A 144,179-nucleotide genomic window follows, 5' to 3' on the forward strand; every position below is an offset into this window, starting at 1 on the left:
ATATGCATTAACAAACAGACCAAAGATCTGAATCTGCCAAAATATCCGAATTTAGCAAGTCAAAAAATTGTAAAAAGTAAAGTAGCTAATCAATTCGTATATCAGAATTTGTCATCCCCAAAAACAAAATGGATACAAAAAAAGGATTCAATATCCTATCAACAAAAGTAAAGCGGATTCAAATATTACTCAGAGTCCAAAATTTAATACCAACAACTTGAATAACACAAGCCATTTTACAACTTCATTACAACTTCAAAATTTCGCAGAAATGTATAAATGGCATGACTGCATCAAGAAAATCAAAATTTATCACTAAAAAGAAGAGATGGGGGAATCTTTGACTCTTGAGACTCCTTGCAAATTGCTTTCTGCAAAATAAACACACATTCCAAAAGGATTTTTAAATTATAGTAATCAAGATAAAAAGATCATAACATAAACATCTAGAATATACAAACAGAAGATTTGAAAGCTAAAATGTTCAACATAGAACTAAAAACAATAAACTAGAGCTAGATGGTTAGCATTAAAAGTTCACTAGAGACCAAAATGATGAAACAAGTTCCACAATATTTGCAGTCTAAAAAAGAAAACTGTTAAGCACCTCATCGTTAAGCATCTGGTCAAAATTAAGTGTATAATTAGTCAATCTGTTGTTCTTCAAGTCAGCATACCTGCAATCAGGTTTAATGAATATTAAAAAGAAAACAAAATAGTACAAGAACTACTGAGAAGATCATAGCAATACTAATTAGATTACATAAATAACTTGATATAATAATAAGTAGCTTACTTTACAGCACCATAACCAACTGCATCAGCAGTACTCTCAATCTCCTCCTCGGTCCATTCTTCACCCTTACCTGATTCGCACACAAAGTAACAATTTCAGATACAAGAGGTTGAAAAGTTCAAAGGCTACACAATTTAACAACTGTAAGGACTTGCAGTAACAAACACGTCACTAATAGACTGACAAACATAAGGTAGTTGAAAAGAGTTGAAAAACATTTGTAACAACAGAGATAAGGTTCAATATCATACCATGCTCGATAAGTGCTGCTTTACTTCGGTTCTTAGCTTCATCAAGTAGATCAACTAAACGAACTACTTCAGTGTTACAGGTTTGAAAACGCTTGCCATCTTCTCCAAGAACAAGTCCAAAACCAACATGGCTAGCTTTGGGATAATTATCACCTTGAGGAAGCCACCCTGCACGTTTGGCAGCCTGAAAAATAACCAAAATAGTTTCAGAATATACAGCAAAAGACTAGATGTCAAAAGTCGGAATAACTCTTTAATATATGTATGTTTTAATATATGTAAACTGACCATAACATCGTTCTACTAAATAATTAATATATGGAGCTAGCCTTATTGATACTAACCTCTTAGCAATGAAGCAAAGCAACATCTTGTAACACGATTCAAGTAAGCAACAACAAATTGGGGTTTGAACTAATCAAAAACAGAACAGCTTTAAATTAAAGACAACCACAATATGGAAAGCATCAAAATTTTTAAAGGAGATGGAAACAAAAATTGAAGGCACCACAATGGCTTTCAAGGAGCATGGCAGCGGCTTATGGAGACGCTGAAAAACGTCAATGGGGTAGACATGCTGAAAAACGTAACAGAACCTGGGCTAAAACTAGTAATGAGACGTATCAAATTCACCAACGAACTAGCAAGAAAAATGTAATGCAGAATGGAGATTAGTTCAAGACATTTTAAAGTAATCGTAAAGAGAACGTTCCCAATATATCATCAAATTTGTATAATTAAAACTGGATGAGATAAATTATGGATCTAAGAAAGATTGAAGGGCAGAATTGATATTTTAGGGTTTCAGATTGAGAGAAAAATGACTTACAAGTTAGGTGCAGATCGATAAGATAATGAATCTGTGAAGACGAGATTGTTCACAAAGAGAACACCAACAACAACACTGCCACGCCAAGAGAAATCCACCAAAGAAATTTAGAGATAGAGCGAGCGAAAGAGAACCCAAGCAAGTCTGTGAAGAAAGTCTGCCCAAGATAAGCCAAACACCACAGCCAAACTAGCAGAAAATCCCCAAATCAATTTATAAAAAGAAGAAGAAATCAAGGGGGGAAAAGGAGCCCGAAATAAAATCAAGGGAGAACGAAAGGGAGAAGGGAGAACGAACGTGAGAACGAAACCAGATCGGTGTAGAGAGGAGAAGGGAGAACGAGAGTGTAGAGAAGGGAGAACGCTGGAAAAATCAGAAAATGTCTTACTGATTTCAAATCGGTAAGACGTTTTACATAAATTGGGGCCTTTTTTACCCGTGTTTGTAAAACATTTTCCCTTAGGATTTCATTTTACACCAACCAAACACCGGAAAAGGTGGAAATATTTTCCGAAAAATATTTTCCACTAAACAAACGGACCCTTAGCTTCTTTGAACAATCTCGCACAAAACATTCAGTGGATTCACATCTGAAGAAAGAAAGAACTGATCTTGGAGGTCTTTAGACTTTTTAGGTGGAAGCATCCAAGATAATCTGGCTGCACTGCATTTCAGTGAATTTCTAATCTTGAACCTGTTTTTCTTTTTCTCAATACATTCGCTCTCCTTTTTTCCTTTACAGTCATCTCTCTCATGCTCAACCAGATTATCAATTAGAAATTGTTGATCATATATCGTAATAATATTCTGATGATGGGCGGGTGTCGAAAAAGACAAGATCGAGGGTAGAGGTTGTCGAGCGTCAGGATTAACTCTTAAATACTTTGAAAACCATTAACTCATCATGCCGAAAATGAAAATTTCAATATCACTTTCTAACATTTACAGAACTAGTAGAATATGACTCACTTCCTGTTCAGAAGCCAAAGCATTATTATTAACTTCATCAAGTACGACACGATTAGATCCGACAACATAGTCAGATCAGATCAGAAGCATCACACAAAGATTACATGTTATTGTGATATTTATTTCTAGACTCAATACACGCTACATTCAGTCTAAGAATCGATTAAACTATAGCTCTGATGCCACTAAATGTAATACCCTATACCTGATCCAGTTGCCAGACTCGAGCTACAAGATGTTACCATAATAAACGGTAATATTCATAAGAATTTAATCAATATTATTGAATAAATCAACATATACAAGTTAAATTCATGTTAAACATGCATTACAATGAAAATCGAGTTTCAATCGAGCTTAGGAAAGCTCTCAAACAAGTTCAAAACTAGATTGAGACCAATCTGAAACATTCACAAAATAATAGGTAAAAAGTTAAAACAGGGATCACATAGTCGTGTGGTGCTATCAGACAGTCGTATCCCCAACCCGAGTAACAAACTAATGTCGTGTAATACAAGGTCACACGCCGTGTCGCCAATCCGTGTAACTCACTGTGACCGTGTGAACCAAAAGCTACCCTGAACGTGTTGAACACACGGTAGTGTCATCCAACCATGTGTGACATACAATTGAGTGGTAGCCCGTGTGCAGCATAATTGACCTATTTGTGCAAGTTTTATACCATTCAATCCAAATGACCTATAATGCCAATTTATGTCATTCAAATCAACCCCAAAATTAATACATTTCAAGCCAAAACACCAATTCACATAATCAATTAAATATACAACCAATATGCCCTCATTGGCACCACAATTTAATAAACTCAAATCAAATACAATTCATACTAAAGCGTTTAACCATTTAATACCCAAAAACATTGAACCATTTTATACCACAAGCTAGGTTACATACATATCATAATTTGAGGTTGCCTTTCACATTTTTCAATACCTTTTAGCATTTACTTAAGCTACCATCTGCACATGCTTATATATTCAAACTCAACAATGCCAAAAACACTAGCACTTGCTAATTCCTATGTATAACAACATTCAAACTTTGCCATTTCAGGCCACCATCTAAATCATATGCATATATTAGTATATTTATATACATCCAAACTCAACCATGACAAAACACAAACACAAACTTTACATTTCAAAATTTAACCCTCCTAAGTACATGCCACAAATAACCAAGCTCAAAACATCAAAATTCTACCGAATCGGGAGACGAAAGGTGTATATTTCTCACTAATCCGATCGGCACGTTTCGAATGTTCAAAATCTATAGAAAAGTAGTAACACGAGTAAGAATTTAAAATACTTAGTAAGATCATACTATATAAACATTTAGCTTACCTTAACTACTTATGAAAAACATGATTCAATGTGAAACAATCTTACCTATCATGACATTCAAAATAACATCAAATACATTAGGCTTTAAGCCAAATCCAAATCCAAATCCATATATATATATATGTAGCTTCAAAAGGTAAATTTCCAAACTCAACCCAATATATATATCATGAATTCATTTTCTAATTTATCACCTTACTCACCTGCACCATTCAATTTGCAGCATATACTCTTACCATAAAAATCCATTATATAATATAAATATATCTATCAAGATTCCAACAACAATATTAACTTATAAGATTTTGAACTCAATCACATGTATACCTCAAAAGTTCACATTTTCATTTCAAACCAACTGATATCTTATATTGAAATCATATGGATAACATAGCCAACAATCAATGACATAAAATCACCTTTTTATTCATAATATTACCCTATGAAACTTCGTAAAAGAATTCTATAAACAGGTGAAAGTAATAGTGCCTAGTCACCCGTTAGGGTTGAACTTACACGAATCATTTGCTTGGCCTTGGCTTAATATTAATGTATTCTCGAGTTTGCAACATATGCAGGAGCTCAGAACCTAAACTTGTATTCTTGAGTCTGCAACACATGTAGGAGCTCAGAACCTATTTTTATATTCTCGAGTTCGCAACACATGCAGGAGCTCGGAACCTACTCACAAATATAACCTTGTATACAAGACTTTTACTAATTTCATCGAGATTTAATCTCAAATCATATCATTTTGCCACAATCCATTTCAATTAGATTCTATTCTAAACTTGTATACTAGTTCATAACCAAATTCAAGCTTTCAATAAACACAATTACACATTTAAATTATAATTCAACAAAAAATTAAACTTATTCATACTGTATAAACTTACCTGACAAAATAGTACTGTTTTAGCTAACATGGACTATTTGACAATTTTCCCTTTTTCACCTAAATCAATGACTTGATCTAAATAATATTTAAGATTCAAAATATCAATACCAATCTCATAATAATACTCAAATTCATGTTTATAATCTTTTAATTCCATTTTACATAATTTTCCTAAACTGTTACATTTTATTTAATTTAGTCCCAAAAACCGAAGCAAATATAAATTTTACAATTGAGCTTCGTTTTTCATTCCAATTCCAATTATTTCCTTCTATAGCCCTCAAAAATCCAATTTTACAGAAATTTAAAGTCACTTTTGACATATTCACAATTTAGCCCCTATATGCGAAATTAACAAAATTTACTTTATCAAATAACCCTTAAACATTACATAGCTTCCAAATCTACCATTTTCTAAAAAAAAAAGATTAATCAATGGAAAATTTTAAAATCTTTAACAGTTTTGAAATCAGAGATACAAGTTAGCCAAACCTAGTTGCAACGATCCCCAAAATATAAAATTACAAGAAACTGATTAAAATCTACTTACCAAATTTGAAGAACAAGCTTAGCCGAAAGCTTGGTTTAGTCTTCCATGAAGAATCGTTGGTGAATGGAAAAAGATAGATCATCATGTGTTTACCCCTTTTGTTTAATATTTTATATTATTTTACTTAACCAATTAATTTAATTTAACATTAAAATAACATATAATTTAACAAATAACAAGCATTGACCATCCACCCAAATTCAAAAGGTTGGTAATTTGCCACTTTAGATCTTAAACAAACATTAATTATACATTTTAGCTAAATAAAATTAATAGTGATAAATTTTTGTAACTTCTACGATTTAGTCATTTTTCCTTAATTAACTAGCCAAATATCAAAAATACGAAACCAAAATTAAATACACCTATATAATAACTTCATAAATATTTTTATTATGGGCTCAATTTTTGGAAATGAAGTCTCGATACCTCATTTTCCAAAATCACTTGACTTTAGGATCGAACCACTTGTACTTAACTAATTATCCAATTAAATAAAATTATCAAATCAAAATTCACTATATCATAATACTTGACTCGTAAATATTAAATAATAATATTCATAGACTTACTCGACAGAATTGTGGTCCTGAAGTCACTATATTCGACACCACTGTAAAACAGATTGTTACAAACGTGCTCGAGTGTAATTGTACACTCACTGTAGGGAATATGGAATGTGTGTGTCTCAGTTCTCCATCTCTCCACCAAAGTATTGCTAAGTAGGGGATCCAATTTAGTCCCCCCGAGAATGCGAGCCACGTACAAGAATCCCACATATCGTAAGTGTCCATGAATGATAATCGTTGCACTCACACTTAAATTGTGTATGTATGTCTCCAAAATCCGATCTTCGGCCTGAATATATAAACATAAAAATTTTATAAAATAAAAATGTTAATAACATAATAATTAACTAATTAAAATTAAATAATTTAATAATATTTTCTTACCATTTGTAATTGGACATCGAAGATGTGCTTGTCATCCAAATGAATAAGTTAATTTGTCATTTTACAAATTATAAGGAATAAAATAAAATTGAACAGAATAGGATTGAGAGAAAGATTTAAAACGAAATTATTGAGAGAATAGGTTTGAATGGAAAAAAATGAAGTTTAGAGGGGTTTATATAGGAAAAGTATGGCTGTTGGGGATGTAACCATTGAAATTGTGATGGGGGAATGTTACCGTTGCCTGTAAGATGCGTTTTCATCATTTTCCCTCTTCAAAAACGACCTACTCTCATAAATATATAAAAAAGGGCCTAAATTCTTAAATTTGATAAAAAAGTGACATATTTTTATAAATTAAACATTGTTTTTATATGTAAAATAGTTCAAATAATCATTTAAAATACACATACAAAAATATATAATACTAAAATTTACCACATCCATGATATGGATGGAAAAATTAAATATTTTACATATAAAAATTATATTTACTAAAAACAATCATATCTAAAACAATTAATTGATTTTATATACTAGATTTACCATACCCACAATGTAGGCGAAAAATAGTAATATTTAAAATAAATATTTTTATAAAATTAAAATTTAAAATACTCTCAATGTACATAAAAAATAAATATTTGACATATAAAAATCATATATAAAGAAAATTATATCAAAAAAATTAGTTGATATTTTAAATATATATATTTAACATAATATATATAAAAATTATTTTCATTATATAATTACATATTTATCATTTTTTCTATATAAATAAAGAAGTTATTAATTAAAAATGAAAAAAATAATTAAAAACATGTTTATTAATTAAAAACTCGAAAATAAAATGCTTATTAATAAAAGAAAAAGAGATTGAATCATTGATTAGAAAAAAAAAACCAAATAAACATAAGATGAGACCCAACGGTAGAAAATACAAGCATTTAACAAAAAAATTAAAAAGCAAAATTGTTAAAAGAAGGTGCGCTTAGTATAAAGCGTTTTTCATAAGCTAAATTTGCCCTATTGTAATACACATGTATAAATAATTTTTTGTGTCATATTATTAGAATAATAACCAAATCAATCATTAATTTTATAACAAAAATAATAATTCCAAAATATAAAAATAAGACATTTTAGTAAATATATTGAAAGGGAGCAATAAAAACTCTCTAAGATTGGAGTGGGTGAAGCATATCATTAGCTTCCCAGTATTTGTCTTCCAAAACTATGCTTTATATACTATTAGTTTTTTAATCTCATATTTTTAAAAAAAAGTTATACATTTTAATCTCATTATCTAAAAGTTACACGTGAAAGGGGAAAACGCCATTATTTTTGTGAGCGGTCCGTTATCAGCTGCCACTGCGTTGCGGTGCGTCACGTGGAAAGTCGCGCTCATAAAAGCAATGAATGGTAGGGTAGCTGAACTGAAACCCAAATATTTAATGTCTTTTTCTTTTTCTTGTTTTATTAAAAATAAAATTCCTAAAGATTAAACTAAACAGAAACGCCAAAAAACGGACGTTTGATGGTGAAAGTGAAACACACTGAGTCAAAGGGCTCCAAACAGTAGCACCCCTATTCGACGTGATTACCCTCACTTTTACACCTCAGCACACCTGTTGTCGGTGCTGCTGACGACACACTTGCTCTTGCTGCCGTCTCGTCGACTGCTCCTCCTTCTGCCGCCGCAGCTCCAACACCTTCCGGTGGGAGTTCGAGTGTTGAGTCAGCACAAATGTCGGACTCGCTGCGGGTCTGTATTCGGGCACTAGCCGACCCGATTTATACCGGACCCCACACGCGTTGCACAATGTCTTCGGTCCTAATGGCCCCGTCCGCCACTGTGGGGTCTTCTCCGACGCGCAGTGTGAGCATCGCCTCATCCCTTCTACCGCTGCCGGGGATGCTTGACGTTGGATTTCCCTTTTTGTCTTTGTTTTTCCCGTTAAGGTACCTGCCGCTCCAGACGTCGTCGTCGTCCAGTTTGTGCCGTTCAATGTTGTTACCGCTCTGGAACGCTTGCTCCGAGCTTTGCTTGAAAACGACGAGTTATCATTTCTAGGGTTAAGGATTCCGGGGAGCGAGTATGAGGGGAAGTCGGTGAAGGAATCTTCAACGAACTGCGACAACCACTCCAGCTCAGCCACGTCATCACTCTGCAAACAAAAACCACAACAATATATGTAATCGTGCATGCTAGTAAAAATAAATATAAAGTAAGAAAACGAACATGGAATTCGTCATTACAGGAAGGCAAATATCGTGGTTAAAGTCTAAGGAGAAAGAGGGAGTGAGGGCGGCAGAGGAGGAGGAAGCGGCGGAAGCGTCGCTGAAATGGGTCTCAGAAGGAGGGAACTGATCATGGCTGGTGGCGGCCGAAGCAGAGGGAAAAAACTCATCGTTGGACAAATCCAAAAGATCATCAACATCTAATTGTTCCGAAGTTGAAATCCCATAGATATCCATCTTTTTATATACCCCTCAAAAAACTGATCTCTCAGCTCTCTTTCCCTCAAAAGAACGAGGCAGAGGTGAGTGATATATGGATGGGAAGAGGGGGCAGAGGAACGTGCAAGATGACTACAATTTCCTTTTTTCTTTTTAAAAAAAATTGGGATCTATAATTTAATATATAAAATAGATAAAAGAGTCATATAGTTAATGAATTAATCCCTCATGCATGCATGTGTTTGTGTATAGTTTATAATATACTATACCATAGTAAATGTTGAATTAGGAACAAATAAATGGATGGGGTTGTCATTATATGTAATTATTGTTAGTATGGCACTGATGGTTGTAATGTATTTCTATTGAAATTGTTATGGGTATATAATTTTAAATTTTATCTAATATTTTTTAAAAAAATATTTAATTGATGTATATAAAAATATTAAATAAATAAAATTCAAATATAAATATTTATTCATTATATAAAATATTCAATAAAATATTTCATAAATCAAAATTCCCCATTCATTAAACCATACCTTAAACAACGAAATTATTCACAACAAAATCATCTTATATACTAATTATATTAGATGAAAGCTCCATAAAAACTTACACAAGCATTTAGGGATTTCGCCTGGTTTTTTTTCTTTCCATTCTTATATAAGATCTTTTTTTTTATTGATTAATTTTGATACTTTAAATTTTAAAGTTTATAACTTTACATTGGTTGAAGTTTAATCTTTAAAGTTTAAAATTGGTCAATTTTAATTGTTAAAGCCTAACTTTTTTATTATTTATTGTTATATACGATTAAAAAAAATAGTATTTTTATATATAGTTAACATTATTCATATACCAAAGTTGCGCAAAATGAGTCGGTGCAAATCACATAGGCCAAAATTTTCATCAGTTCAAATTGTAAAAGGTTTCTCGCAGCAATAAAAATGCTAACAGTATATATATATATATTATAAAATGTGTATTTGTCTGTATATAACTTTCTTTTATGAAAGCAATTATATATAAATTGAAATTTATTGTGAAAAATAAAATAAAAATTTAAAAATAAATAATAGAATGGATAGTATTTTTTAAATGTTAAGTTAATTGGATTAAAACTAGAACTTTTATCACACGTGTATGCATGTGAAAATAACGTATTTAGAATACATATACTTTTAAAAATAAGATATATTAAACAATGAAATGTAATACTTGAAGTTAATAATAATAACATGCAATAATAATAAAGTGTGCATAATAAATAAAATTAAAATGTATAAAAAAATTTTGAAATAAAGTTTTGGTTGGGTTGTAAATTTAAGATTTTATTAATGTAATTGATGTATGGTTCGAATTCTACCATATCCATAATTTTAAGATTTTAGTAAGATTTTAAATAATAGTGTATAGATTTGTAAGTGGGTAGTATTTTAGAGGAATGGAGGTTTTTAAAAGAGTAGAGATATATTTATAAAAATTATCATGATATTAAGAATTGGTGTTATTTGTGAAATTTGAATAGTAAATATAGGTATATGCAATGGTGAATTAACAGAAGGTAGAAATATTGGGAAGAGGGTAAAGCTAGTTACGTTATAATCATCCAGCATTTACCTTGTGATTTAGGACATAATTAGTGGTTCTTCTGCCACTCCTCTTAATTAAAATGAAATGTTACAAGTTGATATATAATTATTTTGTTTACAGTTTCCAATTTGCATTAAAACAATGAGTCAATACTAAATAGCTTGCTTCATGTTTCAGATGCATGGAGGTCGGGCGGCAGGCACTGCAAAGATAGCTGTAAGGGACCACTTTTTTCAAAAGAAATAATTTTTATATAAATATCAAAAAGTTTTGCTTCATGTTCACGTTGGGTGACATTTTAGTTTTATTATCTGTGAGTGAGAGCAGATTTTTAACCTAATTACTACTACCCACAACTGCCATTTCCTTTCTCATTTGGAAAGTACAAACCCGTACATTGCACTTAAACTAAGAAATGGGTTTCTTCCTATTTTCTCCATTCATCTTTTTCTCTCTCTCAATTCAAACGTGAGTAACAATCTATTTCTCCCTAATATTTGGTGGTAATTAAGAAATATAATTGTCAGTAAGTTCTTTATTAACTTAGAAGCGATGACAAAAGTATAATCCTACAATTTCCTAATTTTTATATTCTGCATAACCCTACATTAGATCAGGGATTCAGACATGATTTTTTTCCCTTAACCTTAATAATTTGTTTCATCATTTACCTCATGCACATGGTAACACTTTCAGGATAAAAGAATTGGGGCGGTGAAATTTTTAATCCCAATACCAATTTCAAACACTATCAAATGTTTCATTACAAAAACTTATTTTTGATTATTTACTGCACCTAACCACTTATACTTAGCTGGACAAAAAGAAAAACCAAACATTGACGCCATTGGATTTTCTATTTTTAGGCTTAAGAGTTCAAAACCCTCAATTTTTCACAAAAAAAAAAAAGGAAAGAAAGTGAACCTTCGGAAAACATAAAAATATATTAATTAAACCTTTTCGTTGTCGATTATTAGTGTTAAAGTATTGTTAAATATTATTATGCTATTGTGATTATCCATACCAACATAGAGCCCTGCCTTATCAACAAAAAAATAAAAATAAAACTATAAAATTATTAAAAACTTAAGTCCATAATAAACTAGAACAAATAAATGCTCGTGTTCATTTGAATATTTGAACATTCATTTTGTTCAATTTCATTTATTACATTATTTCTTAAATTATAAAAGGGCTAAATACTAAATTTATTCATAAATTTTATTTTAAATCTATAATTTAATATATGAACTTTGATTTGGTAGAATTACACACATAAAACTTGAATTGTGACTCATATGTACACATAAAACTTTAATAATTTTTTAATAATTATCATATATTGTTTTAAATTATTTTTTCATAAATTAAAAAACTATGTCTAAAATGATCTCTTTTGTCCAGATTGATTCTAGACTTGAATTTTAATATATATGTTTTATATTTTTATTAGTGTTGCAGTACAATATCAATATCAATATAGGTTAATTAATGCATTTTTAATGTTTGATTTTGAGAGCTTTTTAAACCGGCTTTATTCCGTAAGCAGCTGGTAAAATAAAAAGGTAATTAGAGAAATAAAGACAGAGTGGTGGGGATGGATAAGCAAAACAGATCATAGAAAAACAGAGAAGAGCTTTGGCCATTGGTGGAAGCGATATGGAATCACGTGAAATGAAAATTAATTTTGGTGATCCCGAAGCAACACCACGGCACGTGGATAGCCATGTGGCTGTAACTAAAAAAAATATTGTAAACTTGTGACTATTGTGTATTTCTTTTCTTTTTTACATTTCCAAGGGTTAACACAAGCTAATAAAAGCTTTAGATGCTTAGGCTGTCCATTGTCTAGTTTCCTTTCTGCGTTGCCTGTTGTCTGCGGTCTTTTGATAGAAGGATATAAAAGGGAGGTGAATGTACCTCAAGAAGAACTTCCATCCTATAATGGTTAGGCCAAAGATAATGTTCACCCATTTTGGATTCTTTCGTATTAACATACAAGATTTGATATTATGAGATTTGATAATCATGGAAATATAATGTAGAAAGAGAATTTTGGCCTGTAATATATATTGGTTGATTTGAAGCTTTTAATAGAAAACAATTGACTCAATATTTGATTGCATGTCTCCACGCACGCACACATTGCATATAAAGAGAGCTGCTCAGATAAAAGGCTACCATTACTCATCTAAAGGTTCAAACTCGGATGGGTTGTATGGGTAAACAACTATTAGCCACCAAGCCAACTAAGAGAATTTAAGGATATTCATTAGTATCAAATTCGAGCCAACCCCAAATTATTTTTCGGGGTATTATTGATAAATTATTTTTCGAGGTATTATTGATTCGAGCTTCCTCCTCTTCCTATTGAATGAGACTTTGGTTACTCGAGCCTTGAATGAGAATGAATCAAACTCCTCGACCTCATCGATTGGCACCTTCTCTGCTATGGCTAGAAAGTGTATTGGCTCTTCTACACTTTCATTTAATATCGATTTAGGCTCTATGTTAGTGGTTAGTTCATCTTTCACTTCTACATTTACGGTTAGTTCTGCTGCTATGCCAATTGGATTAGAGACTGTTTCAACTAGCTTCAACTCGTCCACATGACCTTCAGTTACAAGCTCCGGTTGAATCTCACCATAAATCTCATCATGGTCATTGATAATACCATGGTTCTTATGATCCGAGTTATGAGCGTTAGACCTGTCCTTTTTCTTTGGAGGTCGTGCTTCGGATATTTCTTGCATCATTTTAATCATTTGTGCCATCTTGTCTGACATATTTGATAATACCTTAGAGTTGTTCGTTCTGCTGGTTTCACGTGAAGGTATCTCACACGACTCATAGGGAGGCTTGCCTGAATGTTCAGGCATATCATGATCTTTTCCAAGTACCTCATACAAATTACTAGTGAACTCATGTGGTTGTTCGACTATATCAGTACCTTGGTCATTATTCCACTGGTGCGTTAAGGCTTCATTTCCACGTTGACTTATCTCGATCATGATTAATTCTTGATTCTCCATAATTTCCCATTCTTCATATACTCCCTCATCGTATATTTCGTCATCAAAGATCATCTCATTGTTAGACCATATGTAATCAATTTCATCCACAATCAAGAGATCTTTACTGCATTAGTCTCTATGAATTAGTGATCAACTAAACATATGTTCCTCTCCTCTTAGGCATATACTAAAATTGAAAAAGAAAAAAAAAGAAGTTAGTAAACTAAATTAGTAAAGTTAAAAATACGAATTGTATCTATAATTCAAAATTTTCTTAATTATTCTATTGAATGCAAAGATTAAAACTAATTTAGTAATGTTGCCTCCCCGGCAACGTGCCAACAACTTGATCGCTTTCAGACGTACTAACTTCTAGAGTATGAATACTGCTACAAAACATATGGAATTTAAGGCGTTGTCCGCAAGTATAGGGGTCAAGTTGTGATAAAGAATGAGACTGATGAGTGCGGAAGCGTATCGTTAAGTTTGTCAAAGTCGCGAATTTATCCTAAATCTCTAGATGAACGTAAACTGAAACGAGAAACAATGAAAACAAATTAGTTGTCACAAAGGAGAGTCAAACAAAAATAAATAAAAAGAAAGATGAACCGGCTGGTAAATAGTCCAAAAGAGAACGAATTAGGGTTTCTTGGATGGAAAGAAATTGTCTTTGGACCTCAAGAAAATGCCCGAACTAGATTTGGAAAAAACAAAACACAAACAGATTTTTTAGAAGTGATTTTAAAGGCAAAAGCAAACTATTTTGTGCAAGAATGTTTGAAACAACAAGAAAAAAATTAAAAATCCTAATTTTGATGTGTTTCTTGATGGAACAAGATAGGAGAACTTCTTTCTTGAAACAACTTTAACCTAGAACGAAAATCAATAAAAGCAGCAAGCCAACATAGCAAAAACTAACTTAAATAATCAAGAAACAATAAATTAAGGATAAAAAAGAGAAGATGACGTCCTAAGAAGCCGTGGAAACATTAAGAATCTACAACTCCTTTCAATGGCTCTAATTCCCCCTCCAAGATTCGGTTTCTTAATTTTCATGAAAACAAGAAAGTGAATCTTGATTTTCTTTTAAGGTCGTGTACGCATCTAGGGCATTGGTAACAAATTCTTGGATGGTCCCGTTCAGTCTTGCTCGTATTTTCTTAGCCTTCGACCTCGTTATTGGGCCTTGAGGTAATGTGAGCCCATCACATCCATGGGTCTGAAATTGGGCCTTGAGACTCGCATCAGGTTGTAATATAGTTTGTTTACAACGAAACACTTTGCAAGTATTTCGAGGATCGTACCCAAAGGAGGCTAGTACTAAATTAATTCTAACCTAAACATCAATAGATCTAATTAGTATTTTAAATAAACTATATTACGAATAAACATAAATTAAAGGGTTTTTGGTTTTTAAAATTAAAGAACTAAAATAACATAAATAAAAGGAGTCTTCAGAAAGCTAGATTATAAACTGAATCAAACGAAAGCATGGGTGATTAGCTCACTTCGGTAATCCTCATCAACTGTTGCTTCGGTAATCCTCATCAACTGTCGCTTCGGTAATCCTCATCAATTGTCGCTTCGGTAATCCTCAGCAACTGTCGCTCGGTAATCCTCATCAACTGTTGCTTTGGGTTCTTTGTCAATCAACTAGTCGCTATCCCAGTAGGATCTTCTGATTAAAATACTGAGTCGACAATGACTACTTATCTTCAAACCTCACAGTCCAAATCGGCTTGGGGTGAAGGTGTTCACAGATAGGCCATACCAATTTTGGGTTAATTTCCACATTGATGACAACCTAGGGTTGTCAGGCCTAGGGTTTAGGTTCTTTCTCTCTCAACCAGCTGATCCGTTGAGGAACCCTATAAAATAGTTAATCGACACTACACCAAAACAGATTTTTAGCGGCGTTTTGACAAGCGCTGCAAAAAACCCCGCTATTGAATACGTCGCTATAGACCATGACCTTTAGCGGCTTTTTTAGAAATAAACGCCGCTATAGACCATGACCTTTAGCGGCGCTTTTCCCACAAACGCTGCTATAGACCATGACCTTTAGCGGCGCTTTTCCCACAAACGCCACTATAGACCACCACCTTTAGCGGCGCTTTTATCACAAACGCTGCTAAAGAGCATTATCTTTAGCGGCTCTTTTATCACAAACGCCGCTAAAGACCATTACCTTTAGTGGCGCTTTTATCACAAACGCCGCTAAAAACCATTACCTTTAGTGGCGCTTCTCCCACAAACGCCGCTATAGGTCATGACTTTTAACGGCTCTTTTCCCACAATCGCCACTATAAAACAGATCTTTAGCGACGCTGTTTCGTACAAACGCCGCTATATAATTAGCCTTTAGCGGCGCTTTTCACACAAACACCGCTAAAAAACATATCTTTTAAAAAAATAAATTTTTTTCAAATAATATTTATTTCTATTATAAATATTATATTATGTTTTAAGGGTAAATAAAAATTATTATTTAAATTAAATTTTCTACGAAAATTTTAACTTTAAAACTAAATATAAATATAAAAATTAATGAATTTAAATTTAGAATTTAAAATAATAAATTAATAACACAATTAAAATCCAAAAGTTAGAATACTTAACTAAAAATAAAAATTTAGAATCAATATTAAAATAAATAATACGTATGCAAGGTAATAAATTATACAATGTATTTTCTTAATCAAGTAAATCTTGGTAATAAAAGATATAATACATTTACTTAATCAAGGAAATCTTGTAATGAACTCAAAGCAATGAGCCTTACAGAAAAACTTTTGAGCATGGCTTTGAATTTGAACTGCAAATTTGGTTCCTACATGCTCTGCATGAAAATAAAAGTAACTTAATCTGTTCAAACCATAGTGAACATGGCAAAGATAAGTAAATCAGTTCAACTTTTTAAGATTGTTTTATAATGTTATAGTAAATTAGGTGTCTTATAATGTTATAGTAAATTATAAACAAATACATCTAAAAAAAATAATATCTCAACTTTTTAAGATTGTTTGTGGAATAAAAAAATGTACACTCCTGATATATTTACTCATTTAAGTTAATATAGGTAGAAAGTATTCATCAATATAAATTTAAAATATTAGAACATATCATGCTTAAATTCCAATTAAACCCTTAAGCCTATATTCTTAAATTCCAATTACCATCAACAATTGCAGAATCTCCTAATTAGCTCCTTTGTAGAATATTTGAACATGATATTCCATAGTCAGAATACATACATCAACAGCTTAAATCAAAGTATTAGAACATATCATGCTTAAAGATAATAATTAGATTTATCTAAAATCAAGCCCGATTTAACTAGTACTAAGTAAACCTATTTCAAGTTTTTTTTTTCTAGGCAGCCCAACAACATCTAGATTCAATGATCAGATAATCTAAATTTATCTAATCAACAATTTTTTTTAGAATTAGTTAAAAGTTTAAAATCATGGTTAAAAACCCGATAGATAAACAGGTATGGCAAGAGAAACAAAGCAGGGACTTTTATAGTAACGCACCTATTAGCTGAATCAAAGAAGCAAAAATAGAAGAGAAAGCCGAAGTGAATCCTCAAAAGTTTGAAAATAATGAAGTCCCTTCAGTGCCAAGCTTCTTAGATTTTATGATAGCTGCATGGCAGCTTTATAGTCTCTAGCACTTAGCAATTCCTCAATTTGATTCAACATAGAGGAGTAAGACGCAAGTGGCCTGAAAAATAGTGAATGTGATTGCTTTATTTCTAAATTTGTCAAGGAAAATAGTTACAGAATGCCAATCCATAATCCAGTTACACCTTCCACATTTTAACACGGAATAAAACAGAATATCCAATAATTGAATAAAAAACATGTAGATAAGAAGTAATAAGATTTCAGTTGGCCAAAATCAGGTAAATGTTTAAAAAAGTTACAAAGGGTATTTCTAAGTGAAAACATGAAACAAAACATTATGGTCAACAAATCTATGTTCAAACTTCATGAGGAACAAAACTTAAAGATAGAAAATGATCTTATTTTGTAATATAAAATCTTTTCAAGGAATTATGGAAAACAAATTAAGTACCATACTGCATTGAACTAAAACTAGTTTATGAAAAGGATACGTGATTTGCGCAGAAACTAGTTTATGAAAGGTGTCAACAGATAAAGCATGCTCATATCAATGTAATCTAATTGGAATAGAAATAAACAAGGTATGATTGCAAGCAAAGAAGCAGTATCCAAAATTACTAGCAGAGGTAGTTAATGTTCAAAAAAGAACAGTTTGATGAGTTCTTTTTTTTCTTTTTCACATTTTAAGCTTCTTTCTTTTCTTTCAGAACAATTTCATAATTTATAAGAGAAATTTGCCTTCCACAGAATTTTAAGCAGACCAGTAGCAAAGTCTTCAAACTCGTGGGGATATGTAGCCCAAGTGCTGTGCGACAAAGCACCACAAAAGGAAAAAGCGAAAACAACATACAGTGGCCGAAAAACACAAATAACCACACAATGAATGACGACAGGCTCTACTAAATTTAACTTGCAAAAATATGAACTTCAATTAAATTCTTTGCTTTTAAGAGATTAGTGTGTCGTTAAACTAGTTATGAAGCTTGCTAAGGAATGTGATTTTGAGGAGATTAAGGTTAACAGTTCAGTAATTATTGATGCTGAGAAAGCTAAAGTCGCCATGTTGACAACAAAAAAGTTTGCAGAAGCTTTAATCATTCTTAGTTTCGTGCCTATAAATTTCGTATTTAATAAGGTGCCTTAAAAATTTTGCATTGATTATATATAATAATATTATAATTTTCCTCAAAATATATACAAATAATATTATTTGTGCATGTTATTTGATGAACAATGCAAAACAGATTTGTAACAGATGGATCATAATTTAGCAGGGAGGAAAAACAATTGCAGATCCAAGTGCAAGTATCACAAAATTTACATTAAAAAAACAGATATTTTGAATTGAAACTTCAAGCCGCCAAAATACCAAATCAAATTTCAAATTAATGCAATATCTAAACAGAAAAAAAACCCATCACTAATTTAACCCAGATCTCGAAAAACACCAATAATTTAAAAATGAAATCAACAAAACCAAGAATTAATAAAGACATGGAAGAAGCTAGTTCACCTTAAAAACACCTTGGGGTGTTTGAGAAATGCTTTCTCCGTCTAATATAAAATAAAAAGAAAGATCAAAGCAGTTTCAACACATAAAAATAAGACAGATAAAAGGCAGAGAAAGAGGAATGTGGACAATGCAATATATTGAATAGAAAAGCAGACAATGCAAAAAGTAAGGGCAAAGATAGGTAATATATTGAAAGAGAAGTAAACAAGTAACAGAGTACTATTACTACTTCCCCCTTTCCCTTTTCCCATTTCTTTTACTACTATTTTATTACTATATTTTCAATTTTTCTCTCTTCTACAATATTGAAAAAACAAAAATAAAAATTTTAAAGCCCTCATCGTCGGAAACAAATAGGAAAATTCTTAGAATATTTATCTTCATCGGGAAAAAAAAACACAATCTGGGTTTACTACTTGTGAAAGTCAATACAAATAAAGGAGGAGGATAAAAACACAATCTGGGTTACGTTTCTTTTCTTCTCATCCTTCATATATTGTCCATATTTAAAAGAGAGCAAAATATTATCACCACCTAATCCTACCCCCAGACATCAAATATGCTATTCAAAGTTTCTTATGTCACTGCAATTAATTATATATAGAAAGTATGTCAAATGAAATCTTCGGAAATGATTAATTATAAATTAAGAATTGGAAATGAGAGACATCATCGAGTTCATAATTACGTCCAATGAAAATAAAGTTAACTTAACCCATATTTAGTGAGAGCGAAAGTGATTCAAAATCAGTAAAAGCTAAAATCCAAATCCAAATACCTTTTGGGGCCATTGCTTGCTGCTTCCTCAATCCCTTCTAAGTTCTAAACAATAAATGAATTGCAGACAAAAATAGTTTAGAAATATTGTTTTTAAAGAAACAATTGAAAGAAGAGAGAAATGAGAAGGACCCGTCAATAGAGAAGCTAATGATACCTACAGCCATCCATACAAGGTGCTTAGGGCCAAGGTTAGTGAACTATAATCATACCATCACAATATAAGCAACCAACTAACCTTACTCAGTACATCAGAGAGTTTTTTCATCTTGGCCTCCATCAATGCAATATGTTTCAGACCGTTAAGGATTTCACAGGCAATTTGCTTAACTGCAAAACGATATAGTAAGTATACACATTTGCATAAAAAGCTTCACAAAATTATGGCAATCAAAACATACCTGAATACAAAAGTAAGCTCTCAAACTCACCGTGTCGTCCGAGATAGAGCACTGGTACCCTTTCCACCAGTTAGACCCACGAAAAAGGTCATAAATCATCAGAGTAACCTCTTGAAAACAAATGATATCAGGGGAATGAATTTGAATACAGATTTCACAGTTGGATTTGTTGTAAAGGTTCAAAAAAGTGCAAGCTTTACAAGCCCATTTAGACGGCGAAGACGGTGACGGTGACGGAGGTGAGAGACAGACTTTGCAAGCGGCGGTTTGGGATGGAGAGTTGAGGAAAGTGCATTTGGTGCAAGACCAAGACTAAGAACAAGAAAACCCAAAGATTAAATACGCAAAATAAAGAAATCGAACCTTGAATACAGATAGTAATAAAAACAGAAACCAAATGCCACCTTCTTCGTCTTCTCTGTGTGGGTTATGTGAAGACGATTTCACTTCATTCAACGGGCCTTCAACAAATTACAAACAAAAAATAAACAAAAACAAGGAAACCCAAACTTTTTATATGCAGAATAAAGAAATCGAACCTTAAAAGTCGAATTCACCAAAAACCAGAATCGAATGCCACCTTCTTCGTCTTCTCTGTGTGGGCTATGTAAGTTTGCAAGAAACCCAAACACTGAACCTTTTCCTTGTAAGTAAAAAAAGCAACCGAGGAATCGGGGGTAAGAAATCGACAAAGCAGTGATCTCTCTAGCTCTGACTGATAATTAGGGATTTCTATAGATAGGGCATTTGGGGCTGGGAGCGGGGAATCAGGAGAAAAAAACCGATTTATGTTTAAAATGACGCCGATTTCTATTTCAACAATTGTGGCGTTTACAGAAAAACGACACTAATTTTACAACTTTTCCTTTAATTAGTCAATGAAATAGCCCTGTTTTGTTAAATTTTTAATGTATTTTTGCGGCGTTTTTATAGAAAACGCCACTAATATTTAATTCATCGATCAAACGCCGCTGTTTTATTAAATTCTTAATATATTTTTTGCGGCGTTTGTTTACAAAACGCCACTAATATTTAATTCTTCAATGAAACGGCGCCGTTTAGTTAAATTTTAAATGTATTTTTTGCGGCGTTTTTTACCAAACGCCGCTAATGATTTCACTTTTAAATATATGTCTCTGAAATAATATTATATATTTATAAATTTTTAATTTTTTAATAGATTTATGAATTTCATACATTCTTGTAGTCATTATTTTTAATTGATACATCATTATTAATATTATTTAAATAATATTATTTAAAATTTTGATAAGATTTAAGACATTACTTTTAATTGTTTAAATTTTATAACTTTTATAAATCTTTTACAATTATATAATATATCAAATATCCATATCAAAAATATATCCATATCAATTATATAAATCTTTTAAAAAAATAATTACCTAAATATCCATATCAAATATATCAAATGGTTGAGATTAAATATTTTTAAATATTAAAGCATTAATTAATAGTATAAAATTATATTATTTAACAAATCTCAAATAAACCTTAAACCCTAAATTAGCCATTCAATATACATAAAGTCTATCTATTATATATCTCTTAAATAATATAAACTCTACTCATAATTTTAATATATTAAATTTATTATTATCTCTTTTACAATTATATACGAACATATTTAATATATAAATTAAAAAAACTAATTAATCTAAACCCTAACCCGACCCTTAAATCCTTAAATCCTAAACCCTAAATCCCTAACTATTAACCCCTAACTCCTAACCCCTAAACCTTAAATCCCAACCCTTAAACCATAATCCCTAATCCATAATCCCTAAATCCATATGTAATTATTTGATCACGGCGGGGGCAAGGCAAAACACGCAAAAAACTGAACTGGATAAAAAAATTGAACCGAGCACTAAAAATACTGAACCGAGATGGGATAAGACAGGGATATCCTTGGATATAGCTTATATCGATTTTGAAGAACCAAATCTTCACACAATTTTGAAGAACCAAATTAATATTATCTCTTTTACAATTATATAAGAAAACAATTAATATATAAATTAGAAAATACTAGTTAATCTAAACCCTAAACCATAAACCCTTAACACATAACCTCTAAACCTTAAACCCCAGCCTTTAAACCATAAACCATAACCCCTAAACCCATAATCCATAAACCTTAAAATGGTAACAACTAAATCTTAAACTCTAAACCATATACCCTAAACCAAAAAACCTAAACTATAGTGATAATTAATACAATATTTTAAAATTAATACAATCTATTTTACGATTATATAAGAAATTATTTAATATATAAATTAAAAAAATCAGTAATGTATCTAAAAAACTTTAAAATTATTTTAAATAATAGTATTTAAATTTTTCTATTTTTAACAAATATTTTAAATTATTTTAAATCCCTGAGCATTAGCGGCGCTTACTCAAAAACGCCGCTAAAGGCCTGAGCATTAGCGGCGCTTTATCAAAAATGCCGCTAAAGGCATGAGCATTAGTGACGCTTCCTCAAAAACGCCGCTAAAGGCCTGAGCATTAGCAACGCTTCCTCATAAACGCCGCTAAAGGCCTGAGCATTAGCGGCGCTTCCTCAAAAACATCGCTAAAGCCCCCGAAAACTCAGAAAACGGCATCGTTGGGCTTAAGTTTTTTGCGGCGCTTTGTGAAAAATGCCGCTAATGCTTATTTCTAGTGGCGTTTTTAATAAAGCGCCGCTAATGCTAGACCTTTAGCGGCGTTTTCCATAAAGCGCCGCTAATGCTCGATCTTTAGCGGCGTTTTTTATCCAAACGCCGCTAAAAACGCCGCTAAAAGCCTGTTTTGGTGTAGTGCGATCATACCTTCACTTGATAATCCCCAATAAGAGGATTAGTTCCTCATGGAATCAATAAACATCATAAACTTGATACTGGATATATGCATAAAGAATAAAACAAGAGTAGAGTTTAGAGAATCTTGTTTCTATTTGATATATGAAGTGCTGAAATCCTCAAACCTAGGTCAGCTAACGCTCTAGTATTTAACTTTTGATTGAGCGGACTGAAACACCCCTGGCTCATAGGTGTTTCTCGTATAGGACCGATGTAGAGAAACCTTAGTGCTTGTGTTGTTACATAGAAAATAGTATGCTCAGGTTTAGGGTAGCTTTAAGGGTGTGTCGTGACATCCAATGACTGTGTTGCAACACCAAAGGTAGTCTTGAGATTCTTGCATTCAGCTCCCTATGTTGTGACATTGAACTTCCCATGTTGCAACACAACGATTAGTACTGAGTTTGTACGCCTTCTGATGGTCTCTTACACACTCACTAAGTGCATTAACTCACCTTTAGGCCTCATTCGACCCCTAAGGTCAATAAAATACTCCAAATACACTTTTTATTGGATTTAAACTAAACTATACAAACTTACCTAAAACATAATGAAAATGCTTAAATTCAAGCTCCTCAAGTGTGAAAACTAGTTTAATCTACTACACCAAGTTACGACAGATTAGACACTAAGGCTAACTTAACTCGAGCATTAATTTCAAGACTTTGCTTTAACATAAATAGAGTCTTTTTAAGTTATTCAATTCATTTCTAGACTTTCATTAAAATTTGGTTACAAATAGGGACCATTCGGGGCATATTCGGGTCAAAACAAGGTAAATAGGGTCAATGTCGCGACACTAAAAATAGGTGTCGTGACATTGACTGATGTCGCGACACTAATATTTTGATATCCTAACATCGAGAACAATTTACTCTATTGACTCCAATGTCATGACACTGACTTGTGGTGTTGCGTCGACGACAGATTGCCCAAAACATAACTTAAACTTTTAGAACTAAATTAAAATTATCTTCAAACTTTTTATAACATTTATAAAACACTTTTAGGACTCAAAATATATCAAATTATCATTCAAAAATCTCATATAACACATGAGTATATCCGTCTAAGGAAGATTATCCCAAATTACATTATGATATTAGGCATATATGACATAGTTTTGAAACTACTTAGTTACTTTACAACAAAAATTCATATTTTTCTAATCCTATGTACATTATACTCTATTACCACTTCAAAAAATGCATTCAAGACGATCTTTACCTATGTATTCAAAATAACACGTTAACCTTGTGAAAGCTTAGTAGTACTTAGAATTCTAACTTACCTTTTTATTCAATATAGTATATCAGTATATAAGTACTTAAATAATAAATTGTCACACCCAATTTTCTTTAAATTTGAAAAATTAGGAATAATTAGGGGTTAAATTGAAAGAAATTGTAAGTTGGCGGTTTCTACTAAAAAGTCACAACGCATTAGTGGTTGATTTGGACATAACTAAGTTCCAATTCTGGTTCGGTTGGATGAGAATCAACTTGTAACCTCCCAAACCCGACCTAGAAGTTAGGCTAGATTGAGAATGCTACATTAGCCACTGAAATGGCTAAGCTAACTTACGTTACTTTTGAAGACCTTAAGTAAACTCATTTTATAGAAAAACCGTAGTTGTACTTTTGTTTTAGTTTAAAACATTCATTTATTAGGTCAACTATACTTAAGATTCATTTTATTGTTGATAGTCTTGTTTTAGAAAAAAAACCATTTTCTTGTCACTCTTCTTTGTAAAAACTCGATGTTAAACTAATGTAACAGAAAAAAAAAACCAATTTTCAAGTTGTTGACACCATTTTTTTTGGGCTCTTACTCAAGTCATTTTGGAAATCTAGTTACCTTATCGATTTGGATTTTTTTTTCAATAATGATGCCTTTGCAATGTAGCGAAAATTAGGAAACAATGTCAAATTTTACTTAAGCCCGATATCATGCATTTTCCGGTTATTATGCTTGAGTAATCCATGCATGCAAAAATCCACAAATGAAAACTTACCAAGCCACAAACTAGAAATAATTAAAAATTTACAAACCAAAACCAATAGAGACTGATTAATACTTTATTAAAAATAGTCCAAGGTTCAAGGTGATTTTCCATATGCCAAGTCTGGTCCTAGTTTCGAGGTTTACCTGAAAAGTTAAACATTATGGGGGGTGAGCTTATGAAAGCTTAGTGTGAGTCGAACAATTATTTAAACGAAAATAAATATCAAATACAGTGAAACATGTTAGCAATAACAAAAGAACACAAAACTATCATTGGAGTTTCATATCATTACATAACCATTATCAAATTGATGTCAAACGGTTTGTGAGCATGGGTCATCACTCATTCGAGTAACAATCATTAACTTTGATACCATTCAATACAACACAATACAATATGTAGCATAAATCAATAACATTTGAGTAAGTCGTGAGCATGATGCCATGCAAAAATGTTCGTACCCAAACCATCCGTTACACACCACGAGTTCCCCAAAACTCGTCTGACAAACTCTAACGAATGCGAGCAAAGCTCGATGTAGTAAAACCACCGAATAACAATAATGCAGTAAAGCTTCCGAATAATGAATAATGCGATATAATTTTCGATCCCCTCGATACTCCAAATACAGTTCACTGACTACAAATAAATGTGGACTTAATATATCACCGATACTCCACAGAACTCTTTCGTCAACCACAAAATATCCCATCCCATCCCAATGCACATGCAATATGTTATACAATCTCATACATAGCCATAATTTAATACTTTTCACATTTAATTAACATGTTCAATATTCCCTCAATAATTGAATACTTTTCGCGAATGGAACCAATGTTTCAACTTTCAAATTACCATTAAGATGGTATCATTCAACATTACACAATTTCAAATACTTTTACGAATTTCCAATGTGCATGTATAGCAACCTTTTCAATATAACATAACATATTTTCCATGCAATTATATCATGCATAAGCTCATATTTCAAAAAATCATGCTATATATACAACCAATCTCATACCAAATAACACAATCATGAACCACAACGTCAATCACATAACCACACTGTCAAACTAGCAACTTTGCTAACACATTAATCTTTTAGGACTCGAAACGTACCTGGCTCGGCCACTTACAAAATTAATTATTTGGCTATTAATTCAATCCAATCAGCAAGCTAAATCATCAAATATATCACAAAAATCAACATTACACAATTTCAAATACTTTTACGAATTTCCAATGTGCATGTATAGCAACCTTTTCAATATAACATAACATATTTTCCATGCAATTATATCATGCATAAGCTCATATTTCAAAAAATCATGCTATATATACAACCAATATCATACCAAATAACACAATCATGAATCACAACATCAATCACATAACCACACTGTCAAACTAGCAACTTTGCTAACACATTAATCTTTTCGGACTCGAAACGTACCTGGCTCGGCCACTTACAAAATTAATTATTTGGCTATTAATTCAATCCAATCAGCAAGCTAAATCATCAAATATATCACAAAAATCAATATTTTTAATTAAGTTTTTGAGCTTGGGACCCACACATTATTTTACGCTTTTTATTAGCACATTAGCGAACCTTCCGATTTCCTTAATAAACCTTAAAACGAGCCTAAATTAAAAATTAGTATAAATTCAATTAATTCACCTCTTAAATAGCCCTCTAGACACCCAATTATTGTTTCAAACCAATCAACACAATTACAACTATTTTATGAATCCAAACTTGTTAGATTTCTCACACTGTTTTGATATGAATCGTATGCGCAACAGTCTTTCGGCTTTACAGTTGATTTGGGGCATACGGGTCAGCACCTAACACATTTACATACTGGAAAATAAGTAGCCAATATTGATTAAAAATCCTTCATTGAATCAATCCATAACCTTTACCCAACAACCATGTCGAAATAACAAACTAGTTTACATGTAATCGCACTTACACTTCCCGATTTGTGAGATCCGAATGACCAATTGATCAAGAAAATTTTTTATTCCTAATTTATATGTGATTAAAGGCTGATTAGGATGTTTCAAGAACTCAAATTAATGCTGGAAATAGATGGGCAAGAATTTAGAAACAAAACAACCCCCTTTCTTGCACCTAGGCGCGCCCACCACCACTAATGGTGGCCAAAATTGGGGCTGATTTAAGAACAATTTTGAGATCCATTTAAAATCTGGAAAAATAAATTTAAAATTATCCCAAATTTCAGATCTGAAAATTTAGGTTTTTAATTGACAAGATTAATGAAGAAATTGAAAGAAAACAAGAACTTACACAAGCTAGGTGAAAAGGGCAGTAATGGCACTTCTTAGAAACGATAGGCATCGATCTTGGAGAGTCAAGATTTTAGATTTGGGGTTGATTTAATTAGAGAAAAATGGAAGCAATATGATGGAGGAGATGATGAAAAATCTTGTGACCAAAGAAAAGAAAATGATGATAAAACTAGGTATTATGGGCGATGACAACAATGGAGAAAGGAAAAAAAATTGAAGATCAAGGAAGAGAGAAGAGGCAAGGAACGACAAGGGTGAGTAAAAATAGAATAAAAAGCTGATTATTTTTGTATAAAATTAACATTTATACCTAGAGTTACAAGGTCATGGACGAAACACATGTTAAAAATAATGGATTTTGTAAAAATTAATTATTTTGCATAAGAAAGGATTTGAACTTGGGACCTCAATTTAATTTTCATGATTTTTCATTTATCAATTAACCACTAGGAAATTTCATTATTCTTAAAATAATTTTGCAATATTTATTTTAAAAATAAGGCGTGTCACATACTAGGGTATGAGGCAAAATTTACAAAATAATAAAAATGGTGCGGTAGAAAGGATTTGAACTTAAGTTTCAAGGAATGTTTCACTAACACTTAAATAACAAACTAATACCTCATTTATTTCCTAAAAACACATAGATAATCTCAAAATTTAGGGCATGACCACTCTCCCTCGGTTTACAAATCCAATTCTACTAACTCCCGATTTCTGGGATGTTACAATTCTACTGTCCTTAAAGAAATTTAGTCTTCAAAATTTTCCTAGTCACAGAATCTGTTACCCATTTCCTTCAAATCGAGCCACCACGCTTTCGCTATGCAACTCTGATTTCCAATACAATTCCAAACAATGCGTCTCTTTAAATTCCCAACATATATCTTATAGATCTAATTATGGAAACGTTACTAACAGATTCCTCTACCCTAATTCTCAATTTTAACTGAAAATCTACTGGATGATGCTTACCACAATATCTACAAATCGAACCCTAGCTAATCTAATAGTTTCTTCAATAATAACTACTGCAACATTTCATTGAGGTCTGGCTCCTCTGGACCTTTTTAAAGGTTGCATATTTGGACCTATGGTAGCAGACTATTTCCTTTTATGAACTTTATTAATTTCCTTTCTCTTACTCTCTAAGCATTTACTCTCTTTCTCCATCTTAGTTCTTTCTACCATAATCTTGAAAACCTTTTCTAAGACTCCCAACATTGCTTGAGACAGTGCATCATCCCTAACCTCCTGGTTTTTGTCTTCAGAAGTAGGCGCAATCACGAAGTCATTCATCTCAGGATTAGGCATAATATCTTGAGAAACAAATGACTCAATTTGGGTAGCTCAACACTAAGCCTCATTATTTCTCATTCTGCGGTTGTTCATTATGTATCCTACGATCTTAAGTTTGATCTACAGTTTTAGAAAAAATAATCACTAGCTAACTTTTGTCAGTTTTCAGTTTCCTACCTTACAATTTCAAAGAAAAATTAAATACTAAATATTTCAGGTCTATGTCTACAGTAATACACCTCAAGTATTTACCTATAATTTAACAGTAACTTTTCTATGGCAATCGGCATCGGTGTCTCGGACTTGTTTTTCTTTGTAGAATATCATTTTCAAAATTCTCTATGGCTTGGTTTTCCCAAATTTCCCCTTTTTCATGTATGCATGCATGCAGAATCATTTTTTAAAATCACAACTTAGTCCGATGTTTTGAACTTAGGATCTGATACCACTAAATGTAACCTCTCAAACCCGACCTATACGTTATGGCTAGATTGAGAAGGCTACATTAGCCACCAAAATGGTTAAGCTAACTTACATTACTTTTAAAGACCTTAAATAAACTCATTTTAGAGAAAAACCGTAGTTGTACTTTTGTGTTAATTTAAAACATTCATTTATTAGGTCAACTGTACTTAAGATTCATTTTATTGTTGATAGTGTTGTTTTAGAAAAAAAAACCGTTTGCTTGTCGCTCTTCGTTGTAAAAACTCAACGTTAAACTAATGCAATAGAAAAAAAAACATTTTTCAAGTAATTTTGGAAACCTAGCTCGGTGTAAGACCATTGCTTGACTATAGCAACAAATGGATTTCGCTAAGACATTAAACATGGGGTAAAAATCTATAAGACCATAGCTCGACTATGGAAACATATAGAGTCCACCAGGACATTAAACATGGGGTATGACATATAAGACCGTAACTCGGCTATGGCAGTATAAGGAGTTTACCAAGACAGTAAACATGGGATAGCCCATCGATACAATAGAAACGGGGTAACTGCTAGGGTGGTAAATGTGGAAAGATCACGCAAACGATGAAAAATACAAGAGTTGATCAGCGATAGCTAGCCAGCGGGGTTGAGAATCTACTGAAAAAGGAAAAAAAAAAGTAATAAAAATGGGATAGGTCTGCTAAAACGGTAGGCAAGAGGCAAATAGGGTATAGGAGGTTAATCCAAATGGAATCAGTTATGGGAGTGAAGTACTGATAATGCCATGTGTATAGACAAATGAAAGAGGAATTAACCAAGGATCGCATATAAATATTTGCCATTAAGAACCACCGAAAACTACTCAAAGAAACTTTGTGTAACACCCCTATCTCGTCTCCGTTGACAGATTAGGGTTACAGAGTATTACTGATCAAAACATAACAATTTCTTTCATAACAGAAACAATTAAACAATTTAAATGCTAACTTATAACAATTGAATATAGTCATATAAAATAAATTTATAGGCTTTAAATCGAGCCTATAGGGCCTTAACAATAGTTTGGGAACAATCTGGGATCAAATCGAAACAAATCAAAAATTTCAAAAAAATTTGAAAATTTTGAAAACAGGGGTCAGACTGTGTGAACATTCAAAGTCTAGACACGTGGTTGTGTCCCAGCCCGTGTGTCCGCCCGTGTGGGTATTCAAAATAGGGCCACATAGCTGTGTCGCATGCCGTGCCACAAACTGACTTGAAACACACGGTCGTGTGGCAGGCCATGTAAAACCTGCACTTAAAACAATAAATACACATGGCCGTGTGGGGTGACCATGTGTGGCACACGCTATGTGGCAGCCCGTGTCCCAGGCCGTGTGTTCCATTTTTGACCCCTACATCAAGCCAATTCAAGCATCATTTCTTTCACAACAAGACATACCATAACTAGCCTATTTTGCATTGTTAAAAGCACATTCAAATCACTAAATACATGCAAAATATTCTTGCATCCTATGTCTAACCAATATGCCATTAAAAGGCACCTCTATTCATACACTCATTCAATTCAAGAACAAGGTTACAATTAAGGAAGAAGCTTTGTCAGTAGTTAACCATTCATGCCTAAAACCACCAGTCTAATTGACCAAAATATGGGCATACTAAACAAGCAACCATTTCAAAACATCTTCATCAAATATATATACCATTTGGGATCAAGTTGTTTATAACCAACACAAGTACACTTTCAAAACCAATCACATTACTAGATATACCAAAATAACTTAACAATTTACATATCAACAACAAAACACCTATATACATACCACATCCCAAAATGAAAAACAAAAGCTACCGAGATGGATGGATAGTGTGAGCTTCAAATCGATTCGTCCGGTCAGTTCACAAAATGATAACAACAAAATAACGACAAACGAACACGTAAGCTTAAGAAGCTTAATATGTTCATAGTTTAAACATCATTTAAACTTACCTTAACCAAGTTAAATAAACAAGAAGTTAATTTCTATCTCCTAATAACCAAATACAAGTTCACAACTTATTAGTATTTATTCATATATAACATAACAACAGCTTTCCAATAATCAATCAATTCCATCAATCAAGTTATCTCAATGTAACCATCCATCCACACACATATATATATATAATATAAGAATTTCATTCCAATATTCATAACTTAATAACGTCATAAATATGAAATAGTATTAAGTAAGTAATTAAACTATAAATCAATAAACACTTATCCAAATGAACTATAGTAACTTCACTTGGATACTCGAGTAACTACACCACACCAAAGGCATCACAAATGTGTAACAGAGGTACCGAAGTGCAAATAGAAGCACGATTGTGCAATCAGAGGTACCATAGTGCAAATAGAGACACTGAAGTGTAAATAGAGGCACTGAAGTGCGAACAGAGTCTCCGAAGTGCAATCCCGTACAAGTGTGCATACTAACCCTATTAACATGCCAATTGTATTCTAGTCGTTTACTACGTTCAAACGGGGAAATTAACTGAATTCATCACAATAACACATTAGAGGCACTTCCATAATATTCACACTTATTCTACAAATCTAGGGTGTTTATTCTGAGATTTCATTATTATGATTACAACCATTTCTCAACAAATACAAAATCCATTCATACTTATAAAATATTTAACTAATTCATAACAACATCAATTTAAATGGAACAAAGATTAATTAATTTATATTATGAACTTACCTACAATCCGCTACTAGTTTCTTCGTAGGGATTACTCTGTAATTTTTCATTTTCCTCAGTTATTATCTTTTTGACTCGGTTCTTGATCTATATAGTAATTAAATTCACATATGCTATCAAAATATATCTATGCATATGACTCTTAAGTTTTCATTATTAACACATTTTCCTTGAACTTTTACATTTCTCACAATTTAGTCCATAAACCAGAAATTCCAAATTTAACAAAATTTTACAATTTTCAATGCTAGATGAATTTCTTTCTAAACTAGTATAGTCCCTAATTATTCACAATTCATAAGATTTCTATGTAAACTTTAATATTTTATCAATTTAATCATTTAACTAAAAACTAACAAAAATCACTTTATAAAATAATCTTAATCAACAACTGAGACTAAAAATTCATTATTTAATATCAAGAATAAATAAGAGTCATCAATGGAAAAATCCAAAATCCTTAACAGTTTCAAAAACGAAGCTACGAGTTAGTTGGACCTAGTTGCAACGATCTCAAAAACATAAAAATTATAAGAAACAGGTTTGAAAATCATACCATGCAAGCATAAGAGGGAAGACCAAAGCTTGAAGGATCCTTTCCATGAAGGTTTCAATTTTCAAGTAGATAAATAAAGATGATGATCGTTTGTAATCATTTTGCTATTTTATTATATCTTTTATCATTATAATTATTAAAATTTTAATGTATAAAAGTATAAAACTCACCTAATATCTGTCCCATATATATATAATGGGTGTATTTACCATTTAAATACTTCATTTTATGATAGTTAATCCATTTGATCTTTATCATTAGATAGCGATTAAATTTTACATTTTCTACAAATTAGTCTTTTTGTTTTAATTAACTAAGTAAACTATAAAATCAACTAACCAAATCTTAAAATGTTAGTCATATAACCCTAAAAATATTAAATACCTATAAATTAGAAACTCATTAGCTAGAATAGTGATCCTGAAACCACTGTTTCTGACACCACTGAAAAATTGGATATTACACTTTGCATGTTAGAGGAAGACCTTAGATGTTTAACGAGAGATTTACTCCTGGTATAAGGTGATCGATCGTCAAATGAAGTAATTAATTTGGGTCAATTTTGCACTTAAAGAGCTTGTTTTCTAAGCAATTTAGGATTTAACTTTACATTTTTAGTAATTAGGCCTTAGGTTCGAAAGATAATAAAAATAAGTGTTTTTAACACATTTTGTAAGTGTTGTGACCCAATAGGTTGACACGGGCCTTAGGTTGTTCTAATTGGTTCAATTGTGTGTATAGGATGGAGATAGAAAGACCCAATTGATGTAGAAGCAAAGGTCGAGTGATACACAAGCTTCCCAGGACGTCAAAGCACCAAAAGAATGAGACAATGAAGTAATTAGGTGACGTGTTGTGCCACACAAGGGGTGTGGCACAACACAGAGCTAATGTGTTGTCCAATTATTTTTGGGTTATTTTCATCTACACAATCGATCGTATATAAAGACCTAGGATATGCCGATGACCTAAATTGGGCTACCAACACCTCTATAAATTAGACATTAGGGGTTGAATGTAATCAAGCCGTCCTAGATGCCTTAAAAAACCCTCGTAGTTTAGAATTAGTTTTAGTTTATTTTATTTTTAACTATTTAAGTACTTTCTTGTTTTTCTTCTTGGATTAGTTTTGGTCCAAGGATTTGCCTATTTAATTAAAGTATTCAGTTTATATTTTTCTTTGTATTCGTTTTATTGTGTTATTCCAATTGAGAGATTTGCTACTCTGTTTCCCATTTGATATTCAATCCACGATTATTCAAATCTCTTTTCTTTTTTGAATCGACTGTGTTTCTTACGTGGTTTATTCATTGAAGTTGAGATTATGAATAGCATGAGTAGTTAAATCCCTTAGGGGAGATTAATTAGTGGATGGGGATATGATTAACGGAGGATTTGGGATTTCTATAGATGGATTAGTTGGTATAAATTATGTATTCTTAAAAAATTTGGCTTGACAACCCTAATAAGTTATCATAGGATAGACGAGGCCGAAAGATAAGTCGAACCGAGGAAATCGTAATTGATCCTGGTTGAGAAAGTGAGATTGAGAGATAAGCGAGTATCAACTAATTGATTAAGTTAATTAGAAGTCGGGAGGTAATAATTGCTTAACTGGTGACTAATCCACTCTAAACCCCTAATCCAAAGTTAGTTGCAAACCTTAAAGTGAGTTCATCTTTCTGATTGGTTTATCGATTTATTTCGTTTGTTTATTTTTTTATTTATTCCTTTTCATTAGTTATTTATTTTTATTTCTCTAATCTTTTTTATGGTCCATCCTAATATAGGAATTAACTATTACCATTTAGACTTATTATTGTAAAAAAATATTTTTATTATTTATTCTATCCTTCCTTGAGTATGCTCCTCGGAATACTTCCGGTATTTCATTGTAAAACTATATTACAATTTGACCTATGCATTTACGGATACCGCTGTTCTTAATTCTTATATTTTGGTGTTATATTTATTCTATCAATGACAATTCATTTATAGGCAGTCATAAGGCCTCGATGATATCTTAGTTATAGGGGGAGGATCAATTGTATGTACTCCGGATAGTCAAGTTTGTGAAAAGGGAATTAGTTAAGACCTAAGGATAGAAAGAGGTTTTAATAGGGATTATCTAAGCAAAAATTATGTTTGTCAAGAATATCCTCTTTAAGGGGAAGCTATTGTGGGGACAATCATCTTAGAGTTAGTTCTACAGAGGACCATCACATAAGCGAAATTGTAAAATTGAAAGGTTGTTCAGGTAACAGTCTGCTATATACTGTAAGCTAGAATGGTTCACTACAAACGAACATGTTACATCCTAAAAGCAAGGTATAACAAATAGGGTAGATGACGAGGAAATAATCCAAACAACTTTACAACTTAGGTAGGATTAGATGAGATTCAGTTTTCTAGAGTGGCGCGCGTCTCCATTGGTTATCCTAACTGATGGGATGACAACAAGTCCTTTGGGACTGCAATAAGAAAAGACCTGCTAAGGCTAGTAGATTTGGAAGGTAAGCCAAGGAAGGTGTAATGACCGAAAGTCAGTGGTACGAAAATTGTGGTTTTGGAACTCCATTTTCGTAAATCAGACTTGTAAATATTTTTATTAAATATTATGGATTTATAATTGAAGTGAATTAAATTTTGGCTAGGTAATCTCGTATAATTAGTGCTTAATTTAAGTACAGAGACTAGAACACTTAAAAGGTAAAAGTGAAATTTGCTAAGAATTATAATTAGAACTTAAAATAAAGGGGTTAAAATAGAAATTATACACTAAATTACAATTATATGACCGATTAATGAATTATATAGATATGTTATATTATAAAATGTTAGTTAAAATTAAATTATAAAATGAATTTTATATTAAAACAAATAAATTAGTGGGGGTGAAAGAGAAAGCCAATTTTCGCTTCATTCTCTTTTCATTTTGAAGCAAAAAGAACAAGGGGGAGAGCGCATGACATAAGTGTTTGAATATTTCAAGCTCAATTTGGTTGGTTCAATTTAGTCATTTTCTTATAACTTTTATGTTTTCGGAATCTTGATAGTTCAGGCTAGCTGGCCCATTTCATATTTTTTGATACTGTTAAAGAATTAGGATATTACTGTTGTTGAATAATTGATTAAGGACTAAATTGTAAATACAATTGATGATTTTGTGCAATAAGGACTAAAATGCACAAAATGTGAAATTTGTGGTGGAATTGAAAAATTGTAACGCCCCAAAATTTCTAATTTCATTATTGTGAAAATATGACACAAATATCTGTCAGCTTTAGTGGTTATGTGTTCTGGGGGTATTTGGGAGGTCCCAAGTTCAAGCCTTCGCTTGGGAAAATTTTGGTATTTTGAATAAATTAGGCCTTACTCTTCTTTAATAGGCTTTTATTTGATTGTTGGGTAAATTATATATCAGAATGGGTCTGCTGGTCTGGTGCTTAAATGGTGTGTTATTATGGTGGAGGTCTTCTGTTCGAATATGCAGGCAAGGGTATAATTTTTTACTCAGATTTCGGGATAGAGTTGTGTAATCGAGGGATTTTGAATAGTGGATATGTAGTGGAAATTAGGGGAGAAGATTAAGGGATTTTGGGGGTTATCGGGATTTTATTTTATTTTTTTCCATAACTGAATTTTGACTCTCTTTTCCAAAAAAATTTTTGCTGTCTATTCTTCTCCCTCTCCTCTTGCCGAAATTATCTGAGTGTTTCCATCTTTCTCTTCCTTTTCTTTTTCTTGATTTTTCCCTAATCCATTTATTTTCCTTCGTTTTCGCATGCGGTTAGTGCTCGCTTAGTTTCGGTAAGTGTTTCTCTTCGATTCTGTCATGAGTCTCTTAACGACTGAAGTGGTAATGTTTTTCCTCTACGATTTGGGCATAGGCGGAGGCTCGGATTGGTGAATTCAGTGTTCTCATCTTAACAATAGTTAAACAGAGGGTTATTGTTGGTGGTAAGTTGGGTTTTTGTTTGTTCTTGTTTGTGAATTCGCTTGTAAATATGCTAAATTAATGTTGAGTATCTTGATTATAGGCTTTGGAGTGCTAGGGGACTGTTTTAGCATACAAAAAAACCAGGTGTGTGCCCGAAACGCAAAAAAAAAAAAGGGGATTCGGCGAAAAGCTGAAATTGCTTGCTGTTTGGACAACATAGTAGGCTAACTTTGAAAAATCGCCATAAATTGTGAAAATCGAATTAAAGGATGAAAAAAATATAGAATTAAATCTTATTGAGTCTAGTGTCTCATAGAAGAAACAATGTAAGTAATGAAATTGTAAATCGTGAGGTATAATAAACTTTGTGAGACAAGGTTAGATTGAATTCGGGTTCCCCTGTTCTGACTTTGGAAAATCATCAAAAATTGGATAAAAATAGTTAGGGGTTAAAATTTGCATGTTTAAATTATTAATGAGTCTGTTTTCAATCGAAACAAATGGAAACATCTGCCAAATTTTGTACTAAGAGATAATTTTTAGCAAAGAAGGGACGAAGCTGTCAGGCAGCAGAATAGGGGTAAGTTTGATGATTTTACTGTACTTATTGGCTGAACCAAAAATTCTAAAAATTTTGTGGTAGAAAGGTATTTGAGTCTAGTTTCAAAAATATCAAGCGGATCTTAATTCGGAATTTTTTAACTCAAGATATAGATAATTTAGTAATAGTGACTCAAGTAGACAGCTTTGAAGGAACATATAAGTAAATGGTGAAAACATATATGATTAATTAACTAGCATGTGTTACATTAAAAATGGATCACGTGGCCAATGCCAATTTGGGCTGAGTGGGCCACATGGGCATGTGAGCCCATTTTTCTGAAAAGTTGTGTAAGGTTGCACGGGTTGCCCAAGTCGACTGTGGACCTTCTGTAGGGTCGGTAAGCTTTACTTAGACCCCTATATGTGTGATCTGTTTGTTTGATTTTTATACCAAGCATGACTTATGATATTTGAATGTATGAACTATTAATTACATAATGGCATGACATATTTTGTATGTTGCATTGTATCGGGGTAGATTGATGATATTTGGAGGAAGTGTCTGAAAGGCTATTAAGCCTATTATCTGGCAGCTCAACTGCAATCTTCTGATTATGTGCCGCATTTCGGTACAACGTGTGTAGGGATAGGTGGGTTGATTTAATCTCCACATGGTTTGTAGGATTGGACGGAGATAGTGTGTAGAGGCTGGTGGATAGGATTCTAATTTACTATATCTGCATTCTGTATCTAAGATGGGCCAAGGCCCTAATGTATTTCTAAGACTGTATCTGAATGGGCTAAGGCCTAAACTGATTCTGTGATGGGACGGGCCCTAGACTGTATCTAACTAAATTTTGTTGATTATTTGTATGCATGTTTTCTGTGGGGATTACACACTGAGTTTGCTAAAACTCACCCTTTCTCTGTTTAATCTGCACAGGTAATCCCCAGACTTGATAGGTTGGTGCAGCGGAGGACTCGACGGTGGCCACACGTAAATTTTAGATTGTTTTCCATTAATGCCTAGAATTTATTACTTATTTGGGGTTTTTGATGTATCTTCTGGATTATGGATTGGTTGGCTTTAAATTTGGGATTTTATACCGTTTTTTATGGATTTCTTTTTTAAAACTACAACTCCACAAAACACGGTTTTTTTCTAAAAACTAAGGTTTTTCGCAAATAGAAACGATTTTCCCTAAATTAATTGGTTATAAAAGCTTCCGCTAAGAGCAAGTTTTAAAGCAAATCAAATAGTTTTTTTTTCGAATTAAATAAAAGCTAACTTACTGTAACGGTTTTTAAACTCGATAATCTTGTCTTCAAATCCCTTTCCATGTAATATCGCCAGATTCGACCATAACGTCTAGGCCGGGTTTAGGGTGTTACAAAAATAAAAAGTTGTATAGGGGACTCTAGTGAATTTGACTTTAAATTAGAGGGTTAAATGCGAAAGTTATGTTAATCCTAGTTTTAGTGACTAAATTGAATAAAATGCAAAAGTTGCATAATTTAGCAATTGAATGTGAATTTGGTTTTCTATTGATAATTTATTATATTTGTTTTAATCTGTAGCTAACGTTGACCAGGATCCCTCGAAAAATAAAGGAAAAGATAAAGTTTTTGACAATTAGCTCGGAGTCCACGATTTGTGTTTCATAATCCTACTTCAATTGTTGCATATAAACATTGCATTATATGGTAAGTTTATAAGGTGAGTTAGTTCTTTGGAAATATGATGAAATGCTAAATTTAATTAAACGAATATGATTGAATGATTGGTTGTAAAAATGGATTTAATTTGATAGTTATGAAGATAATGTATATTGAATTATATGTGGAATTGAATTGATATGAGAAATGAATAATGTTGATAGATGCATGATAATGGATTATGAATTGATAGAAATTGGGATTTGTTATTGAGGATTTAGTTTATGAATTGATTCGATAAATATGTTTCCCTATTAACTGTTTGGGTCAAGTAGGGTATAATTGGCATGCCATAGGATAGGAAGAGTTCAAGGTTATATGACTACGTGTCGGGGAGTGCTGGGCACCCCATTTTTCGGTTATACCGACCAATTCTGGGCACATTTATTTGTCAGTCTTTACCAGCTAGCACAGCGCGCAATTATTACTACAAATTTATTCATTAGGCACTGGGTGCCAAATTGGTGTGTTGGTTTTGATCCGCGTATCCGTCTGAGTCTGAGTCATGTTAATAGAGAATGAAAAAGGGAAATCATAACCATGATGGTGAAACATTTGAATTAAAGATGAATATAAACTTTGAATGTCTTCAATGGTATATTATGTGATGGAATGTGCTATAGCATATGATTTGAATTACCAAATGATATATGAAATGAATTTCCCATGTTCTAGTATTGGTAATAATGTGATAGTTTTGAGAAAGGAATAAGTGAATTGGTATATAGTAATTGCTACATTGCATCTCATTATTTATGTTAACTTATGGATCATTATGTGTTAGATTAGATATTAATGTTCAGATTATAGAAGTACCATTGAGTTATACTCAGTGTGTGGTTTTGCTTTTCCGTGCGCAGGTTAGGTACTTAGTGATTCAATCATCGACTCAGCATCCAGCAGCAATCCTAGACTCAAGTGTTGGTGATGTGCTCATTTTGGATCTTGGCATGTACCTAAGAAGTCTTTTGGTTATTATAATCATTTTGTATCTTGATGGTATTTTTGGATATTATGTATAAAAGTGTATGTATTTGTGTGTTGGTAACGGTTATGTGGTTGATTTCTTGATAGGTTGTTTAAGTTATATGCCAAATGTTTTAATGGTTGAGAAAATATTATGCTAAGTGATGAGTTTTGGGTGATGTTTGGAATTAGTATGATGAATGATATACTTAAGCGATGCCTAAGAAATAATTTGGTAAGTTTGATTTTATATCTATTGTTTGCTTGAAAGGATTTGGTAGTTCTAGTATCAAGGTTAAAAGGCTAATATGAAATAAAATAGGAAATGGTGAATGGTTATTTGATGTTTGAAAAGTTGATGGTTAATAGGCCACTAGTGATTATTGAATTGGTATTTGTATGTTCTTTTGGTTGTGCTTGATATGATGAAAAAGGTTGAAGTGCCTTAAAGGCATATTGGTATTGTTGTATATATATTCATTTGGTTAGCTTTAAATTGTGAATTGAGGTGCCAATTTTGGAATATTGGTTAGGCACATAGGATGGTGATTTTAAATGATGGTTTTGACTTGCTTTGATTTGCTTTTGAAGTGGTTAAGTATGGTTTAAAACGGGTGACTTGTAGCCTAAGTGAATTATGCAAGAAAACTTGTTCTGAAAGGTAACTATAGGCTCACATTGCTTGAGACACAGCTTGGCACACGATCATGTTCCATACACGAGCTTTTGGCACGAATGTGTGGTGTGTAAAAATTTAGGTGATTTTGGTGCACACGGTAACAGTTAGTTGTAACACCCCTAACCCGTATCTGTCACCGGATTAGGGTTACGAAGAATTACTGGACATAGCATGATAGAACACAAACATTTAACATTCAAATGATATGCATTCTGCTTAAAATTTAATCATATAGTAACATTAAGATATGGTTGTAAATAACTTCTCTATTGTTATTACATGCACATAACTCATTTTATCATAAAACAACTGAATTATCTTAGTTAATGCATTTATATATAAATATACTAATACATCATAAACTTATAGTTGCATATAACAAAAATTTAATATTTGTCCATTTAAGATCAAATTACGTAAAAACAAAAAGCTTATTCATCTTTCCACATAAAAAAATTCGTATAATGTAACTACTAAAAATTCCATTTCATAGCCGAATAACCTATCATGAATTTATATATTAAAAATAAAAAAAATGCATAATCACCACATTATAACTATTCAATACATCAACTTCAATAAGACTAAACCAAACCATTCGACTATATGCCATAATCAAATCCATTTATATCAAAGACTATATAACCGAATTTAACCTATCAAATTTTTACATACCATTATTGAATACAAATTATACATATGACCACAACAAAACATGCCCATATTAGACATAAGCATAAACTCCATTTTTATACTTGTACATGAATGCTCATACTTGATCTACTTCTAAGTTTATGCTTAAATTCATTACCAAGTAACTAAGCATTTATTTTTCGAATCATGCATATAAATCATCCAATACATATCATGATATTATATGCTATCAGCAAAACAAGTATCAAATTATATTCAATGGTAAACCCATTCATTTATCGACTTAATCATATAAACTAGCAACTACATTCAACATCCACATTTAAACGTATCATATTCAAATTTTATGTTTAAATTACAAGTCCAAATCATTAGATAAATAAGCATATCAACATTCATTCACCCTTATAATAAGACTAAAGAAACTCATTATTAACAACTACAGGTACATCTTCATACGTATATACATATACATATATACTATTATTCATACAATGCTAAACCCAAATCAAAATATGCCCTAGACATCATTCATTCAAAATTGAACACCACAAGATAACTAAGCCATTTTCGCATGGCTTTAGTATATACACATTTGAATTTAAACAAAGTTCAAACCAATCTATACATGCCATAATCCAAATTAAGTTTCAACTTATAAAATATCATAGTTATTTGATGGTGTGATGAGTGTTACTGACGAATCCTCGAGCTCGTAATAATCTCCAAAATCTATAAAACAAAAGTAAACAAAAATACAAAGTAAGCTACCTTAGCTTAGTAAGTCTTAAGCAATACATAAATAAAATATGAATCATATAACTTCTTAAATAAATTTACTAAGCCGCAAATACCATTTATAAATACTATCAAAACTTTTATTAACCTCAAGACCTTTTATTCATAACAATTAAACATGATATAAACTTACAAAATTGTACCTACCATTTGCACATAACCGAATATGTATACTCATCGAATACATATAAATATATACATCAATATATTTTATTTGATTTACAATCAATCAATGTACTTACCTAATATCAAATAAGAGATAAATAACACATACCTGATTATCATAATTTCATAATCCATTAGTTATTACATTGACAAAGAACTTACTAATCACATATTTTAAAATGATTCACCGGCATGTAGCCTGCTAGGCTTAAAGCCTGATTCAGAACACCAGCATTAAGCCTGCTAGACGTAAAGTCTAAAATATTTCACCGGCATTAAGCCTGCTAGACGTAAAGTCTGAATTATTTCACTGGCATTAAGCCTGCTAGGCCTAGAGCTTGAATAACTCAGATACAAAATTAATCTTTCATATAATGCTTTATGATTCACATAAATCCTTCTCAAGAAACTCAAATCATATATTTGATCTACATGAATAAATATATATAATTCATAACATTAAGTTTAGCTCAAAGAACTTGTATATTACATTCAAACCTCATATGTATAGTTCAAAACATTAAATTCAGCTCAATGAATTTGTAACCTATATTCGAACCACATGTATATATAAAAAATTTATACATCAAATTCGGCTCAAGAGACTTTGCAACCTATGTTTGAACCTCATACGTATAAGAAATTTATATATTAAATTCAACTCAATAACTTGAATATATTTATATATATTTATTCGAACCACATATATATGAAATTATACATCAAATTCGGCTCAAAAAAGTTAAATCTTGCATTCGGTTTACATGTCCATGCATATATTCTTCTATTAGTTTCATATCATTGAACTTAAAGCATACTTTAGCTAATATACATGTAATTTATACCTTTAATATCAACCTACCAAAATCAATTCCTAGGTTCGCCTATCATGTAGAAAAATCTCAAAGTTTTATTCAATTTAAATACTTTTAGTTCCAGCTTACTAATGTATGATATATATATATATATATATATTCTAATTTGATAACATTTAAATTGCTATTAGACTTACCTCGGATATTGACGGACACAGTCGACTACTCAGCTACTTTCGATTTCTCCCGATCTAACTCTGTTTTCTTCGTTTCTTAATCTAAACATATTCAAATTTAGCCTTTTTATTCATCAAATCATTCAATTTAATCAAATAACACATAAATGGGAAAATTACCATTTTACCCTTGACATTTTACACTTTTTACAATTTAGTCCTTTTTGCACAAAACAAAAAATACACAAAATTTAAACACATCATGCTAGGGCCGAATATTACTAGTGTTCATACAAGTCCACACATTTCATTTATTTCACATTTTATTCCCTCAAAAATTTATTTTCACAATTTAGCCCTGATTACTCAAATTCACCAAAAATTCAAAAAAAAAACATGTTAATCTTTCACATATCTTTCATATTTCATCATCAACTATCACAAAGCTCAAACATTCATCAATGGTATATCTCAAAATCACTATCAAATTCTAAAATTAAAGCATGGGTCTTGTAGTATGAACCGAACAAAACCGAACCTTTAATTTGGTATGAACATGGTCGAACCTTTCCAAGCTTTAATGGCTTCTTTTCTTCCTAGTTTCGGCTAAGGGAGATGAAAATAATCCTAATTTTCATGCTTTTACTTATCATATATTATAATATATAACTATTTACTTATTTAACCTTATTTACTAATTATATAATATATATTTATTAAGGTTACATTTGTCCTTAACCGTCCATTATCTATATAGTGGTTTAATTGCACCTTTAAGCCTCCCAATTAAAAAGACATCAACAAATTGATGCTTTTAAATTAACCCTCTAAATTTTCATTTTACGCGTTTAAGTCATTTTATCAAATTGAGCACTCAAACGATCAAATTTTCATACGAAATTTTCACACATAGTAATTCACATACTGCAAATACCAATAAAATTTTTAAAATATTTTTCTGACTCAGATTTGTGGTCCCAAAATCACTATGTCCGATTAGGGTCAAAAATGGTCTGTTACATTAGTTACACGGTCTAGGGACACAACCGTGTGGCCTACCTCACACGGGCTTAGCTTTCGCACACAGTTAGTGACACGGTCAGGTGGTTCATCACACATGGGTTTAGCTTTCACACACGGCCAGGGGACACTGCCATGTGACCCCTGTATGTAGAATTTTCCTTCCTTTTTAAATTTATTTCAATTTGATCCCTAATAATTGCTTGGTTAGTTTTAACCTTCTATAAGCTCGATATTAAATTGAAATTTATTGAAACACATGTTAAATTGATTGTTCATGAATGATATGATAGTTAATTGAAATTTAATTTATAATTTGTTTGAAAATGGTTTGTATTTGTTTGTAACATTCTATTACTCGAGTTTGACGACTGGACCGGGTAAAAGGTGTTATAGAAGGCTTAACAAAAAGGACCCTTAGATGGAAGTTTAGGAGGACCACCCCGCAAGTCACTAAAGCTAATCAGATGGTTATAAGATCGACCAAAGTGAGATCACTTATTGATCTATCCTCAAATAGACGAGTTTGAAAAATGAATCTGAGTTTTCCATTCTAGATTAAGAGAAATCGTCCCTAATCTATGTTTAGTTTCTTTTACAATAATATTCCTGTAAGATGGGGTTTATTTTAAAGTATTGTAATACAGAAGCTCACTAAGATCTATTGAATTGTAACGCCCCAAAACTCGACCTAAAAGTTTAGACTGAATCCCGGAGGTTACATTGATCACCGAAGTGATTTGAAAATAATTTTACAAATCGGTTTGTTGGAATCTCATTTCGAACACATTTTGCTAAAAATGTACTAAACCATTTAACCGTTTAAGATTCAAAATAGAAAATTTAAATTACGTCAAAATTATTCAAAATTAAAATTCTGCAGTTTCTGGATTTCATTACAAAAGTAATTTACGAAAACCCCAAATAAATTTGTACCACAGTCCCTATCGTATCACTCTCAGACCTCCAATATGTCGAGTCCAACTTCAGATTACGAGAGTACCTAAAAGGGAGAAAACTAAGGGGTGATCTACACGAGCTCAGTGTGAGTCTGAAACACAACAGATGACGGAAAGCGGAGCGACAAGACAAATATTCTGGAAATAGAATATCAATACAAACCATACACGAAAACCTAACGGAATAGCCCATCAACAAGTCGATGCCAAAACACACCAAAACATGTATCATCACAAACACCTCATTTCTAAATACCATAACACTAATATCAATACTCACACAATCAGTCACATATAATAAGACACATAATCAAATGCGTATGAATGCAACAAGTCAAAAACCCACCCCACCAACCGAACACCTCTCCGACCACCCTGCATATCACATATGAGCTAATCAAGCCCAACCAACCATGCACACCACATAGGACCTCAAAAGGCCCATCCACCCTACACACCTCATACGTGGAACTAAGCCACTCAAATCATAATATGCAGCTGAGCTGACACATGTATAGTACAGTACGGTAAACCATTGTACATGTGTATTGCAGTTAAAACTGCCAAATCAGACCAGACTTCCTTCTCTTCAAATGAAACCTAAAATTTTATGCAAATGTATGTTTGCAAACAGATCACCAACAGACTTACAGAAGTAATGCAAACAACTCACAGTCAAACACACACTTCATTCAAACAGAATTAGAGGTGCACATATTTAATCGATCAGATTTCGAATCAGTTATGACTATACTTATTTACTAGGTAACATCACACAAAATTTAAGCAAACCATTAAATTAACGCTATGATAACAAACAACACATATAACCGGGCTGGAATAGGGTCCCAACCACCTTTACTAAGGCCTAACTGAGGGTTGGAACATACAGGAACACAAAAAAGTCAAAATCTAACACAAAACGAAAATTTACGAAACAGGGCCACATGACTGTGTGCCTTGGCTGTGTGGGAGGTTCGTAGGTCGTGTGGAGGTTTACACGCCTGTGTGGAGGGGACACACGCCCGTGTGAGTAGCTCGTGTAACTTACTATCCAAAAGTGCCAAAATTAAGTGCAGAGTAAACACAGCCGTATGGCTAATAGACACGGCTGTGTGGAAATCGACAAAATCCCCAAAACAAATCGCCCAAAAAGCCCTTAAAAAAGCCTAATTCCCAATTTCACATGGCCGTGTGAATTGCCTGTGTGGCCACCCGTGTGGTCATGAAACCACACTGAAACAGGCTGAAAAACGTGCTTTTGGCAACGAAACCAACCCCTAACCTTGGGTAATTTAGAGATATACCAAAACATATAGATTTTCCTACAATTCAATAGCAAAACAACACATCGATTAGTCAATTTCTGAAACACACGGAATATGTCAAATTTCACAGAACCAAATTAAAATATTGGTAATGAAAAGGAAGAGTTTTCGAACCCACACCTTAGATGGAATATAAAGCAGAAGGAATCGTTCGACTCTCTCCACCAAGCCGATTTAGAAACCTCAGTAAATAGAAAACGAAAGAAATTCTAATATTACCCAAAAACGAAGCCTACGTTTTACAATTCTGAATAAACGAATACACATAGACAAAACTCTCTTGTCCGAAAAAAATAACGGAAGAAGCAAAGAATTAAAAGAAATTGATTTTTAGGGACGAAAGAAGAGAGAAAGAAGAAGGAAAAAAAAGAACAAGAAAGTTTACAGAGAACTAAAAATAAGGAAAGAATGTGAAGTAGTTGAGTATTTTGTTTTTTGAGATAAAAAAATAAAATTAATAAATAAATGTTTTAAAACTTAAAACAAATTTAAGATAAAGAACAAAATAATTTCTCAAAACACACACATGAGGATTTGAACCTAGAACCCAGAGGTACCTTAACACACTTCCAAACACCAAACCAGCAGGCCTATTCTAACATCAAAATGCGAAAACAAACCCAAATGTTCGATCTAGCCACTGACTCTATCTACAAATCTCAAAACTTCTAACCCCAAATTTTGGGGTGTTACATGAACTTACAAAATTTTGGTCTATGTTTGCTAGACTAGTTCGACGATTAAGGACCTTAAGGTGAGATCAAGCCAGACCGTGTTAGATTAATGATCATTGTCAATTTGGTGTCATGCACTTAGGAATGGGTACTTTCAGAGGCTTGTTGATAAGCTAAAATGATTTAATGGTGACACCCTATACCCGGACTCGACGATCAGGTCTAGTAAGGGTATTACATAAATATAATAAACATGGCTACTAAAAACTACTTAAAGATAAAGACTGATATGGGTAATAAGGATAAATAACATTATTTCACTTACCAAATTTTCTTCATACGTTTTCATTCATTAATCACTCACTTTGCCCATTGTAGACTTAAGTGAACAAAAAGGATATATGGAATATAATCATGAAGTACTTGAGCACGCAAATGCTAGGTTAGCACGAACACTAATAGTGTTAGAAAACAAGCACTGAAGTGCTAAATTTATGAGCACGCTAAGTAATTCCTAATTGATAAGAAATTGAACGAGAAAAGTGGAAGAAGGATTGTATTCAAGTTGTATGACTCAAGAAACAAGGATTTGGATTTAACTTGAATGAAGAAATAAAAAAATTTAGAAATTAAAGAAAAATAAAACACTAAAAGAATAAATTTAATAAATAAGAATAAATATTCAAAATAGTAAATAAATAAATAGACGAAATTTTAAAGTGGAAGATGAATCGAATAAACTGATGGATGTGATGGATAGTTGGATATATGTCCAATTGAACCCTTTAAGATATAAATCCCAACAAACTTAATTAATGGATCTATCAACCCTCGAAGAAATAATCCTTGACAAACTGAAAGGTGAAGAATGAACTCCCATGACTTGTTGAAGAAAATCGAGAAGAAAACTATTTCTAGAAATCACAAGAAATAAATCTTACACAAAGAAACTAACTCCCAGAGTTGAAAACTTTATTAATAAAAACAATTTTGTGTTAATGATCAATGAAGAAGCCTAATAAAACTCCCAAGTATGTTGAAACTCTAGTTAATCGAAACAATAAGTAGTTTTAAACTAAATTTCTTGTTTGACTAAGAGACATAAAACTCCTAAACAACTTAAAATACTTAAATAATATCCAAAAATTGAAATAAATATAATAAAATAATAAAATCTGATAAATACAATATTGAGCTCATATATGGAAAAATTAACCCTAAAAACTGAAGCAAATTTGATTTAAACTCGAATTAAAATCCCAAAAATCATAATTTTCGATATATTTTCATCTAGGAATTTCGCTCGCATAGTCTTCATTAAAATGATCATAACTTGAGCTCTCTAAATCAAAATCGAGTGATTACAGGTGCATTTTGAAGCTAAGAGATAGATCTTCGAATCAATGCAAACATCTTAACTCAAAAATGTCTAGATCCCATCTAAAATATCATCTTAATTCGGATGATTTCCCAAACTTGAATATTGATAACTTCAGTGAATGGAATTTAATAAATTTCACCCATCCATGCAGGTATGTAACACCCCATACCTAGCCTAGATGTTAAGACCAAGTTTAGAGAGCTACATCAAAACTTTTAAGAAAAATCCAACCTTAACTATTAAAAATTCGTTATCCAAAAAAAATTAAATAGTTAAGAACATGCGATGGTATAAGTTTATATAAATGATGAAGATAATCAAAGAGGAGAGATGATCGAGCTCCTGACAAGCCGAGCCTCTTAAGTTGATGGGTTACCTGAAAATAAATCAACAAACAGAATGAGTATAAATCCATGTGTAGCCAACGTACATAATCAAATCATAAGTATGTATAACGTATATAGGTGTTCATTTTCTCTTTATTGAGACAATTCTCAGTTTCAAATACGAAGTCAGAACAAAGGATATTTGTTACAGTTATAGAACAAAACAGATACGGTTGCAGAAAAAATTAGATACATATGAAGTTTCCTACCCCCATTCGCTACACACCATCTCTGACTATCCCAACACACCATATAGGGTATTAAATACCCATCCAGCCCTACACACCACATAATATCGGTATAACATATTTCAGAATAATTACAGACTAGTTGTCAGATCAATACGCGATAAATCGCCAAAATCAGATACAGATTTCTGGCTGAGCCACTCAATTCAACAAATCATTAAACTGCCAATACTTCCTTCTTTATATCATTCTCACCTAATGCAGATACAAATTTTAAATGCCAAGTATCAAGGATGTACATACAATTATCCAAATACAATTAATAATCAGATAATACAGGTCATTTAACAGTTATCACATCAACTATACGTACAGATAATCAATTATTTAACCTCAGAATATTGAATATCAAATTATATAGTCTAATTCAGATCATACGGACGCTACGGAAGGCCTACGCTTGATTCGAATGACGCTTACGACCTTAGGGAAAATTTCAGTGTTTTAGCCCACACACTCGTGTGGATTCACACGGCCTGGGTGTTTGGCCCGTGTGGTTCACACGGCCTAGCACATGGCCGTGTGGCTTAAAACAGTGAGTTACACGATCTGGCACATGGCCAAGCACATGCCCGTGTGACTCACAACCCCTTACATGACCTGGATGCATGCCAGTGGCTCACACGGCCGTGTGGCATTCGGAGCCATGTTTTCCAGCTTTCAAAACATATAGAAACTCGAGTTTTAATTACGCACCTGGTATGGTTTCTACGTAGAAGCACTCAAAATGAATCCAACACCCAAACATGACAATTCAAAAGCCAATTAAGCAATTATTCGCAACTGAACGCTAGGATTAGCGTACAAACTCAAAATCATGTCAAAAAAATTGACATAAAACCTTGACTCGAAGATCATTTGATTACCTCGCATGGAAACGTGAATTACGAAGCTAACATGTTGGAGGAACGTTTTCCGCAAGAATAAATTTTCTAACACCAAAGAAAAACAAAAAATTTTCTCGAAAACAAAAGAGAACACAATAAACCTTACGCAATAACCTTTCAACTGACGCAACGAACAACGTAGAACTCCTAATATAACCACTAACAATTTAGGGAAGCAAGTAAAAAGAAAAGAAAAGAAAAGAAAAGAAAAGAGGGGAAGAAGAAGAACAGTAAAACCAAAATAAAAAAATGTCGATGTTTAAAAAACTAAACTAATTAACTTTAAAAGAAAAATAGACAGAATTTATCAAGAAGCATAAAATATATTCTCTCTACTTACACAGAGACTTGAACTTAAGACCAAAGGGTATACAGAACTTAACCATCGAACTAACAAGCTCATCTGGACACAGAATTAAACTTGAGTCACTAGTTCAAGGATAAGGATTAAGTCAATTTAAAACATAGTAAGAGAACTTTCCAACAGTAAGATTCAAACCCCTGACCCCAAACATATATGCAGAACACTTAGCCATAGATACAAAGACTTAATTATTGGCAGATATTAGCAGATAAACATTGAAATATTGGGGGCGTTACAATGTATCATTCCCCCTTTTATCGAAAATATTTGTCCTCGAATCTTGTCTTTGGCGGTACAAGAAAGAATCTTTATCATAGGCGGAATGGTTTAATAGATCTCCTCTTAAAGGATCAACAAATTCCTGAAAGAATGAAATAAGTCCACTAAACAAATTCAAGTTAGGGTTAGTGAAAACATAATCATTCCTCTCTTTCAGATAGGTTCTCTCTTTCTTTTCTTCTCTTTTTTAGTGTGAATTGAACTCTCTAATTTTACCTTGTAGGAATTTTCACTCACCAAAATTGGACCATTAAATCAAATTTTATTGCTCAAGCTCTCTTGTCTCTTAGTCTTTTTACATGATTCATCCTCACTTCCCTTTAACCCCTCAAAAAATTTTTGTACATTGAATTCATAATAATACAACTCTTTAGGAGGATAAGGTCTAAATCATCCAAATTTAGAGACTCTAGGAAATAATTCTTACTATAAACTTTTTCCTGTTCACAAAGTTCACTATCACTATCATCATAGTTCGCACTATTACTATCAAGTTCTTCGATATCAACTTCGAAATAAGGTGCAATGTTAGATTTAGACTCAAAAATAGACACAAAACCATACTTACTGTCTTTACAAACGGCGTCACTCGAAGTTTTTTGCTCATTTATATCATCATCAATGATAGCAATAGACGAAGACTCATCAATAGGATCTATGTCATACTTATATTCCTCAGCTTACAAGGATCTTTTGTGAAATGAATATGTTGGACATTCAGAGCCTTTGTGATCTTACGCATTACACCACATGCACTTTCTAGCTCATTCTCTTTGTTTTAGCATAAGTCATTTAAGCTCGCAGAAGATGCAATGTTTTTTTTGTATCAATGTCTTTCTTGACAAGTCCCTGAACAATAATGGTTGAACGACATTGGAAAAAACATGTCCATGAGGGTTTTCTTACAAATATGACATCTAAGCTTTGTCCAAGGTTTATCATTATTAGTTTCTATTCGAGCCAAAGTTTGGTTGAAATTTTGTTGAACCACCTTGTGATGAAGGACATGAGCTTGCAATATGTCGAACTTATTTTCTAAATGCTCTTGCACCTTTTTGAAATCTTTTTGAAGTTCGTCGAACAGTGTTGTAAGTTGGTCCATGGTAACCATGGATGGATCATGCTCTTCATCCTTACTATGTGTACGTACTATTATTAGAGGTTGAAATAAAAAACACTCAAAAAAAGTTGATCCAAGAAAAGTAAACCTCATCGTTATACACTTGCAATAAGAAAAATAAATAAATCTAAGAGATAAAGAAAAGAAGTTAAGATTTTCTAGCTTGTAACTTTTAAAGAGTAATCAAATTCAACAATATTCAAAAAGATGTGGGATCACTCTCTAACAAAGTTCACCTAAGGCTCTAAGAAGCCAAAGGAGAGGAAACTATTTCCATACCTATTAACACAAGAAGGAAAAATATGTTAGAATACGTAATAGAATAAGAAAAGCTAAAACCAAAAGAAAATCTAATGCTAGAATCAAAGAAAAGAAACTACTCAACCGACAACCTGAAATAATGGAAAACAACTTGAATTTTTTGTTCATGGTGTTTTTGATGTGCCAAAATCACGAAAATGAAATTGAAAAATCTTCATATGATAAATATAATTTTTGAAAATTCTTAGCACGAAATTCAACCCAAAAAATTATTTTTTTATGTTTTCGATATTTTTAAAGACTATTTAAGTAAAATTCGCAAAACATTTTGTATAACACAAGGAAACAACTAAAAAATTCCCAAATCTAATACCAAAGGATAAAGGATTTTGTATAGAAAGGAGGTGGAAGAAGGATCATGATTGTATTCAAGTTGTTTGACTCGAGAAACAGAGATTCAAATTTGACTTGAAAAAAGAAATAAACAAATTTAGAAATTAAAGAAAACGAAAAAAACTAAAAGAAGACGTTTAAGAAGTAAGAATAAATATTCAAAATAATAAATAAATAGACGAAATTTAAAAGTAGGAGATGGATCGAATAAACCGATGGATGTGATAGATAGTTGAATATGTGTCCAATTGAACCCTTTGAGATATAAATCCCAACTGTAACACCCCTAACCCGTATCCGTCGCCAGAAAAAAGTTACAGAGCATTTCCAGAATCTACAGATCAAGTAAACGAATATTTCACATCATATAGTATTCAAATCATGCTAAAACCAAGTTTTATACATATATGATCATCACAAATACTCTAGTATTCAAACTTATCAAATTGACCAATTTCACATATAGGTATACTTGTACTAAGTATTAACATACCTATAAGATTATCATCATTCAAGTATACCAAACACGCACATCTAACATGATATAGCCTCTCATATGCACATCAAAACATGTTCATTACAAGCCATCCCTATGGCTAGATATAACAAAACATTAATAAGCAAACATTGGCCAAATTAACTTATACATGCCATTCTAACCAGAATCAAATCATCCAAAAGTACCGATAGAACCAATTGATAGTGTGATATAACTCCGACAAGCTTCCAACCCGTTCAAGCTTCCTATAATCTATAGGGTAAATAAAAACAAATATGTAAGCAATGACTACTTAGTAAGCTCGTGTAATCTTTAATCATATTAATTCATTTCAAATATGAAATCTATACATATCAAGAATAATCCAACATTGATACGACAATACTCATGAAGCTATATTCATCAACTCACAAGGTGAATAAATCCACAGCATCACTTATACATATTATCCCAAGCTTAGTAGGATTTTATATAACTTTAACTCATCCAAATTTCTTTATTTTCATTTGCATTTTTTTACTTTCCACACTTTTTCCATATGCATGACACACAAGTCATAAACATATCATTCAACCATGGTCACAAGCTAGTGCATTTAACCAAAGCCTTTTTCGAATTGATCACATGGTAAGTCATTTTATAAGAAATTGCATAATTTAAACCTTAACACTCTTTCATGAGCACTAGCATATTTTCAATTAAATACTTACCAATTCAATGCATCATATAAATAAACATATTACCATTCAACCAATAGCTTGACACTTGCCTAAGCATCAAGCAACAACACTGGTTAGTGTACTTGCACATATTACATATAAATTCAACATTGATAAACTTATTTTCTCGACATGTCACACTTGAGTTTATTACTCGTCTCAACATACATAATTTTCTTGTATCAACATATCAAAGATAGTCACATATTTACATGTCATGATACATATAATTCTCTTATCGTTTCTTCATCAACATATATCATTCATTTCATTATATCAATATTTCATGTACCATCATTTTCATGAATTTCGTGTATATTTATTTCGATAACAGTTCATAATCATGAATATACATAATTATTAGGCAAGTTTCATATACATGTATTTTTTATGTCATGTTTCAACATATCAAATAAATATCATTTCCATGTATTTCAGGTATATACCAGTAATAGTTCATTTTGAACTCATGTTATCTTATATCAGAACTTTGCCCGTTGAACCATTTAAAATGTCGATGGATACATGGGTAGTACACATATAGTGTATAAAACTGTAATCCGTCAATTCATATTCAGGAATGCTCATACGAGCACTTAACGGGAAGCTCTTTCGAGCCATATAACTTGAAGCTCATGTGAGCCATGTAACAGAAAGCTCCGGAGAGCCATTAACGAGAAGCTTATACGAGCCAATTTTGGGAAGGTTCAAGCGAGCCAATATCGGGAAGCTCTGAAGAGCTAATTAATCGGGAAGCTTATGAAAGAGCCTTTAATCGAGAAGCTCTGAAGAGCCATATATTTGGACACTCATAAGAGCTGCGGTGTGTCCACAACACATGTAAGATCACAACCTATCGGGATGCTCCGAAGAGCTATTAACAGGAAACTCGCAAGAACCATATAACGAGATGATCATGAGAGATATTATCGGGACGTTCTTTAGAGCTGTGGTGTGTTAGCAATAGATATAGGAACACAACCATTCGGGATACTCCGAAGAGCTATTAACGGAAAGCTAGTGAGAGCCATAAATCGAGAACCCTGTATCCATTGAATTTCATTTGTTTAAACGAGACTTAATACTTGTCATATATTTTTCGGATATGTGATCAATATTCATACATAGCAATTACACAATTTACATACACAACATTCAAGTAAAACATATAACTATACAATTTAGTTACATGAACTTACCTGGCTAAATTGTAGAAATACCAAGATTCAGGGGAATTTTGGTAATTTTTCATTTTCATCTATTTTCCTCCCGATCTTGATCTAAATTAATAATTTCATTCAATTTATTAATTTAGATAATAAAAAATTTCATTTCATGCAATTTGGTCATCTTTTAAATTTTTAAAAAATTACCCCTAAAATTTTACTTTTATTCAATTTAGTCCCTAAACTCAAAACATGCAAACTAACCATTTTTAATACAAATTCAAGCTATCCAAATATCCATGGCATTCAATACAACCCATTTTTGTAATAAATTAACAACAAACTTGTATTTTTACCATTTCAACAATTTAGTCCCTAATCGGGAAATTCATCAAAAATCACTTAATAAAATACTTTTAATTAATAAATAATATCTCAAATTCATAATTTAACATAAAAAATCATATAGATTCATCAATGGAAATATCCAAAATCTTTAACAATATCAAAAACAAAGGTAATGTTTAGTTGGACCTAAATTTAACGATCTCAAAAACATAAAAATTACAAGAAAAAGGGATTAAATTGAACTTACATGCAAGAATATAAAATGGCAAAACCTTCAATTTAAACTCCCATGGTTTTCATCAATGAAAAATAGAAATGTCCAGAGAAGATGTCTTTTTCACCTTTTTTTTTATCTTATTTTAATTTCAACAAATTTACAATTATGTCATTGAATCCTTTTATTTTATTATTTTTCCTTCATATGCCCCCTCATCCATTTAATTTAGGTATAATTGTTTCTTAAGTCCTCCCTCATGTATTAATTAAACCATTTAATCACATAATTATTATAATTAGAAAGTTTTGCACCTTTTTCAATTTAGTTCTTTTAAATTAATTAACTATCGAAACGTTAAAATTTTTTCAACGAAACTTTAATACTACCTTAATGAAACTCCGTAAATATTTATAAAAATATTGGCGACTTGGTTTATAGAAACGAGGTCTCGATATCTCATTTTCTAAAACCACTTGACCTAAATTATTATAAAACCCAAATTATCAATTCAAAAACCTTTTTAAAACCATATTTGACTCTTAAATATTAAATAATAATATTTAAGAACTTACTTGCCGGATTTGGTGGCCTCAAACCACTATTTTCGACACCACTGGAAATCGGGCTGTTACACCAACAAGCTCAATTAATCACTCTTATCAACCCTCCAAGAAATAATCTTTGGCAAATTGATGGGTGAAAAATGAATTCCCTTGACTCCTTGAAGAAAATCGAGAAGAAAACTACTTCTAGAAATCACAAGAAATAAATCTTGCACAAAGAAACTAACTCTAGAGTTGAAAACTGTATTAATGAAAACAATTGTGTGTTAATGATCAATGAATAAGCTTTTATATAAGCTAGCTAAGTACATCCAAATAAAACTCTAAAGTATATTGAAACTCTAATTAATCTAAACAAGAAGTAATTTTAAACTAAACTCTATTGTTTGACTAAGAAACATAGAACTCCTAACAACTTAAAATACTTAAATAATATCCAAAGTTCGGAATAAATAAATAATAAAATAATAAACTGTATAAATAAAATATTAGGATCATATATAATAAAAATTAAGCAAAAAAATGAACTCAATATGATTTAAACTTGAATTAAAAGCCCAAAACTCATAATTTCCGTAATATTCTTATCCAGAAATTCTGCTCGCGCAGTCTTCATTTAAAATGGTCATAACTTGAGCTCCTGAACTTAAAATTGAGTGATTGAAGGTGAGTTTTGAAGCTAAGAGGTAGACATTCGAAGGCCTTGAACACATATCAACTAAAAAATGTTTGGATCACATCCAAAAAGTTGTATCAAGTCGACTGATTTCCCAAACTTGAAAATTGGCAACTTTAGTGAATGAAATTTAATAAATTTCACCCCATTTGTGCATGTATCACTAATGACATGCCATCTATATCCTACAAGTTCAAAAATTTTCTACAATGGCTTTAAAATTATTATAGATCCAATATTCATCACAAGCACAATTAAGTTTCATAATGTCATAATCAACAGCAACCACATTCATTTACTACTTCTTTGAGTTATCCACATATTTATTAGGTTACAAATACTCAAATTCATGAAATTAACACTTAATTTAGCATAAAATTTCAAAAACCTAATTAAGTAAGAAGAATTCTAAAGTACTTACAAATTTGGCTAAATTATACTTCTTTCAAGCTTCACTTGCTTTCCCTTGTCTAAACTCCTTATAACTTCTTCCTTGTCTTTCTCTTCATTTCATATCAATATCATAAAATATAATATATCAATATTCATAATCTACAACACTTTCATGCTCAAATAATCAAACTAGACTTGAAACTATTACTAAATCATGAAGATCTTACTATAAAACATTAGTTTCTCATTTTATCTAAATTTTCTCTCTCTTCAAACATGTGCTCTCCACTTCCAACTTGAAAACTAATCTTGCTAGGTTGTGGGTAACTTAATTTAGCTAAGTTTTCTATGGACATTTGATAGTTTTAAGCTTGGAAAGGCCTTTAATGGAGATGGAGGATCAAATTGTAAAAAAAAGTTTTCTTTCTCTCCAATGGTGTAACATGAACAAGGAAAAAGATGGAGAACTCTCTCCATCGTTCTGCTAAAATATCTTTAATATTTTAATAAAATAAAATAAAATAAGTCAATTTAATATAATAATAGTAATGATAATGAAAATAAAATATTATTATAACTAAAAAAATCTATCTATCATACATATCCACTTGATTTTGATAAAATTGTTTTCCATGTCCTCACACATTTCACCACTAATTCAATTTAATCCTTTTATACATTCAATTTCTCACCTTGACCTCAACATGTTGGTAAACTTTATAATTTAGTCTATATCCCGGATTAATATTTCTCAATACATCAATCTTTTACATTTTCTCTAGACTCTTACTACCTTCTCCTCTAACACTTATAAATCTTATTTTATTTATTCTAAAAAGTTTGACTCATAATTACTCAAAAAAATATTGTTATGACCAATAGATTTTGGGGATATTACAATATTAGCATGGTTATATAAAAATTTTAATTTAAAAAAAAATAAAAAATCACTCTAGGTTCTCAACCTTACCAACACAGGTAAAGTTTCATCAAGAAAACTATTTATATTTTTATTACCTTATCAATAATTATTATTTTAAAAAACATTGCTCAACTATTTATTTATATATATATATTATTTTTTCACATATATAATAAGTGAACCATAGGGGTAGTTGTTAGCTCAATAAATCAACCAAATTAGCTAAGAGGAGGGGGTGAATTCACCTTTTAAAAATTTCTAGAAGAACAGAGAAAATAATGAAACAATGAACACAATGGTTTATAGTGGTTCAGCCCCAAATGCCTACTCCACTACCTTAGCTTTCCACAAATAACGACTTATCCAAATTCACTAATTTGATCAACCTTTGAGGACAAGGTTTAACCTTGAAACTTCCTTAAGATTTCTATACAAATCTTAAGACACAAACCCTCTCAAAGAGAATCAAACAAACAAACAAAAACATAATTCTTACAAGATCAGAGTGTTTACCAATTGAGCACAAAAACAAAGAAAAAAACACTTGAGTTGAATTAAAATTATTAATGTTCACAAGTGCATATACAAAACATATAAACAAAAATTGAACTCTAAGGTTGATAGAATGACACTTTACGCTTTTTGATCTCTCTTATTGTTTTTGAACCTTTGGAAACTGGTATTTATAGTCCCAAATTGATTTCCAACCATTGTGGTTGTTGAGATATTGAATAGAGCCATTGGAGATGAAACTACTAGTGCATTTATGTCGCTTGCAACATGGTATCGATACTTTTTTATAGGTATTGATACTATTTGCATTTAATTAAATAGTTAGTGACTTTTATCCCTATTTACATTGATTCCAAATGAAATTTATCGATACATGATAAAAGGTAGTGATAATTTTTATAGGTATCAGAATCTGTTGTTGCAGGTGACATTAATGCACTAGTATTTTCATTCCCAACAAATCAATTAAATATCCCAACAACCACAATGGTAATTGTCGAAACCATTTTTTATTTTGGAAAAAAAACAAAAATTAGTTTTCGACTTAAAAAAAACAAAAATTGGGAGTCGCCACCAATCTTTTATTGAGGTGTGATTGGATCACCTAAACAATAGCTTGGTCTACGAGTTTTAGAAAAATGGATTCGGGATTCGGTTACGTACGAGGAAGGATTAGCACCCTCGTAACGCCCAAAATTGGTACCTAGTTAATTAATTAGTGTCTTAATGTCAAAAATTTAAAAATATGATCCTTAATAAAAACTAAAAAACGTTACTTATTAAGACTCTTATCATTTCAGAGAAAGAAAATGTTACACCCAATGCATTAGGGCACGACATTCTATTTCCTCAAAAATGATTTAGTCCAAAATACTCTTATAATAAAAATTTAAAATAATATCCATTTATTTAAGATTTAAGAAATCGCGGCCCAATACGTTAGGGCACAATTTCTCAAAATCCTAAACTTGGAATATTTCCTTTGTTATCGTTTTTTAAAAAAATATTTGTCTCGAGAAATCAATACGTCACATCCAATACGTTAGGATACAACATATTAAATTCTCGACAACAAGATTTTCATTTTATTTTTTGATTAATGAGCAACTCTCGATCGTTAGATTTAACGAAGAAAATCGGAACCCAATACGTTAGGGCTCAATTTCCTTGAAAATCCTAAATACGAGTATTATCTCAATTTTGAAAATTTTTGAATAAAATGATTTTGATGCTTGAATGATATCGAACATAGCCTTTTAAGCGAATAGAATGCGATAAATGATAATATACAACATGGAGCGATAATTCGTAAATAAAACATACATTAATGAAAGATAAATAATAAATGAATTCGAAAGAAAATACATAAACCTATTTAAGAGAGAATTTAAAGGTAATAGATAAAATAATATGAAATCAATAATATATAGAAAAAAATAATAATTTATTACAAATTATATATGTATATATAAAATAGTATTGTATAAAAACATTTTCATATAAATCTTTAAGACATATAAATATGTAAAGTGAATTTCGAAAATATATTACAAAATAGGGATATCAAAGAATATATACAAATCATGTTGAATTTACCTAAAATATAAAAAAGTGTGATAAATCGAAATAATAGCAATATATATTGAATTTCAAAATAATGATACATTATAATTTTTTTAAAAAGGGTAATATATACATATAATTCAATAAACTTATAGCCATAATACATATAAAACGTAAAGTAAAATGGAAAATACTAAGCTTAATCATTAAAATAGTATTAGATTCAAAATTATATATATATTTAAAATAGTGTTGTAAGAAATCAAGCACATTGAATTAACAAGGATTTAAATTGAACTCCAAACAGAATTAAAGAGAAAAAAAATGAAGGGCCCAATTAAAATGCGCGAATAACTCATAGGGCTCGAATGAGAAAATATCTCCATCCTTTGAAATGCATCACTTTATTAAGGCTAAAATAAATAAATAAAATTCGCAATGGTATCACCTTTTCCCTTTTTTAAAATCGTAAATAATTAAAAAAAATGAGCTACCTTCAAAAAAATGCCAATCGTTCTCCCTTTTTTTTATTGATTTCTTTTCCTCCTTCTACAATGAAGGGAGAGGCCTCTATTTATAGTTGAGCCTCTCCAAATCCAACGGTACAAATCAATTACATCAACGGTTAAGATTAAAGGGTATCTACAAATTAAATCTCTAAGATTACAAAATCATATCTTCTAAGATTGCATATCATATCCAAGATTGCATATATCATATCTAAGATTGCATATCCTTAAAGATTATGTTTCCATAAGCTTGTAGATGGACCTTCAACCTTTTTAAGTAATGGGCCATTTCGATCGGGCCAAATGATATAATTTTGTACTGGACTTAGACTTTATTTTATTATTGTGAGCCCGGGCTAAAATTGGGTATTACAACTGCCCCTTTTTGCTCGTTGCCGTGTAACAGGAACGGAGCAAAGACTTTAGAAATGGCTAATTTTTGCCCAGTCACGCTGGATCTAGTTGCTCTTCTTCTTCAAGCAGCCACATTCCATCTTACTGCATCTTCAGAGGTATAGGAATTAGTGCTTCAATATACTCCACTGCAACTTCAGGGAGATAAGACTTGTATCTTCGATCTACTTCACCACCAATATGGGAAGACAAGATCTGCTACCTTTGATCTATTTCATGCTAATACATGAAGACAAGATCTGCTTTCTTCGATCTACTTCGCCAATACATGAAGACAAGATCTACTTTCTTCGATCTACTTCGCCACCAGTATGAGAAGACAAGATCTGCTATTTTCGATCTACTTCACGCCAATACATGAAGACAATATCTGCTATATTTGATCTATTTCACGCCAATACATGAAGACAATATCTGCTATCTTTGATCTACTTTACGCCAATACATGAAGACAAGATCTGCTTTCTTCGATCTACTTCACGCCAATACATGAAGACAAGATCTGCTATCTTTGATCTACTTCACGCCAATACATAAAGATAAGATCTGCTTTCTTCGATCTACTTCACGACAACCCAGGGAGGTAAGGCTGGTATCTTCGATCTGCTTCACTGTCGGTACAGGAAGACAAGATCTGCTATCTTCAACCTGCTCCACTACGACCCAAGGAGGCAAGGCTGGTATCTTCGATGTGCTTCACTGTCGGTACAGGAAGGCAAGATCTGCTATCTTCAACCTGCTCCACTACAACCCAGGGAGGCAAGGTTGGTATCTTCGATCTGCTTCACTGTCGGTACAGGAAGGCAAGATCTGCTATCTTCAACATGCTCCACTACAACCCAGGGAGGCAAGGCTGGTATCTTCGATCTGCTTCATTGTCGGTACAGGAAGGCAAGATCTGTTATCTTTAACCTGCTCCACTACAACCCAGGGAGGCAAGGCTGGTATCTTCGATCTGCTTCACTGTCGGTACAGGAAGGCAAGATCTGCTATCTTCAACCTGTTCCACTACGACCTAGGGAGGCAAGGCTGGTATCTTCGATCTGCTTCACTGCCGGTACAGGAAGGCAAGATCTGCTATCTTCAACCTGCTCCACTACGACCCAGGGAGGCAAGACCGGTATCTTCGATCTGCTTCATTGTCGGTACAGGAAGGCAAGATCTGCTATCTTCAACCTGCTCCACTACAACCCATGGAGGTAAGGCTGGTATCTTCGATCTGCTTCGCTGTCGATGCAGGAAGGCAAGATCTATTATCTTCACTGACTGCTCTCTAGGGAACATGACCTGTATAATGAACCTAATTATGCCTAATGATTAGGATGGCATAAAATAAATCAAATGCTCCTAACTAAACATGTGTGAATTATGTTTGCACGAATGCATAATTTTTCTTTTCTTTTCGAGAATTATCCCACTTGGGTTATCATTGCTCGAAGTTTATTAAGGCTTTAACACTAATGTGCTACAATGTCTTCTTGCTTAGCTGGCTTTTCTGAAGAAACATTTAGTCAGGTTGCCCCCCACTGTAAACCTCGAAGTTCAATCCATTAGGGCGCAAAATTTGTACCATCATTCTCCCACTGTAACCCAAAGGTAGGAATATATGGCTTTTTCACGATCCTTTCCTATCACAATTCAAGGATACAGGATCTAAATCTCTCTGGTCCCTTACACCATTCCCAGGGTATCGTACCAAAGGCTCATGCATAGATGAAGAATTTCTTTTCTAAAGGGAACTTCTTCCTATCCCTTGAAGCTTTGTCAACAATCAAGATTTCTTGTCATCTCATTCAATCAACATTTTTGACAAAAAAATCCAAAGAGAAAATCTCAATTTAGACTCTTCCTTCTCAGATTTTCAGCCTTTAAACTTGGTGTGTTCTAAACAATAGTCCTGTTTCAGGTTCCTGTATTAATTAGAAACTTCTAAAGTAATATGGAAAACTTCCTTTGTGAAAGTTTTATTAGTCCATTAATCATTATTCCAATGCAACATGCTTGCAAAAAAAGGTCATAACAATGGATAAGAATAAAGTTAGTTCTGAGCATAGCTCGAAAGGAATAAATTATCAAAAATAGTAAAGAAGGATAACAAAGAAATTGATTGGGAATGTGTATCTTGGAAAAGAATGAAGTATTCCAAGAACAACAAATCCAATAGTATGAAGATTGGGTGCCCTAGATATCGCAGCTTGAACTTTTCTGTACAAACTTTCTGAAAACCGTTCTGAGTTTGACATGTGTTTAGGAGATCTACACTGCTTTGTCGATGCCCTAAGATGTCGCCTACCCTTTTCTGTTGATTCAAGTATAGCAAGATCATCATATGCCCCAATCTGATCAAGATTCGAGTTGTTCTGATCACCTCATGCCCCATTTTGATCAATATTTGAGCCGCCCTTTTCGGGTTTTCAACTCAAATCCCCTTTGGTCTCAAGGCATCCTTTGCGGATTTTCACCTTGGCCTCTTTTTTTTTTGGCTTTTTCTTTCTTTTTTTTGAAATATTTGAATCTGAACTCAGGATTAGGCATGTCCTTGTTATCCTTTCTAATCAAAATCGACGCTTTTCCAGATAAGGCCTTCCACATAAGATCCTTTCCAGCTTGGGATGAAGTTCTTCTTGTATGGAAATGATCTTCTTCAATACCAGGTCCCTCTCAAAGAATTTTCTAGGGCGGACCTTTTTGTGAGTTCGTATCATTTGCTTTTGGCGCATTTGACCATGATGAATAACTTTGAACATTCCTCTTCAATCGGAATTAATCCAAAAACTCAGAGAGAAAGAATCTTGTCTTCAATAGGCAATACCGCAATGGGCCCAGAAGAAAGACATTGCCCCGGCGGAGTTTTTTTTGTGGCAATATGACATTATTTGTGAACAGACTGCAAACTTTTGATATTGCTGTTGTTCAAATTTAGTACATTGTCAGATATGATCCTTTTGGGGTTCCATACTGACATAGGATTCTTCAAGAATTTCCTGACTGTCGACTTTATGATATTGGCATACGAGGCAACTTCCACCCATTTAGTAAAGTAATTGACGACCACAAAGACGAATCGATAACCGACAGACTCTTTTGGCGAGATCGACCAAATGACCTTCATGCCCCACATAAGGAGAAGTCATGTATCCCAATGATTTTTTTTGTAGGGTAAGATCATTTTCTCGACTTGTTCTACTATCCTTAACAAGTTTAGAAATAGGCTACAATCTATGTCATCTTCAAAGTTATGAGATCCCTCTAAACACATATCTCGCTCAAAAGGAGATTCTAAGTCTGTACCAGCGTCACTCATATCATTGATATCTGAGGACCCATAGTAAGTGCAAAAGAATATACAAATGAATATATGAATTTATGAATAATTATTTATACAATATGATCATGAATGAATAAAAAGAATGATTGTGGAAGAAAATCCAAAAGAATGAAAGAATAATTATTCAAAAAGAATGAAAAATATTGCCTCAAAAATAAATGCAAAGATATATTTTATTAGAATAATGACGTTCAGACATGAGCCTTTTTCACAAAGGAATTCCTATCTTTTTAGGCTAAAAACAAAAAAAATGTTCTGAACATTACTCTAAATAAGCTCTAAAAACTACAGGAATTTCTTTCGCAGTCCAATTGCTTAGAACACTCCAGATTTATAAGGGCGGATATCTAACAAGGTCCCTTTTCATTTGTGTCCTCATATATGTCATTGATGTGAACACTTCCCATCATTATGTGCATATTTTTCTCCTCTTTAATTTCCTCACAAATCTTCATCTCCTTGTCGTCCATCATGCCCTGAACCAAGGCCTTGAATTTCACACTCTCTTGGGTCTCGTGCCCCTTCTCGTGATGGAACTCACAATGGTTCCTTGTCTTTCCATGGTTTCCTCCTGAATTTGAAATAACTAATCTCATTCCTGCCCTCACGTCTACCCCATTACCAATATGCTTGGGTAGTGGATTTATTGCGTTAGACGAGTCATCAAATCTGATAACACCCATGTTAATGAGTCTTTCAACCAGTTTCTTGAAGGCGGTGCAATTCTCTATTGAGTGCCCCGTAATTCTTGCGTGGTATTCACACTGAGTATTTGCGTTATACCATTTAGGAAATGGAGGAAACATTGATTTCTGGTAGAAAGAGGACACCACATGCGCATTAAATAGGCTTTGATATAGCTCACTATATGACATCGGTATAGGTGTGAACTGAGGCTTTTCTGTATTTTCCTTGCCTTCGTGTAATATTCTCGCTTTAAAGGACTCTGATGGCTGGTGTTTTCTGTCTTTGGCCGGCCCACAGCGATCGGTTTTGAGTGGCCCTTGTTATATTGGCTTGCATTATCCCCCTTATTCCCCTTTCTCTTTGGGGCCTTTATAGTGCCTGGGTACTCTACCCTCGCCTGTTTTATTTCTACTGGATTATCAAGAGCAATAGGATAGGCTAGATTGTTCCTCAGATTGGATCTTGAGCCTATCGGGCGATTCATTGGTGTTAACGTATCGGTCCAATATTGTTGAGATTTGATAGTAAAGGGTGTCCCTTGCGGACGTATATCTGGCTGGACACTTATCGGGGTAAAACCTGAAGGATAAATAGGGTCTTCATTATCCTCCCCAAAGTGGACCACTAGTCTCTCCTCTCTTTCTAACCCTCTAGCCAATAACTGGGTTAACTGGTTTATCATATCACTTTGGGATTCTAGCATCTAATCTTTCATATCTTGTTGAAATTTGGTCAACTGCTCTAGCATCTGCTCTATTCTCTCCAATCTTTGATCCATGCCTCCTGACTTTGCTTGGGTACTGTAACGGTGTTTTGTTGGTTAGTTAGTTTCCAGATTAACTGAGGAGTGACTTAAATTAATTAGAATCTTTTAGTATTTTTTAATGCATATGAAGAAAATGCAATGTATGAAATGAATGCAAAAAGGCGTCAATTTTGATTCAATTCCATTTAAGAAAACTTTACTAGAAATTAAATTTTTTTACATAAAGTGAACTACAAATAAGACTTTGCCCTAATACCCAGAACTCTAATCTTTCTAAGTAACAAAGCTAATTCTCGCCCCCGATCCGATTCTAATTCATACTTCACACTCAGCATGTCAGCCTGTACTGCCAAAGTCTGTATGTGATCAACTACTTCTCGAATTTGGACCACAACTTCCTCCATAATATGATCTCTGATCCTAACTTGATTCTGAAAGTAGTGGAGCTGTTCATTATTACGACTTTCATTTGCTTCCAAGTACTCGATCCGGATCTCACAATTTTGCAGCGCAGCTTCTAGCTCTTCTATTATTTTCTTCATTTTCTCAATCTTACTCAAGCTTGCTTTTAACTCTATTGCGGAATTTCGACTTTGATAATGACGAAGAGATCTTTCCAACTCGGTCACCCTATCCTTTAATTCACCTTTCTCTCTTTAGCTATCTAACAAACTCTTTTCTAAGGCCTCGTTTCGCATCTGCATCTCTTGGAATTTTTGCTCCCATCTATCGGCTTTGTCCTTTCTTTCTCGAATTTCTGCTCACAACTGTTCTGAAGTTTTTCCCAGCTGAGCAGTTCTTATTGACAGACGTAACTTTTTATAATCTGTCTTCAGACTATCCAACTCTATCTTCTTTTCTAAATCCGTATTTTTTCTCTCAAAATCTTGTCTTTCTATTTCCAACTCAGAAGGGATGACATGCAAATGCTCCTCTATTAACTGGCAACTTTCTTGACTTATCTTGGGTATATTGTCGTTGATTCTCCTAACCCACCATTCATTATACTCAGGAGTTGTCATCAGACCCACCGCTAACCTCTTCATTCGGCGAGTCTGTTTCCATGCGCTAGACATCTCTTGAATCTTCTTTCTATAACCATCACCTCTATACGAAAATTCACAATCAGCTATCCTTTGTGTTGCAGGTATAAATTGTCTTGACCTATACTGCCTTAGCACCAATAATGGGGCATATCCAACAGCTCCCCAAATTCCAAGTAGTGGAACCCAATTGAAATTACCACACCTATACAAGATCTCATCTGGAAGCAACCAAAAAGCTCTCCACTCAACATCCTCCTCTTGAAAATTTTGAAGAATTACCATCCACTTCTCCTCCGAAATGTCGTCTCTTCTCGGTATAGCTACTATCTCCTTTAGTGGTGAATAATTTTCAGAGAAAACCCGAACGAAACCTTATCCACCTTCCAAAAGTTACTGTGAAACCATGCAAGTAGAAGCTGTGCACATCCAATAAATCTGCCCTCACCCGTTTTTCGGCATGCACTTAATGACCTGAAGGTTTCCACCAAAATTGTAGGAATCGGTGTAACCTTCTTATCAAACCGGTCAAATAAATCGGTGACTGCTTCATCCACATGCCCCAAGGCCTTGGGGAAGAAAACCAAGCCGCATATACTTAAAGCAAAGACATCTAACCTCTTTCTCACGTCTGGGTGTGTTAGAATTACATCTTTCAAACTTCTCCAAGGGACGCATTTACTATCCCCCTTTTCCTTAATCCGTGCAGCAACCCATGGCTCACTCATCCCTGTTATACCCATCAGCTTCTTTGAAAAGGTTGGCACATTTACCGCTCTCGAGTAGACCCTATCCACTTCAAACTTTAAACATCGGAGTAAAGCCACATATTCCTCTATCGTGTGCACCAAATCGATCTTCCCAAACGTGAAGCAGCTGTAAGCAGGATTCCAAAACTGGGCGAGGGCTCGAAGCAAATGCTTGTCTACCTTCACATAAAGCAAATAAGGAAAATCCCCATAATTATCATAAAACAACTGTCTAACCTCATCATTCCACTGATCCTAGATTTCCTTCAACTCCTGCAAATTGTTTTGAGTTACACTGATGCGAGTAAAATCCCATAATTTCGATATATATCCATCGGCCAAGCTATCGGCCAAGCTATCGCCTTTCTCTCGTTGCGTTGTTTCAGACTAGGTTCGGACAGCCACATTATCCTCCACTTTATCAAGAAACCCTTTTTCCATGATATGCTTTCTATCTAGCAACTGAATATGAACTGACGCCTTTTATGATGTAATGAAATGTCATGTCATGCAATCAAAATAAGACACAAAAAGTCAGTATCATATAAAACCATAGAATATAATCAAGAAATAATAAAAATACCTAATCGGATATCTACTAGGGTTCAGTATAGCTCTACCTAAGTTGGACTCCTAAGGTTCACTATATGAAGTTTAGCTTCCAGGGCAAAGGTACCCGAACCAGCAGATTCCTCGCTCTTCACCCATTATAGGCTCATATAGATCAAGTTCAGTTCAGGGGAATACATTTTCCCTATGACTATACGAAGATGAAAACCTCACGAAGTCATAGGTACAGATGTACTCCGAAAGCGATCCACTATCCTATACGGAGGTGAAAACCTCATGAAGGAATAGTTTCTCACTCCCACTTAAAAGGGTAAAATCATTCAACTCATGTAATGTATAATGCAAACAATACTTAAATCAATTAAACAAGAAAATAATGAATGCAAAAGGATATCATGAATTTATTTTTTTGACCATAAGACAAAAATTAATCAAATTTGTGGCTCAACTCTCTTATTTTTTTAAAAACATCATCCCCAGTGGAGTCGCCAAGCTGTTGAAAGCATTTTTTATTTTAAAAAAAAACAAAAATTAGTTGTCGACTTTAAAAAAACAAAAATTGGGAGACGCCACTAATCTTTTATTGAGGTGTGATTGGATCACCTCAACAATAGCTTGGGTCTACGAGTTTTAGAAAAACAGATTTGAGAGTCGGTTACGTACGAGGAAGGATTAGCACCCTCGTAACGCCCAAAATTGGTACCTAGTTAATTAATTAGTGTCTTAATGTCGAAAATTTAAAAATATGATCCTTAATAAAAACTAAAAAACGTTACTTATTAAGACTCTTATCATTTCAGAGAAAGAAAATGTCACACCCAATGCGTTAGGGCACGGCATTCTATTTCCTCAAAAATGATTTAGTCCAAAATACTCTTATAATAAAAATTTAAAATAATATCCATTTATTTAAGATTTAAGAAATCGCGGCCCAATACGTTAGGGCACAATTTCTCAAAATCCTAAACTTGGAATATTTCCTTTGTTCTCATTTTTTAAAAAATATTTGTCTCGAGAAATCAATACGTCACATCCAATACGTTAAGATACAACATATTAAATTCCCGACAACAAGCTTTTAATTTTATTTTTTGATTAATGAGCAACTCTCGATCGTTAGATTTAACGAAGAAAATCGGAACCCAATACGTTAAGGCTCAATTTCCTTGAAAATCTTAAATACGAGTATTATCTCAATTTTGAAAATTTTTGAATAAAATGATTTTGATGCTTGAATGATATCGAACATAGCCTTTTAAGCGAATAGAATGCGATAAATGATAATATACAACATGAAGCAATAATTCGTAAATAAAACATACACTAATGAATGATAAATAATAAATGAATTTTAAAGAAAATACATAAACCTATTTAAGAGAGAATTTAAAGGTAATAGATAAAATAATATTAAATCAATAATATATAGAATAAAAATAATTTATTACAAATTATATATGTATATATAAAATAGTATTGTATAAAAACATTTTCATATAAATCTTTAAGACATAAATATGTAAAGTGAATTTCGAAAATATATTACAAAATAGGGATATCAAAGAATATATACAAATCATGTTGAATTTACCTAAAATATAAAAAAGTGTGATAAATCGAAATAATAGCAATATATATTGAATTTCAAAATAATGATACATTATAATTTTTTTTAAAAGGGTAATATATACATATAATTCAATAAACTTATAGCCATAATACATATAAAACGTAAAATAAAATGGAAAATACTAAGCTTAATCATTAAAATAGTATTAGATTCAAAATTAAATATATATATTTTTTAAAAATAGTGGTGTAAGAAATCAAGCACATTGAATTAACAAGGATTTAAATTGAACTCCAAACAGAATTAAAGGGAAAAAAAATGAAGGGCCCAATTAAAAGGCGCGAATAACTCATAGGGCTCGAATGGGAAAATATCTCCATCCTTTGAAACGCGTAACTTTATTAGGGCTAAAATAAAAAAATAAAATTCGCAATGGTATCACCTTTTCCCTTTTTTAAAATCTTAAATAAGTAAAAAAAAAAGTAAGCCACCTTTAAAAAACTGCCAATCGTTCTCCCCTTTTTTTTATTGATTTCTTTTCCTCCTTCTACAATGAAGGGAGAGGCCTCTATTTATAGTTGAACCTCTCCAAATCCAACGGTATAGATCAATTACATCAACGGCTAAGATTAAAGGGTATCTACAAATTAAATCTCTAAGATTACAAAATCATATCTTCCAAGATTGCATATCATATCCAAGATTGCATATCATATCTAAGATTGCATATCCTTGAAGATTATGTTTCCATAAGCTTGTAGATGGACCTTCAACCTTTTTAAGTAATGGGCCATTCCGATCGGGCCAAATGATATAATTTTGTACTAGACTTAGACTTTATTTTATTATTGTGAGCCCGGGATAAAATTAGGTAGTACAGTAATCAATTTGGAACTATAAATACCATCTTTCAAAGGTTCAACAACAACAAAAGAGATTAAAAAGCTTAAAGTGCCATTATATCAACCTTAAAGCTCAATTTTTCTTTATATGTTTTCTATATACAATTGTGAGCATTAATTGTTTTCATTCAGCTCAAGTGTTTTTGTTTGTCTTTGTGCTTAATTTTCAAACACTTTGATCTTGTAAGGATTATTTATTTTTTTTGGTTGCTTGTTTCTCTTTTAGAGGATTTGTGTCTTAAGATTTGTGTAGAAATCTTAAGGAAGTTGTAAGGTTAAACCTTGTCATCAAAGGTTGGTCAAATTAATGAATTTGGGAAAATCCTTAGTTTTGGAAAGCTAAGTTAGTGGAGTAGGCAATTGGGGTCGAACCACTAAAAATCATTGTGTTCATTCTTTTCTCTTTGCTTCCACAAATTTTTAAAAGGCCAGTTCATCCCCCTCTTGGCTAATTCGGTTGAGTTATTGAGCTAACAATTGGTATCAAACCTAGTCTCTAAAGACGGTCTAACAACCAAGAGAAGATCCTTGAGAATGCTCATCAATCATCAACTCAATCCACAAAGAATGAAGTCCACTTTTGAGTCTGTTTTCTATGGAGAATATCAATCCATCTCAAAGCTTCCTTACTTCAATGCTGCAAATTATTCTTATTGGAAAACGAGGATGATGTTATTCATTCAAGTGAATGACCTTGCAACTTGGGATATCATCATGGCTGGCCCCTCCATCCCTTTTAAACAAGAAAGAGAGCTTCTAGTTCCAAAGAGTAAAATAGAATGGAACGAGGAAGATAGTGTAACACCCCTAACCTGTATCTGTCGTCAGAATATGGTTACGGAGCATTACCGAAAGTTTACATCACAAGACATTCAAAATTCAAAACATATCATAAATCATAACTATAACAATCAAACTCATACATATTTTCCCTTATACGAGCCATCGAGCCCTAAAAACACATTAGAAATGAATCGGGACTAAATCGAAAACGTATAGAATTTTTAGGAAAGAGTTAAAAATTTTCACACTGCAGGGGTCACACGATCGTGTGACTCACACGGCTGAGACATACATTTGTGTCTCAGGTCGTGTGGACATTCGAAGTAGGGACACACAGCCGTGTCCCAGCCCATGTCCGTGCCCGTGTAACTCTCTGAGTTGGGTTACATGACTAAGCCACACGCCCGTGTTCGAGGCCGTGTAACTCTCAAAATGGCCTCACATGCCCGTGTTCCAGGCCATGTGCTAGGTCGTGTAACTGCCTGACTTGCAACCATTTGAAACCTACAAGGGACACATGGCCGTGTCGTATGGCTGTGTGGACAAGAATTAGGCTATTTTTAAGCCATTTCCTTCACCCAAATTATACACACACATACAATCTATTTGCACCTATTTCAAGCATTCAAGGTGTACCTAAAATATGCATAATCAAACTAGAACAAAGTGTTACCAATTCATATAACCAATATGCCTTAAGGCACCTCAATCACTAGTTATCATATTAACTTAAAGTTTACATATACTTAGGGTGGGTTTGGATGGACAATTGGGTACGGTGCGGTGCATTTAGCTTACTTTTTGTATCACGCTACAGTATCACTACAGTATCTAATCTCACCGCCACCACTGTTTTTACACTAACCCCAGGTAAATGCACCGGCCATCCAAACTCACCCTTAGCCATTTATCAACTCAATATTTGCTACTTAATTGCATACCACACCATATCACCTTGGCCACATTCAAACATACCAAAAAGGGCCATTTAGAACATGTATTCAATTATCCATTCTAACACATACCATTTAAGCACCAATATGCCAAAATGTTAACAATCACAAAGCCATATATACATGCCAACATAACACCCAACCAACTACCAAAAATACCATATTTACAAGCCAAACATATTGGTCATTTCGTCAAAAACAAAATACCTATACATGCCATTATAACCAAGACTTAAAAACATCAAGATCTACTGATATAGCTGATTGATAGTGTGATAGGTCTTCAACGAACTTCCAACCCAAACGAGCTTCCGATTAACTACAAAACATAGGGAAATGAACACAAGGTAAGCATATAATACTTAGTAAGTTCGTAACTCATCAACGATGCTTAACAATACAATCTATAAGCTTGAAATAAATATGGATCCAATCTAACACAAGCTTGGCACAAGTCTAAGCATCACCAACAACCCAAATTAGTGCTTAATCACATAAATTCAATATCAACATATGATAAAATAAATTTCATAAGTTTAAAACATATGAATCCATACTTCCCGCAATCATGCATCCATAGGTTACCTATCTTTCATAGTAACAAAGTAAATTACATCAAAAACTCTTACCGAAGCTCACCCGAAAAAAAATCACGGTGGTTATCACCATCCCTTTTCATAATTCAATGGTCATCACCATCCCTTTTCATAATTGATGGTTGTCACCATCCTTTTTCATAATTCGATAGCTGAAGCTATCCCTTTTCATAATTCAATGGTCATCACCATCCCTTTTCATAGTTGATGGTCATCACCATCCCTTTTCATAATTTGACAATCGAAGCTATCCTTTTTCATAATTCAATGGTCATCACCATCCCTTTTCATAGTTGATGGTCGTCACCATCCTTTTTCATAATTCGATAGTTGAAGCTATCCCTTTTTATAAAATGCTATTTAAACATACGAACTTACCTCGACGAGGAAATGTAGAAACAAAGTTGATTAATCCGAAGCTTTCTCTTTACCTCAATCCAAAGATGTACGAGGTCTATCTTGATCTAAATGAATAAATTCAATCAATTTCATAGTCATTCTATTCAATTCAATCTAAATTCACATTTTTTCAAAAATTATGCTTTTACCCCTAATGTTTTGATTTCTTTACAATTTAGTCCTTAAGCTTGTAAAATGAAATTCATGCAATTTCATTCCTACCCAAGCCTAGCCGAATTTCATATAAGCTCATAGCATCCCACACATTTCATTATTTCACAAATTACACCATGAATATTTATTATTTTTCAATTTAATCCTTAATTGATAATTTCATTAAAAATCACTTAACAAAAGTTGTTTATCTAACAACAAAGGTTCATCTTCTTCGATCAAAATTCACAAACAATATGAATTCATTCATGGAAAACCCTAGTATTTTAATAGTTTTTCAAATTAGTCCTTGGCTAGCTAAATTAAGCTACAACAATCCCGAAAACATAAAAATCATTAAAAATGGAATTGAAATTCACTTACACACAAGGATACAATGACCAGACCTTCAAATGCACTTCAATGGAGTTTTTCTTTCCTTATTTTTGGTTGAAGATGGACAACAAGATGATAGGTTTTTTTATTAATTTTACTAACCTTTATTTATTAAATTACATGTTTAACCTTATTATTAACCTTTGAAATTTCATAACTAATGTCCATATTTGTCCACTCAACATATCAATGTTATAATTACCACATAAATCCCTTAACTAATTAATTTCATAGTCATTTGATACCTTTAACTTATAAAAATCTAATTTTGGACCTTTTATGATTTAGTCCTTTTCACTAAATTAAACATACAACCGATAAAATTTCTTAACGAAATTTTTATACGACCTTCCTAATACTCTGTAGACATTAAAATAATAAAATAAATATTTGAACATCGAATTTTTGGTCCCGAAATCATTGTTCTGATTTCATTGAAAAACAGGCTATTATAGATAGAATGAGTATTCAACTTAATACCAAGGCTATGTACAGTTTATTTTGTTCACTTGGTTTCGATGAATATAGTAGGTTGTTATCATGTTCCAATGCTAAGGAGATTCAGGAAAAATTGAAATTCACTCATGAGAGAACAAGCCAAGTCAAGAAGTCAATGGTTGAAATTCTCACACTTAATTATGAAACATTCAAGATGAAGCCCGAGGATGATATTAAGGTGATGTCTGATCAGTTCACAATCATCATCAATGGGCTCAAATCATATGGGAAGACTTATCCTAATGAAAAAGTGGTAAAAAAATGCTTTGAAACTTGCCAAATTCATGGGAAGCTAAAGTGACTACCATAGAAGAAGAAAAGAACTTGGAAACACTTTTACTAAATGAGTTGATCGGTTCTTTGCTCACTCATGAGATGAGACTTAAAGAAGGGGCAGAAGAAAATAAGGTTGAGAAGAAGAAGGTCAGTGTAGCCCTCAAATCCACAACAATTGAAAAAAGTGAATCAAGTGATAATGTGGATAAGGATAAAAATGGTTATGTTTGCTAGAAGATTCAAGAGGTTCCTGGAGTCCAAAAAAGGAACAAGATTCCAAGAGAACGAAGAATTCAAACTTGAATCTACCAAAGAAAAGGATCTTATCGTTTGCTATGAGTGCAAAAAGCCGAGTGTAATAACTCATTTTTAGTGGTATCAAAAGTAGTGATTCCGGAACCAAAAATCTGACTAATGAGTTCGTAATTTTTATTGTTATTTTATTTATATGGGTCAAAAATAGTTCATAATGAATTTTGAATTAGTTAATTTTGCTAATCGAACAAATAGTTAAATACAAGTGGTTTGTTCTTAAAGTCATGTGGTTTTGGAAAATGAGGTATCGAGACCTTTTTTCTGTAAACAAAGTCTGTAAATATATTTATTTCAAATCTACAAAGTTATTATATAGGATGTGAAGGTTCGGTTTGAAAATTTTATTGTTTGACTAGTTAATTAATGGAAAAGGATTAAATCATAAAAGCTGTAAAATCTAAACACTTTGAATTTTATTGATTAAATGACTTGAATACTAAATGTAGGAGGTATTAAATGGTATTTAGACCATATTGTAATGCTGGTGGACGGTTAAAGCATAAAATTATAAATTTTATATGTTAAAATGTTAATATGATGAATTCAATTAAAATGCCAGTTTGAACATAGTAAACGACTAGAATACGATTGGCATGACAATAAGGTTAGAACACGCGCTTGTACGGGATTACACTTCGATGCCTCTGTTTGCACTTCGATGTCTCTGTTAGCATTTTTATGCTCTCTAGTGTGTTTTGGGGAAACTTGAGTATCCAAGTCATGTTGCTATACTTCATCGGGATATGAAATTATGTGACTAAGGTTAAAACTATTTGATTAATCTAGATTATATTCATTGTATCAAGAATGATCATACAAGTATGCTAAATTATAGAATTAATGTGATGAAAAATATTGAGATGTTTATATATATGAATTGAATTGGTTTGAACTATTGTGGGATATCAATTATATGATGAAATGTTTCAACACTAATGTTATGTGATTTTGTAAATGGTTATCAGGGTTAAATAATTTAAGTTCTTTTGTATTCAAATGCTAATTGAGGTAAGTTGAGTTGAATTTTAGCTATGGACTTACTAAACTTCTTAAGCTTGCTCGTTTTGTTCTTGCTTTCTATAGTTAACATTTTGCGGAACTAGTTGGACGGATCAACTTCAGAGCTCACACTATCGAACCTTTGTTCGGTAGTTTTTGATTTGGTTATTTTACTTTGTGGCATGTATATATGGTTTTGAAGTTGTCAAACTTAAAGTTGTAGTTAAATTTGCAAATTAACTGAATGTTATCATATAATGTTAAGTTTATCTTTCTTGTTGATCTTGTGATGGTTGTGGAGTAAATAGTTGAATTAACATGTTGGTTTTATTTGATAAGAAGTTATTTTGTGCCATTTGAATGGTAGATATGTTTTGGTCTTGGTGTCTTAATTGTGAATAGATATGGAAATGGTCAATTTAGCATTGTTATCTTATAGTTTTGCAATTTAATATATTTATCTTTGGTAAGTAGCATGAATGAATGATTTTAGCAAGTGATATTTGGAACCTTATGCATGATAGAACAAAAATTCATATGATGATTGTATCTTTAGTTAAATTGCTTGTGTTTATATATGCTAATTGTGGTGCTAATGTGGGCATATTGGTTAGGCATTTAACTTGAATGTTTTGGTATGTTTTAAGCTTATTTGGATGTGTTTTGAAGGCATGTAAATGATTGATTTTGGTTTGTTGTGGCACATAAGCAATTGGTAATGTTTTGGCTTGTTTTAGAAATCATTGTAAGTACACACAACCTGAGACACGGGCTGTCACACGGCCGTGTGCCACACACAGTGACTCCACACAGCCATGTGGCCTATTTAATTTTGGGGCAGGTTTGTTCTACATGGCACAGGTTGTTACACGGTCTGGCGACACGGCCGTGTGACCCTATTTCGAATGACACACAGTTTGGCACATGGTTTGCAACATAGTCATGTCACCTTATTTCGATTTGTACACGATCGGGCACATGATCTAGCAAGATGGCCGTGAGACTCCATTTTCAAATTGTACACGGTTTGATCACACTGCCATGTCCCTAAGCCATACTATCGTGTGACCCCTATTTTCAGTTTTTCTTACATTTTTCTATTTTGTTTCAAATAAGTCCCAAATTGTTCCCGAATTGATTTTTAAGTTCCATAAGCTCAATATAAGCCCCAAATCATGATTATCATGAACTTGAAAAGAAAGTAAATGACATGCAAGCAATTATAAATGATTTTGAGAAAAAAGAATTTAGACTTGCATAATTTACTTTCCAAAGTTCATGATGATCATCAAAAGCAACTTGAGTAGCTCAAAGTGAAAAAGCTCACTTTAACAAAAAAATTTTCCAAAAATATTTAAAAAAAGGAGAAAATTCAAAACAAAAATTTGTTAAAACTAACTTTAATTACTATAAACATAGAAGTCCCTTAAGATTTTGCAAGGGAAAACTTGTTAAGAGTGTATGGGTCCTTAAAGGAATTAGTGCTACTCAAGACAATGATGCTCTTTCAAAGTGAATACCAAAAGGGCTAAGAATTTTAAGAAATAATCTTTATGGACCCGAAATAATTTAGGTACCAAAAACCAAAAGTTAATTTTATGTTTGTAGGGGAATGAACAATACTTCAAGGTGGACAATTCAAGTACAAATTTATGGTACCTTAATAGTGGATGCTCAAGACATATGATCGGTGATAAGAGCTACTTTATCAATCTAAAGCAAAAAAGTGGAAGAGAAGTTACATTTGGTGATAACTCCAAAGGACTCATTGAAGAAATTGGCTTTATTGGTAAAAGCTCTTCAATTTTTATTAAAAAGGTCTTATGCGTCAATGGTCTTAAGAAAAATATTTCAAGTATTAGTCAATTGCGCAATAAAGATATTAATGTCATTTTTAAGTCACATAGTTGTAAATTTATTGACATTGCATCTAATAAGACTATGCTTGTAGGTTATAGGATAGGAAACATTTACATGGTGCATCTAGATGACTTGCATGATTTAAATGTTTGCCTTATAACCAAGAATAAAAACACTTATTGGTTATGGCATAGAAAATTAAGGCATGCTAGCATAAGCATATTGCATAAATTAGCTAAAAATGACTTAGTAAGAGGATTACCAAAAATTGATTTTGATTTAGATAAAGTTTGATGCATGTACTACAGGCAAACATAAAAGAGTTTCTTTTAAACCTATTAATGATGTATATACTAGTAGATTTTTACAATTAATTCACATTTATCTTTTTTGACTTATTAGAACAACTAGCTTGGGTGGAAAATAATATGTATTTGTACTTGTAGATGACTACTCTAGATTTACTTGGGTTCTTTTCTTAAGTATTAAAGATGAGCTTGTAACACCCCAAACCCGACCTAAACGTTATGGCCGAATCAGGTGCTGTCACATTGTAACACCCCTTACCCGTATTCAACGCCGGAATAGGGTACGAGGCATTACCAGAACATATACACTTATAAACGTATTAAACCGATCTATAAAATTTCATACAGATTAAAACTTTCAAATTATTGTCTTTGAATCGCTAATTAGGGCTTACGAGGCCCAATATATACTCATTCGGTCCAAGCCTTATAGCTACCACCATTGTAATATATTGAATATTCAATATCTCGTAAAGATTCACTAATCTATCCCATATACTTTCACACAGATTAATTCACAATTCACAAGTCTTATCATTTCAAAGCTTATAAGACACATGTACATATCTATACTAACTCGTATGAGTCTCATACTCAATCATATGCTCAATAAATCCGTTAAATCATTTCAACATCGAAGAATCCACATTATGTCAGAAACAGTACTAATAACAATCATAAATCTTTTCATATTAATTTCATGTATCATTTACTGAACTTCATATATCATTTCATAAATATGTAATTCACTAACACATCTTGCCATATACAATATCCAATTGCTGAAATCACTTAATTGAATTCAACTTCAACAATCACAAGAAATCTATCACTTGAATATGAGTCCATGTAACACTTACCAACTTTGTCAAATTAGTGAACGTCTTACGGAATTGAGTACTTATTTTCTCGATGCCATAGTCCAACTATGGTCTTACATGTAATCACATAACATATATCGATGCAATAGCCCAGCTATGGTCTTACACGGAATCACATAACATATACCGATGCCATAGCCCAGCTATGGTTTTACACGGAATCACATATCACTTATTGCCATGGTCCATCCATGGTATTTTCCGTCAATTCGTCTTTATCACTGAACGAAAATACCCAACCCTGCGTTCTACTCAATTTGAACTTTCATTCCAATTTATCTATCTTTCTCAACAATCATAATTCAACCATGAATATGTATATAGAATAATACATTATGTCATGCTTAATACTAACAAATAATTGTTTGGTTTCAGCCATATGAATTTACAATTCAATTCATAATAACTAATTGAAATGAAACATTATGTCATTTCTAATTTAACGTTTATCAAATATAATTGGGCATATGACCAATTTATATACAAATCATTCATATATTTTATATTTCCTCCTCCTCCTCCTCCTCTCCATTCCATATCCTTAATGTACATAACACTCTTATAAATAACATTTTCTTTAATTTTACTATTCACTCACGTGTATATTCAAAGCTATCTATCCGAGTTAGAGTCACTAAATTATTTTTATCTAGAGCTCCAAATTAAGATCTGTTGATTTTTCCTAAAACTAGATTCAAATATATTCTTATGAAAAACTTTTCATAATTTTTGGCTTAACCAATAAGTACAGTTTATTCTTTAAATTTCCCCTATTTCATTACTCAACAGTTCTGACCTCTCTTCACTAAAAACTAATTATCTCACTGTACAGAATTCAGATGGTACTTACGTTTATTTCACTTGAAAATAGATTCATTCAGAGTTCTAAACATATAAATTTTAGCCTGTAATTATTTTTATACAATTTTTAACAATTTTCCAAAGTTAGAATAGGGGATTCCAAATTCATTCTGACCCTGTCTCACTAAATTTAAAATATCTCAAAATATATAACTCTTTTTCTTAATCTGTTTCTTTTATGTAAAAATAGACTCATTAAACTTTCATTTCATATATTATTCACTCTCTAATTAAATTTCCACCATTTTAGATGATTTTTTAAAGTCATGCAACTATTTCTGTCCAAAACTATTTTGCTGCTAATTCTACTATTTCATAATTTCACTTTTTCACTTTCGATCACTATTCAATTCAATTCCACACATATATTCATCATTCAATTACACTTAGTCATTACATAATATCATATATTTTCACTTATTCAATTTCTTGTTGAACACTCGGAATATACACGGATACGTAGAGAATTAGCACATAAGTGCCACACTGATATGTAGCCGAAGCTACCACTGATACATAGCCGTAGCTACCACTGATATGTAGCCATAGCTACCACTGGTCAATAACACTGGAAATGTCTATGGGCCTGCTCACACAAGCTGTCAGGTGTTTGCAACACATGCTGGATCACCCAGCACCCAGGACTCACTGTAACACTGTAACACTGGTCTCTAGTGACATGTCACTTGTATCCACTTCTATTCCTAAGTTCAACTAGGAATTTACACTTAACACTTTATTTTTTAAACACTTTATCACTTGAATAATTCACGAACAATTTTCCTTCCACATTCAATATTAATTAACATCTCAAATATAATTCACAATTTATAAAAATAAATTGCTATTATTTACACGTAACTTACTTTGGTGCAACAATATAAAAATTTAGAAATTTAGTCTTTAATCTTTTCTTTTCTCCGATCAAAGTCGATTTTACTTCTTTCTTGATCTATAATAACACATTTGACTTATTTAATACTCACATTTATCAAAACAGTCATTGACTCAAACTTTGGCAAAATTATAATTTTTCCCCTAAATTTTTGCATATTTACACCTTTGCCCCAAAGCTCTTAAATTAAAATTCATCCCTTATTCTTATTTATTTTGACATGCTGAACATTTTTCCCTTCTATGACAACATCAAATTCCCACTCTAACACTTACTTATGAACATTAGGTATCTTTACTGATTATGACATTTTACTCGTTTTCACTTAAAATCACTTAGCAAAAGTTGTTTAACATAATTTCAAGCTTCATATTCTACCATAAAACATCAAAATAAATACATTTCACCTATGGGTATTTTTCCAAATATAAACCCTATGTTAAATTATTGCTAGAATAAGCTAAATCAAGTTACCGGGATTCTAAAATCGTAAAGAGCATTAAAAACGAGGCTTGGAATCACTTACTACGGAGCTTGGAAGCTTGAAAACCCTAACTATGGCTTCCCCCTTGCTATTTTTGTTCATCATGGAGAAGATAAGCACATTTTGCCATCTTTTCCCTTTTTAATTTTTTTATTCCTAAATTACCAAATTGCCCCTAACTTAAAAATTTCCTATTTCACTTATCTCATGTCAATTTTTGCCCATAACTTAACCAATGGTCTAATTTCCATATAAATACCTCCAATTTAAAGTTTCATAACAATTGGACACCTCTAACATGTAGAACTCAACTTTTACACTTTTTACAATTTAGTCATTTTGACTAAATTGAGTGCCCAAACGTCAAAATTTTCGAATGAATTTTCACAAAATTATTTCATGAAATTGTAGACCATAAAAATATAATAAAATAAATTTTGACCTCGTCAAATTTGTGGTCCCGAAACCACTATTCCGGCTAGCCTCAAAATCGAGTTGTTACAAAGCTTTAGAGAAATTCATCACATTTTCAAAAACTAATCAAAATGAAAAAGATTACTCTATCACTGGTGTTAGAAGTTACCATGGAACTGAATTTCAACATCTTAGTTTTGATAATTTTTGCAACTCAAATGGTATTAGCCATAACTTTTCAACACCTAGAACCCCTCAACAAAATGGAGTTGTTGAGAGGAAAAATAGAAATTTAGAAGAAATTTCTAGAACCATGCTTTGTTAAAACAATTTTCCAAAATATTTTTGGGTAAAAGCCATAAACACTGCATGCTATATTGTAAATCAAGTAATGATTAAACCTATTTTGAAGAAAACTCCATATGAACTTTTCAAAAAAACAAAAAGAGACTAACATTAGATATTTTTATCCTTTTCTATATAAGTGTTTGGTTTTAAATAATATAAAAGATAATCTTGGCAAGTTTCATGCAAAAAGTGATGAAGGAATCATTCTTGTTTTTTCCTTAAATTCTAAAGCTTATCGAGTCTTTAATAAAAGAACTTTAGTGGTTGAAGAGTCTATACATGTTATTTTCGATGATTCTAACCCTCCTCCGAAAAAAGATTCTTGTATTGATGATGATGTAGGAATTTTGAACAATGATGAAAAAATTGATCAATCATAAAGTGAAAAGATACAAGAGCAAACTCAAGATGCTCAAAAGGAGCTTACTCTAGAGGAAAGGAAAGTCAATCATCCAAGGGAGTATCTGGCAATGTCACACAATAGGTGTTGTTGAAACCTCGTTGTTACGTTGAAAACATTCCATGTTATTATCTTTAGTAAACCTTTATTAGAACTTAGGAAGAAGTCTTTATTCATTTAAAATATTTATTTTGAAACATCCTTCATTGTGGAAGCTTTAGTAAAATAGTTTATGTGATCATGCGTTTAGAAAATACTTTAACTTTTTGAAAACCGAATTTCCTACAACCAGCAGGTATAAATCCATAAAGTAAAATAAATAAATAAAAACCCAAAATGTAAAACCAAAGTCCCAGAGGGTCCTTAAATTACAACCCAAATAATCAATAATAACTAAATCATAAAACATAAATTGAAAACCATGAAGTCTAATAATTACTGTGGTCACCGCTGAGTCTTCTGTCGCACCGAACCCTCTAAGTCTGGGGATTACCTATGCACATTAAACAAAAAGGGAGTTTATGTAAACACAGTGTGTAATCTCGCAGAAACAAACAAACAATCAATATTCACAGTGCACATTTGAACAGTCTTCGGCCTAAGCCCTTTTTAGTATCAGTGACAGTTTGGGTCTTAGTCCATCTCAGTACAGTGTCAAAAATGCAGTAAGCCCTCAGCTCATCACAGTATCAGTAGCAGTAATAGTTATGCAGTAGAAAAATCCTACCCATCCAACCTCTACACACCATTTCCGTCCAACCCCACACTCCATGTGGGGATATAATCAACCCACCCATCCCTACACTCTAAGTAGTACCGAATGCGGCACAAAATAGTAGTTTGCAGCTGAGCTGCCAGTAAATTAGGATCAAATCCTTTCAGTACAATTCCTCCAAATAACAACCCCCAACCCAATGCAATGCAAAATACAGTGGATGATATGCTATTATACAATTTCAGTACATATATTCGGTTCAGATATTAACATGCTCAGTACAGATATCATTCAGTCAATTTCTCACATTTAGGGGTTTAAGTAGCACTTACTGACCTTACAGTAAGTTCACAGTCGATTTGGACGACCCGTGTGACCTTAGAAACATTCTGGTAAAAATAGGCCCACACGCCCGTGTGTGCCCGTGTGGCCCACTCGGCCCAAATTGGCCTTGGCAGTGTGATCCATTTTTAATGTAACAGATGCTAGCTAAATATTCATATATGTTTTCACTATTTACTTATATGTTCATTCAAAGCTGTTTACTTGAGTCATTGTCCCTAAATTATTTACATCTTAAGCTACAGAATTCCAACTTAAGATCCACTTGATGTTTTTGAAACTAGACTCAAATACCTTTCTACCATAAAATTTCAGATTTTATAGTTTATCAAATAAGTACAGTAAAATCTACAGCTACAACCTTTCCTTACTAAAAATTATTTATCTCTTAGTACAGAATTCGGATGATGTCTCTGTTTGTTTCTCTTGAAAATAGACTAGTTAAGGATTTAAACCTATAAATTTAAGCCCCTAATTATTTTTTTTTACAATTTTCGATGATTTTTCCAAAGTCAGAACAAGGGACCCGAACCCATTCTGCCTTTGTCTCACAAAATTCATTATATCTCAGCACTTACAATTTCATTGCTTACACTGTCTTTCATGAAAAACTAGACTCAATAAAATTTAATTTCGTATTTTATTCAGCCTCTAACTCAATTTCCACTTTTTTGATGATTTTTCAAATTTACACTACTGCTATTATCCAAAACTATTTTAGTGCAGAATGTTGATTTCCAAGTTTATAACACCCTTATTTCCTTTTTCTACAATTTTTCACATCATTTTCTCTTATTTCTCGATAGCAAGCAATTTTAGCTTTTTGTCAAATCCCATTTTATGCGTTTCAGGTACACACCTGTATCGTTTTCGCTACTTACAAAATCCCGAGATCACCAAAAACCTTCTAACTTCGAACAATTCCACCACTACTCAACACGAGGGAGATAGCAACCAAAACGATTCGCTACTGTAAAAATAACCATTCTTTATTAATGAAGAGTTCAACAAAGTTAAGAACAAATTCAAAGCCAAAACCACTCGCCCAAACAACACACACCTTAGCCACCAAACCAGCAAACATATTCTAATATATTTTTACCAACTTTTAACTATAAGTCTACTGACCAGAGATAAGGCTTTATTCATAAAAATACCAAAATTTTCCCAAGTCAAAGCTTGAACTTGGGACCTCATACACACACCCAGAACACTTAACCACTGAAGCAGACAGATATTTGTATCATATTTTCACAATAACGAAATTAGAAATTTTGGGTTGTTATAACAACTATGTGAAGGATAGTAAGATTTTCGAAGATTCATCCAAAGGAATAACTACTAGATTTTCTCTTAGAAAAACATGTAATTATGTTGCATTTATCTCATGCATAGATCCTAAAAATATCAAAGAAGCATTAAATGATGAATATTGGATATTGGCTATGCAATAAGAGTTAATCAATTTGAGAGGAGTAAAGTATTTACCTTGGTTGAAAGACCTTGTGATAAAACTACTATAGGTACTAAATGGGTTTTTAGGAACAAACTAGATGAGAGTGGTAACATAGTGAGGAACAAGGCTAGGCTTGTTGCTCAAGGTTACACTCAAGAGGAAGGAATAGATTATGATGAGACTTATGCTCCCGTAGCTAGAGTGGAAGCCATTAGAATGCTTTTAGCCTTTACTTGCTTTAATGATTTTAAATTATATCAAATGGATGTTAAACGTGATTTTCAAAATGAGTTTATAAATGAAGAAGTATATGTTGAACAATCACTCAGTTTTGAAGATTCTAAATTTTCAAACCAATTTTCAAACTTTCTAAAGCTTTATATGGTTTAAAACAAGCTCCTAGAGCTTAATATGAAATATTGTCAAATTTTCTTGTTGAGAAAGGTTTTTGTAAAAGGAAGGTTGACACTAATGATCTGTTAGTAGTAAAAATTTATGTAAATGGTATTATTTTGGTGCTACTAATAATTCCTTTTGTGAAGAATTTTCAAAGTTAATGCAATGTGAGTTTGAGATGAGCACGATAGGAGAGCTAAATTTCTTTTTATGACTCCAAATTAAATAAAGGAAGGATGTCATCTTCTTCAATCAAGCCAAGTATATAAGGGAGATGCTTTAGAAGTTTGGGATGGATATCCTCAAACCACAAGATACATCTTTGAGCCCTTCTACAAAGCTTGACAAAGATGAGAAAGGTAATTGTGTAGATATAAAATTATATAGGTCAATGATTGGTTATTTACTTTATCTTATCTAAAGTACACCTGATATTGTGTTTAGTGTTTGATTGTATGCTAGATATCTATCATGTCTTAAGAAATCACATTTATAAGCCATTAAGAGGATATTTAAATACCTTAGAGACACTCTTAACTTAGGCCTTTAGTACCCTAAAGACTCATCCTTTAGTTTGCATGCTTTCTCAGATGTGTATTTTGGAGGTTGCAAATTATATAGGAAAAGCACCTCCGGTACTTGTCAATTCTTAGGCAACATGTTCATATCATGGTTTTCAAAGAAACAAAATAGTGATGCATTGTCCACCACCAAAGTGAATACATTTCCGCTAGTAGTTTTTGTGCTCAAGTTTTACGGATGAAACAACAACTTAAGGATTGTCGAATTGATATAGACACCATTCCTATCAAGTGTGACAATACAAATGCTATTTGTCTCACTAAAGTTTCCATCCAAAACTCTAGAACTAAGCATATTGAAATTAAACATCATTTCATTAGAGATCATGTCAAAAGAGGAGATATAGTTCTAGAATATGTTGAAACTTTGCATCAATTAGTTGATATTTTTACTAAATTTTTAGATAAGGAAAGATTTTGGACACTTAGGAGAGAACTAGGTATCACCACCCTAACTTGATTTTATGATCAAATAATTTTATGCAGTTTAATGTTTTTAAAATTCTTTATGACTTCAAATTTATTGAAAAAGCATGTATAAATTATTTCTATGTCTTTTATATGCATCTAGTAAGGGGGAGTTAAAGTTGCATGTTTAGTCTATCTTGACCAATATGGTCTAGTATGCATTTTTTTATGCCTTAGAATATGCTTAAGTAGACTTTATGATATTCTATGATTCATATGCATCATGGCTTAATCTATACAATTAGGTATATTAAATCATTAGAAATAGCAAAAATAACTTTTTAAGTCAGTTTAATACTCTTTAAGGCCTTAGAATTGTGTTTTGCGAAGTTTTCTGCACTTTGAAACCAAATTGGACACTTTATGATCGATATTTTAACAAAATTATCGATACCAAAGGAAAAGTATCGATACTTAACTATAAGCAATGATACCATCGTGATTTTAAAACAACTTACACCATTATTAAACACATTTGGGTAAAACTTTTCTTATTTTTTCTCAACCAAAACCCTTAATCCTTTCATACAAAATTTTCAAATCCTTTTCAATCTTCAAAATTTCTCAAACAACATCATCCAAACTCCTAACATTACTAAGGATCACATTAATTTTTCATCATTTCAACGATATTTCAAGGTAAAAACTCACCTTTTTTATTTCGAAAATTAAATTCCGTTTGTGTTAATTTTTGTTTAAATATTTTTTTAAGATGATTTTGAAACATATATATTTTTCTCTTAATGTAAGGGGTATGCCTAACCTAAAAATTTCTTTGAAAATTTTTCCTTAAACCCTAGGCCATTGAGTGTTTGACAAAATTCCTGAACAAAAAATCTAAGTAGTATAGTGTGTCTTAGGATTCTAGTTTGTTAATATTCCTTTAAAGAAATGATATCGTATTGATCCCTCTGTGTCCAACCCACCCAGTGGCCAAAATGATTTTTTAAACGAATGTTTTAGAAATTCAGCCGAAAAAATGCGTTTTAATACATATTTTTCAACTTATAAAGTTAATGTCTCTCGACCAGTTAATTTAAACTCATTAGCCATTTTAACTTTGCTTATCTCCAAAATTTAGTCGATTACCATTGGATTGATTTTTAGAAAATTTGATTTTCCATCCATGCCAACCTTGTACGAGCATTTTATTTGAATGCTTTGCTCAAACATGGTCCAATGGGTGAGACCGTTATTGTTATAAATTCTTTTCTTATGACCACTCCCATATGTATCACTCTTGATGATTTCAGTGAATTTTTAAAACTTCCTCCTGATGGTGAATCAAATGAGAAGGGTCTCTCTAATCCCATTCTAGTCATTTCTAGCTCATATGCTTCAAAACTTAACCTTCATGATCATTTTCAACATTTGATTCTTACATGGATTTTACGCTCAATTTCAAAACATGCTATCACTAGATCCATTAATTATTGGTGGATTGAATTTTTTCAAACAAATAGGCATCCTGACATTGCTTTAATTATGTTCGATGATATCCCTAAGGTCACAGGGAAGGAGTTTACTAGCTTTATTACATTTTCGTTTGGAACCTACCTTTAATACATATTCAAACACCTTAATATCCCTACTCAAGGCGATCCTCCTTTGGCCACACTTACACCACTAAGCTTTGGTATGTAACACTCCCTACCTATATTCATCACCGGAATAGGGTACGAGGCATTACCAGAGTTTTTCAAATTAATTTTTTTCATTATTACGAGTTAAATACTATTCTTTTATTGAAACATATTATGACTTCCCTTAGATGGGCCTCCGAAGCCCAAAACATACATCGATATCAAACAAAATCAACCAATCTAATTCAACATATTTTTAAGATAGATTTACGCATATCCATAAGATAACCTCACCACATACCAAAACCAGGATTTGATAGCCATACCAATGGCTAACTTTACATTCATTTCACATTAAAATTTACTTTATCAACTTATACATGCCATTGATTCCAAAATAAAGTTTCTTGATATACCAAAATGTTAAAGTTGATAGTGTGATATGTCTCCGACCGAATCTGACCTCCGAGCTCTTAATCCTACGAATCAGGTAAAAAGGAAATAGGGTAAGCACGCTGTGCTTAGTAAACTCATGTAACAAGAATTATACTTACCTAATATTTTCAATACAATACAATAAATATTCATACATCCATTCAATTTACCATTTACCTATCACACAAAAACTCAACCAAAACATTAATCAAATAGCATCATATGAGTTCAATACAAAGATTGATGATTGATGAGCTCATCAATTCCATGTTTTCTATTACCTTTATTATTTCCCATATTTATCCCATTAAATTTATCAGAATTTCGATGGATTTTCAGAGGTACACTTTTAGCGTAACATTCTAGGTCCGTCAATTTATATTCATGTGCGACATTTCCATTTCAGAGAGCACACTCCCACGAACCTCATCCTTACAGCGGGATTACCAGTCCAGGCTAAATCCCCTGTAACATAAAGTTATAGAGTATTGTTGGGATTACCAGTCCAGGCTAAATCCCCTACAATGACAATTTACTCTAATAAGCTTGGATCTGAATTACCAGTCCAAGCTAAATTCAGACTCTAATTTGGATTACCCATCTAGGCCAATCTATTTTACACATATTCTTCGGGAGGGCTATATCAGGATAGGATCACCTGTCCGGGCTAGATCTTTTTTTTTACCGTCAATTTCTTTTTTAAAGATCCATCGAATTTTCCTTTCATTCAAATGAGATTTCTTCCCCTTTTATCAAATATATCAATGTCTCATCAATTTTCATACAATGAACATTTAAATCATATTCACATCAATAACATACATTTCAAGCATTTAAGAATATAATTCAGGTTACACGAACTTACCTCGATACTTGTTCGTATACAAAAATCTACTAATCCTGAACTTTTTCCTTTCCTTGATCTAGCTTTGTATTCTAATTTTTTGGATCTAAATAAATAAATTTAATCATCAATTTAATACATTTCATGTTCATATGTAACATTCTCTATAATTCCACTATTATTTATAGTTCACTCAAAGTTGTCTACTTGGTCGTAGTCACTAAATTATTTATATCTCAAGATACAGAATTCCAAATTAAAAACTGCTTGGTGTTTCTAAAACTAGACTCAAATATATTTTTACCATAAAATTTTCAGAATTTTTGGTTCAGCTAGTAAGTACAATAAAATCTTCAAACTTACCCCTATTCTGCTATCTGACAACTTCGACCTTTCTTTGCTAAAAATTAATTATCTCTTAGTACAAACTTTGGATGATGTTTTCATTTGTTTCTATTGAAAATAAAGTCATTATTAATTTAAAAATGTAAATTTTAACTCCTTATTATTTTTCTCCAATTTTTAATGATTTTCCAAAGTCAGAACAGGGGAACCCAAATTCATTCTGACATTGTCTCACAAAATTTATCATATCTCATGATTTACAATTCCATTACTTACACTATTTCTTCTATGAGAAACTAGACTCAATAAGCTTTAATTCCATATTTTATTCATCCTCTAATTCGATTTCCACAATTTATGGTGATTTTTAAAATTTAGCATACTACTGCTGTCCAAAACTATTTTAGTGCAAGATGTTTATTACCATTTTCCCCTAAGCTTTTAATAAATGATAATTTCGCCCCTACTCAATTAACCTCTCAATTGAGCTAATTTTTCTCAATTACCACTTTATTCTATCACTTTAAACTACTTTATACCATTTGGGAATTAGAATTTCAGCACTAGACTTTAATTCCAACTTTTTCACAATTAGGTCCTAAAAATCAATTTTTATTGAAATTACCTAATAAAATCATCTCATAAACAAATCAAAGCTTCAATTTAATGCTATTTAATCATAACCTTACAGCACTCAACCATGGCGACTTTCAATTTCATCCATGAAATCAAAAAACTAATGAATTTAGTAGTAGAACCTCGTTGTAAAAGTCCTAAAAACACAAAAATTACAAGAAAAAGGCAAGGATTAACTCACTTGGTGCAAACATTATGAAATACCAGCTTAAAGAACCCCTCCTATGGCGTTTTGGCTGAAGAGAATGAAGAGAAATCATAAGAAATCTAGATATTTCTACATTAGTCCTAATTTTATTTAGTTAATTATGCAATATTCCAATTTTGCCCTTAAATCATCCATTTTCTTGCTAATTTCATGCCCTTGCCATCCAGCCCAAATAACTTTTTGGGTCTAATTTCCTTTTAAATTCTTTCTCATTAGACACTTAAACTATTTAATCATCCCAACCACTTTTACATATTTTTCCAATTTAGTCCTTTTCATTTAATTGACTACCCAAACATTAAAATTTTCTAACAAAATTTTAATACCACATCACTAACATTTCATAAATATTTATAAAAATATTTTTGACTCAGTTTTATGAGATTGAGATCTCGATACCTTGTTTTTACCCAATTTCTTCAATAATTTCTTTTTCTAACTAACCACTAAATCGGTAAAATTTTTCTATCGATATTTTTATACGATTTTCCTATCATATCAATATTCATGAAAAATATTAAAATAAATTTCTCTTTAAATCGAATATGTGGTTACGAAACCACTGTTCCGATAACCTTGAATTTAGGCCATTACAAAGGGTGCTCAGCCCAAAATCCATGAGGATGAGGATGAAGATGTTGGTGGCACTCCCGATTCAATTCCTTCTCAAGAGAAAGTTCCACCTCATTCGTCTACTCCACCACAAGAACAAAAATTCTCGACTAAAACTCTAGTTATACTTGTAGCTATATTATGTCTCAATTCCCTCCACCTCCACCACCTTAAGAGAGCTAGGACTCATCTTGCATATCATGCATTCTCATAATTTACTTTGATACTTTATATTGTTCTTGTTTTTCTATTTCAACGTCTTTTGTTTGTTATTGCACTGAAATGTTTATTTGGTATTTTTGAAATACTCGTGAGTTTGATGTTAGTTCATTGCTTTTTATTTTCTTTTTCTTATTGAACTAACTATTTGTTTATTTCTCTTAAGCTTTATTTGTTTATTTTTTATATAACAAAAAGGGGGAGAAAGAAAGGTAAATTGGTTGATATTATTTCTTTTAGGGGTGAGCAAAACTTGATTCAACTCGAAAAATTGAAAAAAGAATTCAAATTTCAAGTTAAACGAATCGAGTTATTCGAGTCAACTCAAAATTTTTTCAAATTTCGAGTTTGAATCAAGTTTAACTTTCGAATTTGAATAATTAGAATAAACTGAATATCAAACTATAATATTTTACATTTTTACCTGAAACCCACAAACCTTTTTTACTTTCCCCCCAAAACTTTTACTACTATCCCACCCTCCATCTACCCCAAACCCATTTTCCCCCAATTTTTTTTTTACTATTTTGCCCCATTTACTTTCCCCCATAAAATATTTGAGTTAAATTTTATGTTGGTATAATTTCACATTTTATATTTAAGATACATCTTATTAAAAAATCACATTTTTTTATATTTCATATATTTTTAAATTTTTATTAAAAAATCATATTTTTTATATTTAATATATTTTTTAATTTCAAAATACATAGTGAAAAAAGCAGAAGGTAATTGAAGCAACTAAGCAAGCAAAGAAGCTAAACCGTATATAAAAGATTAATAAATAAATTATGAGGAGATTAAAGTTAATAACAAATTTGATTACAGTAAGTAAATTTGATTACGGTGGGTGATAGAGGTTACAAGGACCCAATGTCATTTTTTAAAATTTAACTCGAACAAATATACTCGATTCAAATTCCATCTCACTCGATTCAAATCGAGAAAATTTCAAATTGAGTTAAGATGATAAAATAGAATTCATCAACTCGATTAACTCAAATTTTTTTCATTCGATTCGACTCGATTTGATTGAATGCTGACCCCTAATTTCTTTAATGGAATATCTTGTTAATTTATCTCAATAATTTTGTGACCAATTTTTTAAACCCTAAAATCAAGCCCTTGATTAAAATTAAACTTTAAAAAAGGGGAGTAGCTTAATCAAAAACAAATTAACCAAAATATTTTGTTATATCAAAAGGGGGACATTGTTAAACCAAACTTTATTTGATAAATTATTTTGATATAAGAAATAAAATGTTTTTTTAGAATAAAGATGATTTTTGAAAAAAGAATTAATCTTAAAGTAAAATCCTTCTCAAAGTCTTTCTAAAACTCCAAATTCTTTGAAAACTAATTTGAACACTAAGAAATATTTTAGACAACTTCAAAACCCTTCAAATATTTTAAACAAAGTGCAAAATTACTCTTTAAACAAAAAAAATATCGATACTTATCAATAAGTATTGATACCCATACATTTTTATCGATACCTTTATTAGTATCGATGCGGTTTTTGTGTTCTGACTTCGAAGAAATTTTTAAGCAAACACATTGAGTATCAATACTTATACTTAAGTATTGATACCTTGACAATTTTATGGATACCTTGGTTCGTATTGATACGGATTTTGTATTCTAACTTCAAAGGATTTTTGAACAAGCACATAAAGTATTTATACTTTTTATAGGTATCGATACTATTAGCATTTAATGCAACAAATTAGTGACTGTTAGCCCTATTTCCATCGATACCAAAGGAAATTTATCAATACTTGATAAAAGGGATCGGTATTTTTTTAATGAGTATCAATATTTTATGTGCTTGTTCAAAAATCTTTTGAAGTCATAATGCAAAATTCGTATCGATACGAACCAAGGTATCAATAAATTTGTCTAGGTGTCTATACTTAATTATAAGTATCGACACTCAATGTGTTTGCTTAAAAATTTCTTAGAAGTCAGAATACAAAAATCGTATTGATACTAGTAAAGGTATCGATGAAAATGTATGAGTATCCATACTTATTGATAAGTATCGATATTTTTTTATTTATTTAAGGAGAAGTTTTTCACTTTGTTTAAAATATTTGAAGGCTTTTGAGATTGTCTAAAATATTTCCAAGTGTTCAAAGTATTTGGAGTTTTAGAAACACTTTGAGATGGATTTTACTTTGTTACATCAAAATAATTTATCAATTAAAGCTTAGTTTATCAGTAGTACATGTTAAGTTTAAGTAAATTATTCTAAAAAGAAATGTTTTTTTTCTTTTGAATTTACAATTTAAAACCATGTCTATAGTTACTACCAAAATCAATCATTTTAAGGACTGAATTAAAATCATTAACGTGGTTTTTAAAATTGGAGTGAATTGGGAACCGACTAAGGTACTAGTTTGAAGCAAGAGGTTGGGTCGGTTGACTCGCGAACCCATAGAGACCGGTTGAATCAAGCTAAAAATTGATTCAGATGACAATTGAACCGGTTTTTTCATTTTCATTTTTTATGATTTTTTTATCAAACTGTTTGGATTAAAAAATCGATGGTCTAATCAATTTGACCACCGTTCTAGTTGTGAAAACCTTGATAAATAATTTAATCAACTAATTCAACTCAAATTAACTTGATTACACCAATAGGTAGTTGGAAGAAGTGGAGTGGACTTCTTCCTCAAGCACTTGGACTGAGTTTGAATTATGAAGTCATCACTATTGGGAAGGTTTTACTTGAATGCAACCCTGACCCAAAATAATATTACTGTCTGACCTTGAAATAGTTGAGGACACTTGTGATTATTAAAAAAAACTACACATAGATTGCACAAGTAAACTCAAAAATGTAATTTTAAAATTTCAAAACCTGAACCTTGCTATAAATTATATAATTAGTTATCCTACTTGTACATGAGCTGATTTTATATATTTATTAAAATATGTTTTATTAATTTATGTAAGCATTTTTCAATAATTTGTAATGTTGTAATTTGATAAGAAATTTGTAAACCTAAAGAATTAGTAATTTGGAAAAAAAATTTAAGTAAAATTTTAAAACAATAGTTAACGTATTTAATTAATAATGTACGTACGAGTCTGCTCTGTCGTAGCCAAATTTAGTCTAGCAAAAGTCTAGGGTTTCTACAATTGGTTCTTTGTGTGATTGGAGGTTTTCTTAGCACCGATAAAGGAAAATTTCTTTAGGAAAAGGGATATTAGCGAAATCCTTTCAAAAAGATTGAATTTTGTAGGTTTGAAATTCTTACATAACCAGGAAAAGTTGAATTTGTAGAAATATGTCAAAGGAGTTATCGATGGAGAAAGAGTTTGCAAAATTAAACCTTGAAGAAGAAGAGGACGAAGGCATGCAGATTGCGACAGAGGCCAGGCCATAAAAATCAGTGTATGAGATGTGTGTAGTTGGATGTTGTCTTACAATAAGCATGGTTAATTTCCTTGCACTAAAAAACACAATGACTAATTTATGGCACCTGTTGGGAGGAATCCAGCTCTTTGATCTAGGTGAGAAACACTATCTTTATCACTTCTTTTATGGGGATATGGAGTGAGTGATGAGTGGAACGCCATGGACCTTCAATAATCACCTTCTTTTACGTCATAGATTAAAAGGAAGGGATGACCCAAATTTAGTATTGTTAGTTTATGCGAATTTTGGGTGCAAGTTCATGATCTTCCTCCAGGTTTTTTCTCTGATTATGTGACGCAACAATTGAGAGATTTTGTTGGTAAATTCCTGGAACATGACACACAAAAAATTAATCAAGGTTTTAGGAATTTTATACCTATATAAGTCTTGATAGATATCAAAAAAGCCATTAAAGAGGAAGAAAAAAATTATTATATCTAAGAAAAGTTTTGTTTACGTAAAATTTCGATATGAAAAACTATCTTTTTTTTTGCTTTCTCTGTGGCTGTTTGGGGCATGGCGGTAGGTTTGGTCAAAGGAGGATTAACCTAGGTTTAAAAGAAGTAGAGTATAGGTAGGATATATCATTAAGGGTACAACCGAGGCGAGCAAGTACCACGCCAATTGTATGGTTAAGGGAAGAAAATTTGTGGACACGGTTGGAAAAAAAAGTAGCCACGAATAATAGTAACAAGGATTGTAGTTTTGATTCGCGGCATAGCTCGGGTTTTATTACCCAAAACTTAGAGTTTAATTTAAAAGGTAGAAAGAGGCAAGATAAAGGAAAATGAATACTATTAATAAGTGAAGAGGAGAAAGAGGACATAGAATAAGACCGTAAGGAACTACCATTGGAAAATGTTGAAGTAAAGAAAAGGTATAGGTGAAACGATCATGTACAAGGTCGAGTTATGCTTAGAGGGGATGATGGTTTAAAAGAACAACAGGGAACAAATTGCACTAATCAAATATCGGCTGTTGCCAATAGGCAAGCCGACCAGATACAATGAAAATCTTAAGTTGGAACATCCATGGACTGGGGAGTCCATGGGTTGTTAGAAGGCTTCAACATATGTTGAAGCTGTATAGTCCCCAAGTGGTCTTCTTTATGGAGAAAATAATGTGATATGCCAACAATTAGAACATGTGGTGGGCTAAGTCTTGGATGGAAGGGGGAGATATCTGTGAGTTTAAAGAGTTTCTCCAATAACCATATTGATGTTAATATTGAAGATAATGAAGTACGAGCTATATTGAGAATGACTGGATTTTATAGGGCACCGGAGGCACAAAAAGGGAGTGGGACATGAGACCTTTTAAAAAGGTTGGATAGGGAGCAAGTTACATCATGGTTGGTCTGTGGTGATTTTAAAAAGATTTTATATTCTTTTGAAAAGAAATGGGGTTTGCTTAGAGATGAGCATCGTATGGAAGATTTTAAAATATCCCTTCATGTGTGTCGACTTGAGAATGTGGGTTATGTTGGGAAGTGTTTTACATAGGAGAGAGTGAACCTCCCTAAAACAAACATTAAGGAACGCCTTGATAGAGGAGTGGCAAATATATAATGGCTCAATTTATTTCCCGAATATACAATTCAACATTTGTCATATTCTTTTTCAAACCACTGCCCTTTACTTATCCAAACCAAGCAAGAAGGATTGAGTAGAAGAAAGTGAGGGTTCAGATTTGAAGCGTGGTGCACCGTGGAAACATCATGTGAAGATGAAGTGAAAAAGCTATGGGAGATGAGTACAGGAGGGGTGATGAAGAAATTAGAATTTGTAGGTAAAGGTTTACAAATATGAGCAATGTGAATAAAGAAATTACAGAAAGGGTTGTCAATAAAGCTACTTATTCGAATTGAGGAACTGAACGGGATGGAAAGAACAGGTAAAAATTTGGAGGAACTTATTGATTCTAAAATCCATTTAAATCTTGAAATTGAAAAAGCATAAAGGTATTGGAAGCAGCGAGAAATGATGAATTGGTTGAAAGAAGAGGATAAGAACACTAAATTCTTTCATAATTTTGCATTACAGAGAAAAAGAGAAAATAAGATAAAGGAACTTGAGAATGAGCGTGGCCAAATTATTACAGATAAAAGTAAGATTAGAGGTGGCCAAGAGATATTTTGAAGAGATGTTTTCGTCAGGATTCGATAATCTTAAGTACATATTATCAAGAATTGAATCTCATATCTCGTACAATATGAATCAAGCTTTAACAAAAAATTATACTAAGGAAGAAATTACTTTAGGTCTTGAAAATATGGGGCCCACTAAAGCTTCTGAGAGTGATGGGTTCCCAGCTCTTTTCTTCCAAAAGTATTGGCACATTCTTGGACATGAGGTTGGAGATTATTGTCTTAATGTGTTGAATAGGGAAAGGTCGATTGAGAAAATTAATATGACAAACATTGTCCTTATACTCAAAGTGACGAACCCAACCAACCTTAAGAATTTTCTGTTGGGAAATGTACCCACATTTTAGTAAACATGTAATTGTTTTTTATTTATTTGAATGATGAATAAATAAATAGAGTTAATTTCACACTTCACTATTATATCTTTTGTATTTATGTCTTTTATATTTTGCATGTATAACGAAATTGTGACAAGCAAATATTAGCTCATTGATTGTCTAAAGTTCAAACTGAAAATAAGTGGCATTGTAAAGAACATTTACATTGTGAGAAAGACAACTTACTTTAGTAGATAATCTAAATGAGCCCATAATCTTATAAAAGAATCAAAGTGAGCATTTGATTCAAATATTGAGAATGACTATTATGTCGTCTACAATTCCAAATAGGGGAGATGGCTAGTCTTGACTATTGGAGAAATTGACTCCACGAATAGTGGCATAGGTGTATGCATCGGTAGAATGATACATTGGACTGGACCCAAGATGAATTAATTCTGAATCTGTTTGTTAATTAATTCACTTGTGACGTTCATAGTGTGATTTACCTAAATCCTAAGTTAGTCACTAACCATGCGTCTGCAACTCATGTGCTTTGATATAAATGGAGGCTTATGCTATAAAGAATATCAAGCCGATAGCCGGCATGTTGGGTACCTCACTTGTGTATAGTATGGGTTTACTAGAAATAGTGGAATTCATAGCTAAATTAAAGAGTTAATGATATCCTCTCAATGGCATTGTGTGAGTTGATAAATTTGGAAAATGGTCACGGGTTGCTCGTTCTCGAATGAACAATTTATCACGGTCATTTGTTGATAGTGGTCATATAAATCATTAAGAGAACACAATGGTGACAATAAGATAAAATAGGATTGTATTGAGTGAATGGGTTTAACTCAAAGGAATCAAGGATATCATATGAGGGTAACACACACATGATGAGGTCATTAGACAAAGCAGTTGAATGAATTACTTTCGTAAAGAGTATAGAATAAGGAGTTTTCAATCATGATACTTCTTATGGACTAACTCCATGATTAAGTAATTGCGACTTATCGGAATGATGTTTCTAGACATAATTGCAACCACTAGAGCCTAATTGTATATGTCTGATTGGTCCCTCCGCTAGCTCAACAAAAGCTCGTTCAGACTGCATTTAAATTAGAAGAAAATTCTACGACTTTGAGAATAATTTAATTTTTTTTCAATTTATTCGATTTGGAATTAAATTAGGTGGTCGTAAGAATTATTCAACTAAAGAATTTCATTAAAGAATTTTCTTGAAAAATTAATTTAGAAAATCTAAGTGATTTTTGGAAATATTAATTTTGATCAAGTAAAATTAAATTAATCAAATCAATTAAAATTAATATAATAATTTTAAAAGTTAATTTTCAAGTTAGACAATTGGCCCAATGAGTAATTGAACTTGAAAATTAGACCTGAGATCGTAAATTGGGTCTGAGAGCCCAAAATCAAGACCGATACCCAAAAACTAGTGGAACCAAGCCTAGTATGTGAAACTGGGGCGATGGTCCAATCGGTGGCTAGACCAGACCGGTCGAGTCGTCACTAACCCAGACCAAACTAGCAACAGTCGAACCAGCTCAGGGTGCCGTAAAGGTGTTGCACCTGCATCATCGAATACAACGGTATTGGTGGCTACAACAGCGACATCCCGATGGACGGCGACGGTTGGTCATCAATGATTGAGTAGTGGAAGAGTTACACTCCTACTGGACTTTACTAGAGAATTTGATTTCAGATTAATTTATTCCAAAAATAATATTATTTTAATATTTTAATATTAAGTTTAATTTAATACTTATCTTAATAGTATTTTTTTATTTTTTTATTAAAACAATTATCTTAATATTAAATTTATTTTAATATTTATCTTGATAAATATTATATTAATTTAATGTTAAAGAGAGCCTTGGGTCATTATTTTAAACATACACTTGAATTGAAGAGAAAGTTGTAGAGAGAAAATTCTCTAAAGAGATTATTCCAAAATATTTCTAGAGATATTTTTCTGATTTACAACTTGACCCAAAAGTTTAGAGAAATTAAAAAATTACTCCACTGCTAATTTTTGTGGAATTTTTTTTGATTCAAAACGAGCTCACACTCGACAGACGTGAGCTTGAGGATGATAGAGAAGACTACTTGGTCGAAGTGCTCATCCTAGACAAATCAAAAAGGTACAATTTTGATTAAGTGCTTATTACTTTAGATATCACAACCAAGATTTTGTTTTGGAAAAAAATTTAAAATTCATGTGTTTCCCTAAATTTATTTTCTGCTGCATTTTCCAAACTCATTTTTCCAACATTTTCGACTAATTAGCCTCTGTACAGTAATTTACAAGATTATTTCAAAGGCAGTGACAAATCGTCTCCAAAAAGTTCTAAATACATGTATCGATAAAGCCTTGAGTGAGTTCGTGCCAAGAAAGCTCATTATAGACAATATTTTGCTAGCTTTTGAATTAATGCACTCCCTAAAACAAAAAAGAATGGGCCAAAATGGGAGCTTAGCTTTGTAGCTCAATATGAGCAAAGCGTATGATAGGGCAAAGTGGGAGTTTCTGGAAAAAACTATGCAAAAAATAGGCTGTGGATTCATTGGTGTCTTTAATCATACGGTGTGTTACGATAGTTAATTATTCGGTATGCATGGATAATGAGATGGGAGAGCGCTTCAGGCCAATGAGAGGGTTGCGTGAAGGTGGTCCTCTAAGCCCCTACCTATTCTTAATTTGCAGTGAAGGACTTTCATCATTAGTGAGGCTAGCCTTGTGGGAAGGAACTATTAAAGGAGCAAAAGTTTGCTGGCAAGGACCAACTATTACGCACTTATTACTTGCGGACGACTATTTTATTCGGGGAGGCTACGGAAAGGGGAGCCAATAACCTTAAAACCATATTACAAGAGCATGAAATATGTTCAGGTCAGAGCATAAAGCTTCGATAAGTCTATGGCTTTTTTCAGTTCAAATGTCCCAGAATAGATGAGAGAATAAATTGCGAATATACTGGGCGTACGAACTTCAAGAAACCCAGAAAGATATTAAGGTCTACCAAATATGGTGGGAAGGGATAAAAAGAGAACTTTCCAACTTTTAAAATAGAATGATCAGTAAAGTCAAAGGGTGGAGTACAAGGTTTTTATCAATGGAGGGAAGGAAGTGTTCATTAAAGTCGTGTTACAGGCAACTCCTACCTACTCTATGACATGTTTTTTGTTGCCAAAATATTTTTTATGTTGAATTAGAAAACATTATGGGACGATTCTAGTGGCAAAAATGGCACGATAAATGTGGAATTCATTGGTACGAGTGGAGAAAGCTTGGTAATTTAAAAGAGGAAAGTGGAATGGGTTTTAGATGCCTTTCTAAATTTAATGTGGCACTTTTAGCAAAGCAAGGCTGGAGTTTGATTTGTTATTCGGATTCGTTATTAGCAAAATCATTGAAATCAAAGTACTACCCACATTTATATTTCTTGCAAGTAAGGTTGGGGAAGTTACTATCCTTTACCTGGAAAAGTTTATGGCCAGCAAAAGGTCTCCTTGAGAAAGGGATGGGTTGGAGAGTAGGGTTTGAAAAGCAGATATTGATTTGGAATGAGGCATGGGTCCCGAGCACTGAAGATTATAAGATTCAATCATCATATTTTAATTAGAATTTAGTTTATGTTTCAAACTTAGTTGAACAACATTCAAATTGTTGGAAGAAGGAGTCAATAAAAAGTACCTTTCATCCCAAAGACGCTGAAAGGATTCTGTGCATTCCCCTACCCGTTGAGAAAGAAGCTAATAAGATGGTGTGGCAAGACGAAGCCTCGGGGGTTTACACAGTTCGAAGTGGTTACAAAAAATTATTATAGAATGATTGAGACACAAATTTACAACTCAATTAAAGTCACTATAAACTTATGTACAAAAAGTTATGGCATGTGAAGAAATGGTAAAGAGGAGAAAATGGTTTGTCAAAATGATGACTAGTTATGAGTAGATGTTAGGGTTTTGGTAGGATATTTGTTTGTTCAGGAACTGGGTTTTTTTGACATTTTAGGATTGGGCTTGTTTTGCTTTTCTTTTAGGTTTCAGTTTTGTATATAGGTTGGTTTGTATTTTTCTTTTTTGGTTGATATTAATGAAGGCCAATTTATTTCCAAAAAAAAATTAATAATGTACAAAACAGTAAAATGTTAATTTAATAGAACGAACAATAATTTTTTATTATAAATTAATAATATTTTATTTTATGAAAAAAACTTCAAATACATTTTCAAATGCGAGAATCACTCTCCATCAATTACATTCTCAATAAAATGATAACTTTTTACCATACCAAATAATGCCAACTTAGTTTACATAATGCATACATGACAACATAATTTGCCCATTATCAAATTATTAGAGTGTGAACAGATTTGCTTCTTACTATTTATAAATTTTATATTGTAGTATTATATATATAGGTAAACTACCCCATTAATCACTCTAAATAAGGGTTGTTTCTATTTTGGACGTCTCAATTTCTTTTATTAATTTAGCCACTCAAAAAAAGAGAAACTTATCATTGGTCACTTCAGCATTAAATGGTAACAAAATGTTGACTATGCATTTCTACGTATTTTTTTGAGTGACTGAAATAGGAACTTCTATTTAGAGTGACTAAAAAGAGGCTAATTTACTTTTTTATTTTAAACGTGAAAACGCATAGTTAACCATTTAATGGTGGAATGACAAATTTGGTCAATTTCTTTAACGTTGATGACTAAATTAATAAAATTATCCTTGAATGAACAAAATAGAAATAACCCTATTTAGAGGGAATAACAAGATAATTTATATTCTTAATTTAATTTTCTAAGGATGATAATGAAAATTTAAAAAATAATTTTAGGATGATTATAATAACAACTATCCCAATTTAAAATGATGAACAATTAGTTTACCCCATATAAGAATTGATGATGTGGTTTGAATTTATTTTCCGATCATGTTTTTAATATTGCAGTACTTAATGTGTAGACATGGGCCTCATAAATACACCGAATAACGCAAGTTAGACAACTAATTTAACGGGCCAAGAAACCGCAATTCCTGTGAGCACGTGACTATGATACTCGCTATGCAGACAAGATTTTCACTTCTTAGTATTAATTACTAATTAAGAAAATAATCTTTTTCATCCTCTTTTCTGGTATTTTCTATGCTATCATGCTCTAACTAAACAACCCAGATGTGTCCCAATCTCCAACCAACAATAATAAAGTTAGTTACCCTAAAAGATCATTTATTTATGCATGAAATTTAGGAAAATTTTACAAGATTCTCAAATTTAATTAACCAGAAATCTATCAAATTAATTCCATGAGTTTTTTTGGCATTATATAATTTAGGAACCAACCTTAGCCTAAGATGCTAATAAATAATAACTTTCTCTGGGCAACTAATTCAATTAGTTAAAAAACAAATCTTTTACACTTCCTTTTTAATTTCGTCCATACCCCCATTGTAACCATGGGGTTTGATGTATTTAAGCACTAAGCCGACATGGGGTGTGAAATAGCTATATGTTCAAATAGCTTGGGCCCTTGGGTGTTTGTCCACTTCATTGGAAGCCCTCTTTTTGCTTGCTTTGGCTTCGGGATTTGGGGACCCTCAGTTTTTTGCGCACATTTTGTGATGGTTGTCAGCCATTTGTTTAATGTAATTCCATTCCACTGACAATAATCTTTGCATGCCTCTCCTCAGCTTATTTATATGAAAAACAAAGGATAGATGGGTAGATTACACAGTATAGTGCATTGAGAAAATGTTTATCATTTCAGCACGGTGTAGGTTATGAAGTACCAATTCGTAGGAAGTGCAGAGTTTAGGTAGAATCAGGGTTTGGACCCAAGCTATCACTCAGCCAGATGTAGTGAGTCCCGCAGATGATTGTGATTCACATGGTGGGTGTATGGGGACCTCATTCATATGTAGATGAAATTAATTTCATGGAAGCATGATACGACTCAAATTTGATGGTGGGTATCGTAGGTCCACCAAAAGCAGCCACTTTTTATTGCAAAAACTGTACGTCTCTGTCTCCCTCCATAATGGTGTTTTTCTGTTCTGTACCTAAAAGGGTTGCCGGTACGGTATAAATCGCCCGAAATACATAAGCAAGAGTGCCAGTTTAGAGGGGGGTTTTAGCCTTAAGATGCTGCCTGGACCCCCTCCCATAATAGGTGTCACCTTCGACTACACACCGATGCACACACCCACCATTTTGCTGTCAAGTTACGTTAGGTCGGCGACCTCTTGGTTCAAATAGCCACCCTCACTTCTACTTCACAATGCTGTTTTCTCCCTTTTTTTTTTTTGGGGGGGGGGGGTGGGGTTATATATGTCAATTTGAGTGGTATAGATTGATTAAAATGACACTTGAAAATTAACTGATTGCAAATCGGAACAGCCAAAATACCTAATCTCCGCACGTACTTCACATTGAAAAAAAGAAAACCAGTACTCAAGTTTGTACTTTGGTAAGATCGCTTTAGCTTGTGTCCACATACATGACATGAAGATCTTTTTTTTTGGGGGGGGGGGTCAGAACATGACATGAGGATGACTTTTCGACTTTTCGACCAATTTCTTTGTTCATAGATGATTTAATCTTTTCCCGAAGTTTTCATTTTTTTTTTCAAGTAAACAGTTGTTGGATATTAAACAGCCCCATAACTGTCCGAAACATTCATTGATCAGTTCCTGAGAGAGGCTTAGAAAAGTCAAATGGGTTCTGGCCATGACTGTGATATATACTGATCCTCCAGGAATTGTGTTTCTTGCTCTGATCCTTACAAAATATCTAACTAAAGTGGTTTTATCTTTTTTGCATAATTTAAATTTAAAATGAATTTAAACAAATAAATACATCTTATGGAATTTAAAAGAAGAAACATTTCGATTTCAAGCAACTCAACCATGCTATTACAATCAAAATCCCATTTGCCTTTTACATCAAAATTTTATAAGTTTATTTTTTTATGTAATAATTTTTATTTGCATCATAAATGTTGTATAAATAATCTTTGTTGGATCAATGATATTTCAATGGGCTTGAGAATTCATTCAAAATTTTGTAGAGAATTCAATATATATAGATTATGAAATTAAGAAAATTATAGTAAGAATAAGAGAAAAAATAGATAAAAATGAAAGGATATTTCATTTTTTTTACTTGGAAAACAATAAATCTATACAAGCCTTCTACTTATAGGGTTTCATAGGTTACAAAAACATAAACAAGAGAATTAAGGCACTCTATAATTCATTATGGGTTACAAGAGATCATAAATTCTTTGGGGGGTTTTGGGAGTTCTATGGGCATCTATTTATTAATGGATTTACAATAATCTCCCTTGGATGTTCATCAATGAAAATGTGCCTCGTTAAAACCTTATTAAGAAAAATTCCGTGGGATAAAAACCTAATGAAAGAAAAAGAGTGCACAATCTCTTATTAAAAGTTGTCTCATTAAAAACATTTACTTGGAAAACCTAATGGGACAAAACCTTGGTTAAAAGAAAAAAAAGTACGACGTGTTTTAGACGCCTCTTAATAGCAACATCACATTGTTCTTCGAGCCATCGCACTCCAATCTTGTATACTAGTTTTTCAAATGTTGTGGTTGGTAACACCTTGATAAAAAGATTTGTCAAATTATCACTAGAATGAATTTGTTGAACTTCTACATCACCTTTCTTCTCAAGATCATAGTAAAGAATAATTTTTGGTGAAATATGTTTCGTTCTGTCACATTTGATGTAACCATCCTTTAATTAAGCTTTACATGTTGCATTATCTTCGTATAAGATAGTTGACATCTTTTCATTTAGAGGCATATCACATATCTTCTAGGTATATCGGGTCAACAACCTTAGCCAAACATACTCTTGGCTTGCATTTTTGCATGATTTGAAGAGGCAGTAAATATCCCATTTGAGATCGATCTTTATGCGGATTTGATAAATATCCAGTATCAGTATAACAACTGATAGAGATCCTGAATCACTTGAATAAAATAACCCTATACCTACAATTCCTCTAAGATATCTACATACATGTTTAATTTCATTCAAATGTCTACATGTTAGAGAAGAACTAAATCTTGTTAATAAGCTTACAGTGAATTTTATATTAGGTCTTGTGTTATTTTCAAGATAAATCAATGCATCTATGGCACTTAATGTTGGATCTAGTGCCTTAAGTATATTGTTTTCGTCTATGTACACTTGTATTTTTTCGAGCAAATTGGTTTAATAAAATTATTCATAAATTACATTAATATTATTTGTATACTGTCCTCAATCTTTTTGCACACAAAGCAAAGTTGAAGCAAATATTAGCTCACTGATTATCTAATTTTCAACGAATACTAAGTGGTATTACGTGGGTGGATCATAATATATAAAGACAACTTATATTAGTAGATGAACCTAAACATGTCCTTAGTCTAAACGGAAATTAGCAAATCGATTGAAATACTAATACGCCGTCTATAAAGTCCAATTGGGGAGATGTTTTGTCTTGAGCATCGAAACGAATGACTCCCAGAAGGTAGAGACATAGATGTGACTGACTAGGTTGACAGTACATCATACAGGACCTAAGTAAAATAGATCCTAAACCCATTTATGGATTTATTCACTTGTGACATTGATAACTCTTGAAAGGAGTTATATTTCATGCCTTTAGACCTAGCTAATTGCTTATACTTAAGTACATTTTGTTTCATTTTAGGACATTTTAGTTAGCATTTTTAATATTGCATTAGAACTTGGACTATGTTGGAATTAGATGCTTTTAATCGCTTGTGATGGAGTTTTTTGTGTGGTAAGAACAGGGTTTGGAATGAGGAAATAAAGGAGTGAAGTTTTGTTAGGGCAAAGTGCAAACAGTTTGCCAGCACGGATACCGTGGCAATACCGAGAAAATCAATTCAACATTTTCCGTGCAAGAGTCCCAGTTTAAATTCAAACTTGTACCAAATAAATCCCCCTAAAAGAGGAGAAGATAATCACAAGCTGTTAGTCGACCCTAGCCTAATCTATCTATAAAAGCCGATGAAAGGGACTTCACAAAGAGCGAAAAAAATGAGAGAGATCCTTAGGCGTGAATAAGAGTCCAGCTATGCAAAGGACAGGAAGTCGAAGGCAATCCTTTTTAGCCATCATAAAAGGCTATGTTGTCGAAGTGTAGATTGGGCAAGCGAAAGCTGCTTTCTAAAGTTATTTCGTTATTTCCATTGGCGTTCCTTCAAAAGATTGAATTAAAGTAGTTGAATGCAATATCAGATAATATTATGGTTTGGAATTTTATTTCTTAGCCCATGAGCTAAATCTTATAGGTTAGGATTACTTTTGATGAAACCTTAAACTATTTTTATGGATGCAGTATATCTCTAATTTACTTTACTATTTCATTTTATTGTTCTTATTTCTTAATTAAAATGAAAAAAAAATCTTTAGACATAGAAGACTATTCGCATACTTATAAACTGATTCTAATTAAGAAAGGGTTGGATTGGTTAGATTAAAATGAAATGAAATGAGCAAGTATTCGATAGACACTTGTAGTCGACTCTAGACATAGAGTCTCAATCATATAGGAGGAACACATGCGAGATACCTAAAAAGCCTATAGACACGGGCAAGGTAACTTGAGGTTTTGCTCTCACGAGAGGCAGGCCGTTTTAGAAATCTTCTGTGCAGCAAAGTAAATACAATTTTGCCAGGGCATTATTCACAGTCAGGGTTGATTCTCGGTAATCCTAACCTTTCGAATCAACATCACTCTATCCTTATTCTTTGTCGTAGTATCTTTGTCACAACATATTTAGTTGTTTATTTCTTTGTTTACATTCAATTCAGATAATCACTCTTGTTTTTGCCATTGCATTTCGGCTTTCACTTTTGCCATATCATTTCCGATTTACTCATCAATTCCATCTATCACGTACATCATCATTTCTTTGAATTATCAATGCATACTTACCTTAGTTTACCATAGCATCTTATTCATCAGTCTTGCCATAGCACTAACCAGATTATAATAATTTGACCACTTTTGTGCCTCAATTCGATCCTCGTGGGAACGATACTCACTTTTCACTTTATTACTTGAACCGACATGTATACTTGCACAAAATCGCATATCATTTTACATGCGATAAGTTTTTAGCGCCGTTGCCGGGGATCGGTTATTTGGTGAAATTTAGTTTGGTTATTTTACTTAGTAGTTTAACTTAGTGTATCTACTTTTTACAGGTTTGCCATCAATGCATGAGAAAAGGCATTCCTGCTAACATAGAATACCTTTTTGATCCGAAAATTGACAGAACCTTGCAGAGAACGAGAAAAGAATTGAGAAAAATGTTTGCAAATAGGAATGATCTTAATCGTAATCCAAATGATCGCAATGAAAATCCTCCTATTGGATGTGTGGTAGATGAATGAGATAGGCCAATTAGAGAGCATACCATCCCAATGTTGGATGATTTGAATTCAGGGATAGTTAGACCAACCATACAAGCTCAACAATTTGAGTTGAAACCGATAATGTTCCAGATGTTACAAACAATAAGACAGTTCGGTAGACTACTCACTAAAGATCTGAGATTACATTTAAGACCTTTTCTAGAAGTATGTAATTAATTCAAACAGAAGGGTGTTCTTGAAGACGCCTTGAGGCTTAAGTTGTTTCCATATTCTGTCAATGGTACTTTGTTGGACACAACTTATAATAAAGAATACGAGATCTTGGAAAAGATTGCCAACAACGATTATTAGTATCCAACCATGAGAGTTGGGACGGGTAAGAGAGCTGCTAGTACCATTGAGCTTGATACAATCACTTTGTTAACGACCCAAGTATCTTCTCTAGCTAATATGATTAAAACCATGAAAAATCCAACTCTAGCCTATGAAATGAAATCGATAGAGTTGTCATATGTTTATTGCAGGGAAAATCATGAAAAATCCAAAACAGACTTTTAGCGGCGTTTTTAGCGGCGTTTGGATAAAAAATGCCGCTAAAAATTAAGCATTAGCGGGCGGCGTTTTACATAAAACGCTGCTAAAAATCAAGCATTAGCGGCGCTTCCAGGAAAGCGCCGCGAAAAATGAGCATTAGCGGCGTTTTTTGGAAAAACGTTGCAAAAAACCCAAGCCCAATGGCATCGTTTTTTGACATTTCGGGGCTTTAACGGCGTTTTTGGAAAAGCATCGCTAATGCTGGGGGCTTTAGCAGCATTTTTGAAAAAGCGCCGCTAATGCTCGAGCCTTTGGCGGCGCTTTTTCAAAAATGCCGCTAATGGTCGGGTCTTTAGCGGTGCTTTTTCAAAAACGGCATTAATGCTTGGGTTTTTAGCGGCGCTTTTTCAAAAATGCCGCTATTACTCGGGTATTTAGCGGCACTTTTTTAAAAACGCCGCTAATGCTTGGGTTTTTAGCGACGCTTTTTTAAAAAAAGCCGCTAATGCCCGGGTCTTTAGCGGCTTTTTTGAAAAAGCGCCGCTAATCCCAAATTGATCCTTCATACCAAAATAATTGGAAATGAGTTTAAAAGATGTCCAAAACATTAACATTTAAACATTTGTTAAGAATTTTTTTTTTGTTTTCAATATAAATGGCTTAAAAAACGAAAAAAATTCTTAAACTTTGTTTGATTAAGAAATTTTGTATATAAACAGGAACATCTTTAAATTTATGTGGATGGTTTTTATTTAGTTTCATTATGGGGAGATTAAAGATTGATGGAGATTTTACCTAACAAATTATTATAGAAAGAGAGAAGATGGATTTAATTAACACTTTTTGAGAATCCATTCCCAATGAGCTGTATGGTGTATCAATTACGCATGTATTAATATATTTTCCTTCCACCATGTGCTGCCACGTAACTTAGAGCCAATATTGTGGATTCCCGGAGAATTAGAAGATAAAAGAAAACCTATGGGAGATTCTTGTTACTGGTTTAATGTTGGTTTTGGATTTTGCAAGAAAGATATGCTGCATCAATTACACATGTGGATTTAATACAAGTTGAATCATTTTTCTCATCAGCTAACATTTTCTTATGCTAGTTTAGATCCAAATCCACACACCCAATTTTGATTTGCGCTTCCATCAAACTAATTCTTTTTACTGTAAAAAACATATTATTTCAGTAATAAATGTTGAACCAACATTATTTTAATAATAAATTATTTTATTCATTTTACTTTAGTATTTTTTTCCCATCATGTTGATTTATGTATAGTTTGGATAGACAGTGCCTTTACTTGTGATTAGTATAAAAACAACAATGACGATAAAATTAGATAAAAGTGAACTAATCGCACTGCACTGCCCATCCAAATCCCAGTACCATACTCTTCTTTTAGTTTTTTTTAAACCCTAAATAAGAAAGACAACCTCATTTAGCGAAGTCATTAACCCCGTTCTTAAATTTCCATAATAAAACTCGTACCCTATTCAAAAACCCTATTTTAACAAAATTCAACTATCTTTGAATTATTCGTAAATCTATATTTATAATACAGACGTGGTGATCAGTTAGACCTTTAATTAATTAACATACTTTTTTTTATTGACTAACATCTCTTGTTTTTATTTACTCCTTTAATTTTAATTTAACAATTTAATTTAATGAGGTCAAATTCGAATTATTGTTTTGATATAATTTTTGATTTAACAAGAGTTGAATCATACTTTATAGGATTTGAACCTTGGACGATAGGTTTTGAAGACCTACGTGCTACTGAACTAAACTAATATCACTTTCTTATCATAATAAATAAAATTGTAAAAAATCATTTTATTTTATAACCCTAATACAATACATTGTATGTCGTATATAATATGAGAAAATGATAGATTGAGCAAAATTGCATCATAGGTTGTGTTCAAAATTCAAATTCTTTTTGGTTTAGAGGGTTTTATGTTTGGTCAGTGATAAATTTTTTCTTTCGCATATGTGATTTATCTTTTAGATATATAAAATGGTAGGGTGAATGATTTAAATTGTGGAATGTTTGGTTTATATAAGCAGCAAGGTAAGAGAAGAAAAGCAAGATAAAATTCGAAAGATGATCCCATTGTTGACTGATTCGATATATTTAAATATTAGATTCAAAAAAAACATTGATAAATTAATATTAGATTTATTTAAATATTAGATTTAAAACAAACATTGATAAATTCGATATATTTAAATATTATATTTAAAAAAACATTGATAAATAAATAAACTCACATAACTAATAATTTTTAACAGATAAAATAAAAAATTATTAATAAAATAAAATAACGTCATTTTATTCAAAATAAAATAATTTTTTATTCGCAAAAGTAAGCAATACCGACGTTTTTTTTATAAAAACGCCACAAAATTCATTTTACCTAAAAAAAATTCGCGCTGATTTTTCCCAAATTTCCCCCCTAAAACCCCTAACTTTACAAACAAAATGAAAAAAAAAGAGGAAAATGGAGGCACCAAAGACGATTCAGCACAAAACCTCTCCAATCTACTTACGAGTTAGCAATTCCTACTACCGTTTGTTTCCCTGGAAAATATATGAGACTTAATATTATTATTTTGTTTGTTTGTTTTTCAGTGTGTTTCATCTTGTTGTGTTCATTACTCAGATCCCTATCGCTTTTATTACAGTTCCATTTTTCCTTTTTATTTTCTAATTTTGGGTGTTATTTATTCCATATAGATTTCTAATTATAATTTTTATCATCTTCCAAAAGAGGGAACTCGTTTTTGAAAACCCTAAGCAGAAGGAAGAAATCGAAGTGATTTTAGCCACCGCCTCTGCTCCGCCGCCAGCCATGAAGGTTCTATCTCTCAACCATGAATGTATCTTTCTTACACAAAAAAATAAGCTTTACGAAGTTTAAAATTTAACCGTGCACCCTTTCTTTTTATTATTGTTTTTTTTCTCTTTGCAATTCAATATCGCCAACCTCACTACGGGATGCCAGAAGAAGCTAGAAATCGACGATGACCAGAAACTTTAAGTTTCCTTGCTTATCTCTTTATATATTATATGCTTATCTTTCAATTTTCTTAAGCTTTATTTTTGAAATGTTTTATTCCAAAATAATCAGCATTTGTAGCCAATTTTTACTTACTGTGGTATAAACTAATATCAAGCACTTTGCTTGACGAATGCAATTTTATTCATCGCAATGGGGGTTTTTGATTTGTTTTCTTTTCGTCAGATCTTTGTAAGAATTCGGTTGATGGGTTCTCTGTCAGATTGGTTGATGAAAACAATATCTTTGAATGGAGTGTTACAATTATTGGACCACCTGATACTCTTTAGTAAGTCATCCTCGCCTTTTTTTTTTGGTAAAATTTCTTTCTTTCTTTTGTTATTATCATTGAAATTAGTTGTTTCTTATGGATTCTTTGATCTGGATTTTGTGTGTTTACATTTGCTTAGGAGATTAATGCTTAATAGGGTTTAGGGTTTTTTAAATTGGATTGATTTAGTTGAACTTTGATTTATGCTATAGTTGGTTTTAAGGTGTTCTATTAAATTCGAATAGGATTTTGGGGTTCTAAATTAGATTATCTTGATTGAGTTTTAGGTGATTGTAAGGTTAACGTATGATTTTGAGTCTTACCTATTGATTGTGTTGCCAATTGCCAATTGTTTAGGTTTCTCGAATTGATTGCAGACAGCGATCTTAACAAAACAAATTGTTTGTTTTCGACAACTATACATAATAACCATGGATAGGGGTTGTTGAATGCTTCTTTTCATTATATATATACATCATTTAGTTTTACCATCAAGACCTGGTTCTTGTAGTATTGGTTCTCTTGAGAATGATATGTGGTAGTTTCTTAGCTTCTGCAAGGAGGTTGTTGGTTCTAACGAGCAAAAATTATTGTTCTTGTGCTTTTGGAATTTGTTTAGTCACAAAAGCTTGTCAACAGTTGTCTTTGCTTGTAGCTTATGTTCCTTGTTACGTGTCTTACCTTCCTGTTGCTTGTTATCCTCAAGTAATCTTGACATTGAATTGAGTTATTGAAGGTAACTCCCTCCTTTAAGCCTTAACTGCATTTTGGTGGTTTTTAACATTTTTCTTGTTATAATGCTACATCAGTGTTCTCCCTCGTATGTTTGATGCTCATGAGTTCTGCAAATGTGCACTGAAGATGTCTTACTGCTGGTTGGCTATGTTGCAACTATCAATCCCTTTTAATTTTCCTGTTAATTTTTTGCTTTTCAGTGGCCATCGTCATGGTAGTTAGTTACTGCTGCTGGTCTCATTACTGATGGTAACAAGTTGGGTTTTGGTATCTTATTTGAATTATTTGTAGAATTTGAATCATAAAAACATTGTCAAGTATCTTGGATCATTGAAGACAACAACACACCTGCATATAATTCTTGAGTAAGAAACCTTACATTGTGACTGTAGTGCTCTCTGAGTTGTTTGAAACTTGTACTTATTTGTTTACATGTTTGAAGGTATGTGGAGAATGGTTCACTTGCAAACATTATCAAGCCAAATAAATTTGGGCCTTTTCCTGAATCATTGGTGGCTGTTTATATTGCCCAGGTTTGTTTCTACTGCAATTTATTGCTTCATTTCCCTATTAAAGTATCATTTTGATATGCTAATTACTTGTTGAACAGGTTTGGGAAGGTTTGGTTTCTCTACATGAACAAGGTGTTATCCATCGGGATATCAAGGGTGCAAATATTTTGACAACTAAAGAGGTAACCTACCAACTAGTTCTCTTTTTTCTTATTTCTTGTCCATTAGGAGTTCTATTACTATTTCTGGATTAGCTTTTTTTTAGTGATTTTCTTGCTGTAAATTTGATTGTGGCGGCAGAGATCTGATAGAGAACAATACTATTTGACCTCCTTTTTTTGGGGGCACTTGGAGACTGGTTGAATTTGGTTCACTTCATTCATATGTTTCATTGTACTTCAGCTGCTTATGTTGTGATAAATCTGCTAAAATAATAAATGAAGTTGAAGTTAGTCATTGTTTGATGGTTGAATAAAGTTAGTCAAAGTGGAAATTTGGTCCTGTTTTTGGTGCATACATGCACTTCAACAGTTGGTCTTTGAAACAAATTGTTGTTGTTTACCATATATAATTTACTTGCTGCATGGATGGATGAAATTTAGGTAGTATTTTCCTTTCTTGACTTTCTATAAATGATTTTTCCTTTTCCTAAAGACCTCCATCTATAATGTGTGAGCTACAGTTTCTTGTTGTTCTAGTTTAATGGATAATTTTTTGTTCCTCAAAATGAGATTGATGTGGTTTATTTTGTGCAATTGCATATTGGATTGTCATATATGTGTGTGTGTGTGTGTGTGTGTGTCAGTTTTATGGAAATGTGATGCTGCTTCTTTTGGTTTAATGTATGTTGTTTTCTTGAGCTTTCTTTTGGCTTTCTTACCCGTCCGATGCTGCTTCATTTTAATTTTGTATTCATTGTATTTGTTAATACAGACGCCAAAGCCATCGTCTGGACCCCACAAGTTGAGGGAATGTTTGCCACTTATTCTCATTCTGCGAAACAGACTGAAGTATTCTTTGACATACAGAGAAGTGATTGGTATTCTTATGCAAAGGCATGTCAAAAATCTTAATGGCTATATATATTTTTATTTTTAACATCTCTATTGTTTACCAAGTTTGTTGGTTTATCTGATCATTTGGTTTTGCATCCTTTAGATATTGAAGGTGTAGTGGAGGATTCAATCTCTTTAAGCTGGAAAAGCCAAGGCTCAGCACTTTTTCAAGTAGAGTGTTATTTAATGTTGTTTCCGTGGTCGTTATCTTAGTCGGAACTTGAATTAGGTTTTATTGAAATAGGGTTTTGTAGCTACTTTGTGTACTAGCTTCTTTAATCATGATTGTTAATTATTACGTGTTTTGTAGCTTCTTTTATATTTGGCCGAGTTAATATAGATCAGATGAGCTGTGAGGTAGATTGCTCATTTATTTAAACATAATATTTTAATTCTAAATTTAAATTCATTAATTTTTATATTTACCTTTAAAGTTAAAATTTTAATAGAAAATTTAATTTAATTAATTTTTTTATCCTTAAAATTATATAGTTTAAAGTTTAAATTTCAAAAATAAAATAAAATAAAATATTTATTATAGAAATAAATATTATTTAATTAATTTATTTAAAAGTTATGCTTTTAGTGGCGTTTGTGAAAAAGTGTCGCTAAAAGTCAATGTTATAGTAGCGTTTTTAATAGAAGCGACGCTAAAGGTCATGAGCTTTAACGGCGTTTGTGGGAAAAACGTCGCTAAAGGTCTTGTTTTTTAGCGGCGTTTTTTAGAAAAGCACCGCCAAAGGTCTTGGTCTTTAGCGGCGTTTTTCCCAAAAACGCCGCTAAAGGTCTTAGTCTTTAACTGCTTTTGTGGGAAAAGCGCCGCTAAAGGTCCTGGTCTTTAGCGGCGTTTGTGGAAAAGGCACCGCTAAAGGTCTTGGTCTTTAGCGGCGTTTGTAGGAAAAGTGCCGCTAAAGGTCTTGGTATTTAGCGGCGCTTATCAAAGTGCCGCAAATACTTTTAGCGGCACTTTCGCTAAAAGCCTGTTTTGGTGTAGTGTGTGTTTGACAAATGCCCTTCAATCCCAACGTCAGTATACTATATGGGTAATTCCAATCGAAATAGTAATCCATATTCCAACACCTACAATTCAAGGTGGAAGCAGCATCCAAATTTTAGTTTGGGTAATCAAGGTGCGAGAAACATAAACAATGTTGTAAGACAGAATGTCAACAATGCATCGCCTGTTATGTTCAACCTATGCCCAGGAAAAATGCCTAATATGGTCAAGCATCATCTCCTATTTCCATTAAAGTTTTGTTAAAGGAATATATGGCCAAGAATGATGCTATAATTCAGAGTCAGGCTGCATCTCCCTAAGCACTTGAAAATCAAGTGGGGCAAATAGAGAATGCTCTAAATTCAAGGCCACAAGGAGCATTGTCGAGTGATACTAAGAATTCAAGAAAATAAATCACTCTTAGAAGTGGGACTCAGGTGGATGAAGTTGATCAAGATTCCACGAAAAAGGTAGACAAATCTAACCACAATCAAGAAAAGATTTTAGAACCTACTGAACGGTAGACAACACCTGAAAAGGGTAAGCAGCAAAATGCTGTGGTAGAATCAGATCATGTTGTCAATAAGAATGCCACAACAAAACAATATCAACAACCAGAAGGGAGAACACCTCTACCTTTTCCACAACGATTCCATAATTCTAAACAAGATGCTCAGTTTAAAAGATTTTTGGAGGTTTTGAAGTAACTCCATATTAACATACCGCTGGTCGAAGCTTTGGAGAAAATGACCAATTACATGAAATTCATGAAAGATATACTATTGAAGAAATATAGGTTGGGAGAATTTAAGACTGTTGCTCTCACCGAAGGGTGCACAACAATGTTGATGAATAAGTTACCTCCAAAGTTAAAGGACCTAGGGAGTTTCACTATCCCATATTCAATTGGAAATTATTATGTAGGAAAAGCATTATGTGATTTAGGAGTAAGTATAAATCTAATACCTATTTCTATTTTCAGGAAGCTAGGAATTGGGAAAGTGAGACCTACCATAGTAACTTTACAATTAGATGACTGATCTTACGCCCATCCAGAAGGTAGAATTAAAGATGTTTTGGTAAGGGTGGATAAATTTATCTTTCCTGCAGATTTTCTTATTTTAGAATGTGAAGCTGACCATGATGTACCAATTATTCTTAGAAGACCATTTCTTACTACTGGCAGGACCCTAATTGATGTACAAAAAGGCGAGCTAACCATGAGAGTGAATGATCAGCATGTTACTTTTAATGTGTTTAATGCGTTAAAATGCGCGGATGAGAATGAGGAATGTCACACCATTGGCTTGATAGAAGCAACAGTGGACAAATTCGTAAAATTTTGCTACAACAATTCTGACAGTGAAGACGATTTGATGGAGCAAGGTGACACAGTAAGTTTTGAAGAGCTTGGTAAATTTATGGAAGCCTAGTAGATAATGGATAGGCCAGGGAAGAAATTTGAATCCCTAGATTTATTAGAACGATCTTTTAAGCCTCCTAAACCATTTGTAGAGGAATATCTCATTTTAGAGTTAAAGCCTCTGCCAGAACATTTGAAATATGCGTATTTGGGAAATAACAGTACTTTTCCAGTCATAATTTCTACTAAGCTAACACATGAACAAGAGGACAGGGTTTTAGAAGTGTTATGGCGATGTAAAATAGCACTAGGTTGGACCCTTGCCGATATAAAGGGAACTAGCCCTACATTTTGTATGCGCAAAATTTTATTAGAAGATTGTCATAGCAAATCCATTGAACAATAGAGACGACTGAATCCAATTATAAAGGAAGTTGTCAAGAAAGAAATTATCAAGTGGCTTGATGTTGGCATTATTTACCCAATTTCTGACAGCTCGTGGGTAAGTCCTATGCAATGTGTAGCCAAGAAAGGAGGTGTCACGGTAGTAAGTAATAAAAACAATGAGCTCATACCAACTCGTACTGTTACGGGAGGGAGAATGTGTATGGACCATTGCAGGTTTAATAAGGCAGCTAGGAACGATAATTTCCCTATGCCATTCATCGATCAAATGTTGGACAAATTAACTAATAAGGTATTTAATTGCTTCCCAGATGGTTATTCAGGATATAATCAAATTGCCATAGCACTTGAAGATCAAGAGAAGACAACTTTCACGTGTACATATAGCACTTTCGCATTTAGGTGGATGTCGTTCGAGTTATGTAATGCCCCGGTAACTTTCCAGCGCTGCATGATGGCCATATTCTCGAACATGGTGGAAAATTTCCTTGAAGTTTTTATGGATGACTTCTCTGTGTTCGAAAATGATTTTGAAGATTGTTTAAGAAATTTAGAAATGGTTTTATGCCGTTGTAAAGAAGTGAATCTAGCATTAAACTGGGAGAAATGTCATTTCATGGTCCATGAAGGTATTGTCCTTGGAAATAGGATGTCACAATGAGGAACTGAAATGACAAAGAAAAAATAGAAATGATTGAAAAATTTTCATCGCCCACTAATGTTAAGGGTATTAGATGTTTTCTAGGACACGTAGGATTTTACAGAAGATTTATCAAGGATTCTTCGAAAATCTCTAAACCCTTGTGTACTTTATTTGAACAGAATAAACCTTTTAATTTTGATGATCAATGTTTGTAGGCTTTTAAGGAACTCAAGAAGTGACTTGTAGCAGTACCGATTGTGGTTGCTCCAGAATGGACGTTGCCTTTTGAACTCATGTGCGACGCCAGTGATTATGCTGTAGGAGTAATTTTGGGTCAAAGGAGAAACAAGGTACTACATGAAATATATTATACTAGTAGGATGTTGACAGAGACTTAGTTTAATTATACCAATACGGAGAAGTAATTACTGGAAGTGGTCTTTGCATTCGACAAATTCTATTCTTATTTAGTAGGAACAAAGGTCATAATCTACACAGATCACTCAGCTATCAAGTACTTGGTGCAAAAAAAATATGTCAAGCCGAGATTGATTATGTGGATACTCTTGTTACAATAGTTTAATTTGGAAGTTAGAGATCAAAAGGGAACCGAAAATCAAATGACTGACAATTTGTCAAGAACAGAATCAAGGAATGAAGATGAAAGTAAGAAATATATTAAGGAAGAATTCCCAGATGAACAGTTGCTCATTGCCAAGGCATTACCTTGGTACATCGACATAGTAAACTTCTTAGTAAGTGGTATAATGCCACCTCACTTCAATGCTCAAAGAAAACAAAAATTTATTCACAATGTCAAACGAAACTATTGGGATGAACAATTCTTATTCAAGAATTGTGCTGATAAAATAATTTAGAAGTGCATCCCCAACAATGAGATGCATAATGTCTTACAAAATTACCACTCAGCACCATTGGAAGACATTTTGGAGGGATAAAAATAGCTACCAAGGTACTTCACTCGGGATTCTATTGGCCAATTTTATTTAAAGATTCTCATGAATTTTATAGGCCGTATGACCGTTGTCAAAGAACAAAAAATGTGTCTAGGAGACAAGAAATGCCGTTACAAAGAATATTGGAGATTGAATTGTTTGATCTATGGGAATAGACTTTATGGGTCTATTTCCTCCATCCGTGGGCAAGCTATACATATTTTTAGCAATAGACCATGTTTTTAAGTGGGTAGAAGCAGTAGCCCTAGCCTCTAATGAAGCTAAGTCAGTACTCAAATTTTTGCATAAGAACATTTTCACTCAATTCGATATACTGAGAGCCATTATCAGTGACGAAGGATCCTATTTTGATTACAAACTAATAGCCAATGCCTTGTGCAAGTATGGGGTGAAACATGGAATTGCTACGGCATATCACCCTGAGACGAATGGCAAAGCTGAAATTTCTAATTGAGAAACTGAACAAATTCTGGAAAAAATGGTGAATCCATCTTGAAAGGATTGGTCTACTAGATTGGATAATGCTCTATGGGCAGACCGAACTGTATTTAAAACACCACTTGGGATGTCACCTTTTAAACTTGTTTACGGTAAGCCATGTCATTTACCTATTGAACTTAAGCATAAAGTGTTTTAGGCGATTAAGAAGTTGAACATGGATTGGGCTACTGTTGGCAACAAGAGATTGCCAGAATTGAATGAGATGGAAGAGTTCCGAAAACAAGTATATGAGAATGCTCGTTTGTATAAGGAAAAGACCAAGTGATGGCATGATGCCATAATTTTACCAAGGCAATTTGAACCTGGATAACAGGTATTATTGTTTAATTCCAGGCTCAAATTATTTCCTGGTAAGTTAAAATCTCGATGTTCTGGACCTTTTGAAGTAATTCAAGTGTATTCACATGGTGTTATTATTGTTAAAGATCTAAGATTAGGGGCTAGATTCAAGGTTAATGGAGAACGCTTGAAGCATTACTAGGGTGCTTCTATAGAGCGTGAAAAGCAAAACGTTAGCCTTCGTGATGTTTGAATTTTTGTTAATTAGTTTTTTCCATTTTTTCTCCCATTACTATTTTTGTAACAGTCCGTTTTCAGTGAAATTGAAACAATTGTTTTGGGACCACAAATCTGACATCAAAAAATTTATTTTAATATTATTTGTGATCTACAGTATGATAATATATTAGTATAAAAATTTTGTTGAGGAATTTTACCGTTTGTATGCTCAATTTGATGAAAAGAACTAAATCGTGTAACATGCAAAAGTTGTGTTCTATTAGCTAAAAGTGTTAAATAGCTATAGAACTTTAAAGTGGGGGTCCTGATGTGGTAATTAGTCCATTAATTGAGTTAGTGGATGTGCATGCCTTGGCAATTATGAAAATTTTAAAGTTAGGTAAGGGTAATTTGGTAATTAGGTAAATAAAGGTTAAATTAATAAAAGAAAAAGCTATTATCTTCTCTCATTTTTCTCACCATAGCCAAAATTCACCATAGGAGGAGAGAAGAAATTTTGTTCAAGCTTTTCCTTTGCATGTAAGTGATATCTTGTCCCGTTTTTGTTGATTTTTATGTCTTCGGGATCGTTGTAGCTTAACCTAGCTATTTAAGGGACTAATTTGCAAAATTTTTAAAAGTATAGGGTTTTACCATGAGTACATTCTATTTGTTTTTGAAGTTTAATGGAAGAAAATGAATCTTTGTTGAGAATTAAACAACTTTTGTTAAGTGATTTTTAATAAAATTTTCAATTAGGGGTTAAATTTAGAAATGAGTAAATTATATGATAAATGTGTGAAATTGCGAAATGTATGGGCTGTTATGAGCATATATGTTATTCGAATAGGCTTGGATGGGGTGAAATTGCATGAAATTTTATTTTACGACCCTAGGGACTAAATTGTATAGGGGAAAAATAGTGATTTTTCTATAACATGATTTTTGGATTGAATAGAATAGAATGAGGCTTAAATTAGTTAAATTTGATTATATAGATCAAAAAAAAGCAACGTACGAATTTAGATCGGGGAAAAGACAAAGTTTTGGATTAAACGATCGTTTTTCTCCGTACAAGTTTAAGGTAAGTTTTGGACAAAGTTTTGGATTAAACGGTCATTAAGGTTACCGATTCTAGCTCTTATGGGCTTACCGATACTCAACTCGTATGAGCTTACCGTTATTTCAGCTCAAAGGAGCTTACCATTTATAGCTCATATGAGCATACATGTACAAGAATTGATAGATTACAGTTCAGTACACCTCGTGTGTACTACCCATGTATCTAATGATATTCTAAGTGGTTCAATGAGCACAATTCTGTTACGAGTTTATTTGAGTTCGATACGAACCAGTATAGGTATTTACATGAAAATGGTTTATATATTATATACAGACACATGGTATAGATGTTACATGTATATGGAATTCAAATAATTGATGAATTCATAAATGATTCTCGATTTTTATATGAATACATGGCTAACTTGATTAATGATCATATGTTAAGCTTTGGCCAAATTGAATTGTGTTATGCTTTGAGTTACTTACCTGAATTGTGGATAAATGGTAAGTTAAATTTTGTGTTATAAAAACTTACTAAGCTTAATTGCTTACTCTGTTTTATTTTCCGTGTTTTATAGTGGTTCAGAAGTTCATTCGGACTAGAAGTTGTCGGAGATCTCATCACACTATCAAACGCTTATTTTGGTACTTTTGGTTGTATATTTTGGTTAAATGGCATGTATAGGTCATTTTGGCTTATGATAGCCTATATGTTTTGTTGTGTTTTAGCCATTTGAATTGGCTTATATTGTAGATATATCTTTTGTCTTGTAAATATGTAAATAGCCTTTTTATATGTGGTGTATGGTTGCCATGTGAATACCTCGGTTGTGAATTGGTATTTTGGGTACCAAGTAGTGGAGATTGATAAGTGGCATATATGTTAAGTTTTAGGCACAAAGATGCATATATGTGTTTGACCATTTAGGTAGATTTTGGAGACATAATTGGCATATTTTTTAAAAGTGGCCAATTAAGGTGTCTATTAGTATTATGGTTGTGTGTGATGTTATAACATGTTTTAGGCTTGATTTTGGTTTGTTTGAATGCCTATTTATGATTTGGTCATGTACTAATTGATGTGTTTAGATTGGTACCAATTTAGGTGAGAAACATAGCTTGGAAAATGGCCTATTTTTTTTGTCCACACGGGCAAAGACATGGGCATGTGTCTTAGCTGTGCATGACACATGGCTAGGTGACACAGCCGTGTGTCCTCTGTAATTTCTAAAAGAAGCAAGTCAGTAGCTTCACATGGCCTAGCACACGGGCCGTGTGGAACAAGTCAGTATACCCTCCAGTTTTCACACGGCCTAGGACACACCCTGGCACACAGGCGTGTGAGGCCATTTCGAAGGGTACACGACCTGGCACATGGGCGTGTGGTCTAGCCGTGGGACCCAAGTCAATGAGTTACATAATTACGGACATGGGCTGGGACACGATCGTGTGTCCCTATTTTGAATGCCCACACAGCCTAGCCACACGGGCGTGTGTCCCTTGCACCTTGAAAAATTTTCCATGTTTTCTGAAAAATTTCTTGAGTACTCGGTTTAGTCCTGAACTATTTTTTATGTTTATTTAGGGCCTCGAGGGCTCGCATTAGGGACTATATGAATGAATTTGATTGGTTTCTAAAATGGATGTGTTATGCAAATGAAATGTATGATTGTTTGATCTGTAAGTTCGGTAATGCTCTGTAACCCTATTTTGGCATCGGATACGGGTTAGGGGTGTTACAATTTTTATTTTTATTCTCTTTATTTTTAATACAATTTCATTTCTGTCTTTATTATTACAAACATTAGCAAAATAAAAGAAGAAGGATTTGTTAGTGTATATAGAGAAGCAGTTTGCCGCTACATTACAAAGAAACGTTATGCCATGAAAAACTGAATGATAAGGTGTTAATAAAAGAGTTGACTGGTTAGAAAATTCCAAAGGAAAATTTTTTAGGTAGCTGCATTTATTCAGTATTGGGAAACCCAAAGTATGAGGCCCACAATGTAGGGCTCGGTTATTTCATTTTTTTCCCCAAAAGTCTTTTATGTTTTTAACATTTCCTCCACATCATAACCCTTCCACCTCATGTTTCCTATTTCCTAAAAACTTTCATCATTATCCCTTTTTATTTTCTTCAACCAGTTCACGTTTCCCACTTCTCACAAAGTTCACATTGTTACAGTTCTCTTGTCTTCAACCTCTCTGCTATTTGTTGTTTACTCTATTATTTTCCTTTTTGTTTCCCCAACCTTCTCTTCATGGCTAGTGTAAGGAGTACTTCTAAAACAGCAGAATATTCGCACGCTGGTGCCCTGCAACCAAAGATATTCTTCAATGCTGCTGCAACCACAAGGTATTCAACTAATATTCTAAAACGGCCATTTTTTTGAACAATTATTTTTATTGAAGGATGAACCCCACATGGGGTACGATGAATCGGTATCCTCGATTGTAGAAAAGTACAACTAAAGCAAATTTTGTCTACACCCAGGAGATGTTGTGGGTAAAGTGGTAAGAGAGTTTTATGCTCATGTAAATTCCCCTAATTCTCCCTTCATTTATGTGTGGGGTAAATCTGTGCCATTTGTCGGAGACCATATTAATGCCCAGTTTAGCATCGATGAGGTTAGAGATGAGCATTCTGAATTTTCCAAGAATATTACACCGGAGGGGTTGGCAAAAGTATTAGAGGATTTATGCATTGAAGTAGCGCAATAGATTATTTCGAGCAGGAGTGTTACACGGTTGAAAGAGCTGCATTAAAACCAATCGAAAAGGTGTGGTACCACTTTTTAAGGAGTCATCTTATGCCATCTACGCATAACATGACTATTTCAAAAGAAAGAATATTGCTATTTCATTCTATTCTACAAGGAAGACAGATAAATGTAGGGATGATTATATTACAAGAGGTCCATAGGTGTGCTGATAAGAATAATGAGAGTTTGAATTTTCCTTCCCTTATTTTTGCCCTATATAAGATGGAAAATGTGGCTTCAATTGATGCTAAGGACGTTACCCCCAATACGGGTGGGAAATAAGGGACTGAGTTTGCCACAATATCCCAACACAATCAAGCTACGAGGAACTCAGTTTGCCACAATATCCCAACACAATCAAGCTTCCCCTATCACACGTATTCCCACAGTAACATTTCTCACCTCTCATGACTAGAAAATAGTGTCTTCTCTGAAATAGTTAGAATAAAGGTTGTCTCTGTTTGAGGTGCAAAAATACCAGATGATGGAAGATTTGGAACAAAGCAACAAACGCCAGGCTCGGTACTAGTCGTATGTGAAAGATAAGGATTTGGCATTAAGAAGATCCTTCCGAAAAAAAATTTGAGACCCATGCCAGAATTTCCTACTTTCCTAGCTACTTTGCTCTCATCTAAGGAGTGTGGAAAAGAGCCAATTCCTCCTACTACCAAAACTAACCTCATGATTGTAGGAGTCACTATAAAGGAAAACTTGTTGAAGAGAAGGTAGAAAATTCAACCTCTGCCAAACTAGAGAAGGAAGTAGAAGAAGGAAAGGAAGAAAAATATGTCCCTACCAGCTACTACCACTAAAAAAGGTAAAACTCATAAACTGACATCTTCACCCATCTCCATGACTGCACAGGATCAAGCAATTGATCAACTAATCAATGAAATAATGAAGACCAAAAAAGAAGGTGTGGAAGTTGACCCACAGAAAAGGAAGATGTGATACAAAGTCAGTGCTCGCAAGTCCACGAGAAAGAATTGAATGAATTGCCAACATTCCATTCCAAGGAAGTTAAGTTTTGATTTTCTCTCATGCCTTGCATAACTTTTTTTCACGTTTGTGTGCATATTCATACTTGTTATATTTGTTCATGATTTTACATGCATTGAGGACAATGCATACATTAGGATTGGGATTTTATTTTGCATCTAGGTTGTATTTTGTATGTTCATTTTGGCATATAAAATATTTTTTCACGGTATAATAACTATTGATATACTGTTTTGTCTATAAGAAGTACAGCTTTTCTTCATGATGTTCGATGATGAGCTTAAAATTTTTTTCAATATACCTAGAAAAGGTATCAATGGATTGGGTGAATTTTGCTTAGGTTATATTGTTTACAAATTGATTTCTAAAAATGGGATGTCATATACTCTATTTTTTATGGATTTTCAAAATATAGTAAATATCTTTTTAATGCCCTTAGGGATTTTTAAAACCAAACATTAGTTAATTGCCACGGCATTTTGTTTAAATAAGTATGTACTCCAATGCTTAAAGTTGCTAAATAGGTCAACATTACGTTGTTTGATCCATCATGTTGTTGATTAGAAAGGAGGACCTAAACAAGAGTGTGTGGTATAAATTTAGTGGAATTTCACTGTAACAAAGGACTAAGTAGCTAAGGACGTAGTTTTATGCTCCGTCCATCTTTTTAATTACAAGCCTTAGCTTCATGAGTGACTTTTGGTTTAAATTGTGACATGATTGAGTACTCAGCAATTGATTGTATGCTCTATCGTGATTGTCAAGTCAAAGAATTTTATGACATGCTAAATCTCCTAATAATAAAGAACAAATATATTAAAATGTGAATAATATAATTTGATATCGGCATAAAGCAAGTGACTTTTGTTTAGGTAACGAATGAACTAAGTAAATAAAAAGATATTTGCTATAGGACGAAAGAAAGAATGCATGGGTACTTAGGAAATTTTATTTTTAGAGAGAAATTTTTTCCTACCTTTGCTAAATAAACCTTTGACATTCGAATTAGTTTTAGAAAAAGAGAATATTTCTGAGAACAGAGATATAAATTGTTTTTCGAATAACTAGGCAGTACGAGAAAGTTTCTTTTTTGCCAAGCAAAATGGGTGCATTTATGCATTTAGACTATTCGCATACTTATAAACTAATTATAATTCCAAAAGGGTTGGATTGGTTGGATTAAAATGAAATGAGCAAGTATTCGATAGACACTTGTAATCGACTCTAGACATAGAGTCTCGATCATACAGGAGGAACCCATGCGAGATACCTAAAAAGCCTATAGACACAGACAAGATAACTTCAGGTTTTGCTCTCACGAGAGGCAGACCATTTTAGAACTCTTCTATATAGTAAAGTAGATACGATTTTGCCAGGGCATTATTGACAGTCAGGGTCGATTTTGGGTAATCCCGACCTTCTGAATCAACATTACTCTATCCTTATTCTTTTTCATAGTATTTTTGTCACAGCATATTTAGTTGTTTATTTCTTTGTTTACATTTTTTTTGGATAATCACTCTTGTTATTGCCATTACATTTCGACTTTCACTTTTGCCATAGCATTTTCAACTACTCATCAACTCTATCTATTGTTTACATCATCATTCATTTGAATTATCAATGCATACTTACCTTAGTTTACCATAGCATTTTATTCGTCAGTCTTGCCATAGCATTAACCAGATGATAATAACTTGACCACTTTTGTGCCTTAATTCGATCCTTGTGGGAACGATACTCACTCATCACTTTATCACTTGAACCAACATGTATACTTGCACAAAATCGCATATCATTTTACAAGCGATTGACGTTCATAGTGTGGCATACCTTAATCATGAGTGGATGATGGATCATATATGTCTAACTTGTATACTTTAATACAAGTAAAAGCCTGAGTTCAAATAGATATGTAAACGAAAGATGGTGCATTGGGTATACAACTTCTACAGTATGTAGCACTATTCACAATAGTGGAATTCATATCCCAAGACATTGGTAAATGATATCCTCTCATTGGCATTAAATGATAGATGAAAAGTAAGTGTGGTCATGAGTTGTTTGTCTCTATTATGAATGACTTAATTACTATTTTATAGTAATTGACTTTTCATGAAGAAAGGTGTAATGGTCATCATGAGATACAATGGGATTTTATTGGGAGAACGAAATTATCCCAAAGATATTAATGCTATCCTGTAAGGGTCATTTATGAAAAGGTCATTGAAAGAGCATTGATCGAATAGCTTTCGTAATGGTATGTAATTAGGAAGAGCTCAGTCACGATACTATAGTGGAATGACTTCATGACTAAATGGGTTTATAATTAATAGGAAAAAAATTGAAACTTAATTATAAATCATTTGTGCCCTAATTACATATGTACAAGTAGTCCCTCTGCTAGCTTGTTGAAACCATAAATAAATTGCATGTTGAATCAAATGAATAGAAATTGGTAGAAATTATAAAGTTAGAGAAATAAGTTAAATTTAAAAATGAATGTGGTTTCTCACTTAATATGGAAATTTTTTAAATTTTTTTCAAATTATTATTTAATTAATTGAAGTTCGAAAACAGAATTAAATTAATTGATCAATTGAGTTGTCATGATATATTTTTTCATAGATTCATTTATGATAAAGTTGTCATGATTTTAATAGAATTAGAATTGAGTTGAGAAAATTATTTAATTGAAAATTAATTAATTTAAATTAATTTAATAAGTAATATTTATTTTAGAAAATAGAAAAAATATGCATTAGGTTGGATTAAATTATAAAGTGGTCGGTTAAAAGTCTAGAAAGCACATATATTTGGACCTGATGCAAGAGAGGCCCCGAACCCCCTCATAACAAGTATGATGGGCATCGACCCAATGGTGATGATGACAGCAACAACTACGTCAACCATGATGGCAGTGGAAGTTCGTGGAGACAATAGTAGTTCAATGGTAGATCCCTTTGGTGTTTTTTCAAGTCATTTGTGGTTTTGGGGGAAAACCTAGAAATCAAGATGTTTGGCTTTCAACCAAAATACCCAAACTATGTTTTGAGGCAACCATTTTTTTTAAGATGGAATCATGGAAACTTTGACTGTGCAAATTCATTTAATTTTATGATTTAATATGATAGCATGATGATATTTAAATTGACTGCAAAAGTATGTTCATAAATATGTATGATAAGCATGGCATATAGTTTAGGAAAAAAATGCCTCATATACTTATCATGCATTTCTTAATCATTCTTCGCTAAAATTAAACATTAAAAACCTTGTATGTTTAAAAAGATTGAGTGGGAGAAGATCCTTAACAAGACCTATTGCCTCAATCAATGGTTTCTTGAGATGGCATTACAATTTAACTACCCCACGGTAGGGTAGTCATATGGATTTCACTGGGAAGATTTCCTAAAATCAAGAAGAATTATCTTGTAGTCGTATGATAGTTGGCTGGCCACATTGTAGCTATTATCATGTGATATAAGAAGAATTTTTTCTTTAAAGAGGACAACTAGTCACAGAATGTCACTCGATGAGATTGTCCCATGATGACTCATTTGTGGTACATGATGTGATAAGTTTTGAGTTGATTATTATACACTCGAGATCTTCTAGTTAAGTAACTTCCTACGAAGCTCTACTTAAGTTAGAATGATGGTCAAATGTTAGATGATTATTAGTATGTGTGAATGCCTATGGAATTAGGTTCACGTATTAGTTGGTTGGGAATCTATGTTCTTACTAGTTGAGTAAGATTCCCCAATAGTAACATAATTCAATAGTTAGTAGGAATTATCGTTGCAATGACTTACAAATGTTTTTAACGTTTAATGTAAGACGCATGCATCATCTAAGTGCATGTAATATGTTGCAAGACATTTCATTAATATTTTCTAAATACAAAGATATTAATGGTTGAATATTTTTTTAGTTCAAAAAATGACACCTACTCCCTTACTAAACATACTTACTGATAACAAACTGAACGGAAATAACTATAAGGAATGAAAAAGGAACCTCGTGATTATCTTGAGCTATGATAAACTCAAAATGATTTTTGGCAATAAATGCCCACCGACAACTGAATCTAAGGCTAGAAAACGCTAGGAGGAGTCTAATGAAATAGCTTGTTTCTATATGTTGGCAAGCGTGACCAGCACCCTCTATAAGCAACTAGAGAGTTGTAAGAGTGTCAAAGCGATTCTAGACAAACTAAAGGACATGTTCAAAGGCCAAGTTGTCTTGGTTCGACAGTTGGTTATAACTAGTTTGATAAATTCCCAACAAAATCTTGACACTTCGGTCAAATACCATATGATCACTTTTATGGGATACTTTGCTAAGGTCACGAATAATGAGGCCAATTTGGACCAAACCATGCAAATAGAGATGGTGTTCAAAAGCTTTTCCAAGGATTTTACAGGCTTTAGGGCCACATATAACCTTGTAAACAAGAATCTGACGCTTGCACAAATTATGAAGGAGTTACAATCCTATGAATTATGTTGAATAGTGGTCAACTGGTCTGAAAAGTAGAAGCAAATTGAGTGATTGCTTCTTCCAATAAAGGAAAGGAAAAACACACTATAAGAAATCAGGCTAAGTCCTTTGGGCTACCTAAAGTAGAAGGAAGAGAACCAAGAAGCCTAAAGACGTATCTAAGTCTAAGTGGTTTTTTTTTTTGCAACAGGAAAGGAAATTTTAAGGCTAATTGCAAAGAGTGGAAGGATTACCTAGCCAAAAGGGCAAAGGTATGGAACTCTTTACGTTAGAAGTTTTCTTTGTGGAAGATTCAATAGACCACTATGTCCGTGAGCCACTAATCATGTGTGTGTTTCTCTATAGGGTTTCGAGGAAACAAAAGATCTTAGACATAAGAGTTTATTGTTACGGACTGAAAATGGGACAAGTGTGACAACTGAAGTAATGGGAGATGCATATCTTTATTTTGATAATTTTAGGAAGATTATTTTGAAAGACATTTTTTATGTACCAAGTTTCAAAAGAAACTTAATTTTTGCTCTATGTTTATATAAAGATTGCTTGCTCGTGAATTTTAATAATAGTTTTGCAATATTTAGAAATTATATTCTTATCTGTAACAAATGGATGTCTAATAATCTCTATTTTATCAAATCAAAGATGTATACACTTCTTGACACTGAATTAGCGAATAAAAGACTTAAATATTCTCACTCTAAAGAGGCATACCTTTGGCATTTGAGACTTGGTCATATTAACTGAGAAAGAATTATTAGACTTGTGAAAGATGACACTTTAATTTCACCTAAATAAGTTTATCTTCCACAATTTAAATATTGCTTGGAAGGTAGGATGACAGTGTAGTCTTTTAATGACAAAGGAATAGGGGCTGTGAAACCTTTAGAACTTGAGCACACTAACGTATATGGCCCCATGAATGTTACTGGAAGAGGTGGTTACAATTATTACCTAATGCACCACAAAAGTGAAACCATTGATAAATTCAAAATTTTTGTGCAGAAGTGGAAAAACAACTAGGATTTCCCATAAAAGCACTTTGGTCTGATTGAGATGTGGAATATTTATTAGATGAGTTCTTAGGGTATCTCATAGAGAATGTGATATTATGTCAATTAACCGTACCGAGAACTCCACAGCAGAATGGTGTGCTAGAGAGACGAAATCGAACTTTGTCAGATATTGCTCGCTCAATGTTAAGTTATTCGAAGCTGCCAATATCCTTTTAGGGGTATGACCTACAAACTAATTCTTATATTCTAAATGATGTGACAAATAAGGTCGTATATACTGCTTCATATGAATTGTGGCACGAAAAGATGTTGCATTTAAATCATTTCAGGATTTGGGGATGTCCAGCCTACGTATTGGATAAAGATGCAAGGAAGTTGGATTCAAAAATAGGATTGTGTATGTTTTTGGGATATCCTAAGGGAATGAAGGGTGGTTTGTTTTATAACCCGAAAGAGCAAACAGTGGTAGTGTTGACTCATCTACTTTCCTTAAGGAAAGTTACATGAGAAACTTTAAACCTCGAAGTAAAGAAGTACTCGAGAAACTTTTGGGAAATACACAAAGCCTTATTGAAGTGATTCAAGAACAAGTATTAATGGTAAACCTAAAAACAATCAGTAGCATAGGGAGCTCACCCCAATGGAAAGGTCTGTTACACGCCTGAGTTCTTCCATTCTGTCTTATGTAATCTAAACACTAAATTTACCGAATAGGAAGATGATGACCCACTTACATTTGATGAAACGATAAAGAGTGATGATTCCAAGTTTTTCGAAATAGCTATGAATGATGAAATGCATTCTATGAAATCCAAATCAATGTGGGAACTTGTAGACTTACTAGAAAGGATAAAAATTCATAGGGTGTAAATGGATCTAAAAGAAGAAAAGAAATGCAGATGGAAAAATGAAACTTACAAGACCAGACTTGTAGCAAAAGGTTATGCTCAAGTTAATCCTCATATTGTTCTCCATTGCAACAACTCTCGATTACGAGATTTAACAAATAGATGTCAAGACAACGTTCTTGAACAACTATCTTGAAAAAAGCATATATATGATGCAACCTACCAGATATATGGCTAAAGGAAACGAGTATAAAGTTTGCAAAATGCTTTGATCCATAAATTGACTTAAAAAAAACATCCCTCGCTCATGGAATCAAAGATTTGATCAAGTGATCAAGGCTTTTGAATTTGATCAAAACTTTTGGATTTGAGTAAAATCTAGTTGAACCTTATGTTTATAAACATATTAGGGATGGAAAGATGGTCTTTCTTATTCTATATGTTGATTTCATTTTACGTATTAGAAATTATGTAAGGACATTTTCATCGGCTAAATTGTGGTTAACTCAACAATTTAGCATGAAGGACTTGAGAGAATTTAATATTGTTCTAGGTATTCGAATCCTAAGGGATCAAAAGACAGTGGAAGAAAGAGATAACATGAAAAAGGTTCATTTGTAGTAGAAAGTCTCATGTATGTTATGTTATACACATGTTTAGATATCTATTTTGCATTAGGGTTGGTGAGTTGATATCAGGAAAATCTTAGTCCAAGACACTGACTAGTAGTTAAGCGTATACTCAAGCATTTACAAAGAATGAAAAGGTTATAAGATGTGTATTCCAGAGGAGACCTTACTTTTATCGGATATACTGAGTCTAACTTCCAAATCTGTCAAGATTCAAGGAATCGACATTGGGTTATGTCTTTATCCTAGGTGGTAGGATTGTAGTGTGAATAAGTGTCAAGTAGGATTGCTCTGCTAGCTTCACTATGGAAGTCGAATATGGGGTATGGAAAAGCCATGACACTATAACAGTGCCGATATAGCTGATCGCGCCCTGGCTTGCGTGCACTAGAGCTTAAAAATATGCAATTATATATGAGATTTAGTACGGTGTCTGCAAGTGTACAGGTCAAATTGTAATATATTTTATAATAGCAACGAAATACTTCGAAAGTATTTCGAGGATCATACCCAAAGGAGGTTTGTTTAAACTAAATTAATAGTAAATATCAACACACTAACCTAGGCCTAAATAGCTATTGATTTACTAATCGACCTGATGGAACTAAAACGGGCTAGGTTGAATTGGTTCTCAACATAATACCATTTTGGTCTCATCTACCTAAATTACTTCCTAGAGTTATCAATGTTAGGGTTTTATCACATTAAACCTAATCCAACTAGTCGGTTTATGAACCCTAAATCCAAGCTAACCACCCCCACTTCGGTCAATAAACCTTCCTAGGGTTTTAGTTATTGGACATTCTAAATGTAAACATTCCTACCTAATTATAACAAATTCAAATAAATACAAAATAAAATAGAAGGATAAGAATTCCTCAAGAATCTAGAAATCTCAAAGTTGTCATTGAATGAACAATGGCTTGAACCCACAAATGATGATTGACTGTTAATTTTGATAAAGACACGTGTGGAACTAGATTACAAGTTTGTCCGAGTCGCAAATTTAGCTTAAGGCTCTAGACGAATGAAGGAGAACTTAGAGTTTGACACAACCTGAAATGTAAACAAATCCAAGTCAAATCTAAGAATTTAAAAGGGCAACAATTAAGACAAGTAATAAAAGATTAAAAAAATCCAAATTAAAGATTAGAAACAATGAAACAAGAACAAAATGTAATAACAAAGAAACGAAACAAGATAGATGGAAGAATATGAAGATGGCATGTAGAAGTCCTAAGGAGCCTTGGAAACCAGACGAATCCACAACCCATTTCAAACGGCTCTAATTTCTCCTCTAAGAAAAAAACTTGGCAAGAAAAAGCTTGAAGATAATCCCCACAATCTGGAAAGATTTTTAAAACTCTTCTAAAAGAAAACTCAAGATAAATTTTTGAAAAGAAAAGATCAAATAGAATTTTATTAAATCAAAGAGAGAAGTTGTTGAATGAATTGATGAATTGTGTAAAATGAAGAGGTCTTTATATATGCTAACTAAGTACATCCAAATAAAACTCTCAAGTATACTGAAACTCTAATTAATCTACACAAGAAGCAGTTTTAAACTAAATTTTCTCATTAACATAAAACTCCTAAAAAATTCAAAATTCAGAATAAATAAATAATAAAATAATAAAACTTAATAAATAAAATATTGAGATCGTATATAATAATTAAGCCTAAAAATAGAACCCAATATGATTTAAACTCTAATTAAAAGGTCGAAACTTGTAATTTTCATAATAATCTCGTCCAGAAATTCTGCTCGCGCAGTCTTCACTAAAACAGTCATAACTTGAGTTCCCAAACTTGAAATTGAGTGATTCAAAATGCATCGTGAAGCTAACAGATAGATCTTCAATTAATATGAGACATATTTACCTTGAAATGTATATATTCCTTCCAAAAATTCATAACAAGTCAACTAATTATAACATGGCTAGGCTTGTGGGCTTGATTGGGATCCTTGAAGTGTAATGCCTAAGCTTGTTAAAATCTTCCACATGGGCTTGTTATCATGGATTGATATTTTAAGTCCATGAACAAGATTGGTCCCATCTAATTCATCATTTGTCACACCTAGATTTCTTTAACGACTCAAATTTAAAGGAACTTTGAGAGTTAATTGAGCAAAGTATTAAGTTGGCGGGATCTATTGGAATTTTTGGAAAAGTTTTTGACTCTCAGGAAACTAATTAGATTTCAATTCTGATTTGGTTAGATTGGAACCGACTAGTTCCTTAGTAAGGGACAGAATAATTAGCAATGGTTGGCTAGTGTGGACTGTGGAAACTATGTTAAATTAGGATATAAATATATATGTATACATGTGTAAGGGAGAAAGGAATTCTCCTTAATCAATTTGTAACATTTTTCTTCCTTGAATTGTCTTCTTCAATTGTTCTGAAGAAGAGGAGAACTTAGGAGAGTTCTACATGGATTAGAAGTTGAAAGAGTTAAAGTGTGACACAACTGTGTATCTGCTTTAGTGGTTAAGTGTTCTGGGTGTGTGAGAGGTCCCAAGTTCAAGCTAGGACTTGGGTAAATTTTGGTATTTTTATGAATAAGCCCTATCTTTGGTTAGTAGGCTTTCTTCAGTAAAAGTTGGCAAATGATTAATAGAATGGGCCTACTGGTCTGTTAGATAAGTGGAGTGTTGGTGTGAATGAGGTCCTGTGTTCAATTCTCTGTAATGGCGTAGAGACAATATTTTTGCTCCAATTTTGGCTAAGAATTGTGTTGGGGAAAAAATTCTAAGTAGTTGTGTTTTAGTGGGTTAATAGGGAGTAATTTTAGGAAATAATGGGGGAGAGGTTATCAGAAAATAATATGATTATCTTTTTTTTGCAGAAAAAAAGTAGAGTTTCAGTTTTCAATCCAATTACCCAAACTTTTTCTGACGTTTTCTTCTTCTTTTTCCCTCCTCTGTCGATTCTTTTCCCTAGTTGCTGCCAAAATTTCCATTATATTTTCCCCTTCCATTTCTTTCTTTATTTTCTAATTGATTTGGTTGTTCATCATTGGTTGCGTGTGTTCGGTAAGTAACAGTTTTGTCTATTGTTAATCGTTCTTGGTTAATATCTGAAAAGGGGATTTCTTTTTGGTGTTTAGGAGTTAATCAATGGGCTGGTGGTTTTGAATCAACGTTGTGATTGTGCGAAGTCATAGTTACTCAAGCGAGGTAAGGGTTTTGTTAGGTTTTTAGTCTAGTTCCTTCCAAAATTGGTTGATTAAAAACGAATTAAGTGATTAATTTGGAGACTTGTTGGTCGATTTTTTTAGGTTCTGGAGGCTTAGGAGTGCTTATCCATCAGAAACGATACCAGGTGTGTACCTAGAACGCAGAAAATGGGATTTGGCGAAAAGCCAAAATTTCTTGCTGTTGAGAAATAAGAGAAACAAGAAAAATTGTAGAGAAAGAAAATAAGGGTGTTATATACTTGGAAATCAACATTCTGCACTAAAATAGTTTTGGACAGCAGTAGTAGTCTAACTTTAAAAAATCATCAAAAATAATGGAAATTGAGTTAGAGGTTGAATAAAATATGACATTAAATTTTATTGAGTCTAGTTTTTCATAGAAGAAACAGTTTAAGTAATGAAATTGTAAGTTATGAGATATAATGAATTTTGTGCGACAAGGTAAGAATGGGTTCGGGTTCCCCTATTCTGACTTTGAAAAAATCATCAAAAATTGTCAAAAAAAATAATTAAGGGCTTAAATTTATAGGTTTAAAACCTTAATGGGACTATTTTCAAGAGAAACAAACGGAAACATTATCTGGATTCCGTACTAAGAGATAAATAATTTTTAGTAAAGAAAGGTTGAAGCTGTCAAATAGCAGAATCGGGATAGATTCGAAAATTTTAATGTACTTATTTGATAAACTATAAAATCTAAAAAATTTATGGTAGAAAGATATTTCAGTCTAGTTTCAAAAACATCAAGCGGATCTTAATTTAGAATTCTATAGCTCATGATATAAATAATTTAGGGACAATAACTCAAGTAGACAGCTTTAAATGAACATATAAGTAAATAGTGAAAACATATATGAATATTTAGCTAGCATCGGTTACATTAAAAATGGATCACACGGCCAAGGCCAATTTGGGCCGAGTGGGCTACACAGGCACACACGGGCGTGTGGGCCCATTTCTACCGGAATATTTCTAAGGTCGCCCAAGTCGACTGTGAACCTACTGTAAGGTCGGTAAGCGCTACTTAAACCCCTAAATGTGTTAAATTAATTGGATGATATCTGTAGCGAGCATGTTAATATCTGAATCGGATATATGTACTGAAATTGCATGATAGCATATCATCCATTGTATGTTGCATTGGGTTGGGGGCTGTTATTCAGAGGAAGTTTATTGAAAGGTTTTAAGCCTAATTTACTGACAGCTCAGCTGCAAACTACTATTTTGTGCCGCATTCGGTACTACTTAGAGTGTAGGGATGGGTAGGTTGATTATATTCCCATACGGAGTGTAGGGTTGGACGGAGATGGTATGTAGAGGTTGGATGGGTAGGATTTTGCTACTGTATAACCGTTACTACTACTGATACTGTGACGGGCTAAGGCCCTACTGCATTTTTGACACTGTACTGAGATGGGCTAAGGCCCAAACTGTCACTAATACTGAAAAGGGCTTAGGCCCAAGACTGTTCAACTGTGCACTATGAATACTGATTGTTTGTTTGTTTATGTGGGATTACACAATGAATTTACGTAAACTCACCCTTTTTGTTTAATGTGCACAGGTAATCCCCAGACTTAGACGGATCGGTGCGACAGAGGACTCAGCGGTGAACACAAAAATTTTTGGTCTTCATGGTTTTCAATTTACATTTTATGATTTAATTATAATTGATTATTTGGGTTGTAATTTAAGGACCCTCTGGGACTCTTTTATTAAAGCTTCCGAAACGAGGGGTGTTGCAAAACAAATGTTTTAAATGAATAAAGATGACTTCCTAAGTTCTAACAAAGGTGTACTAAAGATAATAACATGGAATGTTTTCAACGTAAGAACGAGATTTCAAAAACACTATCGTGTGACATTGCTAGATAAGGTCATAACGTCTAGGCTGGGTTTGGGGGTTACACAAGGACTCCTAATAGGTTTATGTAAACTGGGTTCTGGGTTTTAAGGCTTAAACGACTTCGAATTAACCAATATAAATGGTTGACATGCTTAACTACCAAGACGAAAGAGGCTCTAGCGTTGGGAAAAGCTAAGCTGACAAGAAGGAAGGATTTAAAATGAGTTTATGTACTCTACTTTTGGGGGATGTAGTGTCGTTTGCTTGAATAACATTCATGTCTACTCTGAGTTGCACCTAAGACCTTGATTATGTATAAACATGGAAGATGAGTAAGCTATGTATGCATGATATTGTAAGTGTATACACTCTTCCAAATTTGTTTGTTGAATATTACTTGGTTATGATTTGAAAAATAGAAGGATGGCGTATTGTATGCTAAAATAACTAGCATAACAAATTGTATGAAATACATGTTTTTAATGTGTGCGGGGTGTGGAGAAAATTTACCTTGACGGGGTAGATGAAGATAGGATTAATTGGCGTAATAAAGGAATGGGAGGATTAATAAAAGGTACAAGGGAGTTTAGGTGGCATTGTGGAATGGTATCAACTTGCTCACTAGAGTGACACCACGACGACGGTCTATCAGCTCTGTGGAGCGAGATTGCGATGACGGTTTATAGGTTCTTCCAGGTGACATTATGGAAACGGTTAATAGGTCCTTTGGGGAGACACCGTAAAAATGATTTATAGGTCTTTTGGGGCAACACCTCGAAAGAGGTTTATTAATTTCTCAAAATTGAAAGTCTGCCTAGAAAATAAACATGGGATCATATTGTGTAAGACCACAGTTTGGCTATGGCAACATATGAAGTCTGCCAGGACAATAAACATGAGATCATATTGTATAAGATCATAGCTCGACTACAGCAACATATGAAGTCTGCCAAGACAATAAACAAGGGAACATATTGTGTAAAACTATAGCTCGACTATGGCAACATATGGAATCTTCCAGGACAATAAACATGGAATCATATTGTGTAAGACCATAGGTAGGCTATGGCAACATATGAAGTCCACCAAGATGATGAACTAGTAAACTGACAGGGCATGAAAAGAGGACATCGCTGACTAACTCACGCAACAAATAGTATAACAGAATGGTTGGGGCGTGTTTGGGAACGCAGACAAATGAGATAATAAAGGAATTCACCATAATGCAATGGTGAGTGTAGCCGAAGAAGCATCTTAACACAGGTATGTATGAAATGAGGGAGAAATTCCTTAAACGAGCTGGCAAACATAGTGCCCACCACTAAGAGTCCATCATGGAAGTCGCGATACCCATAATGGCTAAACAAATACAAAATGGATTTTTACAAGTTAAAATCTTAATTTGACAATCACCAAAGAGGTAGCTGAAAGAGCGAGTAGTTTGTCAAGAAACATTGTGGAAGGAAATGTCTGCACAATGTTAAATGACTAATAAAGTCTATCAGAATATAGTATGAAGCGGGATTCCATCAGGGCCATGCATCATGTGGAAGATCTTGTAGGTCTACCTAAGGTGGAAACTATCAATGGATACTTGAATAAGAGATAATACACCGGAAACTATCTGTCCATTGGAGTACCTTAAAGGATTGGACTAAGAGTATATGTGCTATAGGGTTACGCTATAGGCACGAGTCCACCAAGGAAAAGGGGGTTATGTTCAGTTAGCCAAGCATCGTAATTAAGTCTAAATTAAAAGTCCAGGTAGTGGCCTTAATTAGAAAGGAAATCAAGTGTATTCTACGTCGAAGAAAGTAAGAAATCAATGAAATGGTATAACAATTTCATTTGGAGTTTAGTGTAAAGTAAGAGATTCAAGGTAAGGATTTTCAATTATGGAGGGTACTTGGATAAACACCAATAGTTATCATTATCATGGAATCGTGAATATGGGTCGCAGTGAAGAGGTTTCTCAAGAAAAGTATAAAGAAAGCTTGGAACAATGGTAAACAAGAACAAGGCTCGTAAAAGAGTATTCTTACATGGATCATGGTTATAATCAGACCAGTGGTTGTGTTCGCCAAAGGTTGACTCAGAGAGAGAGAGAGAGAGAGAGAGCAAGACTTTGGCCACACCAACAAAATTTGCGAACCCACCCACGAAATTCAAAGAGTTTAAACTTGGCACATAAAATCTCCTTTTCCTAAATTTTTATGCAGTTTTCATGGTCACTCATGTACAAATCTCACTAGGTTCTTTAAATGTTACAAAATTTATTACGTATATGCAGGGCAGATAAAGACTTAGGAATTGGGCGGAGGGACCAAGACAAATACCGTTAGACCCCAGAGGCAGGTGGGATAATTGTTTCATGTAGGGGCACCCTTAGAGGCCACGCCTCAAGGTTTAAGTTGAATATATTTGTATTAAATTCTATGTTTAAATTTTACAAATAGATGTTGGAGTCAAGGTTGTAATAATTTATCACTAGTTCTGTATAAGTTTTAATAATGGTTAGATTTTGAAATTTAAGTTGTTCAAGTATGTAACCAAATCAGAATTAGAAATATCGTTAACTTATTTGGATTATTGTACCATCCGGTACTCGGACCTGATGATTCGTTCAAGTATAGAATGTTACATTCTCGCTCCGTATTAAACTCCAAAGTTCATTATCTTGGATTTTCAACTTTTTTATCGAAATTTCTTTGTGATAAAGTCTTGAATGAGTAGGTTGAGCTTTGACTTCAACTGCTTGGATTTGGATCTTGTGATGTAGCCTTGAGAGAAACTAAGCTCATCATGTCCATGGGCCTAAAATTGGGTCTTGAAAGTCATATCATAGTTAGTGGAAAGTGTAACAGAAAATAAATTGAACGACTAAAATTTGGAAAGAAACTTGAATTGAAAATATCAAAGTACTTGAACAAATATTGAAAGAAATCTACTAATCTACTAACAAACCCTAAACATTATTAGAAAGAACTAAAAACTAACTAAATGAAATCTCTAATATGTTGTTTTGAGATAATATAGACAATGCTTATGTATTTTGACCAACTTGGGTCGACTGATTCCAATTTTACAAGTTAATATAGGTCATACGAACAAAAACACCCTTTGTAGAAATTCTGGTTCGTCGGGCCCAATGTCGCGACATTCCAGACTAATGTCGCGACTTTGTGGGTAGTTTGCTCAGTTTCTAATGTAAGTTGAATGTCACGACGTTACTCCTTGATGTTGCGACTTCGTCGATCAATGTCGCGACTTTGTGTTTAGTAGCGTGCCTCATGGGTTTTAGTTGGTTTGGATTTCAAGGAATGGAAGCATCAAAATGGTTAAAGCACAAAACTAGTTTGACATAATATGTTTTTCCCTACATACCCTCTAGTATATCTTTCAGCTCACCTCATTATCTCTCATTCTCCCACCTTCCTTTTTTTCCGAAAATATGAAGACTCGGCACAAAACTCATGAGTACCATAAGCTTAGCAAGTTTTAGTGCAATATGAATGAAAAATTCCCTAAGGATATATGTAATTTTTCTTTGATCACATTTTAATTATTTCACTCTTTTTCACCCACGCTTCTTTGAACCCATTCTATGATTTTATTCCACTCGCTCTGCTTTTAACCCTTACAATACTTTTTTTCACACACTAATTTTTCTCATTTGAGCACACTTTTCAAGAGTCCTATACCCATTATATTGTATTGTTTCTTACTTTTTCTGCTCTATTGCTTTTGAAATCTCCTTAATGTCTCTACCTAACCCTCAACATCTATAGCCCGACGTCTAATTTCGTGCATCCAATAAAGATAAGACCAAGAAAGGATAAGTAGATATTTAAATTTAGTTTACAGTTTCAAAATTAAGGTTCATCAAGAAAGTTGATTTAAGGCCCAAATATAAGTACTAAGGGTATACGAATGTAAGGTTGGCTTTTTAGGCTCTAGTTTAACCAAACAATACCTTAGGCCATCCCTAAGAATCTCAAAAATCCACGGATTCAATCATGCAAATTACAAATTCATAGCTACTTACAATTCAAAGCAAACATATATGCCTCCCTGTATGGTCATTTATCATCTAGTGTACCTAAACATTTTTAACCTATCATATGTTGTAATGGAGTGAAATAACTAGTCTAACTCTAATAACCTAAAGTAAATTTACTATCACGCCAAATTTACATGTTTCAAGCAAACAAGTCTTATCATCATGCTTCTAACCAATCACTTGCATCACTACAAGCTAAAACACCATGGATAAAAAAAAATTGGACTCAAACTTAAACAAAAATAATATCAAAACAATAAAAACACAACCAAAATATCATAAAAAATTTTATGTATACCCCCTCACACTTTAGAATGCACATTGTCCCTAATGTGGCCCAATCTAAATATAAGAGTAATGAATATCCTCTTACATGTTCAACTTGAATGGTAGTGCACCTTAATGTAGGGAAACTATTTAGATGCAACAAAATTGTTTTTTCAAGGATACATATACATATCCAACCTCTAATCTTCTTCCAAATCCACATTCATATCTTCTTCACTAGATATGACTTTACACTCTAAGTATTGTTTTTCACAATTTTTCTATTGTGCCCCTAAAGTAATGTTTCACACTTTGTCCATTAACAAGGAATAATTGGTTGTCCTTGGTTCTTAATTCTATTGCACCATTGGTTAGGGCACGATTGACTATATAAGGACCGATCCATCATGATTGTAACTTACCAGGAAATAGCTTCAGTCGAGAATTGAAGAGTAGCACTTGCTGACCTGGTACAAAATTTTTCTTCTTTATGACGACGTCATGTCGTAACTTACTCTTCTCCTTGTATCATGGAACCAACATAGGATCCAAGTTTAGCTCTTTTATAGTCAAGTATGCTCTTTTCTCTAACTTGATGCATAGATGAAAATTTTTCCATAAACTAACCAGTGAGGGGAGATGCATAAATGAGTCTTATATGTTGTCTGATATGCCCATAATGCATTATCTAACCTTATTGACCAATCTTTCTAATTCAGATTTATAGTCTTTTCTAAGATTTGTTTCACTTCTCGATTGAAAACTTCTACATGGCCACTGGTTTGTGGATGATACACAATGGTGATTCAATGTCTGACGTTATATTTTGCTAAAGCATATTCCAATTTTTTGATGTAAAAATGGGATCCTTCATCACTAATGATAGCTCTCGGTGTCCCAAATCTCGAGAAGATGTTTTTCGTAAGAACTACGCCTTAGATTTAGTGTCATTTATAGGTAGTGTGGCAGATTCCACCCATTTTGACACATAATTGTCTGCCAATAGTATGTATTGATTTCTGAATAAGTTGGGTAATGGTCCTATAAAATCTATATCCCAAACATCAAAGACTTCGACTTCCAACACCCTTGTGTAACGACCCGATTTTTAATGGTACCAAAAAATGCAATTTTAGATCCCCATTTCCTTAAACTAAACTCGTAAGTATTAAATATTAATATTTATGAGAATAATATAAAAATGTATTAAATTTTAACCAAGAAAATCTAGGGGTGTTCATTCAGTTAACCGACCGGTTAACCGACCCGAAATAACATTAATCGAATTAACCGACCTTTCAAAATCTTTAACCGCTAACCGAACCGAAATTTTTTTCAAAAAAATTAACCAAACCGAAATTTTTTTTCGATTAATTCGGTCGGTTAACCGAATTAACCGAAAATTATATATTTTTTATTTTTGGTTAAAAATTAACCAAATTAATCGAATTAACCGAATTAATCGAATTACCCGAATTAACCGAATTACTCGAATTACCCGAATTACCCGAATTACTCAAATTAACTGAATTAACCAAATTGAATCACTACATAATTAAATTATTTTTAGACTTTTATACTTTAGTTTTAGTCTTAGTTTTAGAATTTTATTTTTATTTATTAAATTATTTGTAATTTTTATGATTGGGTTGGGTTGGGTAATTGGGTTGGGTTGAATACTTGGGTTTAGATTGGGTTTAGGTGAATAGTGGGCCTATTTATATATTATAATTTTATTTATTAATTTTTTTGGCTAAACCGAAAATATTTGGTTAATTGACCGGTTTCGAACCGAATTAACCGTTAACCGAAAAATCAAAAAATAATTAACTGACCCCCGACTAAAAAAATTCAGTTAACCGACCGATTAACCGAATTCGGTCGGTTAACCGAATTTTTTCGGTTTTACCCGAATTTTGCACACCCCTAAGAAAATCTACCAAATTAATACTTAATTAAGGTTTAGGGACTAAATTGTAAAATTCAATCGCTATAAGTTTTTAATTGGCCAAAGGCTTGAGGACTTAAATGAAAATTAACCAAAGGTTTAAAATGGTAAAGAAATCATTTTAGATAAGTTATAGTGGACAATGATGTTAAGATTTCTAAGCGTGATCAACATTAATCTTATATAATTAATTAGTTAAATTATACTTTAATTTTAGTATAAATATAAAGCTTGTGGAAAGAAAGAGAAAATTTTCTCTTCTTCTTCAACTAAAGATCGTCCACCATAAGTGAAGGAAAGAAGAAACTTTCAAAGGGTTTCCAAAATTTTGACCATTATTTAGGTATTGTAATCAAGTCCTTTTATTGTAACTTTTATGGATTTGAGGTCATGGGAGCTTGATTTAGCTAATCCATGTACCAATTTGTAAAAATGTTAAAGTTTTAAAAAGTTTTCATTGTTCATTTCTTAAATAATTATCCTTGAAATTGATTTAGCTTGTTTATTAACTTTGGTACATTAGGGACCAAATTGAATAAATTTGAAACTTGATATGAAATTATGTTAAAAATAGAAAGTATAAGGTCCCTAATGAGAATAAGTGAAACTGGATTTTAAACCAAAGCTAAAAATTAAAAGTTATGCTTATCTTGAGTTCAGAGACTAAATTAAATAAAATGAAAATTTTTAGGGATATAAAAAATTTGAATTCATATAGGTTCATACATATCATAGCATATAATAGGAATATTTTTTATTTATTAATTATATAAAATAATTATTTAGATCAAGAATTTGATCGAAGTGGAGTTGATCGGGGAAAAGCTAAAATTGCAAATTAGTCATTGAAATATACATATTTTGATCATGTAAGTTCATATGGAACTTACCACTCTATTTATTTATGTATGAGTTATGTTTGAATTTATCTATATATTATAATTGTGTAGAATTAGTAAATTTGGCACATGGGTCTCAAAATGGACTGAATTATAATTTTTTTTTGTAAATATTGGCTATATTGAAATGATACAAGGTATAAATATGAATATTAATTGATTATACAACTCGTAAATGAAAGTTTTGATATTGTACAGGATATGATTGAATTATGGATAATTATAGAGATTGGTATTGACATATATACGAAAATGATGCTCGTGTGAACTTAGTAAAATGTTAGGATACGTATGGCATGCCATTAGAGTTATACTCACATTTGATCAGGGATTATACATGATATTATGAGATCTAGCATTTGTTGCATATTATCGGGTTATATGTATCGAAGGTTTAACCCAGATGGGTAACCTTGATATAATGTCAACTTGTGTGAGCAACACTGAACTACTGTCAACTTGCGTGAGCAATTCTTTCCTATGTACATGAGTCTGTTTTACTATGGTTCCATCGGGCGATGTGCAATTAATTATAAAAGGAATATTTAACTATGGAAATGTAGATGATATAGTATTTGTTGAATCTTGAAATGTGGATTGACGTAAGATTTCATTTAAGTTTCAATATTACTATTGATTTGGCAAGATGATTAATTCATTTATTTGATGGTGTTGATATATGTTTAGATATGTCATAATGTACCAAAGGATAGTTAAGTCGATTGCCAAATAGATTTATTAACTATGTCTTATTAATCAGGGTATGTTTTAGTTCCATTTGAACTTACTTCCTTTTGAAAGCTTACTCTTATTGTTTTCCCTATATGTAGATTTTAACCCTATGAAACTGCCGAGCTGGATCAACGGAGGAGCACACACTATCACAAGATGGTAGTTATAAGTTCATTTTGAGTTTAGACTATGTGGCATGTACTTAGGTGTTTTGGGATTTGGTAGTCTCATGTTAATAATGATAATGGTTTAACTTACTTCCTTTTGAATGCTTACTTTGGTTGTTTTCCTTATATGTAGATTTTAACCTTGTGGAACTGCTGAGCCGGATCAACGGAGGAGCACACACTATCACAAGATGGTAGTTATAAGTTCATTTTGAGTTTAGACTATGTGGCATGTACTTAGGTGTTTTGGGATTTGGTAGTCTCATGTTAATAATGATAATGGTTTAACTTACTTCCTTTTGAATGCTTACTCTGGTTGTTTTCCTTATATGTAGATTTTAACCTTGTGGAACTGCTGAGCCGGATCAGCGGAGGAGCACACACTATCACAAGATGGTAGTTATAAGTTCATTTTGAGTTTAGACTATGTGGCATGTACTTAGGTGTTTTGGGATTTGGTAGTCTCATGTTAATAATGATAATGGTTTATTTGATTATAACCTATTGTATAAAACCAAATAAGGCATATTTTGATCAAGATGATGTTATGAAAGTAATG

At 32.7% G+C, this 144,179-nt stretch overlaps 2 protein-coding genes, 3 long non-coding RNA genes and 1 pseudogene across 10 annotated transcripts; 2 read left to right on the forward strand and 4 right to left on the reverse strand.

Annotated features, from left to right (window-relative positions):
• Nucleotides 1–156: 156 nt before the first annotated feature.
• LOC107900829 (uncharacterized) lies at nt 157–2,938 on the reverse strand. Of its 4 annotated transcripts, XR_005916810.1 has the most exons (7): nt 2,174–2,833; nt 1,877–2,065; nt 1,392–1,687; nt 1,048–1,231; nt 797–866; nt 608–677; nt 157–371 (listed from the first exon to the last, which is right to left on the reverse strand). It is a non-coding gene; the product is annotated as an uncharacterized lncRNA (long non-coding RNA). The 4 variants fall into 4 exon arrangements; XR_001685056.2 differs by having other exon boundaries at nt 1,877–2,831; XR_001685058.2 differs by having other exon boundaries at nt 1,392–1,461; nt 1,556–2,828.
• Nucleotides 2,939–8,061: 5,123 nt separating this feature from the next.
• Nucleotides 8,062–9,233, reverse strand: LOC107900828 (GATA transcription factor 4). The gene is made up of 2 exons (XM_041098345.1): nt 8,873–9,233; nt 8,062–8,781 (listed from the first exon to the last, which is right to left on the reverse strand). Exons 1-2 carry the CDS (start codon nt 9,089–9,091, stop codon nt 8,233–8,235), a joined length of 768 nt encoding a protein of 255 aa, XP_040954279.1. The 5' UTR covers nt 9,092–9,233; the 3' UTR covers nt 8,062–8,232.
• A 7,091-nt stretch (nt 9,234–16,324) lies between these two features.
• Nucleotides 16,325–20,926, reverse strand: LOC107900826 (uncharacterized). 2 transcript variants are annotated; one of them, XR_005916812.1, is made up of 8 exons: nt 20,543–20,926; nt 20,408–20,464; nt 20,004–20,315; nt 19,841–19,932; nt 19,604–19,647; nt 18,826–18,866; nt 17,220–17,409; nt 16,325–16,522 (listed from the first exon to the last, which is right to left on the reverse strand). It is a non-coding gene; the product is annotated as an uncharacterized lncRNA (long non-coding RNA). The 2 variants fall into 2 exon arrangements; XR_005916811.1 differs by having other exon boundaries at nt 20,034–20,315; nt 20,543–20,810.
• A 7,378-nt stretch (nt 20,927–28,304) lies between these two features.
• Nucleotides 28,305–65,979, reverse strand: LOC121220355 (uncharacterized; annotated as a pseudogene).
• A 36,150-nt stretch (nt 65,980–102,129) lies between these two features.
• LOC121219842 (uncharacterized) lies at nt 102,130–106,103 on the forward strand. Its single transcript, XR_005916813.1, has 2 exons — nt 102,130–102,712; nt 105,525–106,103. It is a non-coding gene; the product is annotated as an uncharacterized lncRNA (long non-coding RNA).
• A 3,983-nt stretch (nt 106,104–110,086) lies between these two features.
• On the forward strand, nt 110,087–113,595 carry LOC107900825 (MAP3K epsilon protein kinase 1). 2 transcript variants are annotated; one of them, XM_041098347.1, is made up of 9 exons: nt 110,087–110,217; nt 110,403–110,523; nt 110,671–111,013; nt 111,931–111,944; nt 112,022–112,095; nt 112,173–112,263; nt 112,341–112,424; nt 113,176–113,297; nt 113,401–113,595. In XM_041098347.1, the coding sequence occupies exons 3-9, from the start codon at nt 110,878–110,880 to the stop codon at nt 113,405–113,407; spliced, it is 528 nt and encodes a 175-aa protein (XP_040954281.1). In that variant the 5' UTR covers nt 110,087–110,217; nt 110,403–110,523; nt 110,671–110,877; the 3' UTR covers nt 113,408–113,595. The 2 variants fall into 2 exon arrangements, with proteins under 2 accessions (XP_040954281.1, XP_016682041.2); XM_016826552.2 differs by having other exon boundaries at nt 110,094–110,217; nt 110,437–110,523; nt 110,911–111,013.
• Nucleotides 113,596–144,179: the final 30,584 nt, after the last annotated feature.

Source organism: Gossypium hirsutum, chromosome D08 (assembly GCF_007990345.1).
Source record: "Gossypium hirsutum isolate 1008001.06 chromosome D08, Gossypium_hirsutum_v2.1, whole genome shotgun sequence".
Classification (NCBI taxonomy): Eukaryota; Viridiplantae; Streptophyta; class Magnoliopsida; order Malvales; family Malvaceae; genus Gossypium; species Gossypium hirsutum.

Excerpts from the sequence above, each read along its gene's own strand:
- LOC107900828 (XM_041098345.1), bottom strand. The coding sequence starts at position 9,091 with ATGGATATCTATGGGATTTCAACTTCGGAACAATTAGATGTTGATGAT. Across the intron at positions 8,782-8,872 it reads ACCACGATATTTGCCTTCCT|AGTGATGACGTGGCTGAGCT; the intron begins GTAATGACGAAT and ends TTTTGTTTGCAG.
- LOC107900825 (XM_016826552.2), top strand. The coding sequence starts at position 110,167 with ATGGAGGCACCAAAGACGATTCAGCACAAAACCTCTCCAATCTACTTA. Across the intron at positions 110,218-110,436 it reads CCTCTCCAATCTACTTACGA|AGGGAACTCGTTTTTGAAAA; the intron begins GTTAGCAATTCC and ends ATCTTCCAAAAG. Across the intron at positions 112,096-112,172 it reads CACCTGCATATAATTCTTGA|GTATGTGGAGAATGGTTCAC; the intron begins GTAAGAAACCTT and ends ACATGTTTGAAG.